The sequence below is a fragment of the Haemaphysalis longicornis genome, unplaced genomic scaffold (genome assembly GCF_048455015.1).
Source record: "Haemaphysalis longicornis isolate Haplotype H1 unplaced genomic scaffold, Haemaphysalis longicornis Haplotype H1 scaffold_12, whole genome shotgun sequence".
Classification (NCBI taxonomy): domain Eukaryota; kingdom Metazoa; phylum Arthropoda; class Arachnida; order Ixodida; family Ixodidae; genus Haemaphysalis; species Haemaphysalis longicornis.
Window position 1 is genome coordinate 81,970,061 of NW_027526225.1, and position 143,603 is coordinate 82,113,663.

Here is a 143,603-nt window from a genome sequence, read left to right on the forward strand (position 1 = left end):
TTTTGCCTTTCCGCGCCCTGAACATCTTGTTATGGTGATGTCTGTAAGCAAATAGTATGTTTAGGGCTCTTCAAAAAACAGCTGCGTCCTGATTAGAGAGTGCTCGAACGCCAACAAGAGCTAACCGGGGACGCGGTATACTGCGCGCTTCTTCGCTGCCCTTACGGCAGTCGGCGACGGCAGCGGCATATCACCACTGTCACCTCCGAAAATCTCAGGCGCAAGTGAATTCTATTGACTCCTCGTTTAGTCCTAATATTGCCACAGTGAGAGGTTGGTATTGTTTTGCAGCGCGGACAAAGAATTCGGCCTTGTTTTGAATGTATACGCCGTAGAAAAATATCATTCGGGGAGGTGACTACCTAATACCTGACAATAGCTTGTGCCCTTATAGAAATAGAAGCCACGCGAACATGTTAAGTATATTCCAAGTCTGTGGGTCATTAAATACGTGCCCACTCCCGCCGGATAGCATGGACCAAGGAGAGTTAATGAAACCACGGAAAAATAAATGGTCTGCCAAGTCCGGAAGCAGCGGGAATGAAAAAACCCAGTACAGCTTCGGAAATCCTAGCGACGTTCGTCTTACCTTAAGCAAGGTTGAACTCACTGGACCAACTAGATGCGAAATGCACTGATATTTCCAAGACAGGGAGGGGAAGGAGGGGGCGCTTAACTATCGTTGTGTACAAATGCGGAGCGAAATCAAGGAATGGCAGTTTTAGTAATCACACACAAGCTGAGCGTTCACCTTTATTTTGTTTTTCGACTTTAACGAACAGCTGATCACTCGGCGGACACATTTTTTGAAGTATACAGTACGGAAGTTTACAAGCGATTGAAGGTGTCGTTGGAAGAGTGTGGTATCTGATAAGGCCCTCTGATTTCACTTTTGTGCTAAATTCTGCAGGCTCCCTGTGTCATTTGATGACGTTTCGAAGAAGCGTTTAGTCACGGCACCGATGACTGTTTGGGAAAGCTCACCTCGCGACAAGATGACCCAGCCGTAAATTATTTGTGCTGACTGCCGGGTGTAATTTTGCATTATCCATCGTACTTATTGCGTAGGATGTCCGTGAAATTTATGCCACATTCGCTTGTTCATGGTAGTGATCAATACCCGAGATATGAAGCGTAACCGGCGGGCTGTCAGGTATAAGTGCTCCGCTGGATTATGAAAGCACGCGAAACCGATTTACATCGTAGTGTATAGCCGTAGCATGAGCATCTGAACGAACGCTGCTTACGTTGGTACTGCTAGTAAATTTCAGGGCAGTGGAATTACAATAAGCTCCATGCATAGGCTGGTTTCGCGACGCCGGGCTGTGACACATACCTGGCGCTTATGCGGACAAAATGTACCACAGTAAGATCGCGTCAAAAGCATTTACACTCTCGTAAATACACCACATTTGCGAACAGAGTGATTGCTCCACATAAATATGTATTTCCAACGCATACAAACGGGAAATATCGGTCGCGAACGTGCCTCAAAAGCAACGGCGACAGTGGTGAGCGGGCCGGCGACTCCCGCGTATGCTTTCGAAACGAGCCGCTAGGGGGATTTCAGTGGCGCCCCTACAGGCAGCGCTCGAGGCGTATACCACCAGCACGGGCACTTGGCGAGCGGCGGCCGCGGCTGCGAAGTGGCGCAGGCCGGCGCCGGTAGCTCGAGCGACAGCTTGTTATTGCTCCCCAAGGCGCAAACAAAGCTGCGTATACGAGAAATGGGGTAATGATGTGATGGAAAGTTGCTTGAAAAATCGTCACCTGAGCCGCTTGCCAGAGCGGCGATCGAATATTCGCCGCCGTGTTAAGCCTAACATCAGTATGCGGGCCTGTAGGTGGGCCGGTCGGCTGCTACTACGTCGCGCGCCGTTCTCTCCGCGCGGCAGCACCTGCATCGCGTCGACGACCAATTTTTAGTCGGTTGACAAGATCAGTACGTATGCGCTTAACAGAAATTGCCGCCGTCGCGGAATCGGCGGTGCTACGGCAGCTATGCTTTCGAGATAGGCGGCTGCAAACAGTGACGTCCGTCCGAAAGTCGCATCCTCCGTGTGAGCGAAGGAGCTAGCCGAGCGGAGGTCCGCCTGCGGTGACGTCACGACCTCCCTCGGATTTCTCCGCTGAAACGCTCCGTCGTGTGAATACCCCTTAACCGGGCCCTGTTAGCGGACCGTCGCGGCAGCTTACGCTACCGTGCGGAATTTTAACATGGCTGCCCCCGCGATGCGAGCGCGCTACGGCGAACTCCGTTTCTACAGTTGAAACACGACCGACAAAGCCGCGAAAGTGCTTCCGCATAGGCAATGGTGCCACACACCTCAAAGATCGTTAGAACGGAAGCGAAAAACGTCGACCGAAGCGCGGGGCTGCTTCTATGCAGCACCGAGAAAGACAGCCTTGGCTTGGCTAGTCCAAAGTTTATCGGCTTGTTTATTGTTATTTAGAAAAAATATACCATGTCAGCGACTACGTTATACAAAAAAAAGGTTAAATGAGGCCAAGAAACATGGTATTTTGCTTTGTTTGGGCGACGAAATGCAAATTGTTATGTTTCCTTTAGGATGAAGCTTTGGTTTACACGCGCAGGCGAAACGACCAGTCACGCGAATCATTCCCCGTCGAGGGAGATACGGTTATCGCTTAGCTAAAAGCCTTTCGGCTGCTGACGCTCCGGTTGTGCTGAGCGAGACGTCGGGACGTCGGGAGCATAGCGGAGCGTCAAAAACGGTAAGCTAAAACTCTCTAATGTTACTGCCCACACGTGATTCATTTGGAACGCTCCTGAAGCTATCACGTCGGGGAGCAGTTTCAAGCGTGCGAGCGTGTCTCGAAAATCTTCCACTCGATAAGGCCTCGCCTTGACGTCAGCGTGCAAGAATACTGCGTTCAAAACGAACCGACCGAATGGCAGTTGAGGCAGAATTATCTGGTAGTCCTTTGCTTCGTTTTCCGTTGTCCTGTTTCCGCGGCCCGAAGCCGCAACGACCGCTCCAACTGGGGAGCTCGACATCTTGCGTCCGCTCGCTACGCTACCGGAAGCAGAGTCCTCTACACTACAACGACAGACGCTTTGGCTGGTGCTAGCCTAGTATTAAATATTCGAATATCTTCGCACGGCACTCTAGCGATGCCTGCAGCGATCAGCTAGAGTGCCGTCGGATGGCACAATAGACACTGCGTTTTGCGATACAAGATGAAATACTGCATCCACTGCATCAAAAAATTTCACTCCGTTGCCTGGTGTCGCTCGCGCCACTATAGCTTCTAACGGAATTTTAGGAAATCAAACTGAGACAGTTACGAAAGGTTTCACTATAGATAGGCTGCACTAGATAGGTTCCACGTTCCGCTTGGAACGCACGTGGAGTAGGGCAACGTGGATCTATAAAGGTTGAAGCAGGTCGCCTCCAATCACGCGCATCTCCGCCGTACGGCAACGCTGGTATTGAGGCACCCGACTTGGAGCAGGGGAACGCGGTAAATTTAAATTGACTTCAGCAAACCTCAAGCGTGTTTGCCTTGGGAGGAGCGCGACGGGAGAGGAACAGCATGAGAGGTGAGCGGGAAAGCGAAGCGAGACATTTGCTTGGCAAATGTTGACGGTCGTCTTTCGTTTGCATTTGCAACGAAAGGAGCAGATACGAAGCCATTTTGTTTCTGCCCGTTTTCTTCAAACATTGTGAACGCGATGGGGTATTGTGCCAACATTTAGGCTAATAAATTCAGCAGTCCAACATGAACAGAATATTTTTTGTCAGTGCCTCCCCAGCCATAGATGCGTGTTCATCGCAGCCGCCGTAACAAAACGTCTTGTGCAATGCAGGGAGATGTTAACCCACTGTGGATGGAGCTGGGTGCAATATGCACGTTTGGGTACATACGTGGTGAATAGTCGCTGGGTCCATTGCCGAAAAGGCTGCACAGGTATATAGCAACGCGAAAACATGTGGGTTGAGGAGGGGGATTATTTATTGAAACGAGAGAGAAATTGGCGGATCTAACGCAAAGGTACGAGTCGACGTTACGCAAATCTCATAGTTGTTGTGGTGGTTGTGGTTCGTGGGAAAGGAAAAGGAAAGAAGTGCCCTGTGGATATTTGAGCTCTGCAGGGAGTTCACTTGCATACAACCAAGTGGGGGATGAGGGAAGTAAAGGGGGAGTCAAAGGATAAACTAGAGCGTTAGAGAGATAAAGGCATAAAGAGAGGTTACAGAATAAGAGATAGGGCTGTCAGTCCTGGAAGATCAGTCAGTCACTGCAGTACGGGATACAGCCGCTGCGTGAGACCAGCCGTCTCCAGGTAATGGAGCATATGGGCGAAGACTTTCCGTTGGGTTGCCGCAAGCTCGTTCGAGAACAGAAGCTTCTCTATTTGTTCCCGTGGGTTGAGAGTAACTGGCGTCTGATTTTGTTTAGTTTCAGTAGCGGCAGAATATTTAGAACAGTGACCCGTGGCGAGTGCGCGGAGAAGTACGGAGGCGAAGGAGAAACGTTCAATACTGCAATCTCCCTGGGGAAGAAGCCACCAGCTCCAAGTGCCGAGAACGGGATACACCTATGAACTGGGTTTTCATGCGTGCATCGAACACACGGTGCACCGAATACACATATGTCTCTTTGATGGGGGAAGGGGTGCTGGGGGCTGCCAAATGTTGGCTCACTTCAATTGATGATTGTTGGATTTTTTTGGCGCAACACGACCTAGGGCAAAGAGGCCAAACAAAGGTGAACCACAAAAAGTAGAAATTAAAACGTGTAAGCCAGACAAATAGTAGAATCAATTTAAGGCAATGGTGAAGGCTGGTGTACAGAGTCAGGTTTGATTATGCTAATGATGATGGTTTGGTTTTGATGGCGCAAGGCCAACAAGGGTCAACGGCGCCAAAGACAAACTTATTATTTATGATGACACAGATGAACAATTAAATACTAAACAGTCTCAGTAAAAACGAAAGTGAGGTGACTTAAAATCCATGAAGATGGCCGGTGTGCAGGCCCAGGATAATTATGTATGATATTGTAACAAAGCCAAGGACGACGCAGTTGTCTTGAAGGAGAAACAAGTTTATTGGAGCGAACTTGTGCTTCCCTAACAACTCAAAAGAATACAGAGGCGGTGAAGCAGCGGTCAACAAAGTAACGGGCGTAGTCGAGCGTCGACAGTCGAATCGAATGCCGCGGCGTCTTCTCTGCAGGCTTTTATCTTTAGGCGCGAGTGTTTCTGGAACCGTCTATTCACATCCAGAACATTGTAGATCACAGAAGAATATTCTGGGCTAGCGACGTTAGGACGAAATAGTCTGCTTATCTGAATGTGATAGCCCGTGCGGCATAAAAATAAAGAATGGAAGACGTGATGACATGGAAGGTGGCATCCGCCCGGTTTTTAAGTTCACGGACGGGTCCGTGAGTGGCTTCATTTTCGTCAAGTCCTTCGTGTCCTGGAGTTCAGGCGATTCTATGGGTTTTTCGGAGTATGATAATCTGCGGACGACAAGGGCTTGTGTGATTCGAAGTGTTTCGTCCTCGCGGATTTTAGAGTTTTGTTTGGTTACTCTTCGAATCGTCGCGGCACTCCTTGCATTGCGCGTATATGTTTGAAGGTTTCAATGACGACAGGGAGAAAAGCCATCCACTCACGCTGTCAGATGATGGCTCCTCTGCCTGCAGGAAATGCTGAAGCTGCCGACAAGCTACTAAAGCACACGGTTCTTTGTGGTAAAGGTGACCAAACGAATGCTTTTTGATACTTCGTGAGATGTGGAACCGAAGAAAATTTCTTTCGGGGCATTCAGAATCCCTAAATACGCTCCTTGTCTGTAGGCGGATGCAAAACAACCTCACTGATACAAAAAATGACATTACAACACGCATCTTCTGTTCAAGCAAATTTGAGCAAAGAAAGAAACCGAGACAAAGAAGACACAAAGCCCTTAAAGTTCGATTCAATTAGGAGTATATATTTCGCACTGTCATCAAACGGCCCGCGCCCCATTCACAATGCAACCAGAGCCATTCCCAAAGGTACAGCCTCTTAATCTACTCTTAATCAGCCTCTTAATCTACTCCTTAGCTTGTCCATTGTCTACATTCCCATCCGCATTTATAGCTTATGCACAAGACCTTCGAAGAACGAAGCAGGCAATCTGGGAGTAGTGTTTGTTAGTTACATATTTCAGCGGGGAGGGTCTGCCGCGAAATCCTAATTATTCATGAGTCCATGCGCCAGTTTGTTCTAGCGTCGTTCCCTACACCCGCGGTTTGCGCTGAGTTGGCCAAGGCTGCCACGCGACAAGCACCAGCAGGTCCATGGCGAAGGTCACAAAGGATGTCTTCTTCGCCATCCCTGCTGACAATAGGGTTACCGGAAGCTTCAGCGCCTCAAGGTGGCGTAGCTGGATAATGATGCGTCTGTGGTTTGGCCGCTGAGTGGACAGTCGTCCTGGCGGTTGGTTTAGAGTGTCGCACCAGGAACGGGTTTTGCAGCTCGAGCGGAGGATACGGCCAAGACGCGTACCATTGTTGAGGTGGTCGACGCTGGTAGCGTAGAAGGCCGTAAAGTCCATGGACTACGGCTGGTCGCTGTCAATGGCAGGAATAGGCACGGGCTCCCCAACCACGGCGGAGTATGGTGCTGCGCCTGCGGTGTACAGATGTGTTCGCACAGGTGCGATACGGTCAAACAGGTGGCGTCGCCATGCGCCTGCTGATTCTTCCACGGACCTGCGTATGGAAGATGCTCGTGCCGAATCTCGGACTCGCAGGTGACGGCCAGCTCTCCGCTGATAAAGTACCGCCTGCGAGGAGCGGCGCACTCTTCAGCAGATGTTACCCTGGTGGCCGCAGCCGCTTCGTCCATCGCCCTGCTCGCCTTTAAGTGGCCCATCGTGCCAGAGTCAACGTCGGTGACGTCCGTGAGCAGCACCTTTTCCTAGTTTCACTTTTGAGATTCACGGGGCCACAGTCCAGTCATCTCCGGCTTTGACCGATGCGTCCGGTTTACAATTCCCTGGAAAAAAGGCTCCTGATGACCGCCAAGTTTCTACAAGCTCCAGGTCCGATGTCAGAGATAGAACTGCGTTAGCTCTGCACGGCTCGGGCTCACCGGCGTGTCCATACAGCATACGATGATGACAATGATCATGAGGAGCGTCATGATGATGATATGCGAAAAATATAGCCACGCTGTCTCGGGTCGTGTATTACGGGCGAAGCACCTTAGGGGCTTGTGCTGTCGGCGTGTCTTTCCGTCTCACGTGGTCAGGGTGCTAAAATACCGGGACACTCGTTTTTCAACGCCTCGCGCTATAACGTAACGTGTACTAAAATATATGTATAGAGAGAGATATCCGTTATTGCAGCAGGAAGACGCTAAGTGAAGTGGAAGAAGCGGGAGTAGAATGTAGGGTGTTTGTAACTTGGGACATCTTGCAAAGGGACAGTTCAAGAGGATACCAGGCTTACGGCTCTAAACTGCTCGTGCCAGAGCGGTTTCTAGAGAGTGGTGCACAATTAAAGAACTCACCGGTACACTCGTTTTCCAAAGCCTCGCGCTAGAACGTTTCATCTCCGAGCCGCCTCAAGTACCCTGCACCACACTCTTCCCTCACCAGATGGCAGTCAGTTGCGTGGAGACGAATACAGTCGAACACCTTCCCCAACCCTGTTCTCTACAACCGATATTACCCAGACACGTATTCCGACAGATGCAAGTGGTGTGCAGACAAAGCCACCCTACAACACATCATATGAGCATGCCCACAGAAACCTAGTTCACCTAATAGAGCAATAAACATCAGGACTCAAGAGCAATGGGAGGCCGCCTTGCTCAGCTCTCACCCAGACTTACAACAACTACTCGTCCAGCTGGCGGAAGACGCCGCTAGGGCCCACGGGCTCATGGCCGCCATCTAACGGGGAAGGCTAGGTGACTTCCTCCCTGTCACCCCCTTCCTTCTACCAGTTTGGGCTCAAATAAAGTTCCTTCTCTCTCTCTCTCTCTCTCTCTCTCTCTCTCTCTCTCTCTCTCTCTCTCTCTCTCTCTCTCTCTCTCTCTCTCTCTCTCTCTCTCTCTCTCTCTCTCTCCCTTAGCAAAAGCGCCTACTAAAAGAACACACCGGGACACTAGTTTTCCAACGCCTCGCGCTAGAATGCTTCGTGCGTCAAAGACGCGAGACTTTTACAGCAAAGCTGTATACCTCTACCCCCAACGGTTTTATCTCCGTGGGAAAAAACGCGAAGGCACGAACGCCTAAGTCGCCGAGCTCTCTGCATCGAAACCGCATTATGGATGATACGGTAGATGACAATGGGTGAAGACCCATTATTGCGGCGGTGGTTGGTCATGCGGAGTTCAAGTTCTCTTTGCTGTGGGAGGTCGTTATTACCTTTTCTTTAAAACGCTTTTTTTCGAGATGTGACTGCTTGCACTGATTCCAATGTAGCTGCCGTATTCGCACAGTGATCGTGGCGCACTGCGTGCCCACTATATGCCCTAGAAGTCCTGTCCATGGTCGGGTTGTTCAACACCCAGGTTCTGTGCCTGGTCCAGTCATTGAGGGTACATTCAGAGAGAGTATGAAGCGCCCCAGTTATTTCTGATATTAACCTGCGACTGATCCCTACCCTGCTCATCATAATCATGCTGGCCATCAGGATGGCCGACTTTACGCCGCCTACGCGTAGAGGCATTACAGCAGCAAATGACATCGGCTCGACAGGGTCAAATGCCGTTTACTGTAGCTACTACTTGAGTGGCTTCGTCTTGCCACAGAAAAAGGCGATCACAAAGCACTGCCGGAATGTGGCATCCCCTGGATTCTCTATTCCGGCTCGTTCCTGTACCATTCAGCCTACAGCTTTGTTTTCGTTCTCCTGTTTGCAATTGTTTAATACGATTTGAAGGCTAAACACAATGCTTCTTGGTCAATCCCCTTAATGAGGCATGCACCATTTTCTTCGGACCCCCCCAAACACTATCATCATCATCATCATCGTATCATCATCATCAACAACCCGGTGTTGGCTCTAGCTTGCTGGGGAAGTCACGTGCGGCTGGCTCAGTGCTTTTGTCTTTTGGAGGCAAGAAGCTAGGCCACTGCCGTGGGGATGTTTGTAACGCCATCAATTCCTTCATTTCAAAGACGGCTCGTCTGCCTTGCTAAAACGATTCCGATCAGGCTTTCTCGTTCCTCTTTCTTTTTATATTTATCTCCAATATACGTTCTAAATTCTTTCTTCGACTGTAGTGTTTTGCCTTATCTGGTTCTTTATAAGGGAAAAAAAATCTTTTTGGGCAATCCCCCTGAGTGGGTATGCGCTAGTTTAGGGGCCAACTATCACCTACACCTTCCAGAACAATTTTTCTGAACATCAAAGACGACGGGCTAACTAAAAATTGCTTAGAAGGCAGCATCAAGAGCTGCGCGAGAGCCGCCCTCAAACAGTAATTTGCTTTCAGCAGTGCAGTTATAAATGGTATTACCGAGTTATAAGCGTTATAACTAGAGGCCGGATTTTTAGGCACTAAAAAAGCACGTTTTAGGCGCCAAAAATAGGCGACCAAAACAACGTTTTAAGCACTAAAAAGAATAAAATAGGCGCAATAAATTTTTACATAAACGCTAATAATTTCAAGTGAAGACGTGAGCGAACTGTAAGCACGACAGGAAATCTAAAAATGTCATTGCTATGAGGCCACAATGGCAGTAACAGTTCAATTCAATTCAATTCTTTATTTTTCTCTCATAACAAGTTCTATACATTGACCTTAGACGTGGAATTGCCCCGTAATACCTCTGGGCTAATGGCGATCAATTCGCTTAATTTCACAAGCGCATTGCTTACATACATGTTCAGATGCGAAAGTCACTCAAGCGTCGCATATTGTGAAACAGGCAGAAGAAACAATACTTGAAATATGGTAATACTGATTTATAAAAGCGCAAAGTTATGTCTGCCTGACGCAATTAAATTACAATAAAGCAAGAAAATAATAAATGCAAGATAGACAAGGTTTGTTAAGAAATTAACATGTTGTTACGTGAGAACTTACGTACACCCTTTAGCAATTTTCTACAGATACCTTAATTATACAGACAAGACCTTTCAACACTGCCAAATACACATACGCTCATTCGAAATATAAATATTAAGAATTGTGTTTGGACACAACGCGGAACCTAGTTTAAGAATCACTATGAAAATTATAGAAACAATAGGTAACTACCAGCATCTCCAGATTTCCGGGTTCAAAATTGTGCCTCTTGTCGCTGAGAATGAGTTTGTACGCGGAGAACGAACGCTCGACGTCGACAGATGTGATTGATGCGTACTTACACTTGGGAAGATTCGATGGGTTAATTGACACTGGGATCCTATAGTGCTCACCAGCAAGGACTCATGAAGCTTCTTTAAGGACAGAAAACCCCTTGTTTTTGTCCAAGAGCGATTGCAGCTTCGCACGTGCCTTTTCGGCGACGGGTCCTTCGGGAACGGTGGCGATTCTTTCCTGTGTGTGGAGAATTACCGCAACGTTCGTAACAAGAGTTTCTCCCGCACTTTCAAGTTTTTTGATAGAATCCACTAAGAACGTGAAGTTGGCGCAAAGGTACGCGAGGTCTCCTGGAAGGCTATTCACGGAGAGGACAGCTTGAGCCTTTGTGACTGCAACACTCTCGTCACTTGGAAGGCCGTTGATCACGGCCTTGATGTCCGAAAAGTAGCAGTTGTAGTACTCAACAGCTTCTATCCACGTTCCCCATCGTGTGACGACGGGTTCTGGCGGAAGGGGCACATCAGGCAGCATATCCTTGAAGACGCGCACGCGAGAGGGTGCCTTCAGAAACACGGCCTTGGCTGAACCAATAAGCTCGTTGACGTCAGTGAAGTGCTTCCTCAGTTCCTCGTAAACACGATGAAGCGCATGCGCTAGGCATGTGACATGGAGCATCTGCGGTTAGAAGGCCTTCAGGAGATGAGCGGCCTTGTGCATGTAGGCTGCAGCGTCTGTGTAGAGCAACAGAACCTTTGTGGCCTCGACTCCTGTAGGGTAAAGAACCTTTAGGGATTCGTTTACAAAGAATGCTACAGACTCTCCATTTGTTCTCTCCAAAGGTTTCGAACACGCGAGGAAAGCCCTCGTCTTCTCGTGCGCCGCAAGCTTCCCAGCAAGACAGTGAGCGACAAAGCACCCTTTGACGTCTGTTGTTTCGTCTACGGAAATCCAAATGCAGGAGTCGCCAAGCTCTTCTCTGATTCTTGCTAATGTCTGTTCATACAAAGGCCGGAGGTAGTTCTTCCTCAAAGTAGACTCAGACGGCACGTTGTGATTGCAGTATTTCTGTAGAAATTGTTTCAGCACGAGATTGTCAATTTTGGTCCAAGGGATGTTTGCGGCCACCAGGGCCTCGCACAAATCAACGTTGAAAGCGTTCGTCCTGTCGTCCTTCAACGCTGTTGTCAAAAAAGACTGTTTGGATGTTGAGGGCTTGTCCCGCTTAAGGTTTGCCAGGTGACCTGCTGTCGTCTCATGCTGAGCCAGGTGGTACTTCTTCTCGCAAGGAATCTGCGCAAATGCGTTAGGATTTCTTAAATACGAAGCGTATATTCAACATCACAGGGCAGATAAACATGCTAGTATACTAAGCGTCTTGACATGCTAACAGAAGACAAATAAATACGATAAGTATCAATAAACATTCTAACTTCAGCAGAGAAGCGCTCGAACACCCCTGCTGCGTCCTATTTGATGGTATAACTGCACTTGAGCGCCGGGCTGCTACGCATGTCATACCACCAAAACGTACTTGAAAAACAAGAAGGTGAGATTCCAGTGACGTTCTGTTCAACTGACTCAGCGCGCGTCATCAATACCTTAAATTTCACGGTGGCACGGCGGGGGAGTAAGATACCAGATTCAATTCCGTGTTAACTTAGCGTGGCGTACTTCGGTAATTCTAGCTAGCGTCTGCATGTAATTAACCGAGTAGCTACGAGGTGGACTTCGATTTAACGGATGTCCAGTGCATATCTTAAAAACACGCTCCGTTCATCAGCGCTAGTTTTGAAACATCATCCTTCAGTACCAACCGATCCATTGATCGTTTGATTAAGAAATTTCTGGATTTTCACTTAACTCAGCACACAGGGACGGTACATAAAAATGTGAATCTCCTTCTCAAGCTATCTAAAATATTTCATTTCAATAATGTCAATGGTATTGAAAGTTTAGAACTTATAAACAACACTAGCAATCAAAATAGCCAACGTTTGAAAAAATGCAGGCACCGAAAGGAGCGCTGTCTGCCGTATTAAAAATACATAGCGGCCTTCTTTCTTTTCTCAGAAGAAGGGGCAGCATGAACAGAAAGCAATAACAGCGAATCGCGGCCATGACGCGTAGGCGCCAACCAAGGCGCCGCAATGGACAACTTTGCATAGTTTCGAGTTCGACCATGGCCCCTGGATCAAGCGCACTTGAGCGAGGGGCCGTCGTTTCGAATAACACATGAAACACTCACGCCACGTAAAAACTCGTCGACTCACCTTTTTTTCCGCACGGTTGGCAGAACACGGTCTCTCCGTCTATTCTGTAGCATGGTGAGTTAAGTGTCCACTGTCGGATCAACGCACTTCTGGGCGTCTTCCGTTTCGGCATGGCTGAAAAGGGCAACGGAGAAAGCCAGACCGTGCACGTTGAAAGACCGGACCAGAAGGGAAGGGTTGCCTCCTATTGGTCGGGTCCAATCGCCTGGAGCCAATTTCTCCCCTGGTGGTGAACCTTTCAACTAGTAAATTACAAACAAGATAAGGGCGTGTACGTCACAGTGTTTTTAGATGCAACGCATCTCTTGCTCGGGGCTATGTCACTCCTGCGTCTGTCCGGCGGCAGCGTCCGTCTCTCCTCCACTCTCCTCCTCTCCTCTCTCCGATAGCGAACGCTATCGCCTAACAGCGGCGGCGGCGGCGGCGTCGGCACAGGTGCGTCTCTCCTCCCCTCTCCTCCTATCCTCTCTCCGATAGCGAACGCGGTCTCAGTCAACGGTCGTCCGTACTCCGTTTGCACACTCTCGCAGTACTCGACGATTGCTTGATGCGACGGTTCCTTTAGAGAATCAACCCAACGAGAGAATCGACCCACCCAGATGCGTTGCATCACACCAGGGTTCCCGCGAGGGGAGGTGGGCGTAATTTTTCCCCATCACTTTTTTTGCCCCTGACGGTATCATAGTTTACCTGGGGAGTAGAGTTGTGCGTCCACCGCCAAGTCCTGCGGGAAAGCCACCCGTAAAGCATGCAGAAGCCGCCGCTCCGGTTGCACCGGTGCAAAAAAAAAGGGGGGGGGGGGGTAGTGTTAAACAGAGGGCAAGGTTCAAACCCATAGAATTCAGAACAGTAAATATTTCAAGGTAGAATAAATAAAGGTATCAAATTGCACTCGAAAGCGAAACTTGACGCTTCATAGTGCTGAGTTAGCGCCAATTTGAGAAAAAAAGGCATTTATAGGCATTTATCGGAGTTTAGGCACCAACACCCAAAATAGGCATTTATAGGAACTATAAAACCACCATAAAAGCCATCCTTGACCTCTAATTCGTACTCATATATCGAAATGGGGCGATAGGAACGCAAGGAAAAAAAAAAGGCATTTGCCTAAAATCCGGTCTCTAGTTATAACGCATTATACCGAATGTTAACGTAGTTGCCGGATTACAATTATTGTACGGCATGTTTGGTACATGAAGCGACCTCCCCGATGACATCCATTCCATTTTCGTTGTGAAGAAAAAGCCAAGCAAGAAGCCATTGCAGAAGGAGGAGCAAAACAACAAAAAGGCCAAGGCCCAGAAACCTTTATCAGTTCAAAAACAAAATTAGTATATCAATATTTGGCAGACACGAAGTCGCCAGCTAGCAATTTCCTACGCTGCCTGGTGCTTTACAATGACAGGTGCTTCTTAATAAACGCCCCACGGCTTCTTCACGCCCTCCATACCGTGAGCTCGTGCACCGTCCGCATTTCCGTTCGTATGCACAGCTTCGGCCCGAGCGTTCCAAGGAAGCAGCGGCCATTGCGCCCACAGCCTCCCACTGGCTACTGTCCGTTGCTGGAAAGAACGGCGGCTGGTGGCTGCTGTGTGCATTGGCCGGGTTGGACTAGCGTCGGTGTGGACGCCCGCGATCTGCATTGGTCAGGCAACAGTCGCAACGCGTCCGAGGCTCTCCTCGTCCCCAGGCGCGCGGAAGGTCGTACACGCACACAGCGTCGCCGCGGTCGTTCGGACTCGACCTGTACGCCTCGACAACCCGCGAGATAGGGAACGTGAGGTCGTGGTGCGGCCACGCCTTTGCAGCGGAGAAGAGGCCCCACTCAGCTGCTCGTGGGCATTGTTGCACGGCAGGTTCGCGCAGATGGAGCGGCGGCTGTGGCCGTGGCACGTACTCCTGCGGTGTGGGGCGACGCTGGTAGCGCCGAGCGCCGTAGACCCCTGTCAATGGCCGCTGGTTGCCACTGGCGCTAATCAGCAAGGGGAACCGAGGCACGACGGGACATTGTCCTCCGCTTGCGGCGGGCATTGGGCCCCCGTGTGACGCAGCCACACCGGTGCTGCCGGGTGGCCGCTGTTCCTTCTGCGGCAAGGCAGGCGTGAGCGACGTATACGGGATCTCGTTCTCGACGTTGAAGGCGAGCTGGTGGCTTAATGAGGAGTTAAGCATGATAGGAGCTTCGTACACCGCGGTGCCTACAACTGCCGCATATCCATCTTGTTCTCCATTTGGAAGTGCCGTCGATGTCAGTGAATGGGCTCCTCCGCCGGTAGTTCTACCTTTTAGGTCTTCCAGTTTCGTTGTCCTCGCAAATGCGGTAGGCTAAAGGCCCCAGGCGTAAAGAGCTCTCGGTGGCGGCTGAGTTAGGAAAACTCCGAGATCGGAAGACTGCAATGGAACTGCGTTCGATGGAGGCCGCTCGCGCTTGTTGTTCCTCGTGACTGGGTTCATACCCACGTGGGGGATTGGCCAGGAATCGGGCGTGAGAAGGGAATGCGCCCGCTTAAAACACCGGAAAATTATACATCTCGCTATTTATACGCAGAAAGAGAAAACATGGAATTGGTTGAAAGTTGTTAGTGGAGTTTTGAGTAGAACAACTGAACTTTTTGGACCGGAAAAAGTACATGCAAGAATCACCGCTAACAGGGCAGGCGCCTGGTCTCGGAAACGTAAGCATGAATGGCTGCAGCCACCCCTCGGTGACAATATCCCAGTGATGTGGCCCCAAAAGATAGTAGTACGGGCATGGAAATAGGCAGGCCAATTCGTCGCAATGGCGTGGCAAGATGACGTTGCCTCATCATTGAAAAAGCGCAGCAATGCAACAGGAAGTGATCTAAAGTCTTCTGATCACCGCCGACAGCACATCGGGAGCAGGAGGCTAGACCAGCCCGGTGCATAAAAAAAGTTGAGTCGGGGGACTCGACATCTGAAGGTAGTCAATGTGACCTCGCATTGTCGAGATTCACAAAAAATGGGTATTCCAATTATGTTTTAAATGGACATAATCTTCAAAATTAGTGATGATCCCTTCCTGCACTGTAGGTACGAAACCTTGCTCCTGCTACAATGAAGGGAATAGGACATAGGTCAACTGGAGGGCCGTCCAACGACGATCGCGCCAAGGAATCAACCAGTTCGTGATGCGTGCGGTGCCTCTGCGGAGGGGTTTGTAAACGAAGGGTACGCGGAGAGTGATGAGGTAGTGATCGCTGACGAGGTTTTCGCCAAGCCGGTGCCACTGGGCTGTGGGGCAGTGTCTGGTAAAGGTCAGATTAGTGTCAATTAATAAGGTTTATTAAGTGACACTTTGGTCAGATCAGGTATGGTGTCATGGCTAATGCAATTGCCAGTTCTAGTCGGGACGGTTAGGTCTTTTTGAAAGACAAGGTGATGATTTTGGATGGCCCGGAGCAGGGCGGTACCCTTCTTCGAGGCGTAGCGGCAGCCCCAAGTCAAGTAAGGGGCGTTGAAGTCACCAAGGACAAGAAGGGAGTGTGATCCAGCTATCTGTACCGCTTCTTGAAAGAGGGGTTCTATGGTCTTCAGGTGGTCGTTCGGGGGGCTGTAGATGTTGAGGATGTATACGCTCGGACGTGTGGGGCAAGTCGAGATGGTTTCCTGCAGGGCGATGACATCGGGGGGGGGGGGGGGGGGGGTCGCTTTGGGTGAAGAGGGAGAGTTGATGACGCTTGCTGTTGAACGAGCAGCAGTTCCATTGATAGAGAGTTATGGTGTCAATGGGGGTGTTAGGCATGATACGGGTGGTGCTTGGGTTTCTTGGGGGGACTATTAGAGGAAAGGGAGAGGCTGTCCGAGATGCGTTGGAGGGCGAGTTCGAATTCGGCTTGGCGTTCTGTGAGAAGCTGGAAGCTCTTGACCAGGGGAGCATAGATTTGGGCTTGGGTGTTTAAAACTTTGGCTAGGGAATCTTCAATTTGGACGGCCATGCGTGCACTGGCGATTTCAGTTACACGTTCGATGATGCGGTCCTCGGAGAGGGGAGGAGGGGTGGGCTGAGGAGGGGGGAGTTGCATGAGGGCGTCAACATGTTTTTTTTAAGTTCGTCAAGTTGTTGCTGGAAGTGTTGTTGGAATTTTTCGAGGGCGGCGGTGAGTGAGTCGGGGGAGGGAGAGGGGTAAGACGGGTTAGTGGGAGGTGGTGTATGAGCAGTGGGAGGCGTGAGCAATTTAGCTGACCAGCTCACCGGTGGCAGGGGAGGCCAGGTAGGATGCTGGGGGAGCGATACCTGCGGTGGCGGGAGCGGCGGGAATTCGTGGGCATCGATGCTTGGCTGGCTAGAGGTCTTAGTCAAGACAAGCGGACGCTTCTTAGAGTGGGACGGTACCGCCTGGGGCAGTCGCGGTGGGCCGTTGGGTGGGGTCCGTCGCACAGCTGGCAGCGAGGAGTGCAGGGGTGTTGCGGTGTTGGATGGGGAGTGCCGCAGCTGTGGCACCGTGGCTTGTTGGGATGCGGACAGACATCTTGGAGGTGCCCGATATCGCCGTAGCATGTGCAGATTTGCAGGGCGCGATGGTATGATCGGCAGCGGATCATTTCACAGTCAAACTTAATATAGTAAGGAATGCGGGTTCCGGTGAAGGTGAGGTGTGCTGACCTGGTTTTGCCCATAATGCGGGCATGTATATGAGGTAGGGGCGGTTGGTGGCCGTGAGTTCTAGAAGTTGCTCCTGAGTGAGGCCTTCAGGGATTCCATGAATCACGCCACGTGCAGTGCCTGGCGGGGGCTTCATGCAGGCGTTGACCGCGTTGGTGGTCTGGCGGAGGGTTAGTTCGGTTTTTTTAGAGATCCGGTCGGCCAGGTGGGGGTCGGAGGTACCAGCCACGATGAGGTTGATGTTGGGTTGCGCTTGGAGGGTGACGTGGCTGTGGAAGGTCGAGCCGGGTATGTGAATAAACGTTTATTGATTCCTATAAAAGGAAAATTGAGCGCTGGATGCTCTTCATTGTAGTAGCGTTGAAAGGGGAATCCACGTCTGGAAAGCTGCCTTTACCCTATCGAGGGGCCCCTGACCCTTGTCCATCTGGCGGGGCCCCCGGCCATCATGCCGTGTTGCGCCATTGCCGGTGGTGAAAGAGTCTGGCGGCATGTCCTGCCACAGGCGGTTGCGAGTTGAGCGTCCAACGTGGCTGTGGAAGGCACCATATGAATTCGTGTTCCTTGGTGGCGCCGGGCACCTACCGGTAAAACAGGTACAAGCGACTCCCCGGCCTGGCGCTCGGCCCTTGTGTGGGACTACAACGCTTGGGAAGTTCACCCGGCTTGTACGGGAAATCGCCCCTATGGAAAGGGGCGGCTGCAAAAACGCAGGAACTTTTTTTTTGATCATCCAGAGTGGGTGGAGTCCCTAGTCTAGGAAGCCATGGCCCTCACCTGCTATTCTGGCCCGGAGGAGGAGGAATAAACGTGTCGCTAAATCAGTTAGCCGTGGGGAAAGAAAACTTTATTATATGCAGTAGGTTTAAGGGGTCGGGGTGGCCGCAGGCTCCAGCCTGGCGGCGACTAGTGTAGCCCTGTCCACGAGGGACAGTTGCGTCCCTAGGTCAGAGCTACCCAGCGCCCCCTCCCACTGCTCGTCGGAGGAAATTAGAGGGAAAGGGTTTTTAGGGCAGCCCCACATGGAGTGGGGTACAGTGGATGTGGATGTGGTGAAGTACCGCTCGGCAAGGGAGAGTGTGAGTCTGGAGCAGTCGCCGTGTGCGTTCCTGCGCGTGGGTGAGCTGAGAATGGGCAGGGGGGTATTTGCGGCGGGCTAGGCGGTAATGACTGACAATGTCGTGGTAAGTTGAAAGTCTGTCCCTGCCGGATCTGGCCCCATGGTAGGAAACGAGGCTGGAGCCCTCTCGAATTGTAAGTCCTCGAGCGACGACGTGGGCTGCCTCATTTTCCCCGAGGCCGGCATGGGCCTGGGTCCAAATTGGCTCTACCGGGGAGGTTGGGGAATTTTGAACAAGGATTTTGAGGGCGGGTGGCTAAATAAGGCCACGAGCGAAATTTCGAACGGCAGTTTTAGAATCTGAGATTATAATCACGGGGGTCGGCCTGTGTGACACCGCTAGCGCTATTCCCGATTCCTCCGCCTCTCCGGGATGAGGGGTGTTCACTGTGAGGGAGTTGATGGGAGAGGTGTCGGACCTGTTGATCACGGTAATCGCATATGCGTCATGGTGGCGGTATTCAGCAGCGTCCACGTAGTGGATGTCTTGGCGGATTGAAAGATACATCTCCAGTGCTCGTGTCCTCTGTGTTCTTCGGCCCGCGTTATATGTTGGATGCATATTGCGGGGTAGTGGCCGAACTATAAGTTGAGCGTGGGTGGTATGCGGAGTGAAGGCTTTCCAGTCTAATCCAGTCTAAGTCTAATATTAAGGCCAATTCTGTCAAGAATGTGTAATACTGTAGGGGTAGTCGCTAGACGGGCTATTTGAGCAGGAAGGTGTGCTTCTACTAGCTCTTCTGCCGTGCTGTGCATAGATGTTCGAGTCTGGCAGTGGATGTGTGCAGGGGCAGTTGCAGCGCCGCTTTGTAGGCTTTTTGAATGAGGCAGTTGATTTTTTCAAGTTCAGTAGCGCTGGCCTGGAGGTACGGCAGAGAGTACGTGATCCTGCTCACGACGAAGGCTTGGATCAAGCGTATCCTCTCATTTTCTGGAAAGCCCTGACGCCGAGTAGCTATACGTCTTATCAGTCCTATAGTCTATGTGACGTGCTTGTTAAGCTGCGTGGGGAATTGTGTCTTTGCCCTATTTTGTTGTATGAGCAGTTCGAGTATCTTTAGAGTGTGTACATCTGGGTTGGGGTGATCATCAATGAAGATTCTAATATTGGATGGTGTTTTAGTGTCGCGTTTTGGTGACTTGAGTAGTAGTTCCGATTTGGTAGGTGAACAGGTCAGTCCAGCGAGTTTGGCTTCGTCCGCGACTGTCTGGACTCCAAGTTGGAGGGTTTCTTCAATGAGAGCGTCACTACCTCTGCGACCAAGAGGGTAATATCGTCCGCGTATACAGACTAAATTTCAGTTGTGGGATCTGTTCGAGCTTTCTCGGAATGTTTATTAAAGCAAGATTGAAAAGAAATGGTGATAGCACCGCACCTTGTGTTGTTCCCATGGATGAAAGATACTTGATGTAACATCGCCAATCTTAATGAAAGCCTTGCGATCTGTCAATAAATCAAGGATGTAGTTGTACATGCGTTCGCCTGGATTGATAGACGCTAACCCGTGAAGTATCACTGTGTGCGAGACCCTGTCCAACGCCTTGGATAAGTCCAGGGCCAGTATCGCTGCTGTGTCTACTGCACGGGGGGGGGGGGGGGGGGTTATAATTTCCCGGGATAATTTAAGGGGGATGTAATAGGTCGATAGCCCAGCTGTGAAGCCTATCATGGAATGCGGGAGTGCGCATGATGAGTTTATGTGAGACGTGAGGCGATATAGTAGGATGTGTTCCAGCACTTCCCCATGCATGAAGTCAAGGAAATGGGTCTGAGATGCTCGATGGACATTGGTTTTCCGGGCTTGGGAATCAGGGTAATTTTGGTGGACTTCCAGGACGATGGCAACGAGCCGCGCTGCCAGAAGTAGTAAAAATACGCCGCGAGAGTCGAAATAGAGTTATCATCAAAAAGGGTCCTCATTCCAGGACCCCTTGAGTCCATCCGGCTTCTTGGGCTCTCTGCGCCAGCCAAAGCTGGTCGTCAGGGTCAGGAGTACCGGGTGGGGACCAGAGTGTGGGCTCTAGTGTGGTGGGGCAATGTGTTTGTTTGCTTGCCTCGAAGGTGGCGCTGTTGTTATTTAGTGAGGCGTTTGGGCGGAGGGGAATATAATGTTCGTTCCAGACGGTAATTCCGGGTGACTTCGCGGAACGACAAGAGGGGGAAGACCTGCAACTGCGGCTTGGATCACCAGTCCGCGCTGGTCATCCGCATTTCAGCTGGCACAAGGGTATACGTCTTGTCACTTTAAAATACTTCTTGAATAGACTAGTTTTCAAAAAACACGATTTTCAAGACAAATGGGGTCAAAATAAAAGTGTGTGCGTGTGTGCGTGCGCATGTGCGTGTGTGTGTGTGTGTGTGGGTTAGGGATGACCGCTGTCAACACCCAAGATAAACATTGTAGCGATGAACTGCAGTAAGGAGAGTAAAAGCGTTTAACAGGGCGAACTTGCGCCTACAATCCGTGGCGATGCCACAGCTAGAGAAAGCGAACTTGGACTTCTTTCTCCTCTGTTCACCAGTGAGCACATACCCATAACAAGAAACAGCCCCATTAGCCGGTCGGAGATTTCACCTGCAATATTAAAGTATCGGCAATATTTTCCAGGTCTGAGCAGGCAAATCGACTCACCCGGCCACCTGCCATTTTTATCGTGTGCGTCATAATAATTATCATCACCGTCGTCGTCGTCATCGTCACTCACGCCCCCACCATAGCGCGTGTGCGAAGGCCAACCGCCATTTTTCCCTGGCGTCGCGACCCCGAAAACACAAAGGATGGAGACGGTTCCGGTCCACCACTCGGAAACGGCTTTGGTCGACCAACCGGAAGTGGAGATTCCGTCACCGCAGGCCAGGGATGCGCCCCATATAGTAGTAGTGCCCGTTGCAGGCACCGGGACGGATTCGACGTCACCGCATGGCACTGCGGAGCAAAATGAGCAAGTTGGTCGTTCGTCATTCATGTGCGTTTTGATCACGGGCGCCGTGCTACTGTTCAGCTTTTTCGTCGGTGCGCTAGCACTCATCGTTTTTCAACCGACTGGTGATAGCCTGACCAACGGCGATAACGTCGGAGCGGGCACCACCGGGCCGAGTTCAAGGGGACCAGGGCCGAGATCAAGCGTACCCGGCCAAGGCATCGCCACGGAGCCACAGTCGAAGTCGGGTCCGCACCCATTGGACGTTCGTAAGTCCCATCTTCAAATGAGAAAACCCTTTCCAGTGCTGAGTTGATCAAAACTACAGTTTTAAGCGGCTTTACGCTCAAGGTTACGTTCCCAAAAGCGCCGTGTTCCTGTAAGGCTGCTTGGAAAGCAGAAGTAGGACGTGGAACGAAGGGTATGTCGTCTTGTCGTATGTCGACGACACATACCAGTGAGCACATAGTGAGCACATACTGCGGCGGGGAGCGGTCTTAGTAGAGTTGTTTTTTCCTCCCCTTCCCGCATAAGACGACGGACTGTTGCGTAGTGAAAGTCCGGGATAGGTTGTCCTCACTGGCGTGACGCGCGTGCCAGCAACCATATGTGTGAGCCACCATGCCGGAGACGGACGTCGCATGTACGGGCCATGCACAGCACAGGCGGCCTCCACTCTCCATGTCTGCCAGGAGCACGCGACAGAGTTTGTCTTAACAGCGGAGCTGTTGTAGCTGGCCATTAAGTTTGGCGCGTAATGCGAAAACCCGGAGTCGTAGTATCCTTCGCTTGCAAACCGGGTCATTACAGTTGGCGCACGCAGCGCCCCACTAGAGGAGGCCAGAGACTGGCGCCTCCTCCAAACGCACTCCTTCCCCTGCAGAGCCTCCCCTTTCACTCACACCCCTCCCGCTTCCCCTCCCACTCTGGCCACTCTGCGGCGGCGCCCGGGACACTCAACTACACTCTGTACGGCTGCCCGCACTCCCCCTTTCCTAATTTCCCCACACCCACCCACTGGGAGCAGTCCCTGCGGAGTTCCACCCCGGAGACCCAGACCACCCTCGTCTCAGGGCCCAACAGGTCCCTGAGGCCCTCTCGGCCCCCGCTCCCCCTCCCCCTGACCGAGCCGTAAATAAAGTGGTTCTCCCTTACCCCTACCTCCGGCGAGACCTCTGCCCTCTGACGAGAGGAAAAACTTCGCCTTGTAAATAAACACTTTCTCTCTCTCTCGCGGGACCTCGACCCGACTCCGGGATAGCCGCGCAGAGGCCGAGCTCAACCTTGAGCTGAGCATCTCGGCCGCGCCCCAGCTGTCTTGAAACACTACTGCGCATGCGCTCCGTTTCGTAAATGAGCCCACGCGCTGGCAGCGGCACGCCAGTACTAGACACGGAGAAAACCGAATACCGTAATTACCCGATTCTAACGCGCCCCCGATTCTAACGCGCACCCGATTTTCCTGGCAAAAAAAAACTGAAAAAATTTGCACCTCCGATTGTAACGCGCACGGAACTTTGTGAGCAAGAAAAACGAATGCGAGAGAAACGGGCGATTTATTTCTCGAAATAATCTCACTCGTCTCACTCCTCGTCACTCTCCGCTGACAAAAACATCTCGTTCTTGGTGCCGTCAAGCGCGTTCGCGACGCCACACTTCATAACGAACGTTCAACCATGATCGATGGGATCGTGGCCCATGCCTCGCACGCCCATCCTGCGAGCTTCTCCAGAGGCGCACGCTACAGCCGACCGCTCGTTTTGAACGCGTGAGAGCCGCTGCCGCCATTGATGTTATCAAGCGCGCAAGTGGAACGATTTGACGATTTGTGTGAACGCCGATAGAAAAGCCTAGGCGCCTATGCTATAGTGCCTAGAATATTCTAGGCACTATACCTATGCTTCCTGCGTCTGAAAAATCGTTGCTAAAAGCTTTGGCGCCTGCTTGAGATGGCGATGGTGATGGGCTGGACGAAATTCCCGTTGTTTCGGCAGTTTCGGTTTCGTATCCGATTCTAACGCGCATGCGATTTTTCGACCTATTTTTCCGGAAAAAAGGTGCGCGTTAGAATCGGGTAATTACGGTACGTGGTGGTGTGTCCTTCAGTGCTTACATAGAAAGAAATCCTCCAGCTTCGCTATGGTTAAAGCCTTGCGCCTTTAGCTCAAGCTTCAAGAGTGATTCCATAACGTAGGGTGCACCACGTTAACTTTGGTTACGCGAAGAGAGTGGGTGTTGTTCATCGGTGTCCGCGCACAGTTGGGGGCAAGTACGAGCTGGTCGTGGCTCAAAGGCTGCTAAGGGAGCGCCGTAGAATCGCTGTTGTCCGGCGGTGTTTGTGCGGACAGCAGCACTACTGTGTCCCACCGAGCTCAAAAGCATTACCTCGACGTCAAGTACTCCTTCGCGCAGCGTCCTACATCCAGCCTACCTGTCGGAGGACACGAGTGAAGTCTTCGGCAGAGATCAGGGGCGGTATTCTCGTAACTGTCCCTTTTGAAAACGTCCCTTTTGCGTCCCTTTCATCGTGACGTACTTCCGGTTAAGAAGTGGACGTTGGCAGCATGGAGAAAAGTTGGCAATAGGTTTGCCGCGCTTGCTTTACGTCACTTCCGGTTGTTTGCTTTTAGCCAATCAGGGCTTGCCAAAAGGGACACTTTTGAAAGGGACGCAAAAGGGACAAAACTCGAGAATACCGCCCCAGCTGAGCGCCAGCTGCCGTGCTTTGGTATCGGCCACGATTACTCAGCGCTCGGCGAGTGCCTCCTTCTTCGGCCGCTGGGCCGCTTGCCCATAGATGTCGTTACTCTACCAGCTAACAATGCACTCACTGTCACGCCACCGTCGTATCTCAATCGGCGTACCTTAGTTTCTTCGGAAGCATTACTTGGCGTTTGTACTGAACGACTCCGACCTGAGCAATGTGCGGCCGCAGCCGTGTCTTTATCCATCTTCGCAGGCAACTGCGCAGCAGCGTAGGCATTTCGTGCGTCCTGCCGCCACACAACGTCGCTGGTCGTATTAACTCTATGGCTGCGACTATTCATATCTGTTGACGACACGGCCGGGAATCGAATCGTAACGGCGCAGACGACTTACGCCGGGGCTTTTTTTTTTTTTTTTTTTTTTTGAATTCTGAGTAATGCGGTTACATGCGCAGGCACGGTGGGCGCGGCCCTGGCGGTTTGCAGTGTTGCCAATACAAAAAAATATCCCGCTAAACATTTATGTGAATACTTTCTTTGCGTTTCCTGCTAGAAGACGAGCGGGAGGCGGAGGGGTCTTTCGTTCGCAACTGCGGTCAGTTTTCGGGAGGCCGAGTAGTAGTACAGGGCATCCGCTTTGCATATAATTACATGTGCTGCGAGAAGTAGTGAAAATGACGGAATTGAACGGCGCCGTTCAATTCCGGCACTTTCACTACGTAATAGCGCGCGCTATTACATAGCTAATGCTGGCTGGGAAATCGGTCTCCAAAGCCATTGCAACCTCGTTTAAACCATTTTGAGCATGTGCAGGAGAGCAGACCGGGTTGAGGGCACCGCGATAGTACATGTTTTCAGAATATAATATAATATAATATAATATAATATAATATAATATAATATAATATAATATAATATAATATAATATAATACAATATAAATATTACATCCAGAAATTAACGGCAGGACAAATATATACCTTATATGTTGGGGTGATATTCCGGTCGTAGCATTTCCGCGTGCATGATTTAGACGAGAAATAACTTTGTTTTATTAATTGCAGTAATATACATACATATATAATATATATATAGAATAAGAGGAGAGACTGAGGGCCGAGACGTCCCGGTGGTACGATGGTGCTTCTATTTACAAGATGGCGAACTAGATGAAGACGAAGCAGCTCGAGCGAGAGCTGCTCCCGCGTGATGGCAGGCACCGATGATGATAATCCATATCATCGGTGCAGCAATGATGACCCCTATAAAGTTTCTACATCTTCCCCGGCCACAAAGAAACTCTTGTCAGTCCGTCTCCGTTGAGTACATATGTTCATTCCAGTTTGATCCAGTGTGGCAGTCAGACGGCGAAACAGTCGCTGTGGCCGTCTTCTGAGCACACGCCGAGTCTGTCGATGCAGTCCCCGTAGCCAGGTCGAAAGTCGAAGCTCGTCTTCGACGGTTTTGTACCCTGATGTAAGTTCTTCAGGTTCGTTCACTGGGACCTCAAAATAGTGTCTTGGAGTCTTGCGCTTCTTTCTGAAGTTTTGGACATTAGTAATTCGATTGTCGTTGTCACGTGCCTTGTTGTTCAGATGTTTTCTGCAGTGTATCGTTTTCGTTTGACGGGATTGCCGAATTCATGCCGCGGCCGTCTTTCTCGCCTAGCTTGGAAAAAACGTACTCATCCCGCTCTCCAGTGTCGTGCATCGCTTGTATGTCGGTTGATAATATGCCCGTCTCATCGTGCTCTTTTAACACTGCCAGTGTAACATTCATGTCCTCATGCTCGAGATATTCGCCATACGCGGCTTCTGGCAACGTCGTAGGAGTCGATGGACAGTTTTTCTTGCTCGAGATAATTGCGTGAGATAATTCTGGAGACTCTTGCCTGGACATGAACTTGTTTCGGTTGTGGGGCTCTGAGCTTAATGGCGCCAACTTTAATAGGCAATATGTAAAGTACCAGAAACGAAAAGCTTGGCTGTCTATGTTAGGACGTTCTAATTAGGATTCAAATTGTCCCATCGTAGGGACCAGCCTTCGTAATAAATAATTTGATTGAGGAACTAATAATCCGCTCTTTTTGCAGACCTGTCCGGGCGCACAGCGGAAGGTGTATCGCCACGGTTGCAGCCAGTGGACCCAGTCGCAAAGAATTTCAGTCGTGGCAAACTGTACTACCGATCGGCGCACCTGGATGACAAAGGAGGTCACCTGTTCGTCGGAGCCATGTACGTTCTTATCGACGCTCTACAATGTTTAGCCAAGATTTTGAGCTCGGCAAATAATCGCCAGCGGCCGTACCCTTGCCTTGACCGTCTGATCTCGCGCTACGCTAACAAAGCTTTTGCCGGCAAGAACCGATGGAGAAAACGCGACTACTGCATCAACCATTGAATGTAGTTGGCGCGCCAGTGCACGGTGTTCCTCCGCGCCCGCACCATTCGATCTAACGCGAGGAAAAAAAAACATTTCATCTCACTTTCCGCTACACTGGTTCTGTCTAGTCACTGAGCGTAAGTGGTTTGGCTGTTGGGTCAAACCAGGACGGACTGCTGACAGCTAGCTGACAGCAGCCTGCAGCCTAGTTTTTTTACCTCAAGCTGCCGAGCCGCTTCGGCTCACTGACTAGCCAGAATCACTGTAGCGTGGGGGTGATCAAGTACAATAAACCTCTGCCCGGTGGAAAAGCCGACGCGACTTCGGACTACTTTCTTCAGCGCATTGTTGTTAACGCCTCTGTAGGCGCTGCAGCTTTGCAAAACACAAACAAAAATTGTTAAACGGCGGAGCGTCTTGATTTTTTAGATACATTCACTCATGATAGAACTTTGTCTCGACTAACACCGCCATGTACCGGCTTGGGGGGAGGGGGGGGGGTACGCCTTCAATACAAACTCAAACGTTGGAGCTTACCTGTCTGTACTGAGGCCGCTACTGACGCGCCGCCTGCCGTGATTATGCGTTATTTTGCGGCTGGGAAGATGCACCCGGGGAACGTGCAGGTTTTAGTGGATCCTGCGCACTGCCTTCGTGAAGAAAGAGTGCATTATGTTTAAATTCCTGGTGTGGAATAATTGGGTGTATTCAGCACAAGTTTACGAAAACAATGATCTGAGAAAATTAATATTGTGCGTCTTATACATTTCTCCCAAGAACCAAGGACTAAACAAAAAATTCCGCAAATGAACGTTGGAAATACGAATAAAAAAAGCAAAAACGGCCCAAATCTGCAGTAGGCCATGCATTTACAAAAAAAAAACATAATTAGTGAAGTCAAGGCGCCTCATCGCTGTAATGGTATACGTTTACGTCATTGGCGAAATGAAACAAACGAAAACCTTAACACAATATAATAATCCAATGTCTTTCACTACTTATAGCCATATTTGGATGTAAAGAGATCACACTCTAGACAAGCGCCATAAGAATGCTACGCATTAGTAGACAATTCTCTGAATTTCTACTGATTTTTTACAGTTCAAGCGACTTCTCCTGAATCACAGCTCCCTGTGGCTTGACTGCAATTATTCTATTGACGTGCCGTTACGTTCTCTTGTCACGCGGCGTGCAGTGGGACAACTGCCGGGACTGTGGCATCAATTTAGGGGAACAAAACCTGGGATAGTGGCTTGGTAAAGTACTAGGCTCGTAATGTGGAGAACTTGGTTCGATCCCCACATAACACAAGCGTTTGTTTTTAATTCTCTGTTTGGCCAAGGGACGTTTTGCGCGATGGACAAAAACTCTATGGCAGGGTAGCCTACTACAACTCGGCTGTAAAACCACTGGGACGCCGCCATTTTGGACTGCCTTGTGGATAGCATTCTGGACAACATTTTGGACAACATTGTGCCCGCCGTGTGACCTTTTTCCCATCCTTGATTTCCGTTCAAGCCGAAATTTGAAGTTAATATGAACCAACTCGCCCAATCCCAAGCAAATCTTCATTTTGGACTGCTTCATGCGTGGGGAGACCAAATTGCGATGCTGGTAATATCTCCTTTAAAGTAGGAGGAAAAATTACCAGCCCGTGCTTATAACAGCCGAGAAAAGCTCTGGGAATTTGAAATGAAAAGTGGGCATATATGAGGATTTGAGTAGACTTGTTTGCACTTCTTGCTTTGAAAGCACGTAACTTGATAGGCCGTGTGAATATGGTCCATTGATGAATAACCTTTACGGAACACCGCTTGTTCTTTAGGTTGACTGAAATCTAAGGTTGCAGAAATTGTGTTAGCGATTACCTTGTAGACCACTGACAGTAAGCTGATCGGCCTGTAATTTTTCAAGTCCTTCATGTCACCTTTCTTTTGTATTAGGATTATGTTCGCGTTCTTACAAGATTCCGGTACACTTGCGGTCATTAGGCATTGCGTATACAGGTTTGCCAGTTTTTCAAGTACAACTTTTCCGCCATCCTTCAAGAGGTCTGCTGTTATCTTATACTCACCAGGTGCTTTGCCCCCTTTCATTTCTTTCAAAGCCTTCCTTACTTCTTCGGTCGTTACTGGTGGGATGTCTATCTCCTCTGAACAACTTTCTCGTTCGGCATTATCCTGGATGTCCCGGCTACTGTACAGATCCCTATAGAACTCCTCGGCCACTGTGACTATTTTATCCCTATTTGTGATGACATTGCCTTGCTTATCTTTAAGTGCATACATCTGAATTTTCCCCACCCCAAGACGCCTCTTCATTGCTTTCAGGCTACCTCCGTTCTTTACAGCGTATTCGATCCTCTCCATATTATACTTTCGTATGTCAGCTGTCTTACGCTTATTGATTAACTTCGAAAGCTTCGCTAGTTCTATTCTATCAGCTGGGGTGGAGATTGTCATGGTTTGCCGTTTTCTAATTACATCTTTCATCTCCTGGGAACGTTTACCACTATCCTGTATAGCCATCGTGCCCCTAGATCTACTGCACACTCCGTGATCATGCGCGTAAGGTTGTCGCTGGCTTCCTGTGTCGTAAGCTCGGCTTCCTCGGTAAGAACTGAATATCGGTTCTGCAGCGCGATGCTGAATTCTTCTACTTCACGCCTTACTGTTACTTCATTAATCGGCTTCTTTCGTACTAGCTTGTTGCGGTCCCTCCTCAACTCTAGCCTAATTCGAGATCTGAACATCCTGTGGTCACTACACCTTACCCTTCCGAGCACTTCCACATCCTTCCCGACGCCAGGGTTATCGCATAATATGAAGTCTATTTTACTTTTATGGTCCCCATTGGGGCTTCCCCACGTCCACTACCGGCTCGCACATATTCACACGATCAATCAAGTGATAGAGAAGTGCGCTGAGTATACTGAACCCCTATATATAGCATTTATGGATTATGAGAAAGCATTTGACTCGGTCGAAACCCGAGCAGTCATTCAGGCATTACGGAACCAGGGGGTAGATGAGCACTATGTAAGAATACTAGAGGATATCTGCAATGGGTCCACAGCTACCATCATCCTCCATAAGGAGAGCAGTAAAATACTTATAAGGAAGGGCGTGAGACAATGAGACACAATCTCTCCAATGTTATTCACAGCATGTTTACAAGAAGTATTCAGAACGTTGGATTGGGAACAGGTGGGAGTAAGGGTTAATGGAGAATACCTCAGTAACCTCAGATTTGCTGATGACGTTGCCTTGCTTAGTAACTCGGGGGACGAATTGCAAAGCATGCTTTCCGCACTTGACGAACAGAGTAGAACCGTGGGCCTGAAAATTAATATGCAGAAAACCAAAGTAATGATCAATAATCTCGGGGCAGCACAGCAGTTTGGGATAGGGGGCGAGGTAGTGGAAGTGGTAAGCGAATATGTCTACTTAGGCCAAGTTGTGACTCCGGATCCCAACCATGAGGCAGAGATAATTAGAAGGATCAGAATGGGGCGGAGTGCATACGGCAGACATTCTCAGATAAAGTATCAGAATGGGGCGGAGTGCATACGGCAGACATTCTCAGATAATGAATAGCAGCCTACCATTGTCACTGAAGAAGAAAGTGTATGACAGCTCCATCTTACCGGTACTCACCTACGGGGCAGAAACTTGGAGGCTCACTAAGAGGGTAAAACTTAAATTGAGAACGACTCAGCGGGCAATGGAGCGGAAAATGATAGGTGTAACATTAAGGGACAAGAAGAGAGCGGAGTGGGTCAGGGAGCAAACTGGTGTTAAAGACATATTAGTAGAAATTAAGAAGAAATGGACGTGGGCAGGGCATGTAATGCGAAGGCAAGATAACCGCTGGTCATTAAAGGAGCCATGAAGAGAAAACAAAAGTTTGTTTTATTCGAAAGATTAGGTGTTTCATAGTACCCCAAGCGCTTTCCCGGAAGCAAATGATGCTTTATTCACTGAGAAATAAGGCAATTTAAGCCCAAATTTTAAATCTCCCGCTAAAATTGAACATTCCGTGACGTGTACAATGGCGTCATAGAGCCGGTCCATGAAACAGATACTTAGTATGTCGACTCCATATAGCACCCACACGCGGGAGTCGATCGAGACGGCGGTCATTTTAAAAATACTAGTAAAACCTAGTGCACCCGCAGCCCTAGTCATGGAATCGCCTGATCCGGAGAACAAAACTCTCGCCGAGGAGCTCGGCTCGAGGAGCTCGGGCTTGCATTTAACAACCTCACACCACTAAAACGCTCAATGCTTCTAAGTGCACGAGCGGCAAGAGTTGTGGGATACGCGGTGGACGGGAAAGCGACCATTCCGCGATAGCCACAACAGACGAACGCCCAGCCGTCGGCACCGCTGCCTCGTCAGCCCCGTCGCGACGGACGAATATAGACTGGTACGTATGTGCCGTATTTTGATTACGGTTAATAATAGTTCAATTTCAGTAGCAGGATCACTTATGCCAGTTGGCCGGTGTCGTGTATGGAAAGCGTTCGCGCGAGCTCTCTGCTTCGACCAGAAAGATACGAGCGTCAATGCGCGGTGTTTACGGCATTTTTTTCCCCAAGGTCAGAGCGATTTGACGAAGTCGGCGACGAGCGCCAGCATGTCCCAGGAGTGAGCTAGCGTAAGGGTCCCTGCCGTAATCACTTCCTCGGAAATGAAGCGAGCACACTCGTACTTCCTTTAGCTCTCTTTCTCCTCCGTTTGCAAAGTTCACAAAACGTAGCCACTTGCTTCGCCTAGGTTCGTCGTTGGGCAGCACATGAAAGGAGATCTCCTCACCGGCGGGGATGTCGCACTCCCTCGACGATTTGCCCGTACTACATGGGCATTTCAAAACGCAGCAGCGAAATTTCATTGTAAAGTACTCGAACAAACTGAAGTTTTCAGTGATTGTAAACTGGAAACGAGCTCGTAACGACAGCAGCAAGCCAACACCATTCGAAACTTACGCGACGACTGGCACTATCTCGTCGCTTCTTGCTGTTCCTTACTCCCCTCGTTTCTATTTTTACCTTTGCTGGTTGGCGATATGACGGCCAACCTCCTGTGAAGGGATTACGATACGAATCAAGGTCGCGGCTGTGCGTGCTGCATGGAGGAAAAAAAAGCTTAGGAGAGGCCCCCAGCTATCCCCGCGCATTGGCAAAAGTGTGGAGGAAGTCACGTGTTTTCGGCGGCCATTGGAAGTCGCGTTAGCAACGGCGTCCTAGCAACAGCCCGCCCGCCGTTCGCCAATCATGGAGGAAAGGCAGCGCCTGCCTTGTCGTCCGATTGCGAAGATTGCTGCTTCGCTTTGCTGCGCTGTGGTCTTGCGGAACTCGAAAAGGATGCTGCGAGTTGCGACAGCTGCGCCGATGTGAATATGTCATTTAATTTCTACTTGCAAGTGCACCTTGTACCGCGTCAAGCTATTGCTCCGGTCGCGATCACGACGCGCCTATTGAAGTGCACATATCGTGAACGCGCCGTCCCGTCGTACGCGCGGACACCCGTCAGGTAGATTTTCGGGAAGAGATACATGGTGTGCAGTACGTAGGCGACTTGCAACCGAACGATTCGCAACTCAATTTTTTGGTTATCGCCGCTGCAATATATAGTTTGCTAGGCCGGCAATGCGCGGCAGTGCTTTTGCAACTGTTACAAGGTAGATTCCCAGTTGATATAATTCCATCGTCCTATTACCTTAGTAGGTGTCCGTCTGTTGACTGGAAGAGTGCTGTATCTGGAATCTGGATCTTTTTGTGGTCTCGCTCTGGATTTCGCTTTTCAACGCTTCATACTGCGAGGTTAGTGTATGAACGTTTTCAACTGATATCACCTTGAATTTATTGACACTGAGACAAGTTGAAACTTGGCGAAAAAAAGTTTATTGACGCCACCCACCCTCTCATTTTTTTTACTCAATGAAACGTTTTGCCTCCTCCTCCTCCTCCTCCTTCGCAAAAAATTCTATCGAAGGCACGCGAACAACGGTAAAAACATTCCACAATTTTTTAGCGTGAAATCTGCATGAAGTACTGCTTACCTATATATATAGAACGGCCGTTTAATTGACTAGTCATCTCTAGGATTGCCAGTGAAACTGCAACGCAAACTTGGGCACTTTCCAGTCCGGTAGCCGCACGGCGTTCGCCCGCTGTTTGCGGCGTTCTCCATCGCTTGGGAACCTATAAACGGCGGCGATTGCAAACAAAGGATGAATGCACACCAATGTACAGCAATACTTGCCAGCGGAATGATGCACTAACCGGTGGAAAGTGACGCCCAATTCCTTGGGTACCGATCGCGACTTGCAGCCTGGCACCGAGCATTGCGGCATTGTTAGAGCGAGCCGCTTCGCAAACCTGCTGCGGCCACACTGAAGACGTGTAACAGTGTAACCGCGCGTTTAGGTTCACGGTCACGCGCTGCAAAACGGCCTTCTACCTGCCTATCAGCTGATTTCCGCCGGCTCGGCGCTGGCAGATGCAGACGACAAGAGAGGCGATACAGGACGGAGGAGGCGGAGAAGGTGCACCGAGAGAGAGAGGCAAAAAGAGTCCGCCAATGGCATGGAGGGCCAATGGTCCGCCATTCGACTTACAGAAATGGCGTTTCCGGCTGCGCTGGGTGTGACGTCAGGGCCTCTCCTAAGCTTTTCTTTCCTCCATGGCGTGCTGGAACGGTTCGTTGGCCCCGAAGAGCCTCGAACCCGAAAATTCGTCTGCGCGACAGCGAGATGTCGAGCTCGGCCGGCGCTAGTTTCGTATGCATTGGCGCACACGCTTGCGTGTTTGTTCGGACCTTCAACCGTTTACTCCACCGTTCTTTGTCATAAAAAGAATATGCAGTATGTTTCACGGGCATTTAGCTCGCTATGCAAACTGTAAGCCCTGCCTAACATGCGTTTGCTTTTGCCGGCCTCCGCCAATCGCAGAGCATTCCCAAGTGACATCACAGGTTCTGTTGCGGAAAATGAGCTGGTGGGTCGCATGGTCATTTCCTTTTTTCCTAATTATGTAGCTTATTTGAGCGAAGTTTGCGTTATAAGTGGTGTCGTTATGGTTCTAACGAGGCAATCTTTCGAATGAACCAAACTTGTGTTTTCTCTTCATGGCTCCTTTAAGGGTAACAGAGTGGATCCCTACAGAAGGCAAGCGTTGCAGGGGGCGGCAGAAAGTTAGATGGGCAGATGAGATCAAGATGTTTGCGGGGATAAATTGGTCACAGTTCGCACAGGACCGGAGTAATTGGAGAATAATGGGAGAGGCATTTGCCCTCCAGTGGGCGTAGATAGGCTGGTGATGAACTTGATAGGCAGGACATATATCCAAACAACTTTCAGCGACGGTAAGATATCGTCACACCACTGCATACTTACGTTTCGACATCGGAATCGGCACATAACCCAATCTTAATCGCAGGGACAAGTTATTCAAGCTCCCGCTCGACGACATAAGCAACGCTTCCTATACGGTAAGTTATTTTAACTATACCGCATGGCTACCAACATGCACATGCTTTACGACAGCGCGGTAATCGAATTGAAACACTGTGTTTTAGGGACGAAGCCCCTTAGGGGCTGGGGCTGTTGACGTCTGCTGTCGTCGTCGTCGTTGATTGATTGTAGCGTTTAACGCGCCGACGCAACGCAGTCGATGGGGCGCGCCGTAGTGGATGGCTTCGGATTAATTTTGACCAACTGGGGATCTTTAACGTGCGCCGAAATCTCGTACACACGGGCGTTCTTGCTTTTCGCCTCCATCAGAAAAGCGGCCGCCGCGACCGGGAATCCAACCCGCGACCTCGTGCTCAGCAGCGCAACGCCTTAGCCACTGAACCACCGCGGCGGGTTGTCGTCGTCGTCGTAATCGCCGTCTCATGTAGTCACGGTGCTAAATCACCGGGAAACTCGTTTACGCCTCGCGCTAGAACGTAACGCGTACTAAAAAGCACCGGGACACTCGTTCACGCCTCACGCTAGAGAGCTTCGTGCATCACAGACAAAGGACTTTTACAGCAAAGCTGTATACGTCTACCTCCCAACGGTTTCATCTCCGTTGGCAAAAACGCCACGGTGCCAAGAATACACTTATGCACTGCATGCTTCGCCCCTCAATAAGTTTCACGTTAGTGGAGATGGCCCGGGATTTTAAAGCGAAGCTTTACTGCGTTCGTCCAGTGGTTTCGCCGCGGATGCGCATGTTCACATTCTGACCACAGACACCCCCCCTGCGACACACCCCTTGAAGCGCATCGCGTGATTCGCCGGGCCCGCTTCCGGCGCTGCGCACAAGGCCCCGTTTTCAGTCGTTCTGCTCAGCTAGCGGCGGCGGCCGCCGCGGTTGCGGGCGCTCAGCTGATAGGGAGAGCCGACCAACCCCGCCCCCTACCACGCTTGCGCAGCTGGGTCGACTCGGGCTACGTGGCTCGTCTTGCGCCCGGTGAAAAGGAACACCGCGTTCGCCGTGAATGTAGGCGAGGCGGGCCGAGCGTTGCACGGGACCGAACGGCATTGCGCCGTGGTCGACGATACGGCTACGTCAAAGGTTAAGCAAGCGAAACCAAGACTCAACCATACTAAGCCAAGCTTTCGCTTCGCATATCTATGGTTATCTGAGCTAAGCCGCTGCCATTTTGTTGTCATCAAGAATACGCTTACAAATTTACCTGCTCTAAAATTAAGCATTGTAAACGTGTTCAGAACTGAAGATTTGGCGCAGTGGTGTTGCAAAGATGATTATTTTTTCAATCCTCCGCCACGACGTTTCTGCTACCAAAAGGAGACAGAAACTCGAAGGAAGTTTGAGAGTGCCGACAACAATGGGAAAAAAGCGAACGTTCGGTTTGCTTGCTGTTTTTCTTTTTCAGTCTGCCTGCCGCCCTCTTATTTACCTCCAGGACCGCTTGGGTCTCTGGTTTTATACAGAGAACCGAATTCCCGAAATTGAATCCTGGTACCGTGACCCCTTTCCAGGCTCCTCTTGCCACCTCGTATTTGCTGTAACCCCAGAGTGCTCTATGCTTCATTATAGCCGCGTAATGTTCACCGTCGTTAGCCATACTTCTAAATATTGCACTCATGCCATCAATAAAGTATTATTATTATTATAATTATTATTAATATTTATCCTTTTTCCCCCACGATATTTCTATTTGTTGCACTTATAATGTTTTGTGCTCCGCGCTGTCGTTAGAGACCATGATCCCCGATTTTTCTCTGCTAAAGGATAACACTAGGTGCGTCGGTTCTTCACCGCATATATCCGTCAAGCCTTGCATACCTGTCCAGTTGTCCACCATCAACAGTTTGTCGTGTTCATGCATTGATCCTGGAACTCGTTGTTTCACCACCTTCCCGTTTTTCATGTATGATAAGTCGAACTCCAGCGTACTGACCTCTAGCTGCCTTTCTAACCACGCCATGTAGATCTTGAACAGCAGCGGAGTGAGAGAGGACATCCTTGTTTCATACCCTTGTAGGTGTATACAGACCTATTGTATTGTATCCCCTCCCACACTATTTGCACTTGGTTCTCCCGGTAAAGTTCCCTGAGTAAGCTAATAAATTCTGCCCCCACTCCCTCGTCCTCCAGGATACTCCATAGCCGCTCCCTGTCTACATTATTCTACGCCACTTTAATGTCCAGAAAGGCTAACCACAAAGGTCGGTTTTGCATCTTCGCCGCCTATATGGCTTACTACAAATAGGTTTCGTCTACTCTTTTCGAAACCCATTTTGAAGATCCCCTATAGTATCCTATTTTCTTCTACCCACTGCTCTAGCTCGAATTCCACTGCCCGCATTCTCAACCTTTATAGCACGGACGTGACGTGGCTTAAGTCTTGTCTCCTTTGCCCTTATAGAGTATGCATAACCTGCTATAGTACGCCACGTGTCCGGTATTGCCTTCTTTCCTATCCCTGTGCTGATGACTTGTGGTAGCCTTCCCTTGATCTTTGGTCGTAATTGGTTGATAAACTCCTTTAGTATCTTATCCGTACCTACCGCGGTATTTTTAGGGACCTTTTCCTCTGCTCTTTTCCCCACTTGAGCTTGTCCCCTCCTGTCTCCAGACCTTTCGGTCTCCCCGTCGGGGCATCGCTGTGGCGCTGCGGGGCCGCTCTATCAACCTTAAAGAATTTCTTAGTGATAATTTCATGAACATATGCCAATGCCTGCTCTCCCATGAGCATCTGCCCCGATTGGTTTTGTATAGTACCACCTTCTGTATGTCCCGTGCGTTTTCCTAATGCCCGCACATGGTTCCAAAACGTTTTATACGCTCCCCTCGTATTTGCGCCACTCATCGCTCGCTGTCGCCCTTTACTTCGCCGCCACCAACAGTTGCAGTTTCAAGTTTCTTTGCTTATATTGCTCCCATGTTATGTCCGCCTCTTCCTGCTGCCTCCCTGCCCTCTTGTCCTGCCTGTGTTCTCTAGATGCTTGTTTGCGCCTCCCTATAGCCTCCTTGATTTTTGCGTTCCACCAGCTTCTTGGCGTTTTCTTTCATTTCAATTGATTTGACCTTTCTGCCTTGGCTATTTTTTCCTGCATATTTTTGATGAGCCTGTAATATTCCCATATTTCTCCGGGGTTTCTTTGCATGTCGGCGTCTATTATTTTAGCTATAGCCGCGCTTTGTTTACTGCTTAACTTTGTGTACTGCCCCGCTCGGTCCTGTTTCGCGCCCCCCGGTTTCCCATAATTCAGTTGCATACGCTTGTGGTCACTGCCCAGGCTGTGACCACCATGCTTATCTATGCCTATTTCATCCTACTATTCATAAAGTCGCCCCGAGAGGAGTAAGTAGTCGGTACTCTACTGTCTCCTGCAACAATACCGCGTGATTTCACCCTCGCATTTTTGTTCCCTATTTACTAAGATCAGGTTCTGTTCCTTACACATATCCAGCATTAGATGTCCGTTGTTTGTGCACCCGTCTAGATCTTCAATGTGGGCGTCCATATCCCCTGCCAATAGTACTTCCCCGGATCGTTTCAAATCCTCTATGTCCATTTTAGGCAAGTTACCAGGTTTTTCATTTTGTTCCTTACTCTCCTGACCCGTCCGCAGGTACGACACTCTTAAAGACACCTCCCTACCATCCTTTTCACCCACACTTCTCTTTACAGTCTCCTTTCACTCTTTTCCTATTTGCCCCCTGTCGTATACGCATACCTATTCTCCTCCGCCTTTTCTCGACCCAGCCGTCCAATAAAACCTTCCCATACATACTCTCCGGTTACCGGAGGTTCTTCCAAGTCCCTTAGGTGCGTCTCAGTCACTGCATATACTCGAATATCTTTCTATTCTAGCTGTTTACGGATCTCCACCCATTTCTCTTGTTTCCTGCCACCCTGAATGCCATGCCACCCTGCCATGTACGCCATCTTAAGTTCTCGCCCTCTTATTTACACACCAGCGTCTCCCCTTTCTTCTGCCTGCACCCACCTGTGCCGACCTAGCTATCTCCTTTCGTTTCCTGCTTACTCCCTCCTCACAAAGGCCTGCGGCCCCCTAAAAAATCCGCTGCTCGCGCCGCGTGTCGCCTCCCGATGGCTTCTCCCACCTGTCCGCTGAAGCGGACTTCGTCCCGCTGGAAAGCCCTCTTCTAGCCCACTCGTCGGACATCAGTGTTGATGTCGACGACTGCGAAATCCATCTCGTTACCGAGCTCTCGTATCTCCCTGTTCACTGCCATCACCTCCCTATCCACATGCACCCCTCTCCCAATAATGTCGGGTGCTGTGCTCACGACGACCTGCACATTTGGGCGCACCGTCCGAAGCTGCTTCACCCCCTTTTCTATTTGCTCCCGCACTCCAGCGTCGATTCCCTGCAGAACGTCATTGGTTCCTCTGGCTATAACAACGAGGTTCTGCCCCTGCATATTTTCCCACATCTTGTCCTTCGCCTTTTCCAGAACTACCCTGACCATCTGGCCAGGAAACACGCCTACCTGCACTCTCTCTTCTCCCCTCACCCGAACTCTAATCCCCCCTCAGAGTAGCGCATGTTCGAATCGCCTGCCACGATCACCAAGCGCCCATCTCCTTTCTTTTGGCCCCGCCACGGTGGCTCAGTGGCTAAGGCGTTGCGCTGCTTAGCACGAGGTCGCGGGTTCAATTCCCGGCCGCGGCGGCCGATTTTCTGATGGAGGCGAAAAGCAAGAACGCCCGTGTGTACGAGATTTCGGCGCACGTTAAAGATCCCCAGGTGGTCAAAATCAATCCGGAGCCCTCCACTACGGCGCGCCTCATCGCCTGCATTGCGTCGGCGCGTTAAACCCCAGAATCAATCAATCCTTTGTTTTGGCTGCCCCCCGGCGCGGTCACCTGCTCCGGCTGCGTGTGGGTCAGCCTGACCTCATTATCGCTCGGATCCTTTTCGACCGGGTCTCCGGCTTCCCTACCCTTATTTGTTATGGCCGCACTGGTACTCCCCCGGTGACCAACCCTGCCCTGTCCGCCATCGTTTTTTCCGGGGCCAAGAACACACGGGTCGCCTGTGTGGCTTCGTACGCCATTCTTGGCCGGAATAGCGTCCCTCGTCGCTAGCTTGCCATCCATCTGCGTTACCATCTCTTCGAGCGCCTCCCGCTGCTTCCGTTCACCTTTCAGCTCCTGTCGTAACTCTCCAACTTACACCCGGAGCTGCTGCTTTTCTGCTTCGAGCCGGTCGAGGCGCAACGCCAGCACACACACTCCGCCCAAAAAATCCCGCCCTCCGCCTTTTCGTCCGACTCGAACCTCGTATTTTCGAGCGGGTGCTCTCGCTCGCACCCCGTGCACACCCCACCCGGCTTCTTCTTTGGTGGCATGCTCCTTCACGTGCCCAGGCGTGCCCAACTCGAACCTAGTCACTGCTGCGTTCTCCCGCGCAGTCCACGTTACTCAAAAAGCAAAGCCACGTGTAACAATCACTTGTAACATTTGTCGATGATGATGATGATTAGTGGCTCTCCCTTTGAATCGGGGCGTCGTTTGTCAGACACCGACTTGTCTATTTTATTACACTTACTTGCCCTACTCCCAGCTAACCTAATAGATTTGCTTCCTAACTGGGGCGCCCTCTGGCTGTGGGTTTGGAGAACCTGCCCCTGCGTGACCCCGCCGGACAGACGACAAAACCCGGCCTAAAACATCTGCGTTTTTAATAGACACGGAGTCAGCTCGCTCAAACCTACGGCTACAAATGTTTAGTTACGTCCGTGTGTGACCCCAACAGCAATTCATTTGCTTCTTGAGAGCGCACAAGACTTGAGTGCTTGAAACCGAGAAATATTAATCGAACAACAGAATGACGCAGACCTATCTATACCTCAGCCACACTTTTGGTTACACGAGGAATTTTTGCTATTCGTGTTAAAAATATATCGCTCTTTTAAGTTGGTAAATGAGCGAATAGAAAAAAAAAACTTATTGCATGGCCAACGCACCTCCCGCAGGAGCTCGACCTGCCTGCAGCACAGTCCAGTATCAACGACTGCAAACGCTACGTGGGAGGATATCGGGTATGTGACGTAATGCGTCAATGCAGCTTGGAATATACTAATTATGTGAACGCTTTTACGCGTTGCTGCGAACGTGAAAGTACGCGCAATTTTGTTTTTGGATTGAAACGGTCTGCCTTTTTTCGCTCAAAGTCAGTCAGACAGCCGTTGTTGTGGTGGACAGAGCCAGCGAACTTTAAGGGGGCATGCAGACAAAATACAAACTTCCCTAAATATGAGCAAAGGAGCCTTTTTGTAACCCACTAAGTTCCATTCCATCCTCGGAAGATGTTTTTGAACCAAGAGAGAAAAAGGGAAGATATATTGAGAAACGTTCAAATGTTGCCCTACAGAGACGTAGTATGGGGCAGCACTAAAACACAGTTATCAGCCTGTTAACTCCACGCTACCGTTGAAGTGATGCCATCAAACGGAGCTCGAGGCGCCACTACAATCGCCCAGTCCTGCTCCTTGGCGGACACGTGGGTGGGCGGCCGCCAGTCGCACTAGCAAGATTCTGTGTCGTCATAGCCAGATCACCTGGAAGTGGCTGGGAAGACGACGCTGCTTTACCTGTATCTATTAACGTCTTCATTTTTAAATGCAGAGCAATTCAGTAACTCACAATGTCACCCGCGTTGTCCCGTCGTATAGTCCGCACCGTCGTTGTCCGCACCCCTCCCTACTGTATATATATAAAAAAAAAAATACTACCCCGCGCCAGGTTTCGATCCCTCGACCCAGCGGGCAGAACGCAACGTACATAGCGCTCTACCCACTGCGCCACAAAGCCGACACAGAGTGGAAGCTTACGAACGCGCCTTATATCGTTGACTCATTCAAATTACTGCTGACGAGCGCTCTCTCGTCAGCAGTTGCCACAAGTGCAACAACATTAACGTAACGCAAACTACTTAACGAAGTGCGCCCCCGGAAATGCTCTGCATTTGATCGTGCCCCTCGCGAGGAGGATGTTTCACTGCGTCTTCTCTCGGTCGCGGGACCCGTGGCGCCATCTGGCGGAGGCGCGGCACAACTCGGAGCACTTTCTTTGAAAAAGTGCCTCGAAAGCGCGGCAAATATGAATTTTTTTTTTGTTTTGAAGTTTGCCATGAGATTGTTATAATTGTTGATGGGAAACATGGGGTATTTTTAGTGAACTAAACTTTTATTTTGCTTTCCCGGCCCTTTTAAGATGGTCAGAAGGACAAAACCATACCTCGTAACGAGGCCATTCTCAGAAGTCAAGATGCGTTAAAGGGACCCCGGAGAAAATCTGTGTGCCTCTCTAGATTTTGGCCTTATTCTGAAGTGAAACTCCTGCAATCTTTCCTTTGGCTAATTACGGCTTGGAAGCAAAGAATACTCCAGTAAACGCTTCTATGACGCCTTGCAGGGGGTTTAAATTATCATTTAGTGCAATCTCGGTCTAATCTCGGAGTTACGTCTAAAGTTGACCTATTTTGTGCTTGATATTTATCTCCAGACACAAGCAGAAAGAGCTTGCATAGGATGAAGTTACAATCGGTGAAATATTGCTCCACGAGACTGCGAGTGTACGCGTTCCCAGTCACAATGTAGAAATGCTCTGCGAGCATGGTAGTGAAAAGGGGCGCAGCATTATGGAACGCAAGTCCTTTTGTGTCAAAATGAGCGCAATTCCCCTTCACCCCCCCCCCCCCCCCCCCGAAGAAAAAAAGTCCTTATCCACTAACCACTCTGAACTTTAACCTGATCGACGTGCTAAGAGATGCCCCTCGCACCAATGCGCGCGCAGTTGGGCACCGCTGTGGACTGCAGGAACCACATTCACGAGGTCCATCCGATTCGTGACGGCAGCACGCTCTACATCTGCGGCACTCACGCCAGGAAGCCCACAGACTGGCAAGTGCGCGTGAGTATTCTCGCCGTGAATTCCTTTTGGCCCCGCCGTGCTGGGTTTTTTAAACAGCACGGGTTTTTTAAACAGCGGAGGCCGAGCTACCGCACGGGAACATCGCGACCGGCTGCAGTTTTAGATGCGAAGCAGCTTATGATCGCGCCTGTTCCCTCCGCCGTTGTGCGACGTCCACACCCCCACTGCGCATGAGCATCCTCCTACCCCTCTCCTCCTCTCCTACTCCTCTCCTCTCCGAAGCTCCTCTCCTCTCCATGATTGCGCAACGCTTGGCAACACCTCCGGCTCCGCGCGCGATAATGCCAAGCAGCTTGGGGATAGAGGCGCGACGGTAGCCGCTGCATGCTCCGCTTGGGACTTGAGTCGACCCCACGCTGCTTCGCATCCTACTCAGGGTTCCCCGACGAAAATATTGCGATTTTTTTCCCTTTTTTTTTAATCCCGCATCCCACTCTTTTCCGCTTGTGGATCGCAGGCTGCCGACCTAACGTTGGTGCCTGAGGACGAGCAGGTCTTCATCGGAGATAACAACAAGACCGGTGGGGCCATCGGTCGCTGCCCCTTCTATCTTCACCAGGACACCACCTCCTTGTGGCTCGGTCCGTATATTCTTCATCCGGATCCCTACAGCGAGGACAAAGCGACGTTTTATTTTATCCCTCAGATGACCGATTCAGGAAGTACAGATGATTATCACCTGTTTCACCTCGTGTCATTCACGTCGACCCCCTTAACTAAATGAAGTTTTGAAGGTGAAATTACGGTGCGTAATTTCGCCTTCCGATTGGTACCGAAATTATAAGTTATCGAGTAAAGGAGGCATGGTGTAAGCTGAACGGTCACTGAAGGGTTCAGTACACGCGTGATCAAACAAGGTCGTTAGTGCTTGCGCACTTTGGGGAATGATAAAACGAATTCAGAGCAAATTCTATCGCGAAGCTTTCGTTTCTTTTGGTGCTGGAGGAAGTGTATTTCAGAGTCTGAATGACTGGCCATATAGCTTTTTACAGTGGAATTAGTTTAGTTATTTTCGTTACTCGCATTTGAGGGCACGCATGCATGAGCCGAGCACCTGTATGCCGGGTTGTAAGGTAGAAGCGTTAGGCCCGGAGACAGAATGTAAAAGGCTAGTTTTGTTCGCGTGGTTCCAGCAGTAACTAAAGACGACATAGAAAAGGCGCTATTCGGTACGAAGGAATGACCATATATCAGCTAAAGGATAAAGGATGCAGTGTACCAGAAAAGCTTGCAGAGTTACCCTCACAATTCCTCGTAATGTTTAAAGCCCTCCAAGCCATGAAAAATGCCAGTACATTTCTAATTCAATTGAAGGGCGATGTAAAAAAGGCTGAAAATTACTGAACCATCGGCGTATACGCTCTGTTGTATGCAAGTTTTTGACAATGTTTTAGCTAACCACAAGTTAAATTTCGCCTCTCCATCACGGAATAATGAAGTTCTTTTGATGCTCGAGCCGAGAGGACGATCTCGACTCGCTCCGAAGACCGACGTCCGATGCTTGAGGCAGGTGAGGGATGAGGACTGCCTTTCTTGCGAGATATTACGTTTATTTAAACTATTTACATTACTCCAAGTATTTACATCAGGACAGAATGACAGTTACATTGTCACTCTGCCAGCAGCAGCCTGTTCGGCCAAGATCTATACTGAAATAGATCCCTCTCGACCGACCCCCGACAAAACCCAACACTCCGGCTTTGATCCCAAAAACCACGCCTTCAAAGGGAGCGTTCAAGAAAGAGCGAAAACCCCTTTCAAAATAATTCATATGAAGCATTGATTGGCCACAACAGCCAACGAATCCCACACATTTCCCCACCTGCGGTCACGTGCCCCAACACTCTCTCTCATGCACTCGTAGTACGTTTCCCACGCACTTTGTTGCAACCGACCAGCAAGTACAAGACATCTGCAACCTAAAGTCACTGGCCGCGCGGAGTGGACACACGATTACGTTGAGCGGGCGGCATCTGCTCAAAAGCCAAGCCGACGTAGTTTCACCGTGAAGATAGGACTACAAGAGACATAATGGAAGCCTGTAAAATGGCGGAAATAAAGGGGACACGCATAACTCAACCTTCAGTAGCCCGGTCCGATAAGGCAATTAAGTTGTTAGACGACATGAGATAATGAAAAGTGTTAAGTGCCCTTTTCTTGTGTTTGTGTGTATGACGGTTACGTACACATTTTATCATGCGCTGGTGTTGTCAAAGAAGGTATATATGTGGTGTGTGATGAAGAAAAATCCTTTTGTTTGTCGGCGCCGGTCTATCGCGTCTTTTTTGTTCAGTCCTCGTTTTTTGTGCGCTCAACTTAGTCATGGACACCAGTGAATGGGAAACGTTTCAGCCTTCTGATGTTCCGGATGAAATGGTCTTCTTCAGTGAGTCTGGAGAATGCCTGGAAAAATGCTTCGAAACTTGTTCTTTCCAGAAGCTTTATGACACAGTTCCCTTTGTTTTAAGTGCGAATGCACTTTATAAGCGACCCCAAACCATCCACCGCCGGCGGCGGCGGCGGCGTCCGCAGTGCTCCTCTATATTTAAAAAAGAAGCAGCATCCGGCGCCAGGTTTCGATCCGAGGACTTTGCGGCCGCAGCGCGACGCGCTACCGACTAAGCCACGGAAGCCACGCTGATATCAGTGTGAGTAACGCGCCTTATATCTTTAACGCATTCAAACTACGTCGTCAGCGGCGTGCGTTGGCGACTCAGCGGCGTTATAGCGGCTTGATAACTGCGTGGTGTACACGTGATACTACAAACCCGATGGAAGAGAAGGCGGCGAGGCGGTGGGCTGCGGGGGCCGAGCGCAAGCGCCGCAAGCGGGCCGACAACCGTGCATTCGCACTTTCACATTCTCCCCCTCGGGGAAATGCGGGGGAATTTTTTATGTCTATGTTTTTAAATGCAGAGCATTTCAGTAACTCACGATGTTACCCGCGTTGACGTCCGTAGTCCGCACCGCACTCCTCCCTACTATATAAAAAAAAGAAATACTATCCGGCGCCAGGTTTCGATCCCTCGACCCTGCGGGCGGAATGCAATGTACATGGTGCTCTAACCACTGCGCCACAAAGCCGACACAGAATGGGACGCTATGCACGCGCCTTATATCGTTGACTCATTCAAATTACTGCTGACGAGCGCTCTCTCGTCAGCAGTTGCCACAAGTGCAACAACATTAACGTTGCGCAAACTACTTAACGTCGTGTGCCCCCGGAAATGCTCTGCATTTGATCGTGCCCCTCGCGAGGGGGATGTTTCAATGCGTCTTCCTACTGGCCAGTACAGTCGTCGCCATCTGTCGGATGTTGTGCGAACCCTTTGCGGCTGATGGCGCGCGATTTGAAACAACATTTGCATATGATCAAACTGAAAGGCTCTCCAAGAAAAACAAATACCAGGGCCAGAGTTTCTGCAGTGGGTGTATTTTTTTTTTCCTGACTCCAATAATGCTTAGGTCAGGGTTCCAAATCGACTCATCGTTTCGATGAATAACTTTATATCCGCTTTTGTTCTGGCCCCGTAATAAATAGGGTTCAGCTACGCCGAGACAACTCTCCATGTGGAACTTCGCACGAATTTTGTTAGCAAACCACACACACACATCGACGCACTTCATGACGCCCCTCCCGACCCCCCCTCCCGTCCACCGAAAACAGCACAGGCGCGTTCTGCGTATACGCGCATGAAGAAAATCGCCTGTGTCTTGTCCTCAGTCGGACACTCTGCGACCTCCTTAAAACATTGGCGTTAAAGAGGTAACCGAGTGTCTCCGAGAGGTCTTTGGGAGAGGACCGAGAGGTCTTCGGGAGAGCCTGCTTGCAACCCACCCAAGACGGGCCCCGGTGGACGGGTGAATGGGTGCTTCCGCTGGAAGGGACGAAAAACCAGCGGTAAGCACAGTACACAGTTAGAAGAAAACGACGGGACAAGCTGTTTTTCTTGTGTGTCCTGCGTTTACCGCTAGTTTTTCATCCGTTCATACATGTACCATCTAGCCCAGTCCAACGCCTTGGTCCACTGGAAGCCTTTTCAGAAGAGACCACAAGGCTGTTCGTTCGCTTTCTTGTTCGCCGGAAGTTTCTGGTCGTAATGTGCTTCTAATGCCAAATTGGTGGTTGGCAAATAGAGACAATTACCGCTCTCTTGATTCGTTCGTTGAAAATTTTGTTTTGCTGTCGTGACTCTAGCGCGCAAGCCACTTAAATATCTCGACTTCTATTGTGTATGTAGTTCTTAAGCGCACTTTTATATGCACCTTACACCCGCCGCGGTGGCTCAGTGGCTAAGGCGTTGCGCTGCTGAGCACGAGGTCGCGGGTTCGATTCCCGGCCGCGGCGGCCGCTTTTCTGATGGAGGCGAAAAGCAAAAACGCCCGTGTGTACGAGATTTCGGCGCACGTTAAAGATCCCCAGGTGGTCAAAATTAATCCGGAGCCCTCCACTACGGCGCGCCTCATCGCCTGCGTTGCGTCGGCGCGTTAAACCCTACAATCAATCAATATATGCACCTTACGGCTCTTACTGGGCTTCTCTGTACAGACGATGTGCCCGTGCCAGAAACTTCATCTGTCGTTGGGCTAAGCATCTTAAGTTTGCCCAACCACTACGCCTTCTACCGGACGGCCGCATACAACAGCTCGAACAGGAGTCAGAGACTGCACAACTACCTTCGCACCACCACGGCCGACATAACCGTCGCTCTCAACAGTGAGCATCATCCCGTCCTATACCAAGTGTCTTAATGGAGATAATGAGAGAAAGAGAGAGAGAACTTTTTTGTACATGGTTCTCGTCCTAATCGTAGAAGTTCGGTTGGCGGCGGTAAGGTTACTGCAGTGCAACGAAGGTGCGGCACTGGCATGCGGCGAAGAAGGCGGCTTCGTATTGAACAGAAAAGTTATGTGATCTAAGAGTTGGGGCCATAACGTTGCACGAAGGTGTGCAGGAGGAGTGACCGGGCTCTCTCAGTAGTCGGGAACTTTTAGGGGGAGAGTAAGGGCATAGGTAGTGTGGCGAAGGAGTAACACGAGGACAGGGCCAGATTGTGTGTTGGGTGTTGGGGTAACCACCCCACCACTTACACTAAGGGAGGCCCGGGTGGTTGATTATTCGCTGTTGGAAAAGGTCCCAGGGCCGAGAGTTAGTTTGTGCTTGACGGATGTAGGCCGCCTGGCGGGGCGGGAAGTGCGGCGATAGTGGCGGAAGGAGGCGGCGGAAGTGAAGGAGTTAATTCAGTTTCTGCCTCCTGCATTTAAGATGGTTAGCACTCATCTCGGGTCGTAATCCTCCGGCCTAGGAAGACGGTTGCTCGGTGAACTGTCGCGAGCAAGGACATCGGCTTTTTCGTTGCCTTCTATACCTTGATGGCCGCGGGGGTCTCTTCCAGAAGTACATTAAGTCCGGGGTATTGATGCACGTAGGTTTTTAGCTATCCATGAATGTGTGCGTTGGTAGCATGTTGTTGGCAACATCACGGAGCGCGCCTTGGCTATCTGCGCTATAAAAGCATGCAAACCCTTACAATCTCTCTTAAGAGTATTTGGATTCACGTCATCGTAGACTCGCACGTATTGGGGAGGCGTGGAGGAGAAGGCGGACGAAGAAAAGTACAGAAACAAGGACCCAGAATACCGGAAAAGCCGTCTCTTTGGTAAACACGACACCGGAATGCCAATTTGTGCGGCGCCCCTATTTTGGGCGTAAGACAGGGATGCGCACTCAGATTTTCTTTCCAGTTTCTTGTTTTTATTAACATTTACCTGCACGATTCATCTCCTATGATCGTCTTTACATGCGTAAGCATGCGTCACTGCACGTCTGGTTTTGCGAACAAGTTCACTGGCCGCGAATACTTCAATAGCGTGCAAAGCTATTCAGCAGCGAGCTCATTCGCGGAGCCTCCGCGCATTGCAGCGAAGCCAGCCCAGCGATAGGACACGTTATGTTAGTGCTGGCCGGTGACGCACAATTCTACGATACTTCGTTGTAGCTGAGACTCTCGTGCGTATTCGCACTCGCAGTGCGCGGCTCACGGAAAAGAACCGTGTGCGCCTGACACAGTGTGAGGATTGTGCGCGAAAGCCCACGATTTCAAAAGCGCCGTCTCAGTTTCTTTTTACTGCGCTATTTTGCCACGGGGCATCAAAGGAATGGAAAGATAAAAGAAAATGAAAGTGACGGGATGCAAGCGGCTTCATGAACTACAGGATGCCGTATAGACCAACTATAAAGTCCAACAGCTGCTTGTAAAAAGGACAATGCGTCCACCGATGAATATCGGGCGGCAAGCCTGGGCGATGTCCTGGGGCTACCATGTGCCGGATTCTGGCTGGTTGGAGTCCTGGACATGTCACGAGGAGGAGGTCCAATGTCGCTTCCGCAGCGGGAGCAGGGCAGTAGGGGCAGGTTGCAAAAGTCACTTCAGGGATGAAGTCCATAGTGCAGAAAGAGCAGGCGTCAGTGCAACGCCCAGGGGAATTTTCTGAAGCGTGACCCACTCGCGGCGGGTTAAGCCGCCAGGAAGGTCAGTCCCACGCGGAGGAAGAAGGCCACGCGTGGAGCGCCGAAGAGACTATTTTTTATTAAAAGAGCGTCATGCAGGGAAAGCTGCAGAAGCGGGAGCGGGTACATAACTTGCGGAGGATGAGCAGCCAAGCCGGCCTCGACGTGGGTGGGCGTGCTACGGCGCGTCCAGAGGATGGGAACAGGGCACGGGAACGATTGCAGTATCCGGTGCGCATCGCATGTAATGGCCAATGTGCTGTATACACGCCGTATCTAGCGAGTAGACTGTGTTGAATCAATGTCTGTGTTGAATCAGTAGCCTGTGTTGAATCAGTTGAATCGGGCAAGACGGTGGGGCAACACATAGACGAGGGCCTGCAGCTCTGCCAAAGCCGAAGGAAGTGGTGCCTCCGTAACAAGTGCATGTCTGGTTTACAGACGGCATAGCAGGGCAAACTAGGCTCGTGTGGATGATGCCATTTTCCACCCCTGCCATCTGGTGTGTCGATCGGGAGGGGTGGGTCGTTCTGCTGCCCTGGGCGAATGCTCTTTATAAGCCCGATAGGCCGGTTGTCGGTGGCCTGTGGACGCTGCCATGGTGACGGCTCAGCTGGACGTGGTATCAGAGGTGATGTGGGGTCATAGTAGTGCGCTAGGGCGGCGGCGGCAGGACTCGAAGCCCCGCTCTGTAGGCCCCGTAATTGAAAACCCCGTTTTCGAATACCCCGTACTCACACGTCTTTGACACATTTGCCCTGAGCCGATTGCACAATGGCGAAAGATCCGCTCTTTAAGTGCCCTACTCCTAATAATCTAAGCCCACAGTATTTTATCTTTTTTCCCTTTTAACAGCGGAGCTTTTTAAGCTTGATCTTCATCCGTCCCTGGCGTCGCTCAAAATTCGGAGCAGCAAAGTGGAGTGGTGGCAAATGCTAGGCTATGAAGTGTGAGGGAAAACGGCAAGGGTCCGATCGAGTGAGCGGCTCAAGAGAAAAATTAAAGCCGTTCCACTCCATGTGAAAGCTGTCGAAAGTGCAGAGCAGTGATTCGCCATAATGGGCTGTACCGCCGTTATCCGCGTACTGCTACCACCCCATGCAATTCAAATTTCCCGCCTTCGCAGTGCTCGCGCGCCCCCTGCCTGAAACTGCGCCAGTGGGAGTTCTGGCTTAAATTGGATTGGCTTGGATTTCGATTCGATGATAAGCAGCAGTAAGCATGATAATCAGCTAATCCTAGACAACCAGGAAAACTAAGAATAACCAGCTGAACTTTAGCTCACGCTACGTATATCCTGGCATAGCCGCTTGGTAAGCCTCTGGGTTACGCCGCGGCGAAGGGACCTTAACAGGCTACACCTTAACGCCATGGCGGTATGCTTGGTTCCAGCGAACGAGCTAGGACGACAAGGCGAGCGCCTAAAGTTCTCTGCACTTAAAACGATTCCCGTGGTGGTAATGTAACCTGGGTCACTGGCGTTATGACAGCTCCATCTATCCGAATGCGCTATCACCACTTTCATGCGCCGAGAATTTCTTTTGTATTCGTAGCGCGGCCTCTGGCTTTCGACTTTGGCTCAGTTGGAGTGGACAGACGCTTTTATATTACCCTAAATAGTTAGCGTACGGAATAGCTCCGTATAAGTGTCTTTCCGCCGTTCCTTGTGGTTCCCTTGCAGAGCCTCACGCCCTGGGCGCCTTCTCCCGCGGCGAGCGCGTGTACTTCGTCTTCCGCGAGGAAGCCGTGGAGCGACGCGCCTGCGGAGTCAAGAACGTCTCCGGCCTGGCAAGATTCTGCAAGGTGCGTCGTCAATGCGACCGTCGTCCACTTTGCGAGCAGCGGCGGAAGAAAATTTTTCCCATTTGCAGTGTACCAGAAGGAGACCGGTGAATCGCTAGGGGAACATAAACGTCCTGTTTTGCTTACTTGTCATCTTCACAAGGTAGTCAATAGCGGGACTAGCTTCCCGGACCTCCTCGAACTGCGCACCCGACCCTGCCCGGCGCGAGTTCACTCTTAAAATGAGTGGATTCGCCATTTGGTTCGCAGTGGTCCACGATTCAGTTGAAAAACTAGTGCCTGATGAACACTGATGTCGAATGCATCGACGGATGCATATTGATTGAAGATGGGGGTTTATCGCGCCGACCACCTGCGGATGTTTAACCCCAGAAAGCCCAGACATATTTCCAGACGAACAAAAATTCTAGAAACATGAGCACCTTTTATTACGGCATATGCTTGTTCATACACAAACAATAACGGAATGTTAAACCAGTCAAAAATTTATAAACGTATCATCTATGATACAGTGGGCCTTCTGCTGCCAACTTGCCAGCTGCAGTCATTTGGCTCGTGTTACACGGAGAAGCAGGGGCGCCGCCTGTCCAGGTGGAAAGTTGCATTACATTTCACGCGCACAACTGTGCTACGCATGCTAGCGCTTGGTACACAGCTCCTGAATCCAAGTCGCTTGCTCGTCACAAGTCGAAGATGCCCCACCCCGTCTCTTTGAGCGCCTTTTATGGGCTGACGACGACGAAGATGATGATGATGATGTTCCCTGCTCTCGGCGTTGCCTTCGTCGTCTTCACGGAAGGCGAAGGCAGACTGGTCGGCCGTCCTCGAGGTCCTCAGCTTGAGTAGTCGCTCCTTCGACCGATAGCTCTGGCGTCTGCGCACATTCCACGCATTCACGACGCAGATGAATATGGCATGGTACATGAGATACATTTACCAGCGCCTCGAGAGAATTGTGTACTTCGGCAACGACACCTGATAGTTATGCTGGTCGATACCCCCATAAATGTGTTGTACACATCACCATTTGCATGGCAGGAGACATCAACGTGTATTTTGGCCATGAGGTCATACCGTTTCCCCTGTTGGATGGGCTGTGTGCATGGCCGCTTTTTAGCAATTCCTTTCGCCATTTGTTGTCCGCATCCTCGCTTGTCTCGGAGGGGTTCGCGACGGCTAGGGGAATGTAATCTCAACCGTAACTTTCCGTCAGTCACTAAAACCGCTGACATCCTCGCCGGCTACGATGCGGTAGAATATGTTCCTAACTTCAGAACTATGAAAGAAAAACAAAGGAATACCGAACAAGTAAAATGTTTAGGGTTGAAAGTTGTATTGGAAGCGTTCCAAAAGCGATACGACGTCCACACTGTGTCAAATATGATGCACGGAAGTTTGAAGCGACGTTAAAAGTTGGGCGGGCCTGATAGACGACAACAAAGAGATCTTATTCGCGCAACATCTTCCGAAGAAAAAAAAATGGCAAAATGCAGAACGAAAGAAAGAAAGGCTGACTGTTTTTTAAGTAAAATGATGCTGGTGAGGCGCCACCGCCGGAGCTCCCTGGTGCGGTCATTTTCTCGAGCTGCTAGCAGACCCTTGGCGTCGCCGCTTTTAACAACTCGCATAAGAAAAACTCCGTCAGGGTGACAAAAACGATATTCTGGGCTTTAGTCTTAGCCTATGTCTATTTATCGCCACTTTCTAGCTTCTTAAGAACACCGCGTGTCAAATGTGATACTCTGGGCGGTGTGGCGTGAACGTGCGCCGAAATCTCGGAACACACGCGTGTGTTCGCTTATCGCCTCCATCGGAAAAGTGGCGGCCGGGAATTGAACCCGAGTCCTTGGGCTCAGATCACTGGGGTCGAGTACTTTAGTGCATGGATATTATGATGCTTACTATGGCGGGAACTGCAATCGACCGCAATCGATCGACCCCATTGACGCATGTTAATTAAATTCCTTACTAAGAACAAGATGGGAACCGCAATCGACCGCATCGAGGCACGATTGGTTGCGTTCTAGAGGGCACTTAGCTTCCTTCTATCGTTTGGGGAAGAAAATTATTTTTAACATGGAAGCACTCTTAGCGGCCTCGTCCCAGAAATCTGTCGGTCCGTCCATACGTCCGAACGTTTGTGACGTGTGACACAATGCGCTCCTTAGAAGACCATACAGATGGTATTTACATAATTCACAAAAGTTTAGCGGGCGATTTCTTCTTTTGGCAACAGTGAAAACCGCCTGGACAGTGCCCGCCGTGTCTCATATGCGTCCTCACCTCGCAGAAAAAAACAAAAAAAACAAAAAACAGGCCCCGGGATTTGTCGTCTGCACGGTTGCCACCCGATTTTCCGTCGTGGCGTCAACAGATATGAATAATCGCAGTGACATTGTGGTGATGCCCTACTTACCCTAAATAACTCCGCATCACCACCCGTGAATGAAGTTGCGGTTGCAAAAACTGCACGACGCAAGAAATGTCTACGCGGGTCAGCGCAGTTGCCTGCGAACACGGATATCAACGCAGGTGCGCCAGTCCCTTGCCCACGCCAGAGTCGTTCAGTACAAAAGCCAAATAATGCTTCCGAAGAAATTGTGAGTGTTCCCTCACACGGTGATTGAGATACAACGGTAGCGTAGCAGACGAGGTAGCAGTGAATGGATTGTTAGCTGTGAGGCTAGTGGCATCTGTCGGGAAGTGGCCGAGCATACGACGTCGTCTTAGCAACGGGGACGGCAAGGCACTGGCGTGGCGGAGCACACACATGGTTTCCGCCATGCGCGCCACGCCAGTCAATACAACCTATAGAATGTCCTATAAGAGGCCCTAGGGTCTTTTGTTACAAAACGCGCTTTTATAAAAGATCCTCTATTTAGCCAAATGGGCATAGCGAAGCCGCTGGAAAGGATGCTAACGCACTATCTTACAATCAAAATTCGGGAGTATTTACTGATTGTTTTTGCTTCCGTCTGCCTCCTGGTCTCCCTGTCCGCGATGTGCACGATTCGTCCCTTGACGTGCGATCTCTCTGTTTATTTACTACGGGTGGCGTAAAAACACGCGCACCCAAGCACGTCAACACGTGCACACACGCACACAGACACGTGCGTACACACCTGCTTGGAAATGATGGCTTCTTTTTTCTCATACGCAAACCACTGAAACCGCAAATGCCAAGATAGCACCAATTTGGGCTGGTTGTTCTATGGCCTTGGTTGGAATTGAAGTACAGCGCATTTTAATGCGCAAAACAAGGGCCGGACGAAACTATGACCTTACCCGAACCTCGTAATACGCAAACGTAATGACGTATGGGATCAAGCACCGTTGGGCGCATATCCATTTGTCACGTTCCTTGTCTGGAAAAGAGTTTCACGTTAACGGTGGTTTATCGCGCAAATATCGCTCGCCAAATAAGATAAACAATTCGTGATTTCTTTTTTTCTTCCTCGCGAACAGAATGACATCGGTCACAAACAACTTGAGAAGGGAACGCAGTGGACTTCTTTCACCAAGGTGCGTCTTCAGTGCAATGACAAGACGGAACCGATGTTCCCCTTTGACGACATCCGTGAGTACTTGAGTATCATTTGACATATCGGAGGAAGAGGTTGACTCAGGCCGTGTGCGAAGAAAACACATCGGCTAGCCCCCTATATCGTGTTCCTGTGCTTTGCAAGAAGGTTGGTTGTAGTCACGTGGTTTTTTGGCGACCAGCGGCAGGTGTTGCAATAGCATCAAAGCAAGGGTGCCGAAGGGCTGACCCACCCAGGCCCACACGATAGGTAATCGTTGATATGTTTAGACGCTAGGAGAAATGTGTAAGGGCGGACGATGTGTAGCGGGTCCGGAATATAAAGAGCGATTTGGGTTTAAGGGAAGTTTTCAGCATCACTGAGTTAGTACTCACTTTTTCTCTTGTTTCCCCTTCGTTTAGGGCGTTCCAAACACCTACTAAAATAATTTCGTTCGTCTAAATGAATGTAGACAACTGTACTATCAAGATACACTGAAATACGGGCAACGGAACGCGTGTATTTTAGTACATGCTGCCATGGAGGCTGCGTATCCTGGCGTCGGGCAGCGCATGCGCACTAAGAACAAATAGCGAGAGTTCCTGCTGTTTAGCCAGAGCGCTCAGCCCTAATTCGCTGCACGGGACGACACTCCGCAAGCGGGGCCGATTCGCGCCTCGACAAAACCGCCCGCGGCAGACATGCCCAAACTTTCAGGCGCCGCAGAAGCCGCCTCTCCTTTTCTCTTCTCAACGGTTGCGCCGAATCATGGCTCGGACGAACGGCCCGCCCCAGACACGCGGCGGCTTTGGCTGACGCAATCGTTTCGCCTCCATTCGTCGGATCTAAACTTCCGCCAGCGAGAGTCCTGATTGGAGCGATTCAAACCCTTCGCGGCAGCAACGGACTCCCGGGGGTATAAAACCCGCCAGGAAGCACAGCGAGCGCAGCACTTTTCGGTGGCACCGAGTTGATACGTGCTGTCGCCTTTGTGCGAGCCATGTAACGCTTTTGCTATCCTTGTACGTACTGTACATAAATGTTGCTGCAACTTTTCGTCGGCTCGAGAACTTCAGCGCTCTGCGCCACGTCGATAGCGGACGGAGTAAGGCAACGTCGCTACACCGGTGACTGCGCTCGGATGACCAGTAGCAGCACAGGTGACGGCGTTGGGATGGCTGATTTCCAACACTGTCCAACCTATGTTTGGAAAAAGCATAATCGGTGTGTGAGCATGTTGATTTGGCCGGCCGCCGCGTTTGGGGCCGGTTTCCGTTATCGAACTTGGTCGCTGCGTGGGATGAAGTGGCGCACGACGAACTAATGGTGAATTCCATTGGGAGTGCAGGAGCACTTAAAAGCACTCCGAAAGTGCTCTCTTCTGAGCCGGCGTATTTCAGTGGGCAAGCAGGAGTAGGAGCACTGTGATCCAGTGGTAGAGCGAGATCACTTTCAAATCAAATCACTTTATTCAAACATCCTAGGATGCTTAGGGGCACGGACAAAAAGCCCAAAAAAGGCTTGACAGGGGATGAAGTGGCGCGGATAGCCGCCGGGGGGAGTCAGATCTGCTCCCGTTTGGAAAGCGGAGTCCGCAGAGTACGAAGGAAGTCGCATGACTTTTAACGTCATATCCTCCCCTTTTCGTGTTTTTTTTTTTCTCCCGCGAGTTGTCGTGGCCCGGCGAGCACAGGGGTGGCGGTGCATGGTACGGAGGCAGTGGCGGCGGCAAAGCTTGTTTGGGGCTCGGGCTCTAAGGTTTTTGACGTCGTTGCGGTAGGTTCCGGCAGTCCCCGTTCACCTTGTCTGTACGTCGCCTTGCCGAAGTGCTTGACGAATTAGAGAATGACAGCAGCGATAGCTGCTGGAGCTCAGCGCCAGATTAAAGTTCAAGCAGCAGCAGCATCAGCAGCGACGATGACGACGAAGTGTACGCAGCAACGTTTCGTCACCTGTTGTCGATGCCGGAACAAATGCTGAAAGTGGAGGCATTTGTTAGAAAGACGATGTCGACCTAGGTCGCTGAAAGGCCTCCTCTATCGTTGTTTTCCACTCTCCCACATGATCTCCTGGAGCATGCCGTATTCCTTTGTCAGGTGCAGTGGACCTGCTCCGAAGTGTTCTGTCCCCTACTCCTCACTGCACGACGCTGCTGCTCCTGTTCTCTCAGAGGAATTCTCCATTGAGAGAACCAGATAGCTCCAGCATGAACAGAGGTCAAACGTGGCGGTGGTCTACTCAACATGCTCACACCCCGATTATGCTTTTTCTATACCTAGGTTGGGCAGGAACACTCGTAACTTGTTCGTACTGCGCATGCGCTGCCCGTCGCCAAGATGCGCAGCATGTACTGAAAGCTACGTGCTCCGTTGTTTGTATTTCAGTCTATCTTGATAGTACTTTACCCGACAAGCACATCACACTCCCGGCCGGCAGTGAAGCAGTGTCGGTATCTGCCACGCACGAGCTTGCACATCTTGCACGTTTGAAATGGAGGCTGGGTACAAAGTGTCGCAAGGCCACTTTGGCTAATTTTCAGAGACATTGAACGTTGGGCAAGTTGGTATGAAGGTGTAATCGATACCGGCGTGAAACGAGGGGGAGTAACAATAGGGGGAGTAAGGGACGGACATGCACTCAAATACCTGATGTTTAATAGAGGTTGCAGCACACATATATAGTGGAAAACTGTAGAACAAAAGCTCGCGAGTACACAAGAGACCAATGTTGATTGATTGGTCCTCGTGCTCGTGCTCAGCAGCCCAACGCCTTAGCCAAGAGATATATGTTCACAAAGGCGACAGTATCGAAAACTACTGTGAAGGCACATCGTCGCGATTACAGACTGCTGTCATGATATGCGGCCCCATCGTGATGTAACAATATAGATGGTTTACACAATCTTGTTTCTTATGTTTCATAACCAAGCGTTGAAAGATATAAAAGGTTTCTATTGCTCCTGATGTCGGTGGATTGTGATGCCTTGACACACGCACACGCACACGCGCACGCACGCACGCGCACGCACGCACGCACGCGCCCACACACACACACACACACACACACACACACACACACACACACACAGATCTCAGAGCCACTTTTGCATCGGTGGTAACATTATTGCGATTTAGCCAGACGTTTCAGTGATATGCAATTTCTAATGTACTTCTTCACATCCGTGTGCATAAACTGTAGCCGCTGCTCTCACCACCCTTGTTTTCTCTTCCGGTATTGCAGACGGCTCGGCCTATGTTCCTGACATGGATGATGGCGTGCTGTTCGGTACTTTCGTTTTCAAAGCGTGAGTTATCTGATACATCCCGCGCACTTTCCCTCTCCTTTCTTTTTTTGAGACTGCTGTGTAGGTTTTCCTTTTGTAAAAATGGTGCTATTAAAATATTGTCAAAATTTGTCGTGTTTCGGCGAAAGCTGCTGAGACGCGGTGACTGATGTTATTACATTTTTGTTTCCACCTCTTAGATACACATGGTAGTAGCGTGAGTGATTAGCCATTGTAGCCAATGTGGGAGCCGTCGAAGGGGCCAAACTTCTGGCCTAGGAAGAGAGCAAGATGAAAATAGGAGGAGTACTGCGTACACTGTGCTTCGTAGAGAAGCAAGTCTCTCAGCTCTCCGCCATACTTTTAGTTCTCGTTTTTTGATAAATGGACGCAAAACAACCTTGCTGTCGCGTTTATTGAGCTAGCACTACTTGTAAACAACCGTCCTATAAGTGTGTAACATTGACAGGACGTTTCTCATTCGGTCGCAATGATCGCTCGCACCGTCTTCTTCAGGGGGTTGCTCCGGCGTGTGACGGGGAGGAACAGCTGCCGGTCACCGTCGTGTCGTTTCTGAATATCGCTCCGTGTGGTCTTCGCTTTGCAGCTCTAGTAATAGAGAGAAGGAAGAAACCACGGAAAAAACTAAGTGTATTCTTGGTTCGGGTAAGTTCGTGCGAGGTTATGTCTAGAGACTCCGCCAAGTTTTCTGCGTGGTGTCGTCGCTAGGTCCCCAAAGAGCAATGACCTCTCGCCCATTAAAGTGGGTACACTGTACGCAGGCCCACCGGCTTTGCGGTGAAGCGCCAAGAGTAGCGGCGGGACTAGCGTTTGCTCAAATTTTTGAACTCGTTTTATGGCCACCGTTCGGCTTGTGGGGTCTGGCGTGTGGGACGCTAATTGAGAAGTTGAGGTTGTCGCTTATTGGCTTCTGGATTGGCTTCGATGGTTTCGCTCCGTGGGCAGGGCTGGCCTGCGGCGCTGGGGAAGCTGACGCACATGTGATAGAAGTTAACCTTTTGTACCTGAGCCCCTGATCTCTCCGCGCTCTTCTTGCGCGGAGGGAATCCTTGTGGGAATCCTTTCTCGGGAGGTACGTCTTTTTGCAAAGGGCCCCTCGCAAACTGGGGAAATTTTTAGAGCGTGTGTGGCGCGTCATAGCACCGCTGTGATGAATTGCTTGTTTTGTTGTGTGCATTTATGGCACGTGTGTGTAGGTGTGTGGGGTATAAATAAGTGTTTTTTCAATAAAAGATCAGTTGGAAGTCAGCGCTCGTCCTGTGTACCTCAGCTATAGTCCGTGTTTTTGTTGCGCTGTTTAGTAATGATGGATAACCAACTCGCCCAATACTGCACTTTGCTTAGGGATTATATTGCCACGTAGCCAGAATGAGGACGACATAGTCCGGGTTAGTGAAGCTAATTTAATAAGGCGAACTTGTGCCTGCAATGACTCAGCGAAGCATTCCCTTGCTGCCGCACACCACGCGCTAGACTGGCATTATAGCTCACAGTGTGGGCATGTCAGTACATACCAACAGTACACTCACTCCCAAACACGCCAAGGGAGCAGTGGGAGGCCATCCTGCGTGGCGATGACCCTGCCTGCCAGCGATGGCAGGCAAGGTCATCGGCAGGCAGGGCCATAGCGGCGATGGAGACCATTGGAATCACGGAATCGGGGTAGCCACCTTCTTTCCTCCATCTTTTTTCTTTTCTTTTGAATGAATGAATGAATAAATTTATTATAGAAAGGATGGCACTTTGGCCTGTTGGGGGAATAAAGATATTTTCAATCAGTCAATAGATTTCCCAGCTCGCTGCACGTGATCTCGCGCACAACTGCCCGAGACACTCTCCTCGTCGTCGTCGTCGTCAGTCCGTCAGCACGCGCTGAAAAGAGGTGGCTGGAGGCGTTCCCATCGTCGTTGTCCTCTTCAAACTTCCTGTATACGCGACAATACTGGGTATTATGCTGGCGCATGCTTCTTGTGAATCAGCATGCATGTTATTAAGGGGTCTGGGTAGAAATGCACGTGCAAAGATTACACGCCAGACATACATGTGCACCCCTCTCTCGACGAAGGCATTGCCGCAAGAGAAAAGGACTCAATCAAGGCAGGCTTACCACTAGACACAAGATTGCACAGCTTGAAATTAAATGTAATTCTTTGCCGCTCCCTCACGTAAGCAGTCTTAAGTGTCGCCCTGAATTTTCCTTCCTCGCGGCTCCTTGTGGTGCAGTCATGGGTCAACCGACTCTGCCATCTGTGCATTCCGGTGGCAGGGCGTCGAGGAGGCGTTCAACAGCTCCTTCGTCAAACTGCCGAACAACGACGAGTACGAGCTGGGTCACCCCTTTCCTGCAGACGAAGTCAATTTCACGCGTCCAGGAGGCGACTGTCCTCCAGACCCCAATGTGCGCGCAGTAAAGCCAGTCCATTTCCTGCATGGTCACCCTTTGCTCATCGGTCCGGCTAAACCTCGCCACGGCCGGCCCTTCTACGCTCGCCGTGGCCTCGAATTCGAAAGCCTGGCCGCATTCGTGCTGACCGAGAGCTGGGGCTCCTGGGTTGTCTGCTACGTGGCCACGGGTGAGTGACTACGTCGACGATTCTCTGGGTGGCTTCAAGGGGGGATGCTTCTAAACATAGGAAACATTAGGCGAAAACGGCCTTAACCTTTCCCCGAGAAAGTGTAGATTGCATGACACGTTGACAGCTGGCCGAGCGAGCCAGATGGCAAGCAGGCAATGTGTGGCCTAGGGAAGACAGTTTTTACACTACTTTCGCAGTCCCCCCGCAACGCATGATAGCATGCGCACAATATCTCGAGACCGGTTTGTTTTAATCGCACCTGCGGTTTTCGCATGCAACAGCGGATTGGCCTACACTTACGTCGCCAGTCCCCAACGTTGGTATGTGACATAAGGGCGCAAGACCCTCGGCAAGTTTTTTTGACAGCAGATGATTCTGCACATTCATCTGGCTAGCTGCAGTTGAGGCTAATTCCGCAAACGTGGATGAACTACTTTCTCGGCTTCTGCTCTTCCTGGCGGCTAAAAACTCTTGTACGCAAAAGCCGCTGCAGAGGTGCTTACGTAAAGGCCTGCGAGTCGTTGTCGATTGGATAGGACTCAGCTTGGGAGCCAACGAACCGGCGGTTCGTTGCACGGTACGGAGGAGTGTTTTGTTTTTGCCATCTTTTCTGAAGTTCCCACGCAAGCATGCACGCTCGAAAACAAACTTCTAGTTGGGTTGGGAACTGCTAAATTTCTTCATATATATAAAGTTTCTGCGTTTTCTGAGTATGCTCTGTATGAAAAGGTCGGGAAAAGTGACAATCACTTTTTAAACTGCCTATTTTACTGCCTGAAGTACATTCATTGGCTATATATTATATATGCTTAAACTCTACGGCAGTCGCGAAGTTCGGCTTCACCTCAGTGCACCTTTCTGACCAATAGATGGAGCCAACGATGAAATTTCGGAAAAGACGATGTCGAGCATACGATTCTACTCGCAAGTTCTGTTTACTCTGTGGCATCACGAAATGTAAGCACGGCGCCCTGCATCGCTTAATGCCGCAGCACATATCACATTTTCGCGTCAAATGGAATGCGAGTTACGGCCCTTCGCCCAAATTGCTTTGTAAGCAGCATGAATAGGTAAGCCGAGTGTATTAACGTGAAATTGAAAATCCCGGGACGGCCTTAGAATGGTTACGGTGCTTCTCCGTTTCACCAACTTGAAGTTTTGTTGGTGGCATCGAAGGAACGCGCATCGCCGCATGCGACCGCCCTTCGCAGCGATCGTATCAACTGAGACAGAACGCCGTGCGATCGCTGCCGCCGCTTTTAAGTGCAGAGCACTTTGGGCGCTCGTCTTGTCGTCCTAGCTCGCTCTCTACAACCGAGCATATCGCCACAGTGTTACGGTGTAGCCTGTCACGGTGCCTTCGCCGCGGCGTAACCCAGGGGCTTCGAAAGCCAAGCGGCTATACGTATCAGGATAGCGTGAGCTAAGGTTCAGCTGGTTATTCTTAGCTTTCCTGGTTGTCTAGGATTAACTGATTATCATGCTTACTGCTGCTTATAATCCAGTCCAAATCCAATCCAAATGTAATCCAATCCAATCCAATTCAAAACCAATCCAATCCAATCCAGAAGTCCCGCTGGCGCAGTTTCAGGCAGGGGGCACGCGAGCACTGCGAAGGCGGGAAATTTGAATTGCCTGGGGTGGTAGCAGCAAGCGGATAACTGCGGTACAGCCCATTATGGCGAATCACTACTCTTCACTTCCGACAGCTTTCACATTGAGTGGAACGGCTTTATTTTTTTTTCCGAGACAGCCCGATACATCTGTTTCTTTGAACGGCAGAGCTGTTTAGGCCGACATAACTCAGTCACTCGTAGACTGAGAACCCCGACGTTGCAAGAAAAGAAATGTGCTTAGAGAGGTTCCTGGCATTGAACCCGTGACCCCTAGCCCGTGAAACCGGCACCCTAACCACTGGGCCACCCCGAAGGCGCTAGGGGTGCGGGTTAGCAGCTGTGGGAGCAATAACATGTGCAGTCAATTGGAAAAACAAACGATTCCAGTGGTTGGAATCGAACCTGGGTCGCTTGCACTATGAAACTAGAGTCGTTCCGATTGAGCTATCATCGGATTACACTTAGGCGCGGTTTCTAGCGCGTCCTAACTCGGTCCACTTTGGGAGAGATGTGAAAGTCTGCGGACGAAATGATTCGGCCAGTGATAGAGAACTTTCAGCGGCAAGTTCAGAAATGAATGTGAGGTGACGACATACGGACTTGGTGCCTTACTAAACAACTTGAAAGCAAAATTACATCTGCTCAACAGGCCATGGAACGAATAATGATAGGAGTAACACTTAGAGATAAAAGTAGAAGATATCATAGTTAAAGTGTACGGAAGAAGAACTTGGGCTGGCAACGTAATTAGACGAAAGGACGATTGTTGCACTACCTAGGTGATAGAGTGGATACTGAGAAAGGGGTCTTGAAAAAGAAGGAAGTTCGGACGAAATAAGGAAGTTCGGAGGGACGAAATAAGGAAGTTCGGAATTCAAAGAATGGACTCGATCGGGGCGGCGCAGGAGCGGTTGGAGGTCGATGGGAGAGGCCTTGGTCCTGCCGTGTACCTATTAGGCGGACAAGCCGCAAGCTTTGCTGTTTCTCCAGCCTTGTGCAAGCTGCACCAATTTGATGCTATTTTCTTCGACTTTCATGTAGTGAGGGCATGTCCTTGCTGTGTTAATGGACGTTTGAATTCGGCCTGCGCGTGGGCTTTGTTGGTGATGTCCTGAATGGGCGGAAATGAAACTGCTTGTTCAAGCTTCTGGTTAGATATGATTGGGCAAACAACCGGTGGTTCAAAGGGTTGCCCTGTGCAATAATATTTGGAGGGCTCTTTTGTGGTTTTTGTTGAGTTCATAGGCCAGAGCGCCGTACGTGAAAGTGGTCACTGTGACAGCTCTGGCCACAGTCAGGGTGTCCATTTGACTTGCTCTGCATATTTGTTCGAAAGTCTGCGGATAGTGTGAAGCGGACTCATCCACTTTTGCTTAAATCTCTGGAGCCATATTTCAGGGCTGTTCCTTGTTCCGATTGATAAGCCGAGTATGGGAATGAACTCTGTTGTGGTTTGTATTTCATGACCCGCGATGAAAACTTGTATGGCATCGGATTGAGCTTCTGGTTTGCAACCGTGTACTGCCAAGCGCTGGGTCTTTTCAGGAGTGAGTTGGAGTCCCAAGTCAGTAAAAGTCAGCTCGAGACTATGTGCCGCGGCTTACAGTTGCACTGTTTGATTGCGAAGAGATTCGAAGTCGGTTGCTTCAGTCCATACTGTGACGTCGTCGCATCATGGTAAAGCGGGTAGCTGTGTCGACTTCCAATCGTCGTGCCACCCTAGTCATGGCTAGATTAAATAGAATCGGTCCCAATATCGAACCTTGAGGGACCACGTGGCCTATATAATAGGTAGTGGGTTTCCAGCCAGGATGCGAGCCATGTAGCCTTATTGGTCGACCTTGTAGGAACTCTTGTCTCCACTTTTGAGCTCTTACACTCGGATAAGTTCTTCCAAAATGATTTTTTGGTTGACAATGTCAAACGCCTTGCGTAATTCGATGGCCATGGTATGCCTGGGTTTCCTCTTGCGTAATAGAATCGGTTGATGACTCTGCGCAGCAGCCAGAGGCTGTCATGTGTGCCCACGTTGGGACTGTTTGCGTGGGGTGGAGGTATGGTTGTATATACTCCAAGTAGTGCATAAGGCGATTGTTAATTATTCTCAATTAATTTGCCTATGAATTGGGTAATGAAATGTGGCATAAGTTTTCTAGGTTCCCTAGAGTTGCACTTGGCTTGTTCGGTTTAGTTATAGGGAAGATCAAGGTAAGTTTGAGATGGTCAGGGATGAATCCTTGTTTTCAAAGGTCATTGATTTGGCCAAGCAGATGCAAGAGGGCTTCAGATGGCAGATATTTCGGGGATATTTCCACGTACTTGCCTAATAGCTGTGCGTGGTTCAGTCATCGTGAATGGAGGCCAAGATTTGGGTCTGGTTAGAAAATTGGGATGCAAGGAAGAGGCCGAGGAGGTGATGTGGATGCGTGTGTGAAAAAGGTGATAATGAGACGCCGTTACACTTCCTTGGGATCTTCAGTTCAGGCAAGTGTAGAAAACAGGGGGATTCGTTTCGTCGCCTTTTCGGTGGGGTCCGTTGAAGCTGCCATAGTGCCTGAATACCTGTCTCATGGCTGATATTAGCGCATAGAGTTGTGCAATTGATTTGACTCAACTTGTTTTTGTAAGCCGTAATTAGTCGGTATTGCCTTTGGATCATCCACAAGTCTTTATGGCGCTTACCATTGGTCCATAAGCGCAGGTGAGCTCGCGAACTCGCTTCCAGAGGTTTGCCAAGTGGCTGTCCAGATGGGATATTTCTGCAGCGCAATCGATTTCTTCCTGTGCATATGTTTATGAAGAGACAATCGGTAAACAGAAGTCGTTGAGTGAAGCCGGCGGAGATGAACCGGGAACGCTTTCTCGGAAAATATTCCAATCTATGCTCTTTATTGTTTTCCGTTGACAAAGCTTCCTGCAAAGTATGGTGAATTAGAACCGGTAGGGGATCGCTGCCCCATCTCGTGGAGAAAGGAATCCGTTTTCTGGTGAGTCCAGGGGTGGCCCAAGTAAGGTCTGGGGATGTCTTGTTGTGCAGCGTGAAGGCCGATACGGGTTGGGATGTCCACATCGTTGATAAGCAGTAGGTTGGATGCGTCGGCGGCGCCCTCAAACGCTTCCCCTCGCGAGTGAGTTTTAGAGTAGCCTCACGTGGTGCTTTGCGCGTTGAAGTCCCCACCTAGCAAAATCGGAGTACCAGGAAATAGGGAATCAACGTGGAGAGCGAAGTAAAGTTGTGTTGTTTTTTCGATGAAGCGACTGGCTTGTAATGAGCCGACGCCACGTTGATTGCTTTTCCACTGGGGAGGCGAGTGTGCACTCCAACGACTTCGTGGGCGCTCGAGTAGAGCTCAGCGGAACATGCTTGCTCGCTGACCCAGGATAAGAGCACTAATACCGCCGCATAGCCGGGTACAGAAGCGGCTGTTACGGGGCCGCGGCGAGTGTAGTGCGGTCTGGAGAGATAAACCTTATCTTGAGTCCTGAGGAGTGTAGCGGGCTTATTGCTGCGGAATGTATAGTTGGTGTATTTGCCTAATTTCCTGTTTGAGAATAGTTTGTTGTGAAAAATTAGCAGTGGCTTAGCTCGGCTATGCCAGGATATACGTAGCGTGGCCTAGCTTTCAGCTCGTTATTCTTAGGTTTCCTGGTTGTCTAGAATTAGCTGATTATCGTGCCTACTGCTGCTAAAACGATTCCAGATCCAATCCAATCCAATCCAGTCCAGTCCAGTCCAGTCACTGCTCCTCGCGCATGCGCAGCACGGCTATCCGGGAGCCACGCGAAACTGCTATCAAGCGGCTCCGGCGCAGCGTCAGACTTGGCTACTGCGCAACGGAGGCCCACAGGTGGGCACGCGCCGGTGCCAGTGCGTCTGCCGTGGCTATGACGTCACTCCTCTGGAATAGGCAGACCGGCGTTTGTTCAGACCCAATTCTCTAAACACCCTTAACCCAATTGGGTTGTATTTCTAGTCCAGTCCAATCCATTCCATTTTAATCCAATCCAATCCATCCAGTCCAATCCAATGCTCCTCGCGCTTGCGCAGCACGGCCCTTCAAGGTCCAAGCGAAACTGCTCAACTTCGGCCAGTGTACCTTACGCTACAAAAACTTCTGAAGTTTCATTGCAGTGCTGTTGGGGATGTGCCTATTGCTGCTGATTGGAGGTTCGTAAGCTTACTTCTCGGGGCGGCTCCTCGGATTCGTCAAACGAGGGCAGCTTTTTTATGACGCACTGAATCATGGAACTTATTTGGGAGAGTTGGTCGTCCAAGTATTCCTTATCTTTCTTGCGGTCCGCTTGACGTGCTTGACCTTCGTGGTGAATGTCTGTGCGGACTCTTCTAAGAGCTGACTGGACGGGAGATACGGTGATCGGTTGGGAGGTAGGGGTACGTGTCGTGCTCCTGCTACGGCTCGAGCGAATCTGGGAAGCCGGGAGGCGCTTTGAACTAGACTGTGTTGGTGTCTGGTTGTTCAGGAGACGCTTGAGTTCCCTTTTCTTCTTTGTGCAGTTGTTGATTTTCTGGCCGCAGCTATTAGATATCCTCCCGCAGTACATTAAGCTGATTCATTACAGCGATTATGGTCGGGTCGTTCGGGTTGCTCTTGGTCGGAGTTAGGGATGGGCCAGTTGAGCCGGGCGAAGCAGGTCGGTGTTCCCTAGTGATATCTGCCTACGTGACACCGCTGTGTGGATTTTTGGCTTGTTGGATTAGGTGTTCTGCTAGGGCATGTGGGGTTTGGAGCAATGTGCCCGGGCTATTTGCAGGATACGCCGTAGATCTGGAACCCAAAACCTTCATTCTCCGGGTGCGGCTTTCCACATAAGTTGCGGACTGCTGTGCAGGGCAAGAGCGGGCCATGTGCCCAACGTTATGGCAGTTATAACACACGAGCGGTTTGGGTTGGTAGAGGGAAACTTTCACAATTGCCATGTAATATTTGATCACCTTTGGTAATGTCGGCGAGTCAAATGTTATCACAGCCCCACTAGTGCGACCAAGTCGAGCGCAGGCTAGTATTTTGGCCCGTTCACGTCGTAGCCATTGGCGAGTTTCTTCGTTGGTCTCATGTGACTCGATTGTGATGACACCTGGGGTGGTGTTTGTTTTGAAGGAATAGCGTTTTACTTCAACAGGGACACATTGGCGGGTTTCTCGGTTGTCAAACGAGATGGATGTAGCAGTGAGAGGGCGAGACACGTGTGTATCCTCGTAGACGGTTATGTAGATGCAGTTCCCTGCGGTGTCAGATCTGTGTGAGGAGAGTTCCGCTAGGTACGATTGTGGGTGGTTGTTCCAATTAGGTGTGCAAATGTATGTTTGGGGATGTCGTTAATGTTGCATTTAACTTGTGGTCTTAGCACAAGTTCAAAGTGAGGCCTACTTACCCGGCCAGTTCGGGTCATTTGTCTTGAGCATGAAACTGCTGGTGGTTTCATTGTTGCTCAGGTAGCACGACTTTCTGCGACGTGATTAAAGGGGTCTGATGAGAGTCCGCCTGCGTTTGGTTTCGTTGGGGTGGGGTCACTGGCACTATGTAGCTGTCTTAATCCATAGGCACTGTCTTCATCTAGGGGCAGGTTGGGTGCGGTTTGCGGCGTAGTGGCTCTGCTTGATGGAGCGGCGGTGACAGGCACGCTAGGCATTGCTAGCGGCGCCGATTCAGCACGAGGTGATGACGTAGAGGAGCATTCCTGCGGATGCACGAGCGGCTGCGTTGCCTGCAGCGGCGGCCTATCAGCGGTGACCGAAGCAGCGGTGCAAAATCCGATTCCGTCGACGTTGTGGTGATGTTAGGCGTAGTGTCTTGACGAGATACACCTGATCCTCGTGACACTATTGTCGCGGTTCCGTGGTCACCTGATGGTCCGATGAAATCGCAGAACCTTACGACTTTGTTGATACCCAATTCATAGGATCAAACGCAATTGAACTGCTCGTTCAATCAATAAATGCGGGTTGGATGTGGAGCTATCTGGTCCGGCTTGTAGTTCACGTGCCTCTTATCAAGAACGTTAAATGTCCCGCTTTGCGGTCTAAAAACACTTACAAACCCTCAGAAATTGTGCTAAAGTTCATGTGTGTATTATTTCTGATAAAATGAACCAGTAAGTGAGGAAAAAAAAGCAGGGTACATTAGAGTACGTGTGGGAATCGAACCCGGGTGTCTAGGCTAGCAGCTGACCGCGTTACTATCGCGCTACATCACCACCTTCTCAGCGGCGCAACCAGTGTTTAGCCGAGTACGTGCAACGCTGACGCCATATCGCGTGACGGGTGATCGTGACGGCACGTGAACAGAAAAGGTGCACCCCTGCCACGGAGAGCTCTAAGTTCGAGAATTCTGTGTCGCCAGTCTGCCTGTAGAAATAATTCGCGCCAAAAGATGACGAATAGAAAGCGAAGGAAGAGATGGAAACGCGATGTAACACCAAATGAGCCTTTGATAAGCACCGCCAGGGGAAGCCATTATGATTTCTCATTACACGAATATGGGCCGACTTAGGTGCCCTGAAAAACAAGAAAAAATATTCTATCAATTTTAAAACCACCAGTAGCCTACATTAAAAATATTACAGCCTTTAGATATCTTTGTTTCATCAATTACGCATTCGTGTGCAGATACAAGGCACGAAACTTTCCGCGTAACAAATCTTGCTAGCGTACTCGTCCAAAAATGTTTCCGCACTAAAAAATGAACGGAAAGAGAATTTTTTCATGGGGACGGCTTAAAAGCTTACTGCCCCCAATCGCTGACGTGTGCGCAGATACGCCTTCTGTATAGGGATGCTGGGTGAAAAAAATACGGAGAACTGATGAGTACATTTGATAACAGTGCGGTAATCGTACATTCGGAAATTACAAAAATTGGCCGTCACTGTCACCGCATCAAGGTCGCAACAAAAAGGGGAAATGAAAGCAGCTAATTTTTTCTGGGAACACCGATAGCAGCGATCAAACGACGTTTCGGTTCAGTTAGTACAGAAATCTGTGAAGGTCGGATTCAGCGGAACGTATTTTTTTTTAATTTAAGCAGGGAGATCATGAAATCAGGACGTCAAAGGGCAACCGTCTTGTAGGGAAGGATCACTGAAAAAGGGATGAAGACACCGGGCGTAAAATAAAAATATGCAGACGCTTCGCCCCCCAAAACGGGAGCCTTTTTCAAATCGTGAACAATACTCCCGTTCTGAGTATCGAAACTTCATTACAATCTTTTTATTTCTTAGTCGGTGTATGTCCTTTCTTCAAACAGAAGGAAAACGTAAGTTTGATCAGACGGAGATGCACCGTAAGAATGCTTTCGCACTGTAGACACTTCTGAAAATCATTTGCATTTTTTTTTTTTAGTTTCCGGTATTTGACTAATTCAGCAGCACTGGTGGGTTCTAGCTTCTTCCCTGATGGCGGCATGGTGATTCTGCGCCCGAGGTCGTTTACGTTCGCCTGCACTCATACCGCTGTGCATATAGACCATGGGTCATTAGGAAAGCATATAAATTCGGTGGCATCGGTGACGGTTTCAACTTAAACGCGATGAACCGAACGTTTGTTCTCTTCTATTACCTTCGACATATCTCCTCATCGAATTGCACATGAACATAAACAACAAACGCTGCCGTCGATCAAAGGAAAGTCCGCAGTAAATTTTGTGCTACTGGTGTACTCGACTTGAAAACATCTCGGTTTCACAGCGGAAGGGGCAGTGTTGAAGATTGCGGAACAATACCAGCCCAACGGCTCTGCTCCGGCCCCGGCCGTCATGGTGGACACGTTCAACATCACGGGAGAACCGATACGGAAGATGCTGGTCTCCTTGAAGGTAAGAACGCTTTATCCGACTCCCATCCTCGCATGCGTTTATGTATGCAGTCCGCCGGTTGTGAAAGGCGAATGCACTGGGGTCCGTTTCGATATCCTAATAAACTCCGACGGGGTTTTTGACATCGATTTTCAAACCTACTTTGAACAGTAAATTTCGGCAAGCAACTTTACTTACTACTAGCGCCAGTCGACGTTGGTCATATTTGAAGCAATACACAAGTATATAACTGAAGGGGGCAGCCGGAGTGTTCTTATATTAAATATACAGTTTGCTGTGTATAGCCGCACTGTGTAAAGAATCAAAAATTGCGCCCACCTCCCCGCGAGGGGAACCCTGTGTAGATGCGACGCATCGTGGGGTTCACTTGGTGTTTCCGTTGGATTGATTCTGAAATTGCGTGAAACGTGTCGGGAACGCGTATGATTATTATGTTTTATGATTATTATTATTTTTTATTGGCCAATCTTGGTCAATCTCTCTAAGTGGTATGCTTGGGGCTTCGCTGTCGCAATGACCTTTACTCCATCATTGTTGCTGTAAGTGGGAGCTTCTTTTCTTTTATTGCAAGTGTTAATCATTGCCCCATCATGCGTTGTATCAGTAGCTTCTTGACGTAGTTTGAATGAGTCAAGGATATAAGGCGAGTTCGTAGCATTTGATTATGTCTCGGTTTTGTGGCGCAGTGGGAAGAGCACCATGTACCTCGCGTTCCGGCCACAGGGTCGGTGGATCGAAACCTGGCGCCGCTAACTATTTTTTTTATAGTTTAGGGGGAGGGGTGTGGACGGACAACAACGCCGTATGGAGGGACAAGGCGAGTCAATGAGATGCAGTCGCATCTAAAAAAAAAATACCAGGACGACGTGTAATAGCTTGGGAAAGGAATCGCCACGTATATAGTTGCTGCGCAGCATACGCCGACAGAAACGATAGTGATTCTTCTGCCGCCCATAAAGTGTAGCACCCCTCCCCTCTTACTGCTTCCGCATCTCCCTCCTCCCCCCTCATGTCCTTCAACTTTCCTTGTTCTATTCCTCGCCCTACAAGCTTTTACACCTTCTCCCCCCACGCCAGCGTAACTCCCCCTCCCTATCACTCCACCAATTACCCCCTCTAATTCTCCTGGCCCTCCGATTGATTAACTTTTGGAGGTATTCCTTATGTAGCGGGTCATGACGTGTGTCCTGTCACCACCGGATTCGACCTCCCTCGAGGAATACGCCGCTGCCCTTGCGATTGAGCACGCTACTCTTAGTGTTCCTACCACCACGCCAGTATATATCTTCTCCGACTGTCAGTCAGCCCTCCGTAATTTCGCTCACCATTACACCCACCCACACACCACTGGCTTCGTCACTCCGATACTTGCACCGAATCCTCGGCCACGCTTCACACTGGTTTGCGTTCGTGGCCACGAAACGCCTTAGCAAACGAGTTCACCCGAGTACCTTTCCCGGGTCCGCCCATGTTCTGGCCGACCTTGCACCACCCGCCGACGTTTCGTACTCAACACCGCGCTTCCCGCCGTTACCAATTACACGCCCAACACCTATCACGCACCCTGTACTCACCCCGCAGTTCCCGTCTAAATCGTGAGGCTGCGTGCCTCATTCGGCAGGCTCAAACCTCTTTACTCCCCTCCCATCACATTTTTCACCGCATCTATCGGCACCCTGGCCATCCTTCCTGTCCCACCCGCTCTTCCTACCCACCCATCCCTCATTCTTATTGGGACTGCACCCCGCCATCTCTTGACCCATCCCTCGCCTCCATCACCTCATGGGAGCTCCGGCTGTCTCCCCCGCCGACAGTAAACATCCAGGCTGCCCAAGAAGCTCTCTACAAACACGTGCACCGGATCCGCACGGGCATTCTGGAGTAGTACGTGGATCCGGTGAATTGAACTTTCAAATTTCGACCTGGCCTTAGGTCCTGCGGAAAATAAAATTTTGCTCTCTCTCTCTCTCTCTCTCTCTCTCTCTCTCTCTCTCTCTCTCTCTCTCTCTCTCTCTCTCTCTCTCTCTCTCTCTCTCTCTCTCTCTCTCTCTCTCTCTCTCTCTCTCTCTCACCGAAACCTCCATCCAAGTTGTACGACTGGCTCAATCCTAGTGCTGCTGTTGAGGGCAGGCTCGAATTAAGTTTTCTACGTTACAGGTGGCATCTGTCATATAATATATTCCATTCTCTCTCTTCTTGCACCTGCATTCAAATCTTCTTTTAGTCTCCCCTACAGTCTTGATGTTTACAGTTTCTGGGCTACCTTGAAACCCTCGAGCTTCGGGAAGGCGAATATTTCCCGCATATAGACTGGAATGGATGTGATCACATTCGGACACAATGTTCCGAATCGCTCCTGTTCCCTTTCCGCAGACCATCCGCAGTCCACCATTTTGTGAACACTTCCCCACAGAGCCCTTTGTTTTCACCAAGCAGCCTGATCCAGCCCCAGAGAGCAAAGCACTTCCCTTAGAACTATCATAAACATTTCCTTTCTGCTGTCAGGAGTCCCTGCGGTGTGCATCTCTAGCGTCGTTTTTTTATTACATTTTCCCCTGCAGGTATTCGTTTCTGCCTGGCTTGCTTCTCTTTTATTTTCCTTGGCTGTCTTTGATTCCCCTCTGTTTTTTACGTATTCGCTCATTAGCCTTCTAGTCTTTCTTAGCCACGTCGTGCCCACGCTTTTCATATGTAGGTACGTGAAGAAATTAGCTTTCCACTTACGTAGATCCACTGCTCTTACCCAGTCCTCATAAAATGTTTTATTCTCAGCTTCCCTAATTTCAAACGATACTCAGTCCATGCCTCCATACCCTGCTTCGTTAGTTTTTTTACTTTGCACAACTAAAGTCAAGCGGCCTACCGTTCACTTGTTTACTTCTAGGCATGGTAGCGCGTCTGGTTTTAAGCAGAGTACTGCCATCGCAAATGTGAGGCCCAGCACCCTCACTCCTTTTCGAATTCTTCTGACTACTTCATATTTGTGGTACCCCTACAGAGCTATACGCTTCACTTTAGCTGTATTTCGCTTTCCTTTATCTTTAGGCTGTTTCTCGTGAGTGCTTAAGTAGTTTTACCCTTCGTTTTCACACGCAACCAAAATACCATTGCATTACTTGGCTCTGGATATTTCGCCATGCTGAACGGACTCCGCGTCAGTGCTAGGTTCTTTGACGACCATTATGCCCCATTTTTTTTCGCGCAGAAATATAACCTGAGGTCCGTAATTTCTGTCCGAAAATATTTATGAGAAGCTGCATACCTCTTTTGCTATCCGCTAACAGAAAAATGTCGTCTGCGCAGAACCTTTCCAGAATGCGGTGTTGTACCACTTGGCGTCGCCAGATGGACGCTGAATTGAACCATAACTGACTTTCTTTCAGTTTCTCTTCTAACCCTGGCATTGGAAGCATAAGAAGTATTGTGCTCAATAGGTATCCCTGTTTTAGTCCTCAAAAGGTGTTAACCTGCTGTCTGCATTCCTGTCCTATTCGTATCGAGGGCGGGTTACTGATTGGTCACTGCTGATCGGTAACCAGTGACACACCAATTTTACATTGAGTCACTTACTCACTAGCCAGCAGACCTACCAATAACATCCCTGGATGATCCGGTTGACAGAAACGCCAATAGATTATTTCCGCATTTCCCTAACCAATGAAATACAAAGAAACACTGAGACATGCGCTGTCCGCACCAGAGCTCCGAAAGAACAACCGCAGGCTGTAGGCATGCACAGTCCGGGCATTCCAACCACAACTAAAAAAAGGAGGGGGTGGCGGAGGGAAAGACGCACTTTTTGCAGGAGCTGCGGATCTGCCGTCCCACTCTCCCGATAACTTCTCAGCCGCCGATAACTGTGGCACACTGTTCGGCAGTTTCCTGCGTTTTACTGTTTTAGAGTGAAATCTCTATTACTCCAGGTACAAAGCCGGAAAATGTCTCGTGCCGTCAATCTGACCTCCGAACTTCACCAAGGTCAAGCCAGCACCCAGTGCGGTTTGCTCAGTAAAAGCATCTAATGGCTTGTTCCGTCCATGTGGGGGAGGGTGCGGAAACCCAGTCGGAAGTCACAACAGGAATACCGCAAAAACCTAACAAGAATCCCTGTCGTACGACAAACACTTATCCGTGACGACAGAAGTCCTTTTGTAACGAGAAAGCCATCTGTTGTTACGACACAGAATTCTGTCGTAACGATAAAGTAAATTTTCTCAACGACAAACATTAATGTTGTCACAAAACTGCCATTTACGCTACTCTTCACAATGGGCAATTGCATTCAAACCATGTGCAACTTCTGATGCAACATGGGATCAAGACAAGACAGGAATTCGGCACGACGGAACGTCAAAATCGGGACAGGAATACGACACACGACAGAACATCAGCATAACGACACGACACGAATACAAGACGACAGTACGACACGCGAAAATACGACAAACTACAGAAATTTTTCTTGTAATGCACGAGGTCGCGGGTTCGATTCCCGGCCGCGGCGGCCGCTTTTCTGATGGAGGCGAAAAGCAAAAACGCCCGTGTGTACGAGATTTCGGCGCACGATAAAGATCCCCAGGTGGTCAAAATTAATCCGGAGCCCTCCACTACGGCGCGCCTCATCGCCTGCGTTGCGTCGGCGCGTTAAACCCCACAATCAATCAATCAATCAATCTTTCTCGACTGGGAAGGCAGATAGGGGCAACGAGTAAGTGCGCGTGCCATCAGAAAACGATACAGGGAGGATATGTCTGGGCCGGTGACTGCGTCGAGCAGCGTCTTTGTTTTGTCCTGAGGTGCAATAGTGTGCGCGTTCCATGCGCGCTCTCGGCGCGATAACCGAGCTATCGCTTGACAAACTCGTTCCACCGCGTTCAACCAGGGCAAAATTTTTATACTTGCTGTGTGTCCTTGTTCATGTCATCCCGAAACGCCTCGAGGGTGGCTGGAGCTTGCGGAAATAAATTCGACCTTATGTTGTAAAGCCTTGTTTCATCAAGCGAGACAAACGATCAAGCGAGACAAGGGAGTATACCTCTCTGCGAGGTCGGCTAGATGTATGTTTCACGCCTCATGTGCAGCCCTTAGAGTAATCAAATAATTTTCTTCATTGTTTTCAGAGGAAGAGCCTGTACGTGTTCTCTGACGACGCCGTGCTCCAGTACAGGCTGGACGCGTGCGAAGGCCGCCACTTCGAGTGCGCTCCCTGCGTGCTGGATCCTTTCTGTGGCTGGGACGGCAATCGGTGCCTCCCTCACACCACTGGGTACGTGCACCGCACGCACATGTCCTTGGTCGTTAGCCCTGAGAACGCCATGACCTTGTCCTGCCTCCAGCTCACAGTCTGAGTGAGGGCAGGTGTTAGAAATGATAGTTTGGAAACTGTCGGTGAGGTTGGAGGTAGAACGGGGTAAATAAAGAAATTGAATGAGAGACTTCCTCCTCGCACACGTAGTGCTTATGGAAGGAACTACAAACGGTCAGGTAGAACTGTACAGTCGAGAGAAAAAAACGGTCGCTTTGGGCGTCATCTGCGAGCGTTATTTGCGGAACCAATGGCCTCGCCCTGAACTACGTATCGCCTGTAAAGCTAAACCTGGCTGTTACGCAATTGACAAAAGTTTGCGATTGTTCGTAACATGCAGGTTTTCGTTACATGCCGGTTTTGAGTTAAAGCTCGCGAGAATTAAATAGAAACGAAGCAAAGTGCTAGACATAAGTGAAGGTTTAACTCACCGTTCATTTAAGGCTCGCAGTAATGAAGCGTAAACGAAGCCAAAATGCTAGGACATCAGTGAAAGTGAACTCGCCCTTCACGGATTTATTGCACAGCGAAAAACTGCGTAAGTGGCGCCTCCTGCTTTCGCGCGAGCTTAGGCACTACACGGCGCTACAAAGAAACAAGGTCACTCACCCCCCTATTAGCGAACGTAACCTAAGAATCACTTCTGCCTTTTGACACTTTTCGACGCCTTAACGCGTTACAAGAACCAACTTATGCTGAAAGGGTGCCTTAATGCGAACTTGATGCTTTTTACCAGAGTCAAGATTGTTGGGAGGGTGCCAGCTGGGATACTATACCAGGCGGCGCAACTTTCTTCTTCCTCACCAGCGGACACGGCCGTTAAAATTGCGGGATTTTCTTGAAAAGACGCAACTTTTCGTTTTCTATAGCAGCTGCACTGCAATGTAGACGCGCGACTACACGCCGACAGGACGGCCTAGCACCTCAATACACACAGTCTGGAACCGAAACCGCACTCACACGTGGAAACGCACGGTAGTTTGCGGTGCGGGCGAAAAAAAAATGTGAAGATGTGGTGTCACGCTACACAAGCAAAACCAGAAGTGACTGCTACGTTAGCCACGGGATGGTGTTAGCCCATCCGTTCATCATAATCATCACCACCCCCACCACCACAACCATCATAATCATCATCATGAATTTCGATTCCTGCGATTCCTGATGTTTTCATGCTGGCTCCGTCCGGTTAATTGTGCTGGTATTCGCTAAATTACTTCATTCTGCCTGTCGATTTTTGAGTAAAAGTGCAAAAAACGACTCATCATCTCGCCGACTTCGTTACATCAAAGTTAACCGGCGCGACGTTTCGTTGCATAGAAGTCGCAGACACGTGAGTGTCTATGGCGGTGACAATTCGGAATTGAAAAAAACTTCGTTAAATCCAGGCATTCGTAACACCGACGTTCGTTACATCCAGGTTTAACTTTATTATATTACCACATCAACTAAGTTCAATTCATAACTCCTATTTTGGCAGCGCGAATTGGGAACGAGGACACGGGCCGCTTTCTCAAGCTCCGTTAATGCCACCTGAGTCGCAGCGCTCACGTCAGCCAGCCCGATGCGTTTTGCCCGCATCAGGTGCCCGAATAACTTTATCTCCGCTACTACAGACACCTCACCGCGTGACTTTGCGCTCTCTTTGTGACGCCCTTTACCATATTAGGACATACAGTGCGGCAAACTTTCACGTTTTGCTCATTCAGGGGTTCCGGTGTTGGCGCATCGCATGCGATGTGTATAGCTGCCAAACTCAAGATAGCGTTGAAAGTTGCAACAATTACGCTGCCGCGTTAATTCCACAACCAAGGAATCCCAAGTAAATGCGTTTTAGCTATCCATGGCTTTGTAGGTAGATTTTTAATGGCGAGCCCGCGAACGCGTTCCCTCTCAACACTGCTTTTTATAACGAAGCTGTGTATGGCTCTGGCAATTTCGGGGGCACTTCAGCAGAGTGCGCTTTGCAGCAAAGCCAACCTTCTCGCGAGTGGTACGTAGCTCTTGATTTAAAGGGGCCATAAGACAAAACACGAGTTTGGTTCATTAGAAGGATTGCACTGTCTCGATAACACTGATACCGAGGTTATCGCAAATTTAGACCAAATATATAAAATATTAAAGAAACATGTGAAGCAGTGGCGACTCCCGACGCACTTTCCTGTAACTTTTCAATGACGACACAGAAGATTGCTTGGACGATTGGCCACCACCTACGGGAACCAGACACATGATTGGGCTATTGTTATTGGGCCTTTAGTTCCGCTTGATCGCACCACTCGAATTCTAACGTGTACTTTACGTGATGAAGGTAGTTTTTAGTGTCGGCCCTAATGACGTCACTTCTGTCATAACGCGTCACCATAGCGCGAAATTTGAAAGTTTTTAACACTTCTTGCATTTGTTCATTTAAAAACGTCTCTCTTGGCTCGAATGGAGCTGTCTGGGGTACTGAAGCGTTGCGTTTTGTGTTCATGGATCCTTTAATGTAGAAATTTTCTGGTAACAACAAACAATTCGATGGGCGGCTAGGCTGGCTTTATAACCTTGCCGAGTTTCATTTGCTTCACAAATTTAGTTCGTTCGTCATGGAGTGGTAAGCGTTCTGAAATCCCGTCGGCCACCAACAAAAATGTTTCAACCACAAGAGCATGGTTTATGAAAGTGACTGTAGCTTGTGTGTATCGAAATTATCTAGAAAACAATGTATGCACTGTTTGACTACTCCAACGTCTACGTAACCGTGGGAAGTTTTATATCAGCAGGTATCCCGAATATTCACCAGTTGCATTTATAATACAGGTAACATAAAGCCGCCGCTCCTGCTCCAGTCCATCAGCACCATAGAACTGCTGTATAATTAGGGTTGTTCGTCTTCGGGTAAAACCCGTTTGTACCGAATTTTATACCCTGAACATATTTCGGGAGAATCGGGTTAAATTCGATTTCTCGACGAATGGACCGTTTCAAAGTAGCGATCTGCACAATGTTGCGCTGACGGTCCGCCGTTCTCAACTAGTATTTGCTGGAAGCAAGTCCGACAATCCGTAATTTCGAACGCATTTAGTACTGGCATGACTCTATCGCTCGCTACCCCAGGCTGGAAAGTGGTGCAGTGACATAGTTGCGCCTAGCTACTAGAAGCGGTGATACTGAGAAAACTTTCTTACATCTGAGATACGTACGTTCAATCATCGGACAAGTCTCCAATGAAGACCGACGTGTTGGGCAATGTATGTAAACAAGGATGTGTAAGAAATGGATTAATACCAGCTTTTCGTGAACATAATGTTTATTCCTTCTAAGTTATCAATGCTCGTTTATGTCATCATTACTGATCCATTTCCAAACAAACGCCAAATGTCGCGGAGAGTGTTTGCTAGAAATCACCGATGTCCCCTCGATTACTATAGCTTGAAACAAACACCAAATCTAAGCGTTAGAGTTGTGAGGTTCGTCATGTCTTCTGATAAAATAAACCGAGTGTGTTAGTACATCTGTAGATTTTCGGAATTTCGGAATGGTTTTCGAAAAAAAAAAAACGATTTCTCCCTGATGATCAGTTTAAAAAATGGCACCCGATTTTTACCCCCAATTGTCAAAAAAATGTATATAGAAAACCTGAAAACGAACAACCGAATCCAAATTTCGTCTGGACTAAGACGGTATACTTTCCATGTGTTGTTAAGAAAACTCAGTTTGAATTGTAATAAAGCTAAAATTAAAAGCAATCGTATCTCGTTTCATGTACTCGTTTGGACTGTGCCTTGGTAAAATGTGTTTTGTGTCTTTCACTCGTTTTGCACATTCAAAGCGGGGACAGAGGGTACTTTACCGCACCATTTTTTTCTTTGTTTTAAATATAGAGAAAATCAAGGGATAAAACTCGGGCAAAAGAGTAGCACGCCTCAAAGTGCGGCATTGATTGCTCTAAAGGTAGGTCTATACACGGTGACAACTTAAGAACGGCACCGGAAGTTGCCGCTGTGCCTTATCACCGTAGCCGGATGTTTCTCCGCGCGGCGCAAGTAGGGCGTTACTAGGAATATTTCGAACCTGGCGTGAGCCGTTCCCGTGATTTTTTGGACTCAAAATGCTTATAAACGACTCCAGTGACGACAAACAAACTGCGTGAGACAAGGCAGACGATATCACGCATTCATAGCAAACCCCTTTCAAAACGCGCGCGCACTGACGTCACGCTTTGGCGGAGTGATACACTACCTGAGGTGGTGCCGTTCTTGAGTTGTAAACGAGTCTAGTACTCTCTCAAACAAATAGTGCAACGAAATGGATAAAGATATCACTGTCGATGTGTGTTGCGTATGTACTATGTAGCACTTGAAATGTCTGGAACGCAAACATTGCTAGCCATGAGAGGATTCATGCATGTGCTAGTCTTCATTGAATGTGTAATCTGTATGATGTCATGCTCAAACTGTTTTGCATGTTTATGACCTCCGTCTTCCTTCTCACTCTTTTTCCAGAGGTGCGGCGACCACTACAAGAACATGCTGACGGCCATCACTCGACTTCATTTGTCTCTGTATTCGCTAGTATATCTCTTACGAGTAGAAGAAAAACAATACACGTCACTAAATTTCCAATTTCCCCGTCTCTCTCTCTCTCTCTCTCTCTCTCTCTCTCTCTCTCTCTCTCTCTCTCTCTCTCTCTCTCTCTCTCTCTCTCTCTCTCTCTCTTTGTAAAAACTCAGGACTGTCCAGATAGCTGCTGGCAAATTTCTCTCGGCGCTGCAAGCACGATGGAGTGGGAAGCCTGCGTGGACAAAGCGGTTGAAAAAAGTAGTCACAGTGATGGCGGGGCAATATTTCTGACGTTTAAAGGGATCCTGAAATACCTTCCGCCGATGCATGGATGTACATGTACCCAAATAAAGCAATGTATTTGCAATCTCCTCCCGCAAGAATTTTGTTAAAGCGATGAGTATTAGCTGAGAAATCGTAAATCAAAAACCGCGCATTATCGTCGCTCCGCGTTTCCTCCTCCTTTCGACTTACTCTCCGCTGTTGACGACGCGCAAGCTTTGCCTCCCATGATGCTGCGCTCCGCAGCGGTGACGTACTTCCGCTATTGCGCTGCTACGTCGTCTGCTACGGGCAAGCTTTGTTGACACTATGAATCCCGCACTTCGCTCAAGGCTGGAAAACCGAACGAAAAATCTGGCCGCATGTGTGCGGCGGCCTGGCCTTGCCCTTTCGCGGTGTTCGTTGGTGCAGTTGCTATCGGCGGCACGTGACTTTTTATCGGCGGCGAACTCGCAGCCGTACGGGGAAGATCGTGCGCTCGTTCCCTTTGATGCACCGACACTGTTTATCCAAAAAGTGCCGTATCAGATGTGGCCCCGCTGGTGCCGGGTCTTATTTTGCGGCGGTCGTAATTCCTGCCGGCGGCATGTGAAAAAGACATTTTAAATCGATACAGAACCCGTGCACAAAACCCTTCAATCATGTGACCAGTTCAGCTTGGGGCGACGCGTGGTGGAGAGCGGCAACGTTGGCAAAGCATGCTCCACCGCGGCTCTGAGCTTTCTAGCGCTGGAGCGAGCGCCACTTCTTTGAGAATCTCAAACATCGGTTGCCTTGACAACAAGGCACAAACCACTGTAGAACTCAGTTACAGTTGCGTGTTCCCGGTTCAGCTCGGGACCCCACCTCGCGACATGTGGGCACTGCAGGCGTACCACCCACTCCCATTGGGAAGTGCGAGATGCGTTTGACATTACAGGAGGCGATGGTGTGTGTGTGTTGTGGACGTCTTTGTTTCGCGATGCAATGCGACGTTGTGCTTCTGCGGGTGGATAGTGCTTCCCATGGTCTGGGTTATCTTCCTCGAGCGACGTACGACTCAACTTCGCATGGGGTATGTGCAGTGTGCGTGGCTAAAAGCCATCTCGGCTTGTGCGCCGGAGTTAAGTGACTTGCTGTTCGTCCCCGCAAACCGCGCGCGAGGTGAGTGCCGAAGTTACGACGGGCAGGAGGAGGCAACCCATCGTCTTTCAATCGCGGTTCAGACTTGCAACGCATGTTGTGACGTTGTGTTCGTTCGAAACCCATCTCTGGATTGTTTTGAAGTAGAATAAAATGTATGCGTCAAACCCGGGCATTCGGCTCAGGGCGTTCTCTGCGATTGCACGAAAGAAGTGCCAAGGGGCTTCAACGCTTTCTTTACGGAACGTACTCAGGTAAGGGAATATCCATGTCGTGTTATGGCCGTGCTGCATTTAATACAAACGGTTAAACGTTTGTTTACAATTGTTTCGTTTGTCGTAAAATGTCCAAGCACTCCGGCACTCCGCCGGCAGATCAGCCGGCGAGCCGACGCTGAGCAGACGACTCATCTCTTTGCCGGAAGTGCGTGAAAAAGCCGCCCAATAGCAGGATGTCTAGCTCATGACGAACATCTGGGAATCGATGATGTAGACATGTGAAGATGGCGGCGTCCAAAAACACGAAGGAAAGGGTGAGAAAAAAGCGACAAACTTTGCAACAAAAGTGTGAGCTTTCCGCTGCGCGTAAAAGATTAATACTTGGCACAGATGACGTTGACGACCCAATCTAACGATTGCGCTAGTTCATTTAGTGTGCTCAAAACGCCTTTCAGGGCCCCTTTAAAGTTAGAGAGCATATATAGTGCAAATTACGTTTTGAGAAAGTGTCGGGAACAACACTGAGCGTTTTTTTTGTGTGTGTGTGTGAGACGGTGTAAGCATTACTTATGGCTTAGTTATGTTGCCGGGTTTGTGTACCTTTTCGCCACCAGCATTTTAAAGCGAAACTTTCTTTTCTCGCCGATAACCGCGCCGTAACCAACGATGCGCTGCAGGAAAGCCGACTTTACCCAATGAGAGGGCGCATCATGCTGATGATGAGAATATTAAACGATAAATAAATAGCTCGTGTTGTCGGAATCCAACCTGGTTCCTTCGCGTTGTGGAGGCGACGTCTATCCGATTGCGCTATTCCGAAACAGTCGAAGCAGTTTGGTTTCTAAACTTTGACTAGAGTGAACTAGTTCACTCTACTTTGACTTTGACTGAGGTTGCATGTAGGTCAAATCCCCATTTAGATCCGACAAGGGGTGGGGAATCACTAAGCTTTCTGTTAGATATTCGATTGCTGTCATTTGAGTTTCAACTTTGACTCGCGTGCAGTTTGCACTTTTATCGTTGACGCTCTGATTTTGATTGCAGCGGCCATAAAAATTTGGCACTTCGTCATTTGATTTTCGCGCGCAGGAAAGCTTCGCGTTCCAACCATTGTTTTCGTTATACGGAATGGATTTGGTGTTAACCTTTTCCTTTCCGTTTTTTTACAATCCTTTCTCTGTTATTAAGAGCCTCGGCCAATCGTTCTGGCTGTAAATAAGACACACCGTCGCTTAGCTTTGCCGCTGGTAGCGGATTTTGCTCCCATATCGTGAGAAATTGATGAAAGCAAGTTTCTTTGGTGGGTGCTAATCCTGCGGGCTGTCGCGGCCGTCCGGGGCTGGAAATAGCATGGAGGACCAGCGAGAAAACGAAGTGACCTCAGACACGACACACCCCGAGTGTAGAAAAAGAATGGCTATCGCACTCGCAAAGGCTACCGGGGAGTCAAAAAATATCGCGTTGGGCTCAAAGACGGCTGTCAAACTTCCTATGTGGGCGAGTATCCCGGCTACCCGCCGAATTTCTTTATACCTTTAATGGTAACAGATGCAGCCATGTTGGCCTTGACTCCGAAGTGGCGTCGTCAGTACGAGTGGTGGGAGTTATAACAATGTGCGGCGACCCTCTGTCTGGGGAACTTAGCTGCGTGTGTCGCATGGCACGCATCCAAGTTTAATCTATCATGTAACCCCTCCTGATATACCAAACCAAGCTTCAGCCTCTCACTCTAAAAGCTACGATCTCCTGGAAACTAACTTGAGAGGCTATGCGGGTTATTACAGGCCTGCCTAGCAAGACCCCTATTCTGACCCTACAAGCTGAGGCGCAGTTGAACACCCTGGACGACATTGTTCAATAGCGCCGGAGTGCACATCGCCTAAAATTTCAAACAGTTCCCGCTGCTGCGGCGTTGGTCCACTGCTTCGCTTATAAGTCACCTGCACAGGATTTCCCACTCAATATAATCCAAACGCCAGTGAATATAATCTCAGCGCCAGTGGATGCATAATCCAGCTGCCAAACAATATAATCCACGCGCCACCCAATATAATCCAGGACCCACGCAGTGCGGAACACAAGCCAGCGCTTTGTAATTTAGTTGGCAACCACTACAAATCCGGGCGCCGTGTATTTTCATCCAAGTTAGATGAACGAGGTTACGTGACCAGTTTGAGCAGACGACCTAAAAACTGCGAAATAAAACAGTAACGTGACTATCCAGCCCTCTCGCCTAATTACTATACTGAATCCGAGGATGGTGTGATGGGTATGAATTATCGCATTGAAATTGCTCACTTACTTGAAATTTTAGCGGAAACTGCCAGAATGCCTAACTCTCGAAAACCAATACGGGCCCGAACGTGGGACAGGTAGAGCTGCTGGCGCCGTTCAACAGCGCCATTAGCGGAATAAAATCGCGAAAATGGTCGGGACATGCCTTGGCGTGTACGCGTGGCGAACGCGTGTTTCCGTGTTGTTTAAAGGGGCAACCTCTCGTTACCGTGATGATAGTCATACGGAACTCGCAGTTTTTTTGTCAGAAATTAGGTCCGGGCGACAAGCGTTGGGTTTAATTACTTACCTAATATAGGTACTTCATTCATTACTCGTTAGTCATTGATTTGGTTAAAACTCAAATTGATGTAACCAGCTGGGCTTGTGAGGTACCAAATTAAACGTCTCGATAAGGGGAATCACGTGGGAAAAATCAAAAATTGCTTCCTGCTTATAGCCATGCGATAGTCACGTGAGTCATAGATTGTTTTAAATGGCAAAGTAATGCCACTAGGGCTTATCAGGTATCAAATTAAAGGTCTCCATGAGGGGAATCACGCAGTAGAAATTAAAAATTGCTTCCTGATTATAGTCATGATAGTCACGTTATTCACAAATTGGGTTAAAAGTCAATGTGACGGCACTAGGGCTTGTGCGGTACCAAATTAAAAGTCTCGATGAGGGAAATCACGAGGGACAATTTAAAAATTGCTTCCTGGTTAGTCATACGATATTCATGCGATTCGCAAAATGGGTTGAAAGTCAAAGTGACGCCACTAGGGCTTGTGAGGTATCAAATCAAAGTTCTCTATAAGGGGAGTCACGTGGGACAAATTAAAAATTCCTTACTGGTTTAGTCATGAGATAGTTAGGTGATTCACAAATCGGGTTAAAAGTCAAAGTGATGCCACTGGGGCTTGTGAGGTATCAAATTAAAGTCTCGATGAGGGAAGTCACGTGGGACAAATTAAAAATTGCTTACTCGTTCTAGTCATGAAATAGTCACGTGATTCTCAAATTGGGTTAAAAGTGAAAGTGACGCCTCTAGGGCTTGTGAGGTATCAAATTACAGGTCTTGATGAGGGGAGTCACGTGGAACAAATTAAAAATTACTTTCTGGTTTTAGTCATGAGATAGTAACGTGAACCATAGATTGGGTTAAAAGTCAAGGTGATGCTAGTAGGTCTTGTGAGACATCTAATTAAAAGTCTCGATTGTGGGAATCACGTGGGACAAATTAAAAATCGCTTCGTAGTTATAGTCATGAGGAAGTCATGTGAGTGATTTGGTTTAAAGTCAAACTGATGCCACTAGTGCTTATGAGGTACCAAACAAAGGTATCGATGAGGTGAATTACGTTGGACAATTTAATAATTGCTTCCTGGTTATAGTCATGATATAGTCACGTGAGCCCTAGATTGGGTTAAAAGTCAAAGTGATGGCACTAGGGCTTTTGAGGTATCAAATTAAAGGTCTCGATGAGGGGAATGACGTAGGACAAAGTAAAAATTGCTTCCTGGTTATATTCCTGAGATAGTTACGTGAGGCATAAATTGGGTTAAAAGTCAAAGTGATGCCGCTAGGGCTTGTGAGGTATCAAATAAAAGGTCTCGATGAGAGGATCACGTGGGAAAAAATAAATATTGCTTCCTGGTTATAGGCATGAGATAGTCTGGTGAGTCATACATTGGCTTAAAAGTCAAAGTGATGCCCTAGAGCTTGTGATCTCCCGCCGAATGTTAAAAGAAAGTTACACATCCGAGAAAGAGACTGATGGTGTGTTGATAAATTGTTAATTGGATTTCTTATGGTGTCGCGTGACTCCCACAAATGATTAATCAGTCACGTGACTTACCATGACGTTTATTTTTTCACTAGTAATAGCATCATAAGTATCAAATGATCGCCATTCATTTGCTTGTTTGCGGTATGTGCAGAAGAATTTGTCATTGCAAACATTATTCCCAAAGATGTCGCAAGATTTCCATGCATCATAATTTAGTCACGTGACTTATCGTGTGGTTAATTACATCATGAGTATTGGTATCATGGGTATGAAAAGAACACTGTTGATTTGGTTGTTTAGTGATGCGCAAGAACATCTTGTCATGGTGAACATGTTTCCTTTTGACATCTCATGACTCCCATGGATCATGAATTAGTAACGTGACTTACTATGAGGTTTATTAAACGACGAATACTGGCATCGTGGGTGTCAAATAAATGCTGTTGAATTCCTTGTATTCAAGATGTGTACGAGAACCTTGTCATGGTGAATATGATTCCTTATGATGACACATGACTCCAATGAATCATGAAATAGTCATGTGACTTACTATGGCATTGGCATCATGGCTGTCCATCATGGCTTGTTTTCGTGATGTGTGGAAAGAGCCTGTAATTGCGAACACGTTACCTTAGAACTCACATCACACCTATTGATCATGAATTGTTTATGCGAGTTTATGGTTTATTATAACGATAAAGATAAAGATTAAGTTTATTTGCCCATTTATACATTGATAACATGAAAAGGGCTGAGTAAAAATGCTGCCAAAGCAGCTTGACGGGCCACCAGCCCCTTGGGTACAACATGGCAGCAATGGGCAATTATATAGAAACGTAGTTGCAGGCAACTGTAGTAGCCTTGCTACACACATGCACATACAAAATGATATAGTTCGCGTGACATCGCCGCAGTACATTGAAGGTCGAAAAATGAAAAAGAAAAAAAGGAAAAAAAGGGGGGTACCAAACTATGCGCAAGAGCTGGCTTGACAGGCTGTGTTGATAATAAAGGTCACTTATATGAAAAAATAAAAAAAACGGCTGTAGACACACCTGTCTTTCCACTGAGCGGCCTGTGTCAGGCCCATTCTGGCACAGCATGATTTAAAGGGCAACACTTACAATTTTTAGAGCATAACAACAAACGAAAACAAAAATCCGTACATTTATAAACGGTGAATACGAGAAGAAAAAGACACCAAATGAAAAGTACTAACATGGGCATCTATTCTAAACTCTCCTATAGGAAATTTATTTCTGATGAACATTTTGCGCATGAAATTTATTTAAAAGACGCGGCAACATGTTCGATATACTTTGCGAACCCTAACCTGTACGACAAGTATAACCAGGGGCGGTATTCTCGAGTTTTGTCTCTTTTGCGTCCCTTTCAAAAGTGTCCCTTTTGGCAAGCCCTGATTGGCTAAAAGCAAACTACCGGAAGTGACGTAACGCAAGCGCGGCAAACCTACTGTCAACGCCCATTGCTTAACCGGAAGTACGTCGCGATGAAAGGGATTTAAAAGGGACGTTTTCAAAAGGGACAGTTACGAGAATACCGCCCCAGGTTCATTCACACATAGGCCGGCAAGTGTTCGTACATTATCAAACCCCTTTTTTATCTCTTTTGTGTGCGCGTCGATGAGCCTCTCATGGTACATGTTAAATATCTTTGTAATGTTATGCATTTCAAATTAGTGTGCCGTGTGCGCCGTATAACCAAGATTGTGAATTGAGCGGAGCACTCGTTTCTGCAAAACAAAAAATTCGGTGCTTATTTACCATAGTTGTTCCCCACACTAAGTGAGCATAGTTCAGGTGAGACATGAATAAGGAATTATATAACAGCATTTGAGCCTTTTGGTAGTAAGTAGCGGTGCCGGCTGATGATTTCTGCAATTTCTGAAAGCTTGCAAACAACTTCATTAACATGTTCTTCCCAGGTTAAGCGGCTATTGAAGATTACTCCCAACACTTTAATTTTTCCACAACTTCCATGGTGTCACGACCTAACCGTACATGAGTAGGAATCACACCTGGTGTGTTTCGCGGTCGAAAAAACACTTCTTTTGATTTTGTGCATTTATTTTTAGGTTTTATTTTCAGACCAATGATGCACTTTTTTTTACTGCGATGTCGGCTTCTTTAGTGGCATCCTCAATAGAATTGGAGGAAAACAACTCCACCAGAAATCACATCGTAGGTATGAAATAAATGCTGTTGAATTGCTGCTTACGATGGAATTTTTTTTTCTTGTAGTGCACATGATTACGCATGATATGACATGACTCCTAATTGTCATAAAAATGTAATATGACATGCCATGAGGCTTATGACGTCACACGTAATGTCACCGTATATATCTAATATAACGCCATTGAATCGTTTCTTCACGTGATTTGTAAATACACGCTTTTGCTATGGTGCGTGATTGCAGGCACGTCAGTTTTGAAGTACAAAGAAGGGCCTGATTTTGCGAATGCAGAAAACACATAGTTGTAGTACTCTTCATGACAGTTCCGTCATGACTAGGCAATATATATCAAAAGCGTGTATTCACAAATCACGTGAAGAAACGATTCAATAGCGTTATATTTTTAGCGATAGCCTTTTTAGCGATAGCCAATAGCGATAACCTTTTTTTTTCGGTTGTGCGAAGGGGACTTGGGCTTGTTCATCTGTTTCTTTGGCAGCTTCTTTCTCGTTTATTCTACTTTCTAGATGTTCAACATCCTTTTTTGAAAGCTGTACTGCAAATACGCAGCCAGAAGCCCGCGAGGTTTCCTCAAAGAAGTGGTTGACACGTTTCGCTTCTTACAGGCTCGGGTTAGCCTTGAGTACATACTTACTGCTTCGTGCGAGTCTATGTCTGATTCCCTGGTTTGTGGGCTTTTTCCCACACCTTTATATCGTGTTCCGTACCTGCAGTGTCCGTACCAGGATGTCCTCAATAGAGTGTGTAAAATGTGTGTTCCGCCAGGTATTAAATCGTTTTTCTTTAAATTACGCACTGGCACGCTCCCTGTTAAAACGGATGAAAGTCCGGGGTCTGTTTGTAGCTTGTTCGACAGACTGTCGGCTCTGTACTCGACCAGAGACAATTGATCCCTGCTTTGTAGACTGCAGCTATGCTGTCTTTTTCTGGGACATTTTACAGCGAACGCTCAGAAAAGACATGGATATTACGCCTTTCTCAATCCGATTTTTACCATTCGACTATCCTGGTGAGCCACCTTATGACATGTTTGTGTTGCTCGGTTTGTACAGTCTGTAGCGATGCCGCTTATGTGATAGGCATGCTGAGCCACCAAGATCAACTAAGTCATATTTCCGAGAAACTGTGCCATTTGTACATAGTGTGTATAGTTCGCTTGACCAACCACCTGACTGGTTCCCTCTTTTGAACTCTTGTGTGTGTTTGCCTGAATTTTGATGTATATGTGCTTCTCATAACTTCAGTATTCTTTTGTTTGCTTGTATTCCTCGTACTGCAACGTCTGAGCATATTCTCCCATGTAATAAAGAAAAAAAAAAGGCTCCGTGGTCTCGGCGTAGAGTACGTACTGTGCACTGGCGCTGACGGCTTGGGTTCGAGCCCCAGCAGGTTTATTTCTTTTTTCTTTTTCATTGCTTAATTTTCTCTAACCTTTTTTTTTCTAAACCCAAATCTACGCACTGTTTTTTTAATAATGGTGATTTCGTATGTTTTAGGTCGCTTTAGGTTTGGGGCACAGCCAATGACCACGTTAAATTACCGTTCTCCATCACGCGAAGAGACATACCACGTGGGTACTCTATGCAGCGAAGCGTTTGAAAATACGCATCCTGGCCTGCCAGTCATGCAGACCTTTTAGCGGCCCATTTGATGTGCATCAGGCGGATCTCCGACGAAGGGAGAGGGGCCTCTACATCTTTGATTGATTGATTGATTGATTGATTGCTATTGGTTTCCCCTTTGTAGCGGGCTGATGACATGTAGTCTTACCAAAAAGGACCAATATACCTATGTTTTATACTCTTGGTTTAATACTAGCGCTGCTTACGGCAAACACAAAAAGCTTATTAGGCACAAAAGCTTATTAGGCACAGAAGGACTGGAAAGCGTACCGTGAGTGGTACAACTGTGCAGTGAACCTCACTGAGGTGTTGTGGCGGCAGGTGTAGACGGCCTTGCCTAAAAAGGAGAAGGTCGACGCAGAACCAGGGAAGCTGGTGATTCTTGGTGACGCACAAGTGGATGAAGAACAGCAAAAAATCCTCAGGTTGGGGCCCAAGTTCTGCACGGAACCGACGCTAAAAACACCGGAGAGGCTGGCATTGGCAAGGGACATCTCCAGGAGCCTGAGTGAAGCGGAGAAAGAGTCGTGTGTCAGAGACTGTGTTGAAGTCGTAGCTGAAGCCAAAAGCAAGTGTAAAAGGCAAACGTGTATCGCCTCGTTGGCTCGCTCGTTACATTCAAATGAGGTTAGAGTAGTAAAAGCAGACAAAGAAGGCTGTCTTGTGGTGATGCCTGATACTATGTACTCTGAAAGAGGCCAGAACGTGATGCTCAAGTGCTTTAAGGAAGTAACCGTAAAGCCTCAGAATGCGAAGAAAAAAGCTTTGGCCTTGCTTGAAAAGTGCAATCTAATCAATTTGGCCTCACAAGTAAAACAGGAAAAAGGGCAAACGGTGGAAGTGTTTTTCGCAGCAAAAACACACAAGCCAGAAGTTCCGTTCAGAGCCATTGTTTCAGAGCACAATTCGTGGCAGTTTCTAGTATCAGGCTTCCTTCAAAAAATGGTCGCGTCATTGAGAGTGAATGACCCATTTCTGGTAAACAATTCCGAAGAAGTTGTGGAATTTGTTTCGGGTATGAACAAAGGGAATTACATGGCTTTCAGTGTTGACGTATAGGACCTATATTATTCTTTGCCTCAGGGGGGCTTACTGCAGAGTGTTAGAGATTGTGTCGAACAGGACAATGATGAAGTATCGTTTCGTAATATGAGTGGAATGTCGATGGAGGCCTTTCTAGAACTACTGATTCTGTATCTGGAGAGTACTTACGTGAAGTACGAAGAAAAGCTGTTCCTTCAGAAACAGGGCGTGTGCATTGGGTCGAAAGTAGCCCCTGTGTTAAGCACAATTTTTTTGGGTAGGGTGGATAGTCGAGTGAAAACTGATTTAGAAGGAAGGGTGCTGAGAATCTTCAGATATGTAGACGATTATTTAGAACTGGGCCAGGGTACAGAGTTGGAGATGTTCAAGGCACAAGTGTTGGACGTCTTCAGAGTGAGAGGCGAAGGGTTAAGCTTCACGTATGAGGTGCCGAAGGAAAACAGGCTACAGTTCCTGGATGTGAAGTTCATGTTTGGAGAGCACCATGTCTGCTGGCAATACTCTCCACGCACGGAAAAACCACTCCTAAATTACACGTCTGGGCATTCAAGGATTAATGGTATCGCCATGGAATGTTTCAAAGCCGCTCTCACCAAGACCTGCAAGCACAAAATGGGTGAAGCATACCTTGAGCAAGAGCATCGCCTCAAAAAGGCGGGGTACCCGACATCGGTGTTGCTGACTGCGAGTGAAAGGCTATTGAAAAGAATAAAGTCGGAGTGCAAGGCGAAAGAAAATAGCCCAGATAGTAAGTTTTCAGTAATCCCGTACGTGCACGGACTGTCGCACAAACTTAAAAAAGTTGCAGCCAAGTATAACGTAAATGTCGTTTTCGCAGCAAAGAACAAAGTGGGGAGTGTGTGCCCTGCAGTGAATAAATTGTACGAAGGAAGAAAAAGACCTGAAACTGGGAAGTGCACGATGAATCACAAACCCAGGTTTTTAGAATGCAAAACGAACGTAGTTTACAAGATTCCTTTCACTTGCGGGCAGCATTATGTCGGTCAGACAGGCAGATGTGTAAATATTAGGCTTAGGGAACACTTGTCTAGCTTGAAAGGAAGGCCATATACGCATTTGGCAAAGCACGGTGAGCAATGTACTGTAGACAAGTGCGAACCTTTGTTGAACCAAACTACTATTGTGTTCTGTCACCCTAATCAGACTACCAAGGAAATTGTAGAAGCTTGGCACATGGCTGCGATCAAGGGAGCATGCGTGAGCCACCCGTCAGTAGCTTTGTCAGATAAAGAAATACAGTTGCTGACCAATACAAGATAGTATAATATTGTTGCGAGGCGGCAGTTCGCCTTATCAAGTCAGTTTGAATGTACGGTTATCTTGCATTTTGATGGAGAGTGTACTAACCTGCTCATGCGCGGTGATCAAGGGTGTTAGATAGTGTGTATATATATGTGTGTTTAAGAAATAAATTTTCAGTTGTTAGTCTGCGCTGGTCTTCGTGTCCCTTGTTCTATCTGTCCTAGTCTTACGCTGCGAAAGCTGCGTAAGACTAGGACAGCGGCAGCGAAAGCTGGTCGGTGCCTGCATTCTGCGGCGTCCACGTAAATGGAGTCAGGGGATGGGGGTATCGGCGTAAGTGCGCCAAGGCGCAGGCCCTTCGTCGGGTTGCGTGGAGAGTAGGATGCATGTGGCGGTGAAGGGGGAGGATTTCGAAGTTTTCACTGTAGGACAGGGGTGGATGGTAAAGTTGGTGTAGGAGGGGCCCCCGCATGCTGGGGGAAAGCGAACCCTTTACTGCGCACGCGCGGTACGTGCTGAAATTGCGTACGGTTCCCTCCTTCGTCGTACCGGAGTCCTTCAAACAGTATCAAAGGATTCTGGCCGTACTATCATCGACGAGCCCACTGGCACGCACCCCTCTTCCACACCCCAGCTGCCGTTGCGCCCGATTTCGCCGTCGTTTCTGGTTGGCCGTGATGTCGTTTCTGCAAAGCTGTGGACGCTAATTGGCCACGGGATATAGCTTAACGAGATAGTAACGCGATTTCGTTAATAGAGAGCTTTACCGTAGCGGCTACCGGCGGCTCAGGCTACTGCGGCGGGTTACCGGGACCCGACTGTGCAGGCGCGTGCGGGGAGGGAGAGGAGGTTGCCCCTCAGTGGAGCGAATTCGCGGGCAAGGCGAAGGCCGGCCCGCGGAACTAATCCACCCTACCGGAACGAATGTGCACTATCCCAGTCGGGCCCCGCTACCCGCCGCCGTAGCGTTAGCGGACGGTACCCGCTATGCTAAAACTCTCAAATACAGAGCTTTAGCATATCGGCTAGAGTACGCTACGCTAGGGTCGGCGGACACGGCGGACATGTGCGCATTCGTTCCGCGGGTACGTGAGGCTTGCCTTGCCATTCCCACTCATTCGTTCCGCTGAGGGGTGGCCCCGCTCACCGTGTCCGCGCGCGCATGCGCATTCGGGTCTCCGTACCCGCCGCCTGTAGCGCAGCGTGCGCTAGCCGCTATGCTAATGCTCTGTAATTACTCACGTTTGGCACTGCAAATAACACTGCAGGCACACTCTTCGCGGCAACAAAAATTGGTCGAGGCCAATTAACAAGTGACGAATGGCGCGACAAGAGCGATGCCGGGTGGCTATAGAGGGGCACAAATCGCGTCGCTCTTGTCGCTCCTGTCGTAGCAAGTGCTAACGGGCTGTTAGGGACGTGTGTGAGCCGGCACCTGCCAGACCGGCTCACATACGGCCCGTAGTTGGATAATCAGAGCAGCACACACCTGCTTCAAATATCAGTGGCGCAGTAGATCGTTATGGCCTTTTTCCCTGCAATAGGCTTTTCTTCTTCAGCTGCGCACATAATTGTCTCGCTGCTTACGTGTTGATGAAAAAAAAACACGCCAATCCTGCAACTATCGCAATATATCTGATCCCGCGCAAGAGTAATGCACACAGGGCTTACCACCACCTTTCCTGTAAGTCTTGTTTTGGCTGCGCAGACATCGCTTTTTACAGCCCCTTCTCACACAAAGAAGACAAAAGTCTTAGTCGCATTTCTTGTTTTTCTTGCGTTTGACCTGCGGATTTCAATGCGCCCCATCAATCTAGAAAACGTACGAAGAATGATCCAAAGAGCAAACACCTCTCATTTACTCTAAGGTTGCTACAATACGAATAATGTTATACAAATCTGCATTAGTTGACTCCCATAGTCTTGTTGTGCACATGCCGGCATTTCGTTAGAAACCCTAAGATGGCGCCATTTTTCTGACTTTACGTTTCTTTGTGAGTCAGCGCTTGTCTTGTGATGCAGTCGTCTCTGCCGGTTCGTTCTGATAAAAGGTAAATCCAGATAGCTTACTATCCGATTATAGTATTTAACTGCGAAGCAGTCTGTAGCCTGGGATGATTGCTACCAATTACCTCGCTGGAATGTATAGGTAAGGATCTCCAAATCCTTGCAGAAAGGAAATCCTGCCATTAGTGCGTGTGGGTTCGTACATGGGCATGCCTGTTTACACGCTAACGCTGCTTTGTCACGTTTTCCAGTGCACTTATGACAGAAAGCCGAAAGGCCAAGCTTTCCTTAGCTAGGTATTTTTTCCCAAGTATTTCTTTTCTTAGCCATGTATTTTTTAGCCAGAAAACCGGGTATTTCTTTGAAACCGGGATCAGGATCGGAAGATTGCTTCGCTGCAAAAAATTCCTATCACTGTGGAACTATAACTGCCACAAATCTCCACAACTTGTACCTCATAGATGACGGTACCTCAGCACCATCAGCTGCAGTAAGAGAGAGTTATAGCAGAATGGATAACCGGGGCCGGTACCATACCAAGTACTTCTGCGAGTGGGCAGTACCAGTTTTCTTCTCCTCTGCGCACGCTCAGTAGCACCGGTCGCCTTCCGCGTACCGTACCGGGACCGGTTCTCCTCTCGGCGATAGCCCTCTAATAACAGTGCACAAAGAGAGCATAATTAGCCACGAAGTGCGTGCCGGGACATCGAGTGTTGGACAGGCTAAAACACTAGAGGGCTGTTCTTTTTAAATCATTTCGAGCCCTACTGAAAAATACACTGAGTACGAAGATGCGTTCACTTACCAAGTCAAGGTGAAAACACTGACGTTTCGACAACTGTACGGGTTCCTTGATCACACTAAGCACGCAAGAGCCGTAACTAGCTTCTTATTGTAAATCATGACGTAATGAAAGTCGCTTTTTATTCTCAAATGTGACGTAATGAACCTTTATGAAAGGATTATTACGTCACATTTTAGAGTAAGAAGTAACGTAATGAAAGTCCCTTCTTATTCTAAAATGTGGCATCAGAAAAGTTTCATTGCGTCATATTTTAGAATAAGAAGCGACTTACGGCTCTTGCCTGCTTAGTGTGATCAAGGAATCCGTTCAGGTCCCGAAACGTCTGTTTCCACCTTGACGTGGTCAGTAAACGCACCTTGTTCCTTATCGTGTTACCTGAGCAGACGAACTTTCCTCGAACTCTTGACTTAAAAGTACAATACACGCATTCTTCGCTTCTGCGACAAGTGTCGTGCGTGCACTTTTCACCTTGTGATACAGAAGGTACACTTTGGTCGCTTCGCAGTCGAGACAAAAGAGGCAGCGTCTCCGTTGGAAGACATCCTTTCGAGAAACAACTTTCTGCTGGTGGTGCTGGCCACGCTCGCGAGCACCGTCGTGGTCGTCTTCGCGCCCGCCTTCACGAGAGGCCACTTCCCCGCCTGCAACGACCCCAGATGCATGAACCTCTCCGCCGACCTGCGACTCATGATGAGAGAGGACGTGAGACCTTGCGACGACTTCTTCGCCTTCGTCTGCGGAAACTACGAGGCCGCGTACGGCAGCGTGCCCAGCTATGCGGACGCCGTCGGCAAGCGCGTCAGGCGCTCTTTCCGCGAAATGATCCGAGAGCTGGTCGTCGACTTCTCGGATAAGGTGGAAGACATTCCGCTCGTTGCGTACCGCAAGTGCATGGACGAGTTTCACCGCAAGGAGGACGACCTCGGACCGATTCGAGAGTACGACAGACTACTCAACGCTACCTTGAACAACATTCCCGATGGGAACTATCTATTTAAAAACGTTTATTTTTTGGTAGCCCTGTCTCTCAAATTCGGGACGCCTGTCTTCCTAAGGGCGGGCGTGGTTCGCGACACATTCAGACAGCGGGAGAACGCGCTCCAACTGGAAGCTGAGAAAGCACGAAAGCCTCTGCCCAGAGTGACGTTGCACAAAATCATTTTGCAGCGCTGGGGGTTTCGTCACTGGCGAGATTATCTGCGTCACTCCGACGTCATACTGGAAGTGATGACCGGAGCAGCCGGTGCCCTCGGTGAGGTCCACCTCAACGACAGCGCCCCGCAAGCCATTGTGGCTGACAACATCGATCGATTTCTGCCCACAATGAAGCCTCACGAATTCGTGGGTGTCATCCGCGCGGTGTCGTCCGAGTCCTTTGGCTATGGAAATATTGTATTTACGACCAACGCCTTGGCGCTGAGAAAGCTGGCGGGCTTCCTGAAGAGCACGCACCCCGCGTGGCTCGGATACAGCGCACGCTTCCTCGCCTGCGAGGCCCTCCTTGTGGCGTCGATGTTTTCGTTCGGAGAGATCTACGATATTCCCAAGCCGGCAGTTGCGTTCCGCTACCGCTTGCTGCGATGCACCGACTTGTCCCTGGGGCTTTTGTCGCCACTCACGGAGTACCAGTTCATCCGGAAGTGGTTGGGTCAAAACAGCTCTGCCGTTTCTGAAATGATGATCACGACCCTGTTAGAGCAGTTGCCTGAAGTGAAGCCCTACGCCCTGATGGAGGAGGCAAGCAGAGCGAACCTTTCCACCATGCTGGCGAGAACCACCATTTTCCGGGGACTATATCCCGGCTACAGCACCGCCAAAGACGTCCAGTCACGGTTCGCCAGACTCAAATTTCCAAAAGGCTCTTTCGTGACTTGGGCGAGGCACGCTCTGAAGACCAAGGCAGAGCTGCAGGTCGAGGCTCTGATGACGAAGGGAATTCCTCCCGTCCGCGCAGGCGGACTGGACCTTCATCTTGGCGTCCTCTACGACGCCTCAGAGTACTCGCTACGGGTGCAGCCGGCCCAGCTGCTTCCACCTTTTGGCGCGAGCCTCAGCCCATCCGCCTTCAGCTTCGGCCACCTCGGCACATCCGTGGCTGAAGCCCTCGCGCAGGCCACAGAGCCCCGGAGCCTGTTCGGGAATCCGGCGAAGCTGTCCTTTTCGCCGACTTACCAGGACAAGTATATGGAGGCTGTCGACTGTGTCCGTCGTCGATACCTGGAGGGGGAACAGGAGCTGCTAGACGTCGAAATGGCGGCCGGCCAACTCAGCAGCCTCATTGGCCTCCGGGTCGCGTACAAGTGAGCACTGCCTTTCTTCTTAATTCGACCTGGCCAAATAATGCGCGAGTGATGCGCTATTTTTGGGTAGGTGTAAATCTAACCGCCTTTAAGGTCGGCCAGGACGTTTGCACACCAAGTAGGGCAATAATGCTTTCCTGCTACAATGGTGGGGTGAAACTAAATAGGTCAGTGTAGCTGTACGGACATACGTGGCCGCACCTCAGCAGCTGCTGTGTGTGCAATGTTCGCAGTTTGGGTCTGTTTCGAAACTTTCAATTTAGTACAACAGCTGTTTTGCGGGGTTGCGTATGGGGCATCAAAGTGTCAGGCATTCTTTATGCGCAGGTGTTCTTGGGCTACTTCCCCTGTATTTTTTCCGAACGTTGCCTGTAATGCTTGACACGAATGGGTATACATGATGGGACACACGAGTGGCCGTTGTACGCGTCCTTCTCACCTTCACCCTGATGCAGCCCGTCCCGTAACCTGATGGCGGGTGGTTCGTGGGATTGTGGGGTGCAGGTGCTGCGCGAGGGGAGCGCACAGATGAGGAGTTGCAGCGTAGATGTACGTCTCTTTTGGTACAGAGGGTGTGCGCAGAGATGAGGCGCTAGAAGAATGTTTACGCTCTCACCATCTGTCGCTTCCTGCGGGGCACTTTCTCCGAAATGTTTGTGTGTGTGGGAGGTGATCTTTTGCAAATCCCAGAGCAAACGGTCCAAATAACAATTTGGTTTTCCCTAGTTTTGGGTTTTGAAAGTCGCTATTGAAATATAGTGTGTTAGTAGATGATCGCCTACTGATGGCGAGGACTGTTCTTGCTGTTGTGGCAGCCCGGAATGGCGGCTGCTGAATGAGGTGGGAAAACGGACGTAGAGCTGGTTTGCAGTTTCAAACAAGACTGTTTATTTTCAAAAGATGCGTACGCTGAGAGCGTCCCCCGACGAGGGAAAGAAGGGGAACCCCCGCGCCCTTCAAAAGAGAGAGGAAAAAGGCCCCCCAAGCGAGCAGACGGCAACGGTGCTAGGACTAATGGCAGGAGTCGGCCGGACAACAAATTATGCCTCCCCCGACTGTGACTGTTGAAGAGGGCGGGGGAATGACCCCCGAAGTAAGCAGGCAGTGCCGTCTCCAATACGCGTCTTTCACCAAGGCGCACTGTCGTCAAGCCGGCGGCAGACCGGCGAGGAAGGAAAAGCCCCGTCTCGCGGGAGCCGCTTGCGCTGGGGTGCCGAGCGGGTTCTGCTACAGAGGCTCCCCCCCATACCCCCTACATTGCGGAGCTTTTAAAGAAAGGCAGCAGTTACCGGCTGAATGGCGAAATGTCAGAGTTCAGTGGTTATCAGTGAAAACGTACGTGAGAGGCTGCATGAACAGAAACCTCAGTATGAGCAGGCTTGGCGCGGTCGACAGCGACGACTTCTCGTTTGCCCCGCACGTCGATAGCGATGGTCTTGTTATTACGTCCCAAAAATTTGAAAGGGCCGTCGTACGGCGGAGTGAGCGGCGGCTTCATTGCGTCATTTTGCGCGAACACATGCGTAGCTGAGTCCATGTCGCGATAAGTGAAAACCTTTCTGTTGCGGGCGATGCGAGGTGCTGTTGGCTTGAGTATCGCAAGACATGAGCGCATGTTCTCGATGTGGTCGGAGGCTGCTGGGGCGGAAAGTGTCTGGTCGGAGAAGAATTCTCCCGGGAGGCGCACTGTTGAGCCGTACACCATTTACGCTGCGCTGAAGCCGAGGTCTTCCTTCACTGTTGAGCGTAGTCCAAGAAGAACGAGCGGTAGCTTTAGTGTTGGCGATAGAGTTTCGCTGTAAGTGCAGGTTTGAGGTGCCTGTGCAAGCGCTCAACCATTCCGTTGCTGGCGGGGTGGTAGGCGGTTGTATGCTGCAGCCTCGGGCCGAGGAGGGTCGAAAGCGCGGGAAAGAAGGTTGCTCTGGAATTGCCGTCCATGGTGCACAGTCAGTTGTCATGCGGGCGGGGCAGCCAAACCGGGACACCCATGTCTGAATAAAGGCCTGCGCGACGGTCTCAGCTGATATGTCCGCAATTGGTATAGTTCCGGGCCATCGGCTGTATCTGCCGATGCATGTCAGCAGGTACCTGAAACCTTGGCATGACGGTAGCGGTCCCACCAGGTCGAGGTGAACGTGTTCAAACCGCGACTCGGGAGTCCGAAATTCCTGTAGTGCAGCCCGAGTGTGGCGAGTCACCTTCACTTGCTGACAAGTTTCACATGTCCGAGCCCAACGGCGCGCGTCCGCGTTGACTCCCGGTCAAACGAAGCGTTCTGTTATCAGCCGCTGGGTGGCGCGGACACCTGGGTGGCTGATGGAGTGGAAAGTGTTGAATACCACTCGGCGAAAATTCAGTGGGACGAAAGGTCGCGGCCTGGGAGGTATCGCAGGTTATCGTTCCCTGGACGTAGGGAAGTGCAACCTCCGAAAGCACGAGTGAAGATCCCCCACCTTTCAGTCTCGTCAACTCAGTGTCCTCCCGCTAAGCCGCAGCCATCGCCTCGAAGTCCAGGGCCCGTTTGCCCGTACGCATAAGTTCCCGCTTAAGTTCCCGCTTACGAATTAAGACGCCAATAAGTCGAAGTCGGCCACGACAAAAATTGCGGTTGCCAGAAAACCCAACGGAAACGCCACCATACCCGAGCGCTTGTTTCAGTTTCCGGCAAACGACTTATTATCTAGACAGCGCTTAAGTCGTAGTTGAGAACTTATTCCCATTCTTATCGCGTTCGGGCAAACGGGCCCAGCAGGACTTGACGCGAGACAAGTCGTCGGCTGATTCGTTTTCGACCACGGGAACGGGGTGGATGTCTGTAGAAAACTCAGAGATGAATCAGAGCTGACGAATTTCCCATTGTGAGTAGGAGAAACTGTTGTTGTTGAATACGTAGGTGAGGGGCTTGTGGTCTGTCAAGATGTAGAACTCGCGACCTTCGAGGAAGTAGCGGAAATCCTTAATGGAACAATAGATTGCGGGCATCTCCCTTCGAAAAGTGCTGTACCGTACTTCTGCAGGCTTCAGCGGGAGCCGCTTGCTCTGGGGTGCCTAGCGGATTCCGCGCGTTGTTCCCCCAGCGTAGTGACAGTGCTTATGTTTTAGTGAAGCAGCATGCTTGGTTAATGTGTCGTGGCCGCTCAGCATCTCTTGTGTTTTGCTGCCGCTTCAAGATCCCCCGCATGTTTTGAACGAGAAGTGTATGGGCTCGAGGTCGTCTCCCCCTAGTGAAGCGATCCTGCAGCTGCCCCAAGTGTGGAGGCAGGAGGGATCGCGGGAGGCAGTGCGGGGAACGTCGAGGCCTCGGGAACACCGGATTCGTAACGTTGTTGCGAATACCCGCCCCCAAACTTGGCAGTGCGTAGCCTCCTCTCAGGTTGTGTATGTATAGTGCTCTTTCTTGTCACAAAAAAGTAAATGACTGATGAATGTAGACCCCGTATTCGAACGGTCACCTTGTTTCCCAGTCATGCGGGCGAACAGGTTACCCAGAACAATTTCTGTGTACCGAAATATCTTGTACGCCGTATCGGCTTTGGAAAATGTTCTTCCCCTTACGCACAATTGATTTGCAACCATTAAGTCCCGGACCATATTTTCCCGGCACCGTATTGTCCTGTACCATAATTTCCTGGATCATAATGTATGTGATGATAACTTCCAGGTACTATGACAGATATACGCCGTACCATAATTCGGAAAGCGAAAATTTTGAAAAATTATGAGAAAAAGAAATTTCCTTAGCCTATGCATGATGGGATTTTTATGTGGGGTTGCATGCACCTACAACCACACCTATTCCTGCGAAAAAGAAATGTATTATTCTAAAGTCCGCTCATACCGCGGGCTGCACTTGACCAAGCTTCGCGCACGCAGGGCTTGGGAGGCGTGGAAGGAGCAGGGTACGAGCGCAGGACCTCGGCGTTCCCTCCCACACGTGCACTCGGACGAGCAGGAGTTCTTCGTCGGCTTCTGCCTCCGCCACTGCGGAGTCGCGACCACCCCTCGTGACAACGCCAGGGGTTCGGCCGAAACGGTCGTGTCGCGTCCCGCCCGCTGCAACATGCCGCTCAAGCTCTCCCCTGAGTTTGCACGAGCCTTCAAGTGTGCGGCCAGCGATCCCATGACGGCGCGCGGACAACAGTGCGCCTGAATCAAAGCTTTTTTTTTTCTGGGACAACAGAGCGCCGGAGAAGTCTTTTCTGCGACATTTTTTTATAATACGTTCTCATTTCCTCCCTGTTCTCGCCTTCCGTCGTTCGTGCATTGCCACGCTGCTGCGTGAATTTCTTGCCAAAATACCGCGGGGGATTTAAAAACCGATCGTCGCAATATAAATACCGAAGCACCGACTGATTGTTGAATATTATTGTGTATCGTTGAGATAAAACGTGAACTCAGAAACGTCTTCTGAACCGCTCTCAGCTGATTGCATCCCGCAAACAACAAAATAGTGCATTTAGGGAAGCAAGTAGCTTTATTTGCACGATGAGCCTCTAGCCCGGAGCTCTGGGGATGGACGACTGCAGGGCTGCCTCTGCCCGTGCAACCAGTCCTCGCTATACTTCTGCACTGGAGTCGGCCATTCTCTTCTTCCGTGTAGTGGAGGAAACGCTGCATGACAGGCTCTCTTTCGTCCGCTGGCGGTCACTGCACTCAAAAAGGATACTTCGCCTTGCCACTTTCAAGAGCGAAGTCTTTGAAACTGGTGCGAACCGAACTCCTGCTGCTTCCGATTCTTTTTTTGTTTTTGTTTTTGGCGTGGCTTCTCTGGTAATCGGCTACAGGGATGAGACATCGGAAGGTGAGTGTCTGTATGCGATTGACATGAGCTTGGTAGAACATCCCAGTAATCGATGTGCGGCTGTCGGTCGTGTGTGGACACCCTGAGAGTAGCTTTTTAAAGTTTCCTGCTGGAATGAAGCCCCGGGGTTCATCCAGAATTTCTATTTTTTGGGGGGAGGGGGATGGGTGTCGAAATCTTCCTGGAAAGGTGTTAGGGGCCTCTTGGGGGGTATATAAATCCCTGGGCGAGGTGCCGGTGGTTGTGAAATCTTTTTGGGGGGTGTCCAAATCTTTCCGGGGGTGTGTTAGGTGGTGTTCGGGGGGAGTTAGGGGTGTGTTTATAAATCCCTGATGACGTGTATGTCGTGGAGGGCGCGGGCCACTAAGATCGACTTTTGTTGGCCGCTTGGAAGGGTTTTCGAGCATGGGGGGGGGGGGGGGGGGGGGGGGGGGGGGGGGGGGGCAACCTACGTGAGTGGTATGTTTCCACGTTAACCTGCCTTAAAAATCGCTGACCTTTCGCACTCGGTATGCGAAGTCAGCACCGGCAGCTGAATGTTTTCGCCCAATGTCCGTTGTATTCGGGGCCAAATTAGTGACAAATAGTCAACTACTTTCGTAAGTTTCAATTATGCGTAATTTGAGAAGGGCGCGCCAGCAAAGTTGACGTCATGGAATAAACGGGCTGCTTGGATACTACTGCCCTTGTAGTGCACTGCGACTAGCACCAGTTAGCGCATTCCACCAGCGCAAGCACTACATTTTGGGGGTCAAACTCTGAGCTCGCGGAAAGAACGGCGCCGTTTCTGCATTTGTTACCGAACCTCTCTTAAAGACGATAGTCTTTCTTGAGCTGCTTGAACGCGAAAATTTTGGTCTGTCTGTAACTCGATTCAGCCACACGGCCAAAGTGAAACTGAAGCTGCACATTAGGTTTACATACTCACAGCCAAATCTAATCGTCCTCTCCTGGGGACAATGTTCATACTTGTCAGCATTATTGAACAAGAACAAAACATTACGTAAATATGTAATCAACATTCGTTAAGCTGATTGGCCGATACGACTCTGCCGGCAACAGCTTTTCAGGATCATCAGTTTTAGGAATTAACACAATATGGCTTTTCCGGAACGAAGGCGGTGTTCTTTTGGATTCATACGCTTCCGTTATTACCCTGTACAAAATTAATGCTATATCTTCTTTAAAGAACTTGTAAAACTCGGTTCCCAATCCATCTGGCCCCGGTGACTTCCCTATGGATAATTCGTCGATGGCTTTATCTCCTGCAAACTGATCGGCGCCTCCATGCTTGCACTGTCATCATCACTTAACTTTGGCATTGACGGCAAGAAAGTTAGCTCGTAATCGTGACTGTCTTGCTTTTCAGTTCCCAGCCGTTCCTTATAATGTTCAAAAAACGTGCGCTCCTCGACTTCGGAGTCCCTAGGAACCACATTATTGTATCGAATAGCTTTAATGTCATTCTTTTGCGCATAACCCTTTTCGTCACTCAGGGAACGTTTGGTTGGCGTTTCGCCCAACCAGAGTCGCTATGCGCGTGCGCGCACTCTGGCAGCCCTGTACTTCTCGATGTCAATGACCTCAAAGTTTCTTTTACAAAAAGTTCCAGGCTGTTGAGCCTCAATGCCTAGCAAGAAGTTCAACTGGCTTTGCAGTTGTTTTAAATGCAGAGCATTTCTTAGCCTCGCCTGTTCCTGCGTCGGACGGTGTCAACAGTTTCGCGTCCTAAGGTCCCTGAAAGAACTAAGGTAGCGCCAACTGCTCCCTCCTTCTCCGCTGCCCTCCTCTTTTTTCTCTCCCCTCACCCGCGGCGCCGCCGTCCCTTTAACTCCGCGGCGGGGCCGCCATATTTGTTGGCCACTTGAGAGCAGACGCCCTCGCTACGCTTCAGGGCGCTCACTGCAGTTTGCTCTTGTTTTCGCGCCGAAATCGCTCTTTGGTAGCATTTATAGGATTTCTAGAGCCCCGTTTTACCAACAGGCACTGAGTGATAGTGTTTTGTTTTATATTTTTGTCTACAAGGGGATATTTGCGGGGCGGATGCCGCTGGCGCATACGCACAGCGCGGTTTTTGTTTACGTGTGCGGCATTCTGTAACACCTCAGGATAGCTCGTGAATGCGAAAGGATCGAGCGTGGACATTTCAAACTGCTCTGTTACGGTAGTTCCGTTCTTGCATTCGCGTGACTGTGGTCGTGCAATCACTGCACAGAGGTCTTGCGCACGGTTCGCGGCAGTATACAGTGCGCTTCATTCGCAAATGCCGTAGTTCGAGCGCTGCGCTGGCGTCCTTGCACTTGCCTTTCTTGCGATAATTGTGTATCCTCAGCGGCGTTCACTCTGCGCCCGCTTTTACTAACGACCTACAGCCTACCTTAATTACGCGCAGTTTAGAGTGCTTTGCCGTTTTTGTAGAAATGTTTCCTTCACCTTCATGTCGTTATAGGCTGCTGTGAGTAGACTAAAAACATACACATGCTGTTGTGCGTGTGTGCACGTACAGCGACGTGAAAAGCCCCTGCTTCCCCGACTTCGCAGCCGGATACACTAAACTACACTCGCGGCCGTACGTTCATGTGCGAACCTAGTGAAAAACGCAGACTTGTAATTCTGGGAATACGCGCCAGAGAAGACTGCGATCAATCGATCGGGTAAACTGAAATTACAGTCCCCCTAGGTACAAATTATGTAACTAGTTACTGCAGTTAATGAATCATGCAATACGTTTTTTCACCGGGCGCGGTCGTTTACAGCCGTTATTAATGGAGGCGCCTGGACAGAATTGTTTTGTGCTGGGATATATTCTGGCAGATTTGTACATTGCACTAACACAGGGATACACCCGAAATAAATTCCAAAGAGGACCAATGTCACGATGATTATCAAGAGAAAACAATAAATCACAAAAATGAATTGGTGCCAGCAAATAGATATTTTATTGGAACAAACGTCCGTAATGACGTTGTGCAGGTGGCTTGTGCTGCTGACGTGGCTTCCCGTGAGAAAAAATGTTGGGAGTGGCATTTGGGTTTAGTTTTTTTAACGCCAAGCTTCTCCAATATCCGTTGCTCAAATTGATCCGTGAAATAATCCTATTGAGAAGGGAAAAGAAATGTCGCCACCGAGTTTGAGATGCGCCACAAACACTCCGCAAATATAGGCAATAATGCATTGCAGAAGGGAGTTAGTGACTGTTCTATCGTAGCATGGTTCGTGTTCGCGCATCTGCTCAGTGCCGCGTCCGCTCAACTCGCTACACTAAACCCGTTTAGCAAGCGCTTTGCTGGACAAAAATACGTCTGCTGAAAATAATATAGTCGCCCAGTGTGTTTTGGTTCAAATCGCAATGACTGGATACGCTGCGCCATTGACTACTAAGATGAAGTAAGCGCGCACACTGCAAATGTACGGCATCACGTGTAATGCAAACGTAAGTCGTAATTAACGTTCATCTGTGCATACACGGAAGAAAGGGCGTACAGCCGTTACGGTGCGAATATGCATTTGAAGTGCTCATTCAAACGTGCGCGAATTTAATAAAGCGATAACAGAAATTGCGCATCAAACGTACGTCAACGGCGCGGTCACTATATTAGCTGACCTTAAATTGTTTTACCTAGCCGCAATTTTTTTTCTCGCAACAGCCTCAATTTGCGCCGCACCGACCAAGCCCATATTACGCAGCAAATCACTCCGATGTCATAACAACGGGATTATAATACCACCCGGGTAGCTAACACACAAAACATGACTTCACGCCAAAAAGAGCGTACACGCACTCGGAACGCACACGATACATGGTCAGACGCAAGCTGCCGTCGGCCAAAACAAGCATGAATTCAGGTGAACAATTCTCGCGTCACGAAACCCTTACGACAACTGACTGAACATGCTACGCCGCTGATATTGATGCTGGAAGTTAAGCGCGCACATGACAAATACACGGCCTCTTATCCAAACCAAAGCTTACGACGGGACGAACTCGGCGCTGCGCGCAATGCCTACTCAGAACAAAGCGTGGACGACGGTCGCGGAGGGAATACGCATTTCTTCGTAAGTGACCGCTCAAGCTCGCGCAGAATTTAACAGAGCAAGAACAAGCATTCAGAAACTTACCTCGCAAAAGAGTGATGGTAGCGTCGGCCTGAAGTATGCCCGTTCAAATCTATGCAACCAAACTTTTCTCCTTTCTGCGTCGCGTTTCCCGGACGGAATAACGAAGTCTTGTGCCCTGCCTGACGATATTCGCGCTGCCTAAGGCACAACACATCGACACCGAGAAGCAACCTAAAACGACACCGGTGCGACATTTTTTCGAAGCGAGCAGCTAATTCCGGTACTGAAGCACGGTGGCGACGGTGGCTCGGCAGCCAGCAATGGCGTCGCAGCGGCGGCGTTGCGCAATGTCCCAGCCGGCGAGGCATCGGCGAGGCGACCCGGCGGCGGAGCAAAAAAAACAAAACCACGTGAATTTTCCCTTGGCCAATGGCGCGCGGCGTTCGCCGGCGAAAAAGAAAATGGCAAAAAACGAAGTAAGAGAGGAGCGCGGGCGAGGGCGAAAGGCGGCGAGATCTAAAGATGGCGCTACCTTAGTAATTTTAGGGACCTTATCGCGTCCGCAGCAGGTGCGCCTCTCCTTCCCTCCTCTCTCTCAACAGCAGCTGGCGCGCGCATGCGTCGTAGTCAGCCCGTTCGCTCCGTCGCGGTCTCGGCCTAACAGGTGCGTGATAGCAGCGCGGTGGGTCGTGGAAGGGCGCGCGCTGCTTGCGCATGCGCGCTCTACCCCCCGTACTGCTCTCCCTGTACTGCGCGCGCTGCAAATATAGCGGCTAGCGGTCGCTCGTGTTTCAGTCACTGCGTTGCTCCTTCCTTCCTTGGTTGACGCTCGTGCCCACGTTTACTCGTGTCTGCTACTCCAGCATCACGGAAGAAGCGATGGAAGCAACACTGACTTCAATCAGTACAGAGGCCCCAATGCTCTGCATTTACTCGTGTTCCCCTCGCGGGAAGGCGCGGGAATTTTTCTGGTTAGCCGGCATAACCGGAGTCGGTCGACTGCCGCACTGTATGGAGGAAGGGCGTATGAATGCTCAGACTCCCCACGGTCCATGATTTGCCTCGCGAGGGAGTCCACTTTTACGTTCCCTTCCAGTCCCTGATGGGCCGGGGTTCATATTTTTCTCCCTCCTTTTCTTTATGACGTATGACGGACGATCTTTCTATTGCACTTATCTTAACGTCACTTTTTAGCTATTCCCAGACAGTGATAAGTGACCCACTTTCTGTTCCGATTGCCTGCTCTAATCTCTTCTTTACACCAGTTGTGAATGGTTCATCATTTAGTAGTTTGACATTGAATTTCCAGGTATCCCAGCTAAAGCGAGTTTTTGATGCTACCGATTCTACCACAGAGACGACAACATCGACAAGAACATGATGGACGAGTTTCGGCGCCTCGAGAACCACCGCCTACTCACCGTAACACCCTGAGTAGGCGGTGTTACGGTGTTACCTACTCCGTGCCTTTGCCACCGGTGTGTACCCGGACGTGGAATTCCCTCTCGCGCTACTAAACACCAGATCACTCAACATAACGCCAACACAATGGGACCACACGGAACCCCCATGATGCTTCGCATCCTCATCAGGGTTCCCCACGGGAAGATGGTGTAATTTTTTTCTTCGCTTCTGACCTATTGTAAACGTCACCATGCTGTGGTCGCTGAAGGACAGCGGTTTCACGTTGTAGGCCTCGCACAGAGGCACAAGACCCAGTGATACGTAAACTTTTGCCAATCTTGCGTGACTTTCACTTTGAAAATGTGTGTACTGTGGTGCATTCATATTTGACAGAACACACGCGACGTCCTCCAGGCCTAACTTATGCACAAGGCTATTTAAAACCATCGCACTCAAATCATGTGTCGGCGGTTTTCTTGCTCTATCAGCGCTTGAACAGACGCAGTTGAAATGTCCAAGAAATATTACGTGGCTTTCGAAGTTTAAATACACTTTCAAACTTTAAAAAAAAAAAAAAAGGCGGCGATCCACTTCCTTATTTGGCGCATATATATATACACAAACCACTCTTCATGCCTTTTCCGAGTACAAAAAATCGCACACAATAAAGCGACCGCGTTCGCAAACAGTGACACTTTCTTCAAAAATTCCTACAGAATTACGCAGAAAAAGCGCACATCCAGCCGACGCGCCTACCGAGTGGAACACACAAACGTTCTATCATGCTCTGAAAGTTTGCACCATCCGGTCCGTTTTCTCCTGACTTTCAATTTTCGTCTCTTGAACGGCGATTATGTCGATATCGTCTTCCTGAAAAAGGCGGTTAAGCTGGTACTGTCTCCTTTTTGACGACAATCCCCTGACGTTAATTGTTGTCACCTTTAGTGCTGAAAGGAGATTGCAGGAGGAGACTGCAAGAGGAGCGAACCGCTATAGTCAGCCAAGTGCACCGTCGAAATCACATAGAAGCTGTCATGCGCCCCATACCAATTTATGGCACCTGTGCCGACCTCGACAATATCCTTACGTAGTCCTGCCCCCACATACACTACAGACAGCACCACAGGTACGGGGCGTGGATTCAAAAGCAGCGCAGAATAAACGACTGCCTTACGGGACAGGAGTCGCAAAGACACAAGGATGACCGACACTGGCGCACTGGCACACTGGCGCACACCACTCGCGCGACTACGTCGGCGTCTTCGCCGGCGTCGACGCTGTCGCCCTCCTGTCCGGTGGAACGCTACGCTTGGGCTTCTGCGTGGAACGCCGCCCCGGCACCGCTTTCCAAGGTGGCTCGTCGGAAGGCGCGTTGGCGCCTTCTGTCATTTCGGCGTTCCTCTCGCGTCCACGCTTTCCGTAGGTGCTCCTAGCGAGGTCCTTGCTCGTGTCCATATCAATTGGTGTCATCGTCAGGCTCCTTCCCACCGTCCGCTTGGTTGGTTTCCAGGATGGCTCCTCCTTGGGCAGCTTGGTTCACTGGTGGCAGTGATACCTCATCTGTGTTGAGGCCCGGCCGGTCATTTTCTTTTCCCTGGGCCTCTTTGCCATCTTGTACGGCGGGTGACTTGCACGTCGGCAGGTCCTTGAGCTCATGCGTCGACGCTGGCTCGTCTCCCCCTCCTCCAGCGGCGACTTCTTCCGCTTCAGCTTATCCATGAGGTGCTCAGAATTGTCGTCACACCCCACTGGTCCGGTGACAGCAGCGTAAGTTTGCACGCACTGTGAGGCCTCATGGCCAAAACGGCGACAGCGAGTGCAGCGCGGAACACGACACTCCCTTCGAACGCGGCCAAACACTGACACCGCAGGCAAAGCGGTAGGCGCCCCGGAACGACTACGAGTGCGTTGTCCCCGGCGATTCGGAGCTGGTGGGGCGATCGTCGTCGGGGGGGACGCCAGCCTTGAGTTTCAGCGACACAAGGCGCGTCGTCGAGCATTGTCGCCGCACCCCAGACACACGCCACCGGTCTCTTGCGACGTCAGTCACTACGCCGTACGGCGCAAACGCGGCTCGCACCATGTCGTCGGGCACACCATAAAGAATCCAGTGCACTTTCACTTGCAGCACCTACCTGCGCGGCCGGGGCGGTATCGCGATTATCCCGGCCACGCGTCGCAAGCCATGGGTGTTTAGTTCGGGCGTCGCGCGCTCTGCTGCGTGGGGCCGTCGAGCGCCTGCTCCCGCTCGCCAATAACCGCTCGTCTTCCACGAACATCACCCAGCAAGCTCCCCTTACTTCGGTCCTCCGCGCACGACTCATCGCAGCACAGCCTCGCCTCTACGCTCCACCGCTCCCGTCGAGAACTCCCGGACGCAGCATGACGCCAGATCCTGTGTTTGTGGTGTGTACTGTGCTAGGTGGCCCCTAGTGACTGTGGCAACGTTTCTTTTCCTCGCGGCGCCTTAACTTTTCTCTCTTTACCTATCTCCTTTTTCTCTACCCTATCCTATTCACCCCCTTCTATATTCCCTACTCCCCGGACTGGGTTGTATGCCGGTGAGCCCCCAGCTGGGCTCAATAATATCCCCAGTCCATTTCCTTTCCTTTTTCATCGAACCACCTAACAAGAAGAACCTAGTTGTTCGGGTCGATGACCATACAGCGAAGATCTTTTACTTTTACGTCACAAAAATCAAGCAACTTCTTGGTCCTTTCTGCGTCCTTGAATGTTACTGCCCACACGTGATTCATTTGGACGCTCCTAACGCTATCACGTCGGGGAGCAGTTCCAAGCATGCGAGCGTGTCTCGAACATATTCTACTCGATAAGTCATCGCCTTGACGTCAGCGTGCAAGAATACTGCGTTCAAAACGAACCGACCTGATGGCAGTTGAGGCAGAATTATCTGGTAGTCCTGTGCTTCTTTTTCCGTTGTCCCGTTTCCGCGGCCCGAAGCCGCAACGACCGCTCCGACCGCTCCATAGAGAAAGAAACCGCTCCAACTGGGGAGCTCGACATCTTGCGTCCGCGCGCTAGCGCTACCGGAAGCAGAGTCCTCTACACTACAACGACAGACGCTTTGGCCGGTGCTAGCCTAGCATTAAATATTCGAATATCTTCGGACGGCACTCTAGCGATGCCTGCAGCGATCAGCGAGAGTGCCGTCGGACGGCACAATAGACACTGCGTTTGCGATACAAAATGAAATACTGCATCCACTACAAAAAAATTTCACTCGTTTGCCTGCTGTCGCTCGCGCCACTATAGCTTCTAGCGGAATTTTAGGAAATCAAACGGAAACAGTTACGATAGGTTCCACTAGATGGGTTCCACGTTCCGCTTTGAACGCACGTGGAGTATACGGCAACGTGGTTCTATAAAGGTTGAAGCAGGTCGCCTCCAATCACGCGCGTCTCCGCCGTACGGCAGCGCTGGTATAGAGGCACCCGACTTGAAGCAGGGGAACGCGGTAAATTTAAATTGACTTGAGCAAACCTCAAGCGTGTTTGCCTTGGGAGGAGCGCGACGGGAGAGGAACAGCATGAGAGGTGAGCGGGAAAGCGAAGCGAGACATTTGCTTGGCAAATGTTGACGGTCGTCTTTCGTCTGCATTTGCAACGAAAGGAGCAGATACGAAGCCATTTTTTTCTGCCCGTTTTCTTCAAACATTGTGAATGCGATGGGGTATTGTGCCAACATTTGGGCTAATAAATTCAGCAGGCGAACACGAACAGAATACTTTTTGTCAGTGCCTCCCCAGCCAGAGATGCGTGTTCATCGCAGCCGCCGTAACAAAACGTCTTGTGCAATGCAGGGAGATGTTAGCTCACTCTGGATGGAGCTGGGTGCAATGTGCACGTGTGGGTACATACGGGGTGCACAGTCGCTGGGTCCATTGCCGAAAAGGCTGCACAGGTATATAGCAATGCGAAAACATGTGGGTTGAGGAGGGGGAGTATTTATTGAAACGAGAGAGAAATTGGCGGATCCAACGCAAAGGTACGAGTCGACGTTACGCAAATCTCATAGTGGTTGTGGTGGTTGTGGTTTGTGGGAAAGGAAAAGGAAAGAAGTGCCCTGTGGATATTTCAGCTCTGCAGGGAGCTCACTTGCATACAAACCAGTGGGTGTGAGGGAAGTAAAGGGGGAGTCAAAGGAAAAACTAGAGCGCTAGAGAGATAAAGGCATAAAGAGAGAATACAGAATAAGAGATAGGGCTGTCAGTCCGGGAAGATCAGTCAGTCACTGCAGTACGGGATACAGCCGCTGCGTGAGGCCAGCCATCTCCAGGTAATGGAGCATATGGGCGAAGACTTTCCGTTGGGTTGCCGCAAGCTCGTTCGAGAACAGAAGCTTCTCTCTTTTTTCCCGTGGGTTGAGACTAACTGGCGTCTGATTTTGTTTAGTTTCAGTAGCGGCAGAATATTTAGAACAGCGACCCGTGGCGAGTGCGCGGAGAAATACGTACGGAGCCGAATAAGAAACGTTCAATACTGCAATCTCCCTGGGGAAGAAGCCACCAGCCCCAAGTGCCGAGAACGGGATACACCTATGAACTGGGTTTTCATGCGTGCATCGAACACACGGTGCACCGAATACACATATGTCCCTTTGATTGGGGAAGGGGTGCTGGGGGCTGCCCAATGTTGGCTAGATTTTTTTGGCGCAAGACGACCTAGGGCAAAGAGGCCAAACAAAGGTGAACCACAAAAAGTAGGAATTAAAACGTGTAAGCAAGACAAATAGTAAAATCAATTTAAGGCAATGGTGATGGCTGGTGTTCAGAGTAAGTTTTGATTATGCTAATGATGATGGTTTGGTTTTAATGGCGCAAGGCCAACAAGGGTCAACGGCGCCAAAGACAAACTTCTTATTTATATTGACACAGATGTACAATTAAATACTAAACAGTCTCAGTAAAAACGAAAGTGAAGGGACTTAAAATCCATGAAGATGGCCGGTGTGTAGGGCTAGGATAATTATGCATGATATTGACACGAAGCCAAGGACGACGCAGTTGTCTTGAAGGAGAAACAAGTTTATTGGAGCGAACTTGTGCTCCCTAACAACTCAAAAGAATACAGAGGCGGCGAAGCAGCGGTCAACAAAGTGACGTGCATAGTCGAGCGTCGAGAGTCGAATCGAATGCCGCGGCATCTTCTCTGCAGGCTTTTATCTTCCTGCGCGAGTGTTTCTGGAACCATTGATTCACATCCAGAACATTGTAGATCACAGAAGATTATTCTGGGCTAGCGACGTTAGGGCGAAACAGTCTGCTTATCTGAATGTGATAGCCCGGGCGGCATAAAAATAAAGAATGGAAGACGTGATGCCTTGGAAGGTGGCATCCGCCCGGTTTTAAGTGCAATGCACTTCTTAAGCGACCCTGAACCTGCGTCCACCGGCGATGTCCGCGCACGTAAAGATGGGCGCGCGCAGCCTGGCCGCTGACATAGCACATACCCACGTGGGGATTGGCCAGGAATCTCCTCGTCTTCCTTGGCAACGGGGGGAGATGGGCGCGCGCTGCCTGGCCGCTGACATGGCACATACCCACGTGGGGGATTGGCCAAGAATCGGGCGTGAGAAGGGCTAATGCACCTGCTTAAAGGAGTACTGACACGAAATTTCAAAGCTGAGATCCGCTCTAGCAATCAAGTACAACGACAACACAAATAGGTGTCTGTGAATAAATGCATCTTTCTTTCTTTGTAGTTGTGTGTGTGTGTGAGATCTCTCTTTCGCGAACATTACCGAACCGCGCAAATTCAACTCGTGCATTCGCACTTTCACATTCTTCCCCTCGGGGAAATGCGGGGAATTTTTTTAAGTTCACGGACGGGTCCGTGAGTAGCTTCATTTTCGTCAAGTCCTTCGTGTCCTGGAGTTCAGGCGATTCTACGGGTTTTTCGGAGTATGATAATCTGCGGACGACAAGGGCTTGTGTGATTCGAAGTGTTTCGTCTTCGCGGATTTTAGAGCTTTGTTTGGTTACTCTTCGAATCGTCGCGGCACTCCTTGCATTGCACGTATATGTTTGAAGGTTTCAATGACTACAGGGAGAAAAACCATCCACTCACGCTCTCAGATGATGGCTCCTCTGCCTGTAGGAAATGCTGAAGCTGCCGACAAGCTACTAAAGCACACGGTTCTTTGTGGTAAAGGTGACAAAACGAATGCTTTTTGATACTTCGCGAGATGTGGAACCGAACAAAATTTCTTTCGGGGCATTCGGAATCCCTAAATACGCTCCTTGTCTTTAGGCGGATGCAAAACAACCTCACTGATACAAAAAATATGACATTACAACACGCATCTTCTGTTCAAGCAAATTTGAGCAAAGAAAGAAACCGAGACAAAGAAGACACAAAGCGCTTAAAGTTCGATTCAATTAGCAGTATATATTTCACGCTGTCATCAAATGGCCCGCGCCCCATTCACAATGCAACCAGAGCCATTCCCAAAAGTACAGCCTCTTAAAGGAGCCATGAAGAGAAAATGCAAGTTGGTTTTATTCGAAAGATTTCGTGTTTTATAGTGCCCCCAGCGCTTGTCCGGATACAAACGGTGCTTTATTCACTGAGAAATTAAACAATTTAGGTTAAAATTTTGATTTTCCCGCTCAATCGTGCGTTTTCGTGGTCCCAAGTGACATCACTGAAACCGACCGCTCTGCAGCCTAGAGTACCTTCATTCACGCATCCGCCGTACAGGGTAGAGATACGTAACGCTGGCGCCGCCATGTTCAGTTGCTCGCTCGCCGCCGAAGCAAGTCATTGTGTCAAAACCGCGCTAAAATTATCGCCGCAACGCGGTTTACTGAAGAAGTTTGAATCATATTGTCTGTTTCGCGTTGCTAGGTCTCGTGGGAAACGAAAAGAATAACGCGTTGAGCCCGTTGGCCCAATTGCAGCGGCACGGGACCGTTCATAGGTTGTCTCCACCCTGTACAGCGGTGTTGGTTTGTTCCCGCGTTTCTTTACGTTCCGTAACCTAGATGGCGCCACCATACCGTGGCAAGCGTTTGGTTTGTTTTTGCCCGCATTTAAACCTGGCTTGTTTTTGTTCTGGGAGAAAATATTCGTTCCCTGAAACAGTGCTCGCTCGACAAATGGGGTCACGTAAGACACCGTTGCTTGCGTCAATCGGCCAGTGTCGTCTGAGACAACCCCAAGCCCCGTAGTGCTTGCAGCGAAACCAAGCATGCTGTGCGCAGTACGAACAGCAGAACGCATCAGTACTTCTATGTTTACACGTGCTTTCGTAACTTCCACTGTTTGTCCCATCATTCTTATTGGTTTGTAAAGAATGTGCCCTAAATTTAAGCGCAAATCGCTCGTTCGTCTAGTTTGTAAGTTCTACCTAATTTGCGTCTGCTTCTGCCAGCCTCCGCCAATCGCAGAGCTTAGCTCATGTGACGACATAGGTTCTGTTGCGGGAAATGAGCTGGTGGGTCGCATGACCATTCCCGTTTTTCCTAATTATGTAGCTTATTTGAGCGAAGTTAACGTTAAAAGTGGTGTCAGTATGATTCTAACGAGACAATCTTTTGAATGAACCAAACTTGTGTTTTCTCTTCATGGCTCCTTTAATCTACTCCGTGTGTGCATTATCCGCGTGTAGCATGATCTTGTCCATTGTCTACATTCCCATCCGCATTTATAGCTTATGCACAATACCTTCGAAGAACGAAGCAGGCAATCTGGGAGTAGTGTTTGTTAGCTACATATTTCAGTGGGGAGGGTCTTCCGCGAAATCCCAATTATTCATGAGTCCATGCGCCAGTTTCTACTAGCGTCGTTTCCTACACCCGCGGTTTGCGCTGAGTTGGCCAAGGCTGCCACGCGACAAGCACCAGCACGTCCATGGCGAAGGTCACAAAGGATATGTTCTTCGGCATCCCTGCTGACAATAGGGTTACCGGAAGCTGCAGCGCCTCAAGGTGGCGTAGCTGGATAATGATGCGTCTGTGGTTTGGCCGCTGAGTGGACAGTCGTCCTGGCGGTTGGTTTAGAGTGTCGCGCCAGGAACGGGTTTTGCAGCTCGAGCGGAGGATGTGGCCAAGACGCGTACCATTGTTGTGGTGGTCGACGCTGGTAGCGTAGAAGGACGTAAAGTCCAGACGACGGCTGGTCGCTGTCAATGGCAGGAATAGGCACGCGCTCCCCAACCACGGCGGAGTATGGTGCTGCGCCTGCGGTATACAGATGTGTTCGCCACAGGTGCGATACGGCCAAACAGGCGGCACCGCCATGCGCCTGCTGATCCTTCCGCGGACCTGCGTATGGAAGATGCTCGTGCCGAATCTCGGACTCGCAGGTGACGGCCAGCTCTCCGCTGATAAAGTACCGCCTGCGAGGAGCGGCGCACTCTTCGGCAGATGTTACCCTGGTGGCCGCAGCCGCTTCGTCCATCGCCCTGCTCGCCTTTAAGTGGCCGATCGTGCCAGAGTCAACGTCGGTGACGTCCGTGAGCAGCACCTTTTCCTAGTTTCACCCTTGAGATTCACGGGGCCACAGTCCAGTCATCTCCGGCTTTGACCGATGCGTCCGGTTTACAATTCCCTGGAAAGAAGGCTCCTGATGACCGCCAAGTTTCTACAAGCTCCAGGTCCGATGTCAGAGATAGAACTGCGTTAGCTCTGCACGGCTCGGGCTCACCGGCGTGTCCATACAGCATACGATGATGACAATGATCATGAGGAGCGTAATGATGATGATATGCGAAAAATATAGCCACGCTGTCTCGGGTCGTGTATTAGGGGCGAAGCACCTTAGGGGCTTGGGCTGTCGGCGTGTCTTTCCGTCTCACGTGGTCAGGGTGCTAAAATACCGGGACACTCGTTTTTCAACGCCTCGCGCTATAACGTAACGTGTACTAAAATATATGTATAGAGAGAGATATCCGTTATTGCAGCAGGAAGACGCTAAGTGAAGTGGAAGAAGCGGGAGTAGAATGTAGGGTGTTTGTAACTTGGGACATCTTGCAAAGGGACAGTTCAAGAGGATACCAGGCTTACGTCTCTAAACTGCTCGTGCCAGAGCGGTTTCTAGAGAGTGGTGCACAATTAAAGAACTCACCGGTACACTCGTTTTCCAAAGCCTCGCGCTAGAACGTTTCATCTCCGAGCCGCCTCAAGTACCCTGCACCACACTCTTCCCTCACCAGATGGCAGTCAGTTGCGTGGAGACGAATACAGTCGAACACCTTCCCCAACCCTGTTCTCTACAACCGATATTACCCAGACACGTATTCCGACAGATGCAAGTGGTGTGCAGACAAAGCCACCCTACAACACATCATATGAGCATGCCCACAGAAACCTAGTTCACCTAATAGAGCAATAAACATCAGGACTCAAGAGCAATGGGAGGCCGCCTTGCTCAGCTCTCACCCAGACTTACAAAAACTACTCGTCCAGCTGGCGGAAGACGCCGCTAGGGCCCACGGGCTCGTGGCCGCCATCTAACGGGGAAGGCTAGGTGACTTCCTCCCTGTCACCCCCTTCCTTCTACCAGTTTGGGCTCAAATAAAGTTCCTTCTCTCTCTCTCTCTCTCTCTCTCTCTCTCTCTCTTTCTCTCCCTTAGCAAAAGCGCCTACTAAAAGAACACACCGGGACACTAGTTTTCCAACGCCTCGCGCTAGAATGCTTCGTGCGTCAAAGACGCGAGACTTTTACAGCAAAGCTGTATACCTCTACCCCCAACGGTTTTATCTCCGTGGGAAAAAACGCGAAGGCACGAACGCCTAAGTCGCCGAGCTCTCTGCATCGAAACCGCATTATGGATGATACGGTAGATGACAATGGGTGAAGACCCATTATTGCGGCGGTGGTTGGTCATGCGGAGTTCAAGTTCTCTTTGCTGTGGGAGGTCGTTATTACCTTTTCTTTAAAACGCTTTTTTTCGAGATGTGACTGCTTGCACTGATTCCAATGTAGCTGCCGTATTCGCACAGTGATCGTGGCGCACTGCGTGCCCACTATATGCCCTAGAAGTCCTGTCCATGGTCGGGTTGTTCAACACCCAGGTTCTGTGCCTGGTCCAGTCATTGAGGGTACATTCAGAGAGAGTATGAAGTGCCCCAGTTATTTCTGATATTAACCTGCGACTGATCCCTACCCTGCTCATCATAATCATGCTGGCCATCAGGATGGCCGACTTTACGCCGCCTACGCGTAGAGGCATTACAGCAGCAAATGACATCGGCTCGACAGGGTCAAATGCCGTTTACTGTAGCTACTACTTGAGTGGCTTCGTCTTGCCACAGAAAAAGGCGATCACAAAGCACTGCCGGAATGTGGCATCCCCTGGATTCTCTATTCCGGCTCGTTCCTGTACCATTCAGCCTACAGCTTTCTTTTCGTTCTCCTGTTTGCAATTGTTTAATACGATTTGAAGGCTAAACACAATGCTTCTTGGTCAATCCCCTTAATGAGGCATGCACCATTTTCTTCGGACCCCCCCAAACACTATCATCATCATCATCATCGTATCATCATCATCAACAACCCGGTGTTGGCTCTAGCTTGCTGGGGAAGTCACGTGCGGCTGGCTCAGTGCTTTTGTCTTTTGGAGGCAAGAAGCTAGGCCACTGCCGTGGGGATGTTTGTAACGCCATCAATTCCTTCATTTCAAAGACGGCTCGTCTGCCTTGCTAAAACGATTCCGATCAGGCTTTCTCGTTCCTCTTTCTTTTTATATTTATCTCCAATATACGTTCTAAATTCTTTCTTCGACTGTAGTGTTTTGCCTTATCTGGTTCTTTATAAGGGAAAAAAAATTTTTTTGGGCAATCCCCCTGAGTGGGTATGCGCTAGTTTAGGGGCCAACTATCACCTACACCTTCCAGAACAATTTTTCTGAACATCAAAGACGACGGGCTAACTAAAAATTGCTTAGAAGGCAGCATCAAGAGCTGCGCGAGAGCCGCCCTCAAACAGTAATTTGCTTTCAGCAGTGCAGTTATAAATGGTATTACCGAGTTATAAGCGTTATAACTAGAGGCCGGATTTTTAGGCACTAAAAAAGCACTTTTTAGGCGCCAAAATAGGCGACCAAAACAACGTTTTAGGCACTAAAAAGAATAAAATAGGCGCAATAAATTTTTACATAAACGCTAATAATTTTAAGTGAAGACGTGAGCGAACTGTAAGCACGACAGGAAATCTAAAAATGTCATTGCTATGAGGCCACAATGGCAGTAACAGTTCAATTCAATTCAATTCAATTCTTTATTTTTCTCTCATAACAAGTTCTATACATTGACCTTAGACGTGGAATTGCCCCGTAATACCTCTGGGCTAATGGCGATCAATTCGCTTAATTTCACAAGCGCATTGCTTACATACATGTTCAGATGCGAAAGTCACTCAAGCGTCGCATATTGTGAAACAGGCAGAAGAAACAATACTTGAAATATGGTAATACTGATTTATAAAAGCGCAAAGTTATGTCTGCCTGACGCAATTAAATTACAATAAAGCAAGAAAATAATAAATGCAAGATAGACAAGGTTTGTTAAGAAATTAACATGTTGTTACGTGAGAACTTACGTACACCCTTTAGCAATTTTCTACAGATACCTTAATTATACAGACAAGACCTTTCAACACTGCCAAATACACATACGCTCATTCGAAATATAAATATTAAGAATTGTGTTTGGACACAACGCGGAACCTAGTTTAAGAATCACTATGAAAATTATAGAAACAATAGGTAACTACCAGCATCTCCAGATTTCCGGGTTCAAAATTGTGCCTCTTGTCGCTGAGAATGAGTTTGTACGCGGAGAACGAACGCTCGACGTCGACAGATGTGATTGATGCGTACTTACACTTGGGAAGATTCGATGGGTTAATTGACACTAGGACCCTATAGTGCTCACCAGCAAGGACTCATGAAGCTTCTTTAAGGACAGAAAACCCCTTGTTTTTGTCCAAGAGCGATTGCAGCTTCGCACGTGCCTTTTCGGCGACGGGTCCTTCGGGAACGGTGGCGATTCTTTCCTGTGTGTGGAGAATTACCGCAACGTTCGTAACAAGAGTTTCTCCCGCACTTTCAAGTTTTTTGATAGAATCCACTAAGAACGTGAAGTTGGCGCAAAGGTACGCGAGGTCTCCTGGAAGGCTATTCACGGAGAGGACAGCTTGAGCCTTTGTGACTGCAACACTCTCGTCAATTGGAAGGCCGTTGATCACGGCCTTGATGTCCGAAAAGTAGCAGTTGTAGTACTCAACAGCTTCTATCCACGTTCCCCATCGTGTGACGACGGGTTCTGGCGGAAGGGGCACATCAGGCAGCATATCCTTGAAGACGCGCACGCGAGAGGGTGCCTTCAGAAACACGGCCTTGGCTGAACCAATAAGCTCGTTGACGTCAGTGAAGTGCTTCCTCAGTTCCTCGCAAACACGATGAAGCGCATGCGCTAGGCATGTGACATGGAGCATCTGCGGTTAGAAGGCCTTCAGGCAGTAGCGGTCCCAGAGATTGGTTTTGGGGGGGGCGATTTTTTTTTTTTTTTGGAGGGGGGGGGGGGGACGAGGCGAATAAAGAATCGATCTCGTCCTTGCGCCAATTCTGCTGAAGTGGTGATAACCATGGAGGCGTGTGCGCGAATGCGGTGCAATCCGCTAGGATTTAACTTCGCGCAAGTGGAATGCTTAAAAAACTAAAAATAAGAAACTGAGGACCTCTTTGGGGGGGGGGGGGGGGGGGCGACCGCCCCCTTCGCCCCCCCCTTGGGACCGCCACTGCCTTCAGGAGATGAGCGGCCTTGTGCATGTAGGCTGCAGCGTCTGTGTAGAGCAACAGAACCTTTGTGGCCTCGACTCCTGTAGGGTAAAGAACCTTTAGGGATTCGTTTACAAAGAATGCTACAGACTCTCCATTTGTTTTCTCCAAAGGTTTCGAACACGCGAGGAAAGCCCTCGTCTTCTCGTGCGCCGCAAGCTTCCCAGCAAGACAGTGAGCGACAAAGCGCCCTTTGACGTCTGTTGTTTCGTCTACGGAAATCCAAATGCAGGAGTCGCCAAGCTCTTCTCTGATTCTTGCTAATGTCTGTTCATACAAAGGCCGGAGGTAGTTCTTCCTCAAAGTAGACTCAGACGGCACGTTGTGATTGCAGTATTTCTGTAGAAATTGTTTCAGCACGAGATTGTCAATTTTGGTCCAAGGGATGTTTGCGGCCACCAGGGCCTCGCACAAATCAACGTTGAAAGCGTTCGTCCTGTCGTCCTTCAACGCTGTTGTCAAAAAAGACTGTTTGGATGTTGAGGGCTTGTCCCGCTTAAGGTTTGCCAGGTGACCTGCTGTCGTCTCATGCTGAGCCAGGTGGTACTTCTTCTCGCAAGGAATCTGCGCAAATGCGTTAGGATTTCTTAAATACGAAGCGTATATTCAACATCACAGGGCAGATAAACATGCTAGTATACTAAGCGTCTTGACATGCTAACAGAAGACAAATAAATACGATAAGTATCAATAAACATTCTAACTTCAGCAGAGAAGCGCTCGAACACCCCTGCTGCGTCCTATTTGATGGTATAACTGCACTTGAGCGCCGGGCTGCTACGCATGTCATACCACCAAAACGTACTTGAAAAACAAGAAGGTGAGATTCCAGTGACGTTCTGTTCAACTGACTCAGCGCGCGTCATCAATACCTTAAATTTCACGGTGGCACGGCGGGGGAGTAAGATACCAGATTCAATTCCGTGTTAACTTAGCGTGGCGTACTTCGGTAATTCTAGCTAGCGTCTGCATGTAATTAACCGAGTAGCTACGAGGTGGACTTCGATTTAACGGATGTCCAGTGCATATCTTAAAAACACGCTCCGTTCATCAGCGCTAGTTTTGAAACATCATCCTTCAGTACCAACCGATCCATTGATCGTTTGATTAAGAAATTTCTGGATTTTCACTTAACTCAGCACACAGGGACGGTACATAAAAATGTGAATCTCCTTCTCAAGCTATCTAAAATATTTCATTTCAATAATGTCAATGGTATTGAAAGTTTAGAACTTATAAACAACACTAGCAATCAAAATAGCCAACGTTTGAAAAAATGCAGGCACCGAAAGGAGCGCTGTCTGCCGTATTAAAAATACATAGCGGCCTTCTTTCTTTTCTCAGAAGAAGGGGCAGCATGAACAGAAAGCAATAACAGCGAATCGCGGCCATGACGCGTAGGCGCCAACCAAGGCGCCGCAATGGACAACTTTGCATAGTTTCGAGTTCGACCATGGCCCCTGGATCAAGCGCACTTGAGCGAGGGGCCGTCGTTTCGAATAACACATGAAACACTCACGCCACGTAAAAACTCGTCGACTCACCTTTTTTCCGCACGGTTGGCAGAACACGGTCTCTCCGTCTAATCTGTAGCATGGTGAGTAAAGTGTCCACTGTCGGATCAACGCACTTCTGGGCGTCTTCCGTTTCGGCATGGCTGAAAAGGGCAACGGAGAAAGCCAGACCGTGCACGTTGAAAGACCGGACCAGAAGGGAAGGGTTGCCTCCTATTGGTCGGGTCCAATCGCCTGGAGCCAATTTCTCCCCTGATGGTGAACCTTTCAACTAGTAAATTACAAACAAGATAAGGGCGTGTACGTCACAGTGTTTTTAGATGCAACGCATCTCTTGCTCGGGGCTATGTCACTCCTGCGTCTGTCCGGCGGCAGCGTCCGTCTCTCCTCCACTCTCCTCCTCTCCTCTCTCCGATAGCGAACGCTATCGCCTAACAGCGGCGGCGGCGGCGGCGTCGGCACAGGTGCGTCTCTCCTCCCCTCTCCTCCTATCCTCTCTCCGATAGCGAACGCGGTCTCAGTCAACGGTCGTCCGTACTCCGTTTGCACACTCTCGCAGTACTCGACGATTGCTTGATGCGACGGTTCCTTTAGAGAATCAACCCAACGAGAGAATCGACCCACCCAGATGCGTTGCATCACACCAGGGTTCCCGCGAGGGGAGGTGGGCGTAATTTTTCCCCATCACTTCTTTTGCCCCTGACGGTATCATAGTTTCCCTGGGGAGTAGAGTTGTGCGTCCACCGCCAAGTCCTGCGGGAAAGCCACCCGTAAAGCATGCAGAAGCCGCCGCTCCGGTTGCACCGGTGCAAAAAAAAAAGGGGGGGGGGGTAGTGTTAAACAGAGGGCAAGGTTCAAACCCATAGAATTCAGAACAGTAAATATTTCAAGGTAGAATAAATAAAGGTATTAAATTGCACTCGAAAGCGAAACTTGACGCTTCATAGTGCTGAGTTAGCGCCAATTTGAGAAAAAAAAGGCATTTATAGGCATTTATCGGAGTTTAGGCACCAACACCCAAAATAGGCATTTATAGGAACTATAAAACCACCATAAAAGCCATCCTTGACCTCTAATTCGTACTCATATATCGAAATGGGGCGATAGGAACGCAAGGAAAAAAAAAAGGCATTTGCCTAAAATCCGGTCTCTAGTTATAACGCATTATACCGAATGTTAACGTAGTTGCCGGATTACAATTATTGTACGGCATGTTTGGTACATGAAGCGACCTCCCCGATGACGTCCATTCCATTTTCGTTGTGAAGAAAAGGCCAAGCAAGAAGCCATTGCAGAAGGAGGAGCAAAACAACAAAAAGGCCAAGGCCCAGAAACCTTTATCAGTTCAAAAACAAAATTAGTATATCAATATTTGGCAGACACGAAGTCGCCAGCTAGCAATTTCCTACGCTGCCTGGTGCTTTACAATGACAGGTGCTTCTTAATAAACGCCCCACGGCTTCTTCACGCCCTCCATACCGTGAGCTCGTGCACCGTCCGCATTTCCGTTCGTATGCACAGCTTCGGCCCGAGCGTTCCAAGGAAGCAGCGGCCATTGCGCCCACAGCCTCCCACTGGCTACTGTCCGTTGCTGGAAAGAACGGCGGCTGGTGGCTGCTGTGTGCATTGGCCGGGTTGGACTAGCGTCGGTGTGGACGCCCGCGATCTGCATTGGTCAGGCAACAGTCGCAACGCGTCCGAGGCTCTCCTCGTCCCCAGGCGCGCGGAAGGTCGTACACGCACACAGCGTCGCCGCGGTCGTTCGGACTCGACCTGTACGCCTCGACTACCCGCGAGATAGGGAACGTGAGGTCGTGGTGCGGCCACGCCTTTGCAGCGGAGAAGAGGCCCCACTCAGCTGCTCGTGGGCATTGTTGCACGGCAGGTTCGCGCAGATGGAGCGGCGGCTGTGGCCGTGGCACGTACTCCTGCGGTGTGGGGCGACGCTGGTAGCGCCGAGCGCCGTAGACCCCTGTCAATGGCCGCTGGTTGCCACTGGCGCTAATCAGCAAGGGGAACCGAGGCACGACGGGACATTGTCTTCCGCTTGCGGCGGGCATTGGGCCCCCGTGTGACGCAGCCACACCGGTGCTGCCGGGTGGCCGCTGTTCCTTCTGCGGCAAGGCAGGCGTGAGCGACGTATACGGGATCTCGTTCTCGACGTTGAAGGCGAGCTGGTGGCTTAATGAGGAGTTAAGCATGATAGGAGCTTCGTACACCGCGGTGCCTACAACTGCCGCATATCCATCTTGTTCTCCATTTGGAAGTGCCGTCGATGTCAGTGAATGGGCTCCTCCGCCGGTAGTTCTACCTTTTAGGTCTTCCAGTTTCGTTGTCCTCGCAAATGCGGTAGGCTAAAGGCCCCAGGCGTAAATTTAAGAGCTCTCGGTGGCGGCTGAGTTAGGAAAACTCCGAGATCGGAAGACTGCAATGGAACTGCGTTCGATGGAGGCCGCTCGCGCTTGTTGTTCCTCGTGACTGGGTTCATACCCACGTGGGGGATTGGCCAGGAATCGGGCGTGAGAAGGGCTAATGCGCCCGCTTAAAACACCGGAAAATTATACATCTCGCTATTTATACGCAGAAAGAGAAAACATGGAATTGGTCGAAAGTTGTTAGTGGAGTTTTGAGTAGAACAACTGAACTTTTTGGACCGGAAAAAGTACATGCAAGAATCACCGCTAACAGGGCAGGCGCCTGGTCTCGGAAACGTAAGCATGAATGGCTGCAGCCACCCCTCGGTGACAATATCCCAGTGATGTGGCCCCAAAAGATAGTAGTACGGGCATGGAAATAGGCAGGCCAATTCGTCGCAATGGCGTGGCAAGATGACGTTGCCTCATCATTGAAAAAGCGCGGCAATGCAACAGGAAGTGATCTAAAGTCTTCTGATCACCGCCGACAGCACATCGGGAGCAGGAGGCTAGACCAGCCCGGTGCATAAAAAAGTTGAGTCGGGGGACTCGACATCTGAAGGTAGTCAATGTGACCTCGCATTGTCGAGATTCACAAAAAATGGGTATTCCAATTATGTTTTAAATGGACATAATCTTCAAAATTAGTGATGATCCCTTCCTGCACTGTAGGTACGAAACCTTGCTCCTGCTACAATGAAGGGAATAGGACATAGGTCAACTGGAGGGCCGTCCAACGACGATCGCGCCAAGGAATCAACCAGTTCGTGATGCGTGCGGTGCCTCTGCGGAGGGGTTTGTAAACGAAGGGTACGCGGAGAGTGATGAGGTAGTGATCGCTGACGAGGTTTTCGCCAAGCCGGTGCCACTGGGCTGTGGGGCAGTGTCTGGTAAAGGTCAGATTAGTGTCAATTAATAAGGTTTATTAAGTGACACTTTGGTCAGATCAGGTATGGTGTCATGGCTAATGCAATTGCCAGTTCTAGTCGGGACGGTTAGGTCTTTTTGAAAGACAAGGTGATGATTTTGGATGGCCCGGAGCAGGGCGGTACCCTTCTTCGAGGCGTAGCGGCAGCCCCAAGTCAAGTAAGGGGCGTTGAAGTCACCAAGGACAAGAAGGGAGTGTGATCCAGCTATCTGTACCGCTTCTTGAAAGAGGGGTTCTATGGTCTTCAGGTGGTCGTTCGGGGGGCTGTAGATGTTGAGGATGTATACGCTCGGACGTGTGGGGCAAGTCGAGATGGTTTCCTGCAGGGCGATGACATCGGGGGGGGGGGGGGTCGCTTTGGGTGAAGAGGGAGAGTTGATGACGCTTGCTGTTGAACGAGCAGCAGTTCCATTGATAGAGAGTTATGGTGTCAATGGGGGTGTTAGGCATGATACGGTGGTGCTTGGGTTTCTTGGGGGGACTATTAGAGGAAAGGGAGAGGCTGTCCGAGATGCGTTGGAGGGCGAGTTCGAATTCGGCTTGGCGTTCTGTGAGAAGCTGGAAGCTCTTGACCAGGGGAGCATAGATTTGGGCTTGGGTGTTTAAAACTTTGGCTAGGGAATCTTCAATTTGGACGGCCATGCGTGCACTGGCGATTTCAGTTACACGTTCGATGATGCGGTCCTCGGAGAGGGGAGGAGGGGTGGGCTGAGGAGGGGGGAGTTGCATGAGGGCGTCAACATGTTTTTTTTTAAGTTCGTCAAGTTGTTGCTGGAAGTGTTGTTGGAATTTTTCGAGGGCGGCGGTGAGTGAGTCGGGGGAGGGAGAGGGGTAAGACGGGTTAGTGGGAGGTGGTGTATGAGCAGTGGGAGGCGTGAGCAATTTAGCTGACCAGCTCACCGGTGGCAGGGGAGGCCAGGTAGGATGCTGGGGGAGCGATACCTGCGGTGGCGGGAGCGGCGGGAATTCGTGGGCATCGATGCTTGGCTGGCTAGAGGTCTTAGTCAAGACAAGCGGACGCTTCTTAGAGTGGGACGGTACCGCCTGGGGCAGTCGCGGTGGGCCGTTGGGTGGGGTCCGTCGCACAGCTGGCAGCGAGGAGTGCAGGGGTGTTGCGGTGTTGGATGGGGAGTGCCGCAGCTGTGGCACCGTGGCTTGTTGGGATGCGGACAGACATCTTGGAGGTGCCCGATATCGCCGTAGCATGTGCAGATTTGCAGGGCGCGATGGTATGGTCGGCAGCGGATCATTTCACAGTCAAACTTAATATAGTAAGGAATGCGGGTTCCGGTGAAGGTGAGGTGTGCTGACCTGGTTTTGCCCATAATGCGGGCATGTATATGAGGTAGGGGCGGTTGGTGGCCGTGAGTTCTAGAAGTTGCTCCTGAGTGAGGCCTTCAGGGATTCCATGAATCACGCCACGTGCAGTGCCTGGCGGGGGCTTCATGCAGGCGTTGACCGCGTTGGTGGTCTGGCGGAGGGTTAGTTCGGTTTTTTTAGAGATCCGGTCGGCCAGGTGGGGGTCGGAGGTACCAGCCACGATGAGGTTGATGTTGGGTTGCGCTTGGAGGGTGACGTGGCTGTGGAAGGTCGAGCCGGGTATGTGAATAAACGTTTATTGATTCCTATAAAAGGAAAATTGAGCGCTGGATGCTCTTCATTGTAGTAGCGTTGAAAGGGGAATCCACGTCTGGAAAGCTGCCTTTACCCTATCGAGGGGCCCCTGACCCTTGTCCATCTGGCGGGGCCCCCGGCCATCATGCCGTGTTGCGCCATTGCCGGTGGTGAAAGAGTCTGGCGGCATGTCCTGCCACAGGCGGTTGCGAGTTGAGCGTCCAACGTGGCTGTGGAAGGCACCATATGAATTCGTGTTCCTTGGTGGCGCCGGGCACCTACCGGTAAAACAGGTACAAGCGACTCCCCGGCCTGGCGCTCGGCCCTTGTGTGGGACTACAACGCTTGGGAAGTTCACCCGGCTTGTACGGGAAATCGCCCCTATGGAAAGGGGCGGCTGCAAAAACGCAGGAACTTTTTTTTTTGATCATCCAGAGTGGATGGAGTCCCTAGTCCAGGAAGCCATGGCCCTCACCTGCTATTCTGGCCCGGAGGAGGAGGAATAAACGTGTCGCTAAATCAGTTAGCCGTGGGGAAAGAAAACTTTATTATATGCAGTAGGTTTAAGGGGTCGGGGTGGCCGCAGGCTCCAGCCTGGCGGCGACTAGTGTAGCCCTGTCCACGAGGGACAGTTGCGTCCCTAGGTCAGAGCTACCCAGCGCCCCCTCCCACTGCTCGTCGGAGGAAATTAGAGGGAAAGGGTTTTTAGGGCAGCCCCACATGGAGTGGGGTACAGTGGATGTGGATGTGGTGAAGTACCGCTCGGCAAGGGAGAGTGTGAGTCTGGAGCAGTCGCCGTGTGCGTTCCTGCGCGTGGGTGAGCTGAGAATGGGCAGGGGGGTATTTGCGGCGGGCTAGGCGGTAATGACTGACAATGTCGTGGTAAGTTGAAAGTCTGTCCCTGCCGGATCTGGCCCCATGGTAGGAAACGAGGCTGGAGCCCTCTCGAATTGTAAGTCCTCGAGCGACGACGTGGGCTGCCTCATTTTCCCCGAGGCCGGCATGGGCCTGGGTCCAAATTGGCTCTACCGGGGAGGTTGGGGAATTTTGAACAAGGATTTTGAGGGCGGGTGGCTAAATAAGGCCACGAGCGAAATTTCGAACGGCAGTTTTAGAATCTGAGATTATAATCACGGGGGTCGGCCTGTGTGACACCGCTAGCGCTATTCCCGATTCCTCCGCCTCTCCGGGATGAGGGGTGTTCACTGTGAGGGAGTTGATGGGAGAGGTGTCGGACCTGTTGATCACGGTAATCGCATATGCGTCATGGTGGCGGTATTCAGCAGCGTCCACGTAGTGGATGTCTTGGCGGATTGAAAGATACATCTCCAGTGCTCGTGTCCTCTGTGTTCTTCGGCCCGCGTTATATGTTGGATGCATATTGCGGGGTAGTGGCCGAACTATAAGTTGAGCGTGGGTGGTATGCGGAGTGAAGGCTTTCCAGTCTAATCCAGTCTAAGTCTAATATTAAGGCCAATTCTGTCAAGAATGTGTAATACTGTAGGGGTAGTCGCTAGACGGGCTATTTGAGCAGGAAGGTGTGCTTCTACTAGCTCTTCTGCCGTGCTGTGCATAGATGTTCGAGTCTGGCAGTGGATGTGTGCAGGGGCAGTTGCAGCGCCGCTTTGTAGGCTTTTTGAATGAGGCAGTTGATTTTTTCAAGTTCAGTAGCGCTGGCCTGGAGGTACGGCAGAGAGTACGTGATCCTGCTCACGACGAAGGCTTGGATCAAGCGTATCCTCTCATTTTCTGGAAAGCCCTGACGCCGAGTAGCTATACGTCTTATCAGTCCGATAGTCTATGTGACGTGCTTGTTAAGCTGCGTGGGGAATTGTGTCTTTGCCCTATTTTGTTGTATGAGCAGTTCGAGTATCTTTAGAGTGTGTACATCTGGGTTGGGGTGATCATCAATGAAGATTCTAATATTGGATGGTGTTTTAGTGTCGCGTTTTGGTGACTTGAGTAGTAGTTCCGATTTGGTAGGTGAACAGGTCAGTCCAGCGAGTTTGGCTTCGTCCGCGACTGTCTGGACTCCAAGTTGGAGGGTTTCTTCAATGAGAGCGTCACTACCTCTGCGACCAAGAGGGTAATATCGTCCGCGTATACAGACTAAATTTCAGGTGTGGGATCTGTTCGAGCTTTCTCGGAATGTTTATTAAAGCAAGATTGAAAAGAAATGGTGATAGCACCGCACCTTGTGTTGTTCCCATGGATGAAAGATACTTGATGTAACATCGCCAATCTTAATGAAAGCCTTGCGATCTGTCAATAAATCAAGGATGTAGTTGTACATGCGTTCGCCTGGATTGATAGACGCTAACCCGTGAAGTATCACTGTGTGCGAGACCCTGTCGAACGCCTTGGATAAGTCCAGGGCCAGTATCGCTGCTGTGTCTACTGCACGGGGGGGGGGGGGGGGGGGGGGTTATAATTTCCCGGGATAATTTAAGGGGGATGTAATAGGTCGATAGCCCAGCTGTGAAGCCTATCATGGAATGCGGGAGTGCGCATGATGAGTTTATGTGAGACGTGAGGCGATATAGTAGGATGTGTTCCAGCACTTCCCCATGCATGAAGTCAAGGAAATGGGTCTGAGATGCTCGATGGACATTGGTTTTCCGGGCTTGGGAATCAGGGTAATTTTGGTGGACTTCCAGGACGATGGCAACGAGCCGCGCTGCTAGAAGTAGTAAAAATACGCCGCGAGAGTCGAAATAGAGTTATCATCAAAAAGGGTCCTCATTCCAGGACCCCTTGAGTCCATCCGGCTTCTTGGGCTCTCTGCGCCAGCCAAAGCTGGTCGTCAGGGTCAGGAGTACCGGGTGGGGACCAGAGTGTGGGCTCTAGTGTGGTGGGGCAATGTGTTTGTTTGCTTGCCTCGAAGGTGGCGCTGTTGTTATTTAGTGAGGCGTTTGGGCGGAGGGGAATATAATGTTCGTTCCAGACGGTAATTCCGGGTGACTTCGCGGAACGACAAGAGGGGGAAGACCTGCAACTGCGGCTTGGATCACCAGTCCGCGCTGGTCATCCGCATTTCAGCTGGCACAAGGGTATACGTCTTGTCACTTTAAAATACTTCTTGAATAGACTAGTTTTCAAAAAACACGATTTTCAAGACAAATGGGGTCAAAATAAAAGTGTGTGCGTGTGTGCGTGCGCATGTGCGTGTGTGTGTGTGTGTGTGGGTTAGGGATGACCGCTGTCAACACCCAAGATAAACATTGTAGCGATGAACTGCAGTAAGGAGAGTAAAAGCGTTTAACAGGGCGAACTTGCGCCTACAATCCGTGGCGATGCCACAGCTAGAGAAAGCGAACTTGGACTTCTTTCTCCTCTGTTCACCAGTGAGCACATACCCATAACAAGAAACAGCCCCATTAGCCGGTCGGAGATTTCACCTGCAATATTAAAGTATCGGCAATATTTTCCAGGTCTGAGCAGGCAAATCGACTCACCCGGCCACCTGCCATTTTTATCGTGTGCGTCATAATAATAATCATCACCGTCGTCGTCGTCATCGTCACTCACGCCCCCACCATAGCGCGTGTGCGAAGGCCAACCGCCATTTTTCCCTGGCGTCGCGACCCCGAAAACACAAAGGATGGAGACGGTTCCGGTCCACCACTCGGAAACGGCTTTGGTCGACCAACCGGAAGTGGAGATTCCGTCACCGCAGGCCAGGGATGCGCCCCATATAGTAGTAGTGCCCGTTGCAGGCACCGGGACGGATTCGACGTCACCGCATGGCACTGCGGAGCAAAATGAGCAAGTTGGTCGTTCGTCATTCATGTGCGTTTTGATCACGGGCGCCGTGCTACTGTTCAGCTTTTTCGTCGGTGCGCTAGCACTCATCGTTTTTCAACCGACTGGTGATAGCCTGACCAACGGCGATAACGTCGGAGCGGGCACCACCGGGCCGAGTTCAAGGGGACCAGGGCCGAGATCAAGCGTACCCGGCCAAGGCATCGCCACGGAGCCACAGTCGAAGTCGGGTCCGCACCCATTGGACGTTCGTAAGTCCTATCTTCAAATGAGAAAACCCTTTCCAGTGCTGAGTTTATCAAAACTACAGTTTTAAGCGGCTTTACGGCCAAGGTTACGTTCCCGAAAGCGCCGTGTTCCTGTAAGGCTGCTTGGAAAGCAGAAGTAGGACGTGGAACGAAGGGTAGTGTTTGTGTCGTCTCTGGCGGGGAGAAGTAGGACGTGGAACGAAGGGTATGTCGTCTTGTCGTATGTCGACGACACATACCAGTGAGCACATAGTGAGCACATACTGCGGCGGGGAGCGGTCTTAGTAGAGTTGTTTTTTCCTCCCCTTCCCGCATAAGACGACGGACTGTTGCGTAGGTGAGAGTCCGGTATAGGTTGTCCTCACTTGCGTGACGCGCGTGCCAGCAACCATATGTGTGAGCCACCATGCCGGAGACGGACGCCGTATGTACGGGCCGTGCGCAGCACAGGCGGCCTCCACTCTCCATCTCTGCCAGGAGCACGCGACAGAGTTGGTTTTCACAGCGGAGCGGTTGTAGCTGGCCGTTAAGTTTGGCGCGTAATGCGAAAACCCGGAGTCGTAGTACCCTTCGCTTGCAAACCGGGTCATTACAGTTGGCGCGGGCAGCGCCCCACCCTCACACTAGAGGAGGCCAGAAACTGGCGCCTCCTCCAAACGCACTCCTTCCCCTGCAGAGCGCCTCACACCCCTCCCGCTTCCCCTCCCACTCTGGCCACTCTGCGGCGCCCGGGACACTCAACTACACTCTGTACGGCTGCCCGCACTCCCCCTTTCCTAATTTCCCCACACCCACCCACTGGGAGCAGTCCCTGCGGAGTTCCACCCCGGAGACCCAGACCACCCTCGTCTCAGGGCCCAACAGGTCCCTGAGGCCCTCTCGGCCCCCGCTCCCCCTCCCCCTGACCGAGCCGTAAATAAAGTGGTTCTCCCTTACCCCTACCTCCGGCGAGACCTCTGCCCTCTGACGAGAGGAAAAACTTCGCCTTGTAAATAAACACTTTCTCTCTCTCTCGCGGGACCTCGACCCGACTCCGGGATAGCCGCGCAGAGGCCGAGCTCAACCTTGAGCTGAGCATCTCGGCCGCGCCCCAGCGGTCTTGAAACACTACTGCGCATGCGCTCCGTTTCGTAAATGAGCCCACGCGCTGGCAGCGGCACGCCAGTACTAGACACGGAGAAAACCGAATACCGTAATTACCCGATTCTAACGCGCCCCCGATTCTAACGCGCACCCGATTTTCCTGGCAAAAAAAACTGAAAAAATTTGCACCTCCGATTGTAACGCGCACGGAACTTTGTGAGCAAGAAAAACGAATGCGAGAGAAACGGGCGATTTATTTCTCGAAATAATCTCACTCATCTCACTCCTCGTCACTCTCCGCTGACCAAAACATCTCGTTCTTGGTGCCGTCAAGCGCGTTCGCGACGCCACACTTCATAACGAACGTTCAACCATGATCGATGGGATCGTGGCCCATGCCTCGCACGCCCATCCTGCGAGCTTCTCCAGAGGCGCACGCTACAGCCGACCGCTCGTTTTGAACGCGTGAGAGCCGCTGCCGCCATTGATGTTATCAAGCGCGCAAGTGGAACGATTTGACGATTTGTGTGAACGCCGATAGAAAAGCCTAGGCGCCTATGCTATAGTGCCTAGAATATTCTAGGCACTATACCTATGCTTCCTGCGTCTGAAAAATCGTTGCTAAAAGCTTTGGCGCCTGCTTGAGATGGCGATGGTGATGGGCTGGACGAAATTCCCGTTGTTTCGGCAGTTTCGGTTTCGTATCCGATTCTAACGCGCATGCGATTTTTCGACCTATTTTTCCGGAAAAAAGGTGCGCGTTAGAATCGGGTAATTACGGTACGTGGTGGTGTGTCCTTCAGTGCTTACATAGAAAGAAATCCTCCAGCTTCGCTATGGTTAAAGCCTTGCGCCTTTAGCTCAAGCTTCAAGAGTGATTCCATAACGTAGGGTGTACCACGTTAACTTTGGTTACGCGAAGAGAGTGGGTGTTGTTCATCGGTGTCCGCGCACAGTTGGGGGCAAGTACGAGCTGGTCGTGGCTCAAAGGCTGCTAAGTGAGCGCCGTAGAATCGCTGTTGTCCGGCGGTGTTTGTGCGGACAGCAGCACTACTGTGTCCCACCGAGCTCAAAAGCATTACCTCGACGTCAAGTACTCCTTCGCGCAGCGTCCTACATCCAGCCTACCTGTCGGAGGACACGAGTGAAGTCTTCGGCAGAGATCAGGGGCGGTATTCTCGTAACTGTCCCTTTTGAAAACGTCCCTTTTGCGTCCCTTTCATCGTGACGTACTTCCGGTTAAGAAGTGGACGTTGGCAGCATGGAGAAAAGTTGGCAATAGGTTTGCCGCGCTTGCTTTACGTCACTTCCGGTTGTTTGCTTTTAGCCAATCAGGGCTTGCCAAAAGGGACACTTTTGAAAGGGACGCAAAAGGGGCAAAACTCGAGAATACCGCCCCAGCTGATTGCCAGCTGCCGTGCTTTGGTATCGGCCACGATTACTCAGCGCTCGGCGAGTGCCTCCTTCTTCGGCCGCTGGGCCGCTTGCCCATAGATGTCGTTACTCTACCAGCTAACAATGCACTCACTGTCACGCCACCGTCGTATCTCAATCGGCGTACCTCAGTTTCTTCGGAATCATTATTTGGCTTTTGTACTGAACGACTCCGCAATCCGCCGTGGGCAATGTACGGCCGCAGCCGTGTCTATATCCATCTTCGCAGGCAACTGCGCAGCATCGTAGGCATTTCGTGCGTCCTGCCGCCACACAACGTCGCTGGTCGTATTAAATCTATGGCTGCGACTATTCATATCTGTTGATGACGCGGCCGAGAATCGGATCGTAACGGCGCAGACGACTTACGTACGCCGGGGCTTTTTTTTTTTGAATTCTGAGTAATGCGGTTACATGCGCAGGCACGGTGGCCGCTGCCATGGCGGTTTGCAGTGTTGCCAAGACCAAAAAATCTCCCGCTAAACATTTATGTGAATACGTTCTTTGTGTTTCCTGCTAGAGGACGAGCGGGAGGCGGAGTGGTCTTTCGTTCGAAACTGCGGTCAGTTTTCGGGAGGCCGAGTAGTAGTGCAGGGCATCCGCTTTGCATATAATTGCATGGGCTGCGCGAAGTAGTGAATATGCCGGAATTGAACGGCGCTATTACATGGCTAATGCTGGCTGGGAAATCGGTCCCCAAAGCCAGTGCAACCTCGTTTAAACCATTTTGTGCATGTACAGGAGAGCAGACCGGGTTGAGGGCACCGCGATAGTACATGTTTTCAGAATATAATATAATATAATATAATATAATATAATATAATATAATATAATATAATATAATATAATATAATATAATATAATATAATATAATATAATATAGCATCCAGAAATTAACGGCAGGACAAATATATACCTTATATGTTGGGGTGATATTCCGGTCGTAGCATTTCCCCGTGCATGATTTAGACGAGAAATAACTTTGTTTTATTAATTGCAGTAATATACATACATATATAATATATATATAGAATAAGAGGAGAGACTGAGGGCCGAGACGTCCCGGTGGTACGATGGTGCTTCTATTTACAAGATGGCGAACTAGATGAAGACGAAGCAGCTCGAGCAAGAGCTGCTCCCGCGTGATGGCAGGCACCGATGATGATAATCCATATCATCGGAGCAGCAATGATGACCCCTATAAAGTTTCTACATCTTCCCCGGCCACAGAGAAACTCTTGTCAGTCCGTCTCCGTTGAGTACATATGTTCATTCCAGTTTGATCCAGTGTGGCAGTCAGACGGCGAAACAGTCACTGTGGCCGTCTTCTGAGCACACGCCAAGTCTGTCGATGCAGTCCACGTAGCCAGGTCGAAAGTCGAAGCTCGTCTTCGACGGTCTTGTACCCTGATGTAAGTTCTTCAGGTTCATTCACGGGGACCTCAAAATAGTGTCTTGGAGGCTTGCGCTTCTTTCTGAAGTTCTGGACATTAGTAATTCGATTGTCGTTGTCACGAGCCTTGTTGTTCAGATGTTTTCTGCAGTGTATCGTTTTCGTTTTACGGGATTTCCGAATACGTGCCGCGGCCTTCTTTCTCGCCTAGCTTACAAAAAAACGTACTCATCCCTCTCTCCAGTGTCGTGCATCGCTTGTATATCGGTTGATAATATGCCCGTCTCATCGTGCTCTTTTAACACCGCCAGTGTAACATTCATGGCCTCATGCTCGAGATATTCGCCATACGCGGCTTCTGGCAACGTCGTAGGAGTCGATGGACAGTTCTTGCCTGGACATGAACTTGTTTCGGTTGTGGGGCTCTGAGCTTAATGGCGCCAACTTTAATAGGCAATATGTAAAGTACCAGAAACGAAAAGCTTGGCTGTCTATGTTAGGACGTTCTAATTAGGATTCAAATTGTCCCATCGTAGGGGCCAGCCTTCGTAATAAATAATTTGATTGAGGAACTAATAATCCGTTCTTTTTGCAGACCTGTCCGGGCGCACAGCGGAAGGTGTATCGCCACGGTTGCAGCCAGTGGACCCAGTCGCAAAGAATTTCAGTCGGGGCAAACTCTACTACCGATCGGCGCACCTGGATGACAAAGGAGGTCACCTGTTCGTCGGAGCCATGTACGTTCTTATAGACGCTCTACAATGTTTAGCCAAGATTTTAAGCTCGGCAAATTATCGCCAGCGGCCGTACCCTTGCCTTGATCGTCTGATCTCGCGCTACGCTAACAAAGCTTTTGCCGGCAAGAACCGATGGGGAAAACGCGACTAATGCATCAACCATTGAATGTAGTGGGTGCGCCAGTGCACGGTGTTCCTCCGCGCCTGCGCCATTCGATCTAACGCGAGGAAAAAAAAACATTTCATCTCACTTTCCGCTACACTGGTTCTGGCTAGTCACTAAGCGTAAGTGGTTTGGCTGTTGGGTAAAAACCAGGACGGACTGCTGACAGCTAAGTGACAGCAGCCTGCAGCCTAGTTTTTTTACCTCAAGCTGCCGAGCCGCTTCGGCTCACTGACTAGCCAGAATCACTGTAGCGTGAGGGTGATCAAGTGCAATGAACCTCTGCCCGGTGGAAAAGCCGACGCGACTTCGGACTACTTTCTTCAGCGCATTGTTGTTAACGCCTCTGTAGGCCCTGCAGCTTCGGAAAACACAAACGAAAATTGTTAAACGCCGTATGGGAGCGTCTTGATTTTTTAGATACACTCGCTCATGATAGAACTTTGTTTCGACTAACACCGCCATGTACCGGCTTGGGGGGAGGGGTTGGGGGAGTATGCCTTCAATACAAACTCAAACGTTGGAGCTTACCTGTCTGTACTGAGGCCGCTGCTCACTCGCCGCCTGCCGTGATTATGCGTAATTATGCGGCTGGGAAGGTGCACCCGGGGAATGTGCAGGTTGCCTAAGCTGTAGGTTAGTGGATCCTGCGCACTGCCTTCGTGAATAAAGAGTGCATTATGTTTAAATTCCTGGTGAGGAATAATTGGGTGTATTCAGCACAAGTTTACGAAAACAATGGTCTGAGAAAATCAATATTGTGCGTCTAATACATTTCCCCACAGAACCAAGGACTAAACAAAAAATTCCGCAAATGAACGTTGGAAATACGAATAAAAAAAGCAAAAACGGCCCAAATCTGCAGTAGGCCATGCATTTACAAAAAAAACATAATTAGTGAAGTAAAGGCGCCTCATCGCTGTAATGGTATACGTTTACATCATTGGCGAAATGAAACAAACGAAAACCTTAAAACAATATAATAATGCAATGTCTTTCACTACTTATAGCCATATTTGGATGTAAAGAGATCACACTCTAGACAAGCGCCATAAGAATGCTACGCATTAGTAGACAATTCTCTGAATTTCTACTGATTTTTTACAGTTCAAGCGACTTCTCCTGGATCACAGCTCCCTGTGGCTTGACTGCAATTATTCTATTGACGTGCCGTTAGGTTCTCTTGTCACGCGGCGTGCAGTGGGACAACTGCCGGGACTGTGGCATCAATTTAGGGGAAAAAAACCTGGGATAGTGGCTTGGTAAAGTACTAGGCTCGTAATGTGGAGACCTTGGTTCGATGCCCACATAACACAAGCGTTTGTTTTTAATTTTCTGTTTGGCCAAGGGACGCTTTGCGCGATGGACAAAAACTCTATGGCAGGGTAGCCTACTACAACTCGGCTGTAAAACCACTGGGACGCCGCCATTTTGGACTGCCTTGTGGATAGCATTCTGGACAACATTTTGGACAACATTGTGCCCGCCGTGTGACCTTTTTCCCATCCTTGATTTCCGTTCAAGCCGAAATTTGAAGTTAATATGAACCAACTCGCCCAATCCCAAGCAAATCTTCATTTTGGACGGCTTCATGCGTGGGGGAGACCAAATTGCGATGCTGGTAATATCTCCTTTAAAGTAGGAGGAAAAATTACCAGCCCGTGCTTATAACAGCCGAGAAAAGACAAAATTGAGCTCTGGGAATTTGAAATGAAAAGTGGGAATATATGAGGATTTGAGTAGACTTGCTTGCACTTCTTGCTTTGAAAGCACGTAACTTGATAGGCCGTGTGAATATGGTCCATTGATGAATAACCTTTACGGAACACCGCTTGTTCTTTAGGTTGACTGAAATCTAAGGTTGCAGAAATTGTGTTAGCGATTACCTTGTAGACCGCTGACAGTAAGCTGATCGGCCTGTAATTTTTCAAGTCCTTCATGTCACCTTTCTTTTTTATTAGGATTATGTTCGCGTTCTTACAAGATTCCGGTACACTTGCGGTCATTAGGCATTGCGTATACAGGTTTGCCAGTTTTTCAAGTACAACTTTTCCGCCATCCTTCAAGAGGTCTGCTGTTATCTTATACTCACCAGGTGCTTTGCCCCCTTTCATTTCTTTCAAAGCCTTCCTTACTTCTTCGGTCGTTACTGGTGGGATGTCTATCTCCTCTGAACAACTTTCTCGTTCGGCATTATCCTGGATGTCCCGGCTACTGTACAGATCCATATAGAACTCCTCGGCCACATTTTATCCCTATTTGTGATGACATTGCCTTGCTTATCTTTAAGTGCATACATCTGAATTTTCCCCACCCCAAGACGCCTCTTCATTGCTTTCAGGCTACCTCCATTCTTTACAGCGTATTCGATCCTCTCCATATTATACTTTCGTATGTCAGCTGTCTTACGCTTATTGATTAACTTCGAAAGCTTCGCTAGTTCTATTCTATTAGCTGGGGTGGAGATTGTCATGGTTTGCCGTTTCCTAATTACATCTTTCATCTCCTGGGAACGTTTACCACTATCCTGTCTAGCCATCGTGCCCCTAGATCTACTGCACACTCCGTGATCATGCGCGTAAGGTTGTCGCTGGCTTCCTGTGTCGTAAGCTCGGCTTCCTCGGTAAGAACTGAATATCGGTTCTGCAGCGCGATGCTGAATTCTTCTACTTCACGCCTTACTGTTAGTTCATTAATCGGCTTCTTTCGTACTAGCTTGTTGCGGTCCCTCCTCAACTCTAGCCTTATTCGAGATCTGAACATCCTGTGGTCACTACACCTTACCCTTCCGAGCACTTCCACATCCTTCCCGACGCCAGGGTTATCGCATAATATGAAGTCTATTTTACTTTTATGGTCCACATTGGGGCTTCCCCACGTCCACTACCGGCTCGCACATATTCACACGATCAATCAAGTGACAGAGAAGTGCGCTGAGTATACTGAACCCCTATATATAGCATTTATGGATTATGAGAAAGCATTTGACTCGGTCGAAACCCGAGCAGTCATTCAGGCATTACGGAACCAGGGGGTAGATGAGCACTATGTAAGAATACTAGAGGATATCTGCAATGGGTCCACAGCTACCATCATCCTCCATAAGGAGAGCAGTAAAATACTTATAAGGAAGGGCGTGAGACAATGAGACACAATCTCTCCAAAGTTATTCACAGCGTGTTTACAAGAAGTATTCAGAACGTTGGATTGGGAGCAGGTGGGAGTAAGGGTTAATGGAGTATACCTCAGTAACCTCAGATTTGCTGATGACGTTGCCTTGCTAAGTAACTCGGGGGACGAATTGCAAAGCATGCTTTCCGCACTGGACGAACAGAGTAGAACCGTGGGCCTGAAAATTAATATGCAGATAACCAAAGTAATGATCAATAACCTTGGGACAGCACAGCACCTTGAGATAGGTGGCGAGGTAGTGGAAGTGGTAAGCGAATATGTCTACTTAGGCCAAGTTGACTCCGGATCCCAACCATGAGGCAGAGATAATTAGAAGGATCAGAATAGGGTGGAGTGCATACGGCAGACATTCTCACATAATGAATAGCAGCCTACCATTGTCGCTGAAGAAGAAATTGTATGACAGCTGCATCTTACCGGTACTCACCTACGGAACAGAAACTTGGAGGCTCACTAAGAGGGTTCAAATTAAATTGAGAACAACTCAGTGGGCAATGGAGCAGAAAACGATGGGTGTAACATTAAGGGACAAGAAGAGAGCGGAGTGGGTCAGGGAACAAACGCGTGTTAAGGATATATTAGTTGAGATTAAGAAGAAGAAATGGACGTGGGCAGGCCATGTAATGCGAAGGCAAGATAACCGCTGGTCATTAAGGGTAACAGAGTGGATCCCTAGAGAAGGCAAGCGTTGCAGGGGGCGGCAGAAAGTTAGATGGGCAGATGAGATCAAGAAGTTTGTGGGGATACATTGGTCACAGATGGCACAGGACCGGGGTAATTGGAGAATAATGGGAGAGGCATTTGCCCTGCAATGGGCGTAGATAGGCTGGTGATGAACTTGATAGGCAGGACATATATCCAAACAACTTTCAGCGACGGTAAGATATCGAAACGACACTGCATGCTTACGTTTCGACATCGGAACCGGCACATAACCCAATCTTAATCGCAGGGACAAGTTATTCAAGCTCCCGCTCGACGACATAAGCAACGCTTCCTATACGGTAAGTTATTTTACCTATACCGCATGGCTACCCACATGCACATGCTTTACGACAGCGCGGTAATCGAATTGAAACACTGTGTTTTAGGTACGAAGCCCCTTAGGGGCTGGGGCTGTTGACGTCTGCTGTCGTCGTCGTCGTTGATTGATTGTAGCGTTTAACGCGCCGACGCAACGCAGTCGATGGGGCGCGCCGTAGTGGAGGGCTTCGGATTAATTTTGACCACCTGGGGATCTTTAACGTGCGCCGAAATCTCGTACACACGGGCGTTATTGCGTTTCGCCTCCATCAGAAAAGCGACCGGGAATCCAACCCGCGACCTCGTGCTCAGCAGCGCAATGCCTTAGCCATTGAGCCACCGCGGCGGGTTGTCGTCGTCGTCGTAATCGCCGTCTCATGTACTCACGGTGCTAAATCACCGGGACACTCGTTCACGCCTCACGCTAGAGAGCTTCGTGCATCACAGACAAGGGACTTCTACAGCAAAGCTGTGTACATCTACCTCCCAACGGTTTCATCTCCGTTGGCAAAAACACCAAGGGGCCAAGAATACACTTATACACTGCATGCTTCGCCCCTCAATAAGTTTCACGTTAGTGGAGATGGCCCGGGATTTTAAAGCGAAGCTTTACTACGTTCGTCCAGCGGTTTCGCCGCGGATGCGCAAGTTCACCTTCTGACCGCAGACACACCCCCTGCGACACACCCCTTGAAGCGCATCGTGTTATTCGCTGGGCCCGGTTTCGGCGGTGCGCACAAGGCCCCGTTTTCAGTCGTTCTGCTCAGCTAGCGGCGGCGCCCATCGCGGTTGCGGGCGCTCAGCTGATCGGCAGCCGACCAACCCCGCCCCCTACCACGCATGCGCCGCTGGGTCGACTCGGGCTACGTGGCTCGTCTTGCGCCCGGTGAAAAGGAACACCGCGTTCGCCGTGAACGAACGCGAGGCGGGCCGAGCGTTGCACGGGACCGAACGGCATTGCGCCGTGGTCGACGATACAGCTACGTCGAAGGTTAAGCAAGCGAAACCAAGACTCAACCATACTAAGCCTAGCTTTCGCTTCGCATATCGAATGTTAGGTGAGCTAAGCCGCAGCCATTTTGTTGTCATCAAGAATGCGCTTATAAATTTACCTGCTCCACCATAAGCATTGTCAACGTGTTCAGAACTGAAGATTTCGCGCTGTGGTGTTGCAAAGATATTTATTTTTTTCAATCCTCCGCCCCGACCTTTCTGCTACGCAAAGGAGACAGAAACTCGAAGGAAGTTTGAGAGTGCCAACCACAATGGGAAAAAAGAGAAAGTTCGGTTTGCTCGCTGTTTTTTCTTTTTCAGTCTGCCTGCCGCCCTCTGATTTACCTCCAGCACCGCTTGGGTCTCTGGTTTTATACAGAGAACCGAATTCCCGAAATTGAATCCTGGTACCATGACCCCTTTCCAGGCTCCCCTTACCACCTCGTATTTGCTGTAGCCCCAGAGTGCTCTATGCTTCATTATAGCCGCGTTCCACCTTCCTTTCGTATTAAAGGAGTACTGACACGAAATTTCAAAGCTGAGATAACTACGTAAAATTCTTCCTTTTTATCAGGAGATATCTCCCAGCAAGTTTCAACAGCAACCGTTCAGCGAAACATATTTAGAATCCATTTTAATCTTCGCCCGCACGAGAAAGCCCACAGCGGACCGACATGACATCATCTGCTACTTGCCCCAAACTGCTGACGTCGGGGCTCCCGTGACGAAGCCGACGCGCTGGCTGTGGTTGGCGCGCACTGCTGCGGCGTGTGTACACGTCATGGTTTTGAGACTGACGTCGTGCTGCCCGGGCCTGTGTCGACGGTGAAGACCTCGGCCGGTCTGAGCGCGCGTGTGCGCTCGCTCGCGCGCGCTTCTAGAGCGGCAGCGATACGGCAAGAATGGGGACGTCACGTGATACCTCCTGTCATGGCGGCCTCTCGGCGTTCGTTTTGTCGAAACCGAAACTGACACGAATAAACGACGGAGTAAATGAATGTTTACGCTGCGCTCGACCGTCTAATGTGTCATTCTATGATTAGTGGTCTGTTAGGCACGCATAGCAGCGAAAAAAACGTAACACGAAACTTTCGTGTCAGTACTCCTCTGAAGTGAGCCTCATGCGCATGCGTGTGATCTTCACCGTCGTTAGCCAAACTTTTAAATATTGCACTCATGCCATCAATAAAGTATTATTAATATTGTTATTTATACTTTTTCCCCCACGATATTTCTATTTGTTGCACTTATACTGTTTTGTGCTCCGCGCCGTCGTTAGAGACCATGATTCCCGATTTTTCTCCGCTAAAGGATAGCACTAGGTGCGTCGCTTCTTCACCGCATATATCCGTCAAGCCCTGCATACCTGTCCAGTTGTCCGCATCAACAGTATGTCGTGTTCATGCATTGATCCTGGAACCCGCTGTTCCACCACATGCCCGTTTTTCATGTATGATAAGTCGAACCCCAGCGTACTGACCTCTAGCTGCCTTTCTAACCACGCCATGTAGATCTTGAACAGCAGCGGAGAGAGAGAGGTCATCTTTGTTTCAAACCCTTGTAGGTGTATACGGACCTATTGTATTGTATCCCCTCCCACACTATTTGCTCACCCGCCGCGGTGGCTCAGTGGCTAAGGCGTTGCGCTGCTGAGCACGAGGTCGCGGGTTCGATTCCCGGCCGCGGCGGCCGCTTTTCTGATGGAGGCGAAAAGCAAAAACGCCCGTGTGTTCGAGATTTCGATGCACGTTAAAGATCCCCAGGTGGTCAAAATTAATCCGTAGCCCTCCACTACGGCGCGCCTCATCGCCTGCGTTGCGTCGGCGCGTTAAACCCTACAATCAATCAATCAACACTATTTGCTCTTGGTTCTCCCTGTAAAGCTCCCTGAGTAAGCTAATAAATTCTGCCCCCACTCCCTCGTCCTCAAGGATACTCCATAGCCGCTACCTGTCTACATTATAATACGCCACTTCAATGTCCAGAAAGGCTAACCACAAAGGTCGGTTTTGTATCTTCGCCACCTCTATGGCTTACTACATATATGTTTCGTCTGGTCTTGTGTTCTTTGGAAACCCATTTTGAAGATCCCCTAGTATCCTATTTTCTTCTACCCACTGCTCTAGCTCGAATTCCACTGCCTGCATTCCCAGCCTCTATAGCACGGACGTGACGGTGGCTTAAGACTTGTCTCCTTTGCCCTTATAGGTTATGCATATCCTGCTATAGTACGCCACGTGTCCCGTATTGCCTACTTTTCTATCCGTGTGCTGATGACTTGTGGTAGCCTTCCCTTGATCTTTGATCGTAACTGGTTGATCAACTCCTTTAGTATCCTATCCGTGCCTACCGCGGTATTTTTAGGGACCTTTTCCTCTGCTCTTTTCCCCACTTGAGTTTGTCCCCTCCTGTCTCCAGAACTTTCGGTCTCCCCGTCGTGACATCGCTGTGGCGCTGCGGGGCCGCTCTATCAACCTTACAGAATTTCTTAGTGATAATTTCATGAACATATGTCAATGCCTGCTCTCCCATGAGCATCTGCCCCGCTTGGTTTTCTATAGTAGCACCTTCTGTATGTCCCGTGCGTTTCCCTAATGCCCGCACATGCTTCCAAAACGTTTTCGGCACGTGTATACGCTCCCCTCGTATTTACGCCACCCATCGCTCGCTGTCGCCCTTTATCTTCGCCGCCACCAACAGTTGCAGTTTCACTTTTCCTTGCTTATATTGCTCCCATGTTATGTCCACCTCTTCCTGCTGCCTCCCTGCCCTCTTGGCCTGCCTGTGTTCTCTAGATGCTTGTTTGCGCCTCCCTATAGCCTCCTTGATTTCTGCGTTCCACCAGCTTCTTGGCGTTTCTTTTTTTTTCATTTCCATTGATTTGCCCTTTCTGCCTTGGTTATTTTTTCCTGCATAGTTTTGATGAGCCTGTAATATTCCCATATTTCTCCGGGGTTTCTTTCCATGCCGGCGTCTATTATTTTAGCTATAGCCGCAATTCGGTTACTGCTTAACTTTGTGTACTTCCCCGCTCGGTCCTGTTTCGCGCCCACCAGTTTCCCATAATTCAGTTGCATACGCTTGTGGTCACTGCCCAGGCTATTACCCCCATGCTCATCTATGCCTATTCCATCCTACTATTCATAAAGTCGCCCCGAGAGGAGGCAGTAGTCGGTACTCTACTGTCTCCTGCAACAACACCGCGTGATTTCACCCTCGCGCTTTTGTTCCCTATTTACTAAGATCAGGTTCTGTTCCTTACACATATCCAGCATTAGATGTCCGTTGTTTGTGCACCCGTCTAGATCTTCAATGTGGGCGTCCATATCCCCTGCCAATAGTACTTCCCCGGATCGCTTCAAATCCTCTACGTCCATTTTAGGCAAGCCACCAGGTTTTTCATTTTGGTCCTTACTCTCCTGACCCGTCCGCAGGTACGATACTCCTAAAGACACCTCCGTACCATCCCTTTCACCCACGCTTCTCTTTACAGTCTCCTTTCACTCTTTTCCTATTTGCCCGTTTTCGTATAAGCATACCCATTCTCTTCTGCCTTTTCTCGACCCAGCCGTCCAATACAACCTTCCCATATATACTCTCCGGTTACCAGAGGTCCTTCCAGGTCCCTTAGGTGCCTCTCGGTCACTGCATATTCTCGGATATCTTCCTATTCTAGCTGTTTACGGATCTCCATCCATTTCTCTCGTTTCCTACCACCCTGCATGCCATGCCACCCTGCCATGTACGCCATCTCCAGTTCTCGCCCTCTTATTTACACACCGGCGTCTCCCGTTTCTTCTACTTGCACCCACCTGTGCCGACCTAGCTATCTCCTTTCATGTCCCGCTTACTCCCTCCTCACAAAGGCCTGCGGCCCCCCTAAAAAATCCGCTGCTCGCGCCGCGTGTCGCCGCCCGGTGGCTCCTCCCACCTGTCCGCTGAAGCGGACTCCGTCCCGCTGGAACGCCCTCTTCCAGCCCACTCGTCGGACATCAGTGTTTGGACGACTGCGAAATCCATCTCGTTACCGAGCTCTCGTATCTCCCTGTTCACTGCCATCACCTCCCCCTCCACATGAACCCCTCTCCCAATAATCTCGGGTACTGTGCTCACGACGACCTGCACATTTGGGCGCAGCGTCCGAAGCTGCTTCACCCCCTTTTCTATTTGCTCCCGCACTCCAGCGTCGATTCCCTGCAGAATGTCATTGGTTCCTCCTGCTATAACCACGAGGTTCTGCCCCTGCATATTTTCCCACATCTTGTCCTTTGCCTTTTCAGTAACTACCCTGACCGTCTGGCCAGGAAACACGCCTACCTGCACTCTCTCGTCTCCCCTCACCCGACCTCTAATCCC

At 49.8% G+C, this 143,603-nt stretch overlaps 3 protein-coding genes across 4 annotated transcripts in view; all 3 read left to right on the plus strand.

Moving 5' to 3' along the window:
* The first annotated feature begins 2,672 nt into the window (after positions 1-2,672).
* Positions 2,673-79,101, plus strand: LOC144162039 (semaphorin-2A-like). Of its 2 annotated transcripts, XM_077692556.1 has the most exons (13): positions 2,673-2,736; positions 26,018-26,159; positions 33,749-33,800; positions 39,776-39,841; positions 41,598-41,714; positions 42,193-42,316; positions 49,928-50,049; positions 53,515-53,626; positions 56,811-56,874; positions 59,098-59,447; positions 68,768-68,895; positions 74,016-74,161; positions 78,685-79,101. In XM_077692556.1, coding segments are annotated over exons 2-13 (1,314 nt in total). In that variant the 5' UTR covers positions 2,673-2,736; positions 26,018-26,157; the 3' UTR covers positions 78,716-79,101. The 2 variants fall into 2 exon arrangements, with proteins under 2 accessions (XP_077548682.1, XP_077548684.1); XM_077692558.1 differs by lacking the exons at positions 2,673-2,736; positions 26,018-26,159; positions 33,749-33,800; ... (1 more) ...; positions 41,598-41,714; positions 42,193-42,316 and adding an exon at positions 46,021-46,452.
* Positions 79,102-93,090: 13,989 nt separating this feature from the next.
* Positions 93,091-99,834, plus strand: LOC144161694 (neprilysin-1-like). The gene is made up of 3 exons (XM_077692317.1): positions 93,091-93,138; positions 93,865-95,684; positions 99,558-99,834. The coding sequence occupies exons 1-3, from the start codon at positions 93,091-93,093 to the stop codon at positions 99,832-99,834; spliced, it is 2,145 nt and encodes a 714-aa protein (XP_077548443.1).
* Positions 99,835-133,739: 33,905 nt separating this feature from the next.
* The window catches only part of LOC144161695 (semaphorin-2A-like), a 19,093-nt gene continuing 9,229 nt past the window's right edge, over positions 133,740-143,603 (plus strand). The window contains exons 1-2 of the mRNA XM_077692318.1: positions 133,740-133,876; positions 138,184-138,235. Coding sequence (XP_077548444.1) covers positions 133,875-133,876; positions 138,184-138,235 — 54 coding nt within the window. The 5' untranslated portion in view covers positions 133,740-133,874. The remainder of the gene's footprint in view (positions 133,877-138,183; positions 138,236-143,603) is intronic.

Excerpts from the sequence above, each read along its gene's own strand:
- LOC144162039 (XM_077692556.1), top strand. Across the intron at positions 59,448-68,767 it reads TGTCTGCTACGTGGCCACGG|CGGAAGGGGCAGTGTTGAAG; the intron begins GTGAGTGACTAC and ends TCGGTTTCACAG. Across the intron at positions 68,896-74,015 it reads AGATGCTGGTCTCCTTGAAG|AGGAAGAGCCTGTACGTGTT; the intron begins GTAAGAACGCTT and ends CATTGTTTTCAG.
- LOC144161694 (XM_077692317.1), top strand. The coding sequence starts at position 93,091 with ATGGATAACCGGGGCCGGTACCATACCAAGTACTTCTGCGAGTGGGCA. Across the intron at positions 93,139-93,864 it reads AGTACTTCTGCGAGTGGGCA|AAGGTACACTTTGGTCGCTT; the intron begins GTACCAGTTTTC and ends CTTGTGATACAG. Across the intron at positions 95,685-99,557 it reads GGCCTCCGGGTCGCGTACAA|GGCTTGGGAGGCGTGGAAGG; the intron begins GTGAGCACTGCC and ends TCGCGCACGCAG.